We start from the raw sequence: 115,627 nt of genomic DNA on the forward strand, positions 1-115,627 counted from the left end.
AAGACAAGGCTTCATGGGGTGTGTAATTGATAGAAAATAAGTAAAGTTTTAGGTGAACTACTCCTTTAAAATTAGCATTAGTTTATTTCTATACTTTATGCATTTGTTTGTGCCTTTGTGTTAACAAACTTGACTTGTCTTGGATATTAACTTCTAAACAGGATTGAGAACTAAGCCCAGGCAAGACTTTCAAACTTAATTTGCTGGTGATATGTCGTTTACTGACAGTAGTGCATTTGCTTACGAAGAAAAGGTTTTGGTGTGTCTTGAAAAACTTCACAAAAACATGCCTGGAAGGAGGTAGAGAAATAATATAAATTTCAGATTCTCATTTTTTCTGACTTTCAAATCTATACACAATTGTACTCCTTTACACATGGATACTGGTTTCAGGAATTAATCAAGATATGGTCAACTTATGTTCATACTTCATACATAATTTATTTGACTAACAATAACAATATTTTATCATTTGAACATTTGAATTTAAATACTAATTTGGGCTCCAGTGGAAAAGAAATCTTTAAACATTTACAAATCAGTAATCACCTTCAATAGAACAAATCTTTTTTCAGATTGCCCATCAGAGAAGGTGATATCTATCATGTATCAATGGCAAGACACAATTCACTTCTGTACATCCTTGAGACCTTGACCTGCGTTTGATGGACACAGACATCTTGTACTGTCGATTATTCTCACGGATGTGGCATCAAGTCCCTATTATAGTCAGGGTCGGGAATATTAATAAAACCTGGGAATAAATTTGTTACCAAACAATTTCTTCACCAATGTGTTCGTAAAGGTGTCTAGTAACATATCTAACAAAGATTGAAATTCAACATTCCTAGGAGAATCTTTGACATCTTCTAACCCTAACCCACTATACTATAAGAGAAAAGATTACTCCCAAGAAATATGCTTTAAGTGGGATGTGAGGGGTCTATAGGTGTTTTTAATTAGCTCTATACAATCAGGTGTCTTTCCAGACTCACTGAAAACGGCTGTAGTTAAACCCTTACTCAAGAAACCCAACCTTGACCCGTCCGTGCTGGGTAATTATAGACCCATCTCTAATTTACCTTTTCTGGGCAAGGTCCTAGAAAAAATTATCTTTCATCAATTGGATGTGTTTCTGCAGAACAATAAGGTGCACAACAAATTCCAATCCGGCTTCAGGAAAGGACACAGCACAGAAACTGCACTTTTAAAAGTTATTAATGATCTTAGGGTGGCTGCTGACAACAAAGATGTGTCCGTTCTCCTACTGCTGGACCTAACGGCGGCTTTTGACACAATTGACCATACAATTCTAATACAACGTCTCGAACACTGGGTAGGACTGTCAGGGACAGCTCTGTCCTGGTTTTACTCTTACCTAACAGGCAGAAGCTACTTTGTTAATCTAGCTGACTTTGAGTCAAACAAACACAACATCTGCTCTGGTATTCCACAGGGCTCGATTCTTGGTCCTCTACTATTCTCCCTCTATATACTGCCGCTGGGAGAACTTATTTCCGCTCACGGTGTGAATTTCCATTTCTATGCTGATGACACCCAGTTGTACCTTTCGGTGGCTCCGGATGACCCCTGTGCCCTAGACCCATTGCTGACGTGCGTGTCTAGCATAAAATGTTGGATGAGTGAGAACTTTCTCAAGCTAAATGAGGACAAGACAGAAGTTCTCATAATCGGTTAACTGCCCAAAGAGAATCAATAATAAGTAGACTTGGTAACCTGGCTAAAGAAACTAACACCTCTGTAAAGAACCTGGGGGTGATCATTGATGCTGAATTAAATTTAATACACACATTAATCATGTCACGAAGATTGCCTTCTTTCACCTTAGAAATATTGCACGAATTAGATCTTATCTGTCGCTGAACGATGCAAAAACGCTGATCCACGCTTTCGTTTTCTCTCGGCTGGATTACTGCAACGCACTTCTCTCTGGTCTGCCAGAAAACAACTGACAGACTACAACTTGTTCAAAATGCGGCAGCCAGAGTTTTAACTAAAACTAAGATAAGAGAACATATTACTCCAGTCTTAGCGTCGCTACACTGGCTCCCGGTTGTTTTTAGGATTGATTTTAAAATACTATTACTTGTTTATAAAGCTCTAAATGGTCTGGCACCTTCGTACCTCTATGACTGCCTGCATAGATATGTTCCAACCCGCCCACTCAGGTCCTCTAGTGCGGACCTACTTGAGGCGCCAACAATGACATATAAAAAATATGGTGAAGCAGCTTTCTGCTTCTACGGACCGACAGCTTGGAATAAACTCCCACTACACCTAAGACAGGCAGCCTCTGTGGATAGCTTTAAAGCACAGCTCAAGACCTATTTCTTTACTCTTGCTTTTAGCTAAATGTTTAAATCCCTGTGCTGCTAATTGACGTTCGCACTGTTCTGAAATTGTTATTTCTCTGCTTAATTGTAATCATTTTAATTATTGTGGGCTCGCCTAAAGGCGAGCACACGTATGTTATCTTCATTATTTATTTCTATACTAGTCAGTATCCTCAAAACTTTGGCGCGCTTCATCTCCTAAACGCTTACACCTTTCAACACCATTCAAATTTTTATGTGTTCAGCTTACTGAGGACAAGTGTGCGTGTATTTTTCTTTTTGAAATGTTTTGTAGTTTAATTATAAAAAAATAAAAATGTTTAACTTTAAGCACCCAATGCATTTCCAATGGGTCCCCAGAGTGGAGAGAAGGATAATAGACCCATGTTTATTTTAAGGCGCTGTGGCTGCAGTGTTCACACTTCAGATATGCTATCTATATCATTGCGTTCACACAGGTCTGCTCTCTGATTTGATCCAAATGTCTAAGCTGTGTGATGTATAAAACTATAGTTATAGTTAAAACTATAAATAAATGTCCCTCTCCACTCTACTGATTACACAGCTGTGATCAAGAATCAAGTCCGGGCGATGGGATGTAAATCCCATAGCCATATATCCTAGAGCCCGCAGGGACAGTCAGCCATATTAGTGGTTGTTGTTGGTTGTCAGGGAGATATCAAAACCAATGCATTTCCAAGTCAGATCCACAAACACAATAAAAGCCATGCTCCACTCCTCAGTCTGGAGTGGCCACATAGAAGAACGCCTTGGTTATAGACATAGTGGAGGACATATGTGATCTGGGATTGTTAGCCTACAGTATATGCACTCAATATACTCCACTACAGTTGGAGTCCATTTGACAGTTGCTGGTTCCCAAACACAGAATCAAAAATGTAGATCTAGAACACATATAATATGTACAGTACAGTAAGGTTCAGTAGAGTACAGTAAAAGTACAGTAAGGTTCAGTAGAGTACAGTAAAGTACAGTAAGGTACAGAAAGGTACAGTACAGAAAGGTACAGTAGAGTACAGTACAGTAAGGTACAGTAAAGTACAATACAGTACAGTAAGGTACAGTAGAGTACAGTAAAGTACAATAAAGTACAGTAAAGTAGAATAAAGTACAGTAAGGTACAGTGGAGTACAGTAAAGTACAGTAGAGTACAGTAAAGTACAGTATAGTAAGGTACAGTAGAGTACAGTACAGTAAGGTACAGTACGGTACAGTAGAGTACAGTATAGTATAGTACAGTAAGGTACAGTACAGTACAGTAAGGTACAGTAGAGTACAGTACAGTAAGGTACAGTAGAGTACAGTAAAGTACAGTAAGTTACAGTAGAATACAGTAAAGTACAGTACAGTAGAGTACAGTAAAGTACAGTAAGTTACAGTACAGTACAGTACAGTACAGTACAGTAAGGTGCAGTACAGTATAGTAAGGTACAGTACAATACTGTAAGGTACTGTACCTTACAGTACCTTAAAGTATCCTATTTGTTGGGTTGGAACCGAGCCCACACTGTTTCGAAGGAACAGTATTTCTAGTTTGTTTTTATTATTTGTTTTTATTCTGTATTTTTTATTTGTATTTTATTTTTTCTCTGTTAAGCACTTGTGCTTCATTTTCTGCTCTGTAAAGCGCTTTGAGCTGCATTTCATGTCATGAAAGGTGCTATACAAATAAAGTTTTATTATTATTATTATTAATTATTCTGAATCCATTGCAAGCATTTGTTTTGCACAAAAAACATTCCTTGGGCCAAGGACCCCATACAACTGTGAAAAGTGATGACTCATCACTAAACCATCGTTCTTTGGGGGTGTTTTTGGCCCAATGGATGTTTTTTGTGTAAAACAAATGCTTGCAATGGATTCAGAATAATTAAAAACACCTAGTTAGACACCTCACATCCCACTTAAAGCATATTTTCTGGGAGTAATTTTTTCCCTTATATATAGTCATTTTGAGGGTTAACTATACTCCTGCCCAGCCAACCATAGCTCCAACATAATGAGTCCTGGGTGCAAAGACTATGGGACTTAGAGCTGGAGAGCTGTGTGGATGTGGCAACTTTAGACAAATTAGACTATAGTCATATACAGTCTGCCATAATAATAGTTCCACTTCGAACCAGGAGCCATGAGTGGCCCCAAAGGCACCCTGCATGTCAGGTGCCCTGGGGGCCACAGGCCGTTGCTCCGATCCACATCAAACTTGGCAAAACACTGTTCTGGGGTCTGCCATCAGAGTAGTGACAGTCTGGGAGTCACATCAGGGGCTTTAATTCTTTTTTAATTCTCCATCAATATTAGCATGAATAACTAACATTGGGTTGAGATGACGTGACAGCATACACGTGTATATGCCCAATATGCCTGGGTATAGATAGATCATTAATAACATGGTCAGCATCAATCCCTTTCAGTTTATGCCTGTAGCCAAGTTCATTTAGTCTTTTATTTTATTCTATTTAATTGAATGAATGATGAATGAATGAATGAAAATCTTCTCCTTCTACACCAGGGGACTTCAACAGGGGGTCCGGGACCCCTAGGGGGTGCTCAGAGTTACTACAGGGGGTCCTCCAAATATTTGTGTGACAGAAACTTTTTATTTCCTGAGAACTTTAGCCAAAAATATCAGAGCAGATTATGTACAGAGTGAAAGGTCAAGTGTATTAAGGGACAGAACGAAATTTATGGAGGGGGGTCACTGGAGGAAATGTATATGCCCTGATATAAAATGCTATGACCCTCCCTCTGTATGTGGGAAAAAATCAGTGGCCCTCCCCAACCAAAAAAAGAAAAGAAGATGGCCCTCCCCTAAAACATAACATTTTATACATGAGTAAAATGATCCCTAAAAACATAAACTTATTCATAAACGCAACTGCAGTAATAATAGCACTATATACGAGAACATGAATAAAGCAAATTCACCTCCCCCTATGAGACTCGAACCGGCGGCCCCACGGGACGAATGGATCGTTAGCACAGTGACTAATGCACTGAGCTATCTTCACAGATAACATTTTAGTGAATAAAAGTGAACTCTAGAACTTAAGCTACCACTTCTATATCATATGATGTTACAGGACTTAGGAGAAGGCTATGAATGTTTAATCTGTAAACTCACCGCTTCATCTATCTGTCTGGGAAATTTTATACGCAAATGTGAAAGTGAAGAAAAATGCTTTCCATTGGAACACTGCCATCCTTTAAGATGATCCACTGCCGGCCGAACTTAACCCTATATATTAAAACAGGGATGCCATATGTTTCATCAATGAGACTATCCCTAAAAGATTCCCGTTGTGGTGGAGAAAGAAAAAAAGACGAAAAAACCTCGAAGCCAAAATCAAAATCCAAACAGCCACACACACGCAATTCCAGTAGGACTTGCCTAACCCCTCTGATCTTCTTGTTGTCCGTGCTCTTCTCTAATTTAGTTTCGAGTCTGACAAGACTCTCCTCAGCAGAGAGGGTCTGCAGCGAAGCTCTTAAATTGTGATCCAAGTAACTTTTAGTACGCACATTTGTTCTCTTGATGTTGTAAGACGCCATGTTTGTTGTGTTCTGAACTTTTCCCTCTGACTAAAAGTATTGTCGCTGCCAGGAAGAGCGTCAGTGATTGGCCAGAAACTGCACACGCCTACTGGCTGGATAGGCCAAGCTAAATGATTGACACATAGAAGGAACAATGGGAAAGGCTCAATAGCCCAGCTGTTGGGAAAAACCAAGATAAGCAACGGAGGGGTGTCAATGACTATTGTTGTACTATTATTCAGGAAAGCTGTAAAGAAAATATGCATATAAAATCCGGGCTCATTTTAAAAAGAAAAATTGGATGACCCTCCCTTGGACTCAAAGTAAAATTTGATGACCCTCCCTCAAACTAAAACTAAAAAGACATGACCCTCCCCTATTTTCCTCCAGTGACCCCCCTCCATAAATTTCCCTAGGTCCCTAAGTATTGATGGTTCAAGTGGTTAAATATCTGAAAACACAAATTGACATGATTCCAAAATGCACTGATGTGATGATTGTGCTGTCAAACGATGAAACTAATTATGGAATCTAAGAAAAGGTTGTGGGGGTCCCTGCTTCATCTCTCTCTCAAGGGGTCCTTGGAAAACGTTGAAGACCCCTGTTCTACATGCTTGTTCAACTCACACGCACGCAGTCAGAGAAGAACCCACGTGGTGGCTGCGCTGCAGATGACCCGGAGGAGGTAACGGTACAAGTCCTTCCTGCACCACCAGACCCGGCAAGATGGCAGCGGACACGCAGGTTTGTGCTTCTGCCGTTTTAAATTAGGGCGCTATCCTCGCACGGAATTGTCAACCAGGCGCCGTAAACAAGTAGTCCGTGTCATCCCGAGCGATGTCCGCTGAATAACGTCGCTGTGCTTTCGCGTTCAACAGAGCTTTATAGCCGCATTCCCATAACAGCTAGGTTGCTAGCAGGCTCGCTGGAAACCATAGGGCTAACAAAGTGCTACGTAGCCACAGCAGCCTCCCCACATATCATCATCATCAGCGTTATGATGATCATTCTCATCATTGATGATGAAGCACACTGATCACTGATTGACTAACTTGCTGCAACTTGGCTGCCAAACCAAAGCTCGCTGTCTGCATTCTATGTTGCTGATCAGTGATGATTGATGACACTATAATATGATTTGCAGACCATGTTGTGAACTTGCTCTAACACATTGTTTCTCAAACTTTCAAATTTCAAGGTCTCTCCTTAACTCTGACAGTGTACAAATGCGGGTTCATTTGGTTCCATTTGTACACTGTCAGTGTTACAGACTTCTATGGGTCTATGGGTCAATTTAGACCCCCCTAAAGGAACCCACAGAGTCCCTGGAATCCACTTTGAGAACCACTGCTCTAACATATGAAGTTACCTGGTGACGAGCCAACCGTACACAAATATAGCAAGTCACACTGTTGAAAGGCCTTTAGAGGCTGTAGAGTAACCCTTATTATACTGTTTGGATATATCACTGTAGAATTGACTTGCATACAAGTACCTACTTTGGTCAGCTATTACTTTGCTATATAAATAGCCCTCGCTTTGAATAGCCTACTTGTTGGAATACCAGTCACTTCGCCAAAAATCCAACTCGCCAAATCAACTCGCTAGGACACCTCGCCAATGAGCAGGGTTGTCAACATTGGACTGTCAGTCCAGGAGAATCCAGGAGATTTAGGGGGTGCGCGGAACTCCCAACAGGGGTCTGGTGGTCGTCCCCCAAAACCTCTTATCAGATAAATATTTTCCTGTGTTCTGTTGAATTTTGTGTATGTTTGATACTTTTATCAGGCTTGCTTTACTAGCATGGGTACAATTTCAGCCTTATGTAGGTGTACAAATTTGATGACTGAAGCAAAGTAAGACATCCTTAATAATGACTTCTCATCTGGGGGTCCTCCCCTGGAAAATATTTAACATAGTAGATGTAATTGCCAATCATCCTGGCAAATCCAGGAGCATTGACAAACCTGCTCAATGAGCGTGGATAATTTGGCGAGTTGGATTTTTGGCGAAGTGACCGGTTACCACTTGTTCACTGTATTGTGATTTTAGGCTAAATGTCCAGCAGGATCATGCAGTTCACTAGAATAATTACATCTAAAATAACTGATCGTTATTCCAGGTTTCAGACACACTGAAGAAGTTTGCTGTGAAAGTGACTTCGTCCAGTGTAAATGAACGCAAAGAGATTTTTGGAGAACTGAAGCAGTGCTTGAGTGGCAAAGGTGAGAAATGTAATATAAACTATTTCAGGGGTCTTCAACAGGGGGTCCGGGACCCCTAGGGGGTCCTCAGAGTAACTACAGGGAGGTCCTCTAAATCTTTGTGTGATAGGAACTTGTTTTTTTTCCATCTTTCTTACATTAACCACTTGAACCCTAGCGTCCATATTCTGAGAACTTTAGCCAAAAATAGCCGATGCGAGGCGTTGTGAGCTGGTACATCGGCTATTTTCGTCAAAGAGCTTTGGAGAGGAAAAAGAGCAGACTAAGTACAGTGAAAGGACAAGTTTATTAAGTATTGACCGTTCAAGTGGTTAAATACCTGAAAACACACATTAACATGAATCCAAAATACACACTGATGATCATGCTGTCAAACAATGAAACTATATCTATGAACAGATTGTGGGGGGTCCCTGCTTCATCTCTCTCTCTCTCTCTCTCAACTAAGGGGTCCTTGGGCTGAAAATATTGAAGACCCCTGAACTACTTAATTTCTACCTTTCACTACCAATGTTGTTACCGCTGCTGATTGTTAATAAACATATCGTCCTTTAGAACTCCCTGAGCCTGCCATCAAAGGACTGTGCAAGCTCTTCTGTCTCACTCCACACAGATATAGGTAGGTGGTATGGATTTCCGGTCATACATAAAAAAATAAAAATAAAACATTTGTACTTTTCCAGCACAATAGAGAGTTTGAGGATTTTTTTGGAGGTGCAAGGAGGAAATTGACATCTTCCTGGTTCCCTCAACAAAAGCTTCATTATTGCAGAAAATAAGCTCTTTGGCAAATAAAAATTCATGATACTTACACGTTTTGTTCAGGAAAATGATCCCCATTTCGGCATTTGGGCTGTCACGATATGCCTAATCCACGATTCGATTCAACCTTTGATTCTAAGGTCACGATTCGATCCGATGCGATTTTTTAATACAATATAGGATATACTATTTTTAAACCTCCTTTTTCAGCACTGAGAGCTATATGACTATACATTTAGGCTATTGTCTTGAAAAACACTTTTTCAATAAGTCACTTTTATTTGAATAATAACAAATGAGATTGAGAATAACAAAAGGTTTAACATAAACAATATGAACTTTGGGTTTTATGCCCTAACAACTGACATTTCCATGCACTGAAGTGAATCGCGATTCGGGTTGTGATTTCGATCCACTGAATCGAACGTCAATTTCGGTTCGATTCGAAATCGTGACAGCCCTAATCCTCACACATGCTAAAAAACACTCCCTTCTGAAGTTTAGTACTACAGACTTTGGCATTGAGTGGTAGATTTATTTTCTCAGGGATGCTGCATCTCGAAGAGAGCTCCTGTCTGTGATTGCTCTGCTGGCTGAGAGTCAACCTGACATCGTGGCAACCAGCCTCCTCCACTGCCTTGTAAACAGTGGGATCATCAGCAAAAATGGAGAGCCCAGGTATGATATTTAAGCTTTTTTCAGTAACAAACAGGGGCATAGTTCCGCCGATTTAAAATGATTCCAATAGGGAACTAAAACTTCCTATGGTTGGCCGCTAGTTGCGCTGTTTTCCCACCCGGCCGGTCGCAAAAAGAATTGTTCTCCATTGGACCCCATTCATTTTCCTCTTTCGTTTTCTAACCTTAATTAACATTTTCATAAATACTTTATGGTTCCTATCGCTAGTTAAAAATTGCCTTTCAATCACCATGATATGCGTTTTGTGAAAACACGGTCCCATTTATGTTAAAATTGATGATAAAGTTGCGGGGGGCGTGGCCAACTAAGCTGATACCAGCCGGCTGTGTTGTTCTTCGTGTGCTGTATTTCGGGAGGCTCCGACCACATTCTCCCATGTATCGCTGCGGTTGCACATGACCGTTGGCAGCCAATAGCCTCCTCTGATCGCATTCTAACCCTAACCCAATCTATGATGGCGACACCCATGCCAAGGACCCAAAATACTTAATTTGCGCTGCATAGAAACCAATGGCTTCTCACTGTCCATATATTTTACGGTCTATGGTTCCAAAGTTACAGGCTGTCCACATGGGCAGTGGTCTTGTGTGCTTAAATCTGTCAATCAATCAATCAGTCTGATCAGTGATCATCATTCAACAGTAAATATCAGTGTCTCCAATTCCAAATAGGTTGTAGAATGGCTGGTGTATTGACGTTCGATCACATGGTGTTTTGTTTTCAGTAAGTGCACCGCCTCGGCAGCGTTTACTGGCTTGGCGTGGACCTGCCTGCTGGGCCGCACCGCCTTTTCTTCTCCAGAGAAAAGAGAAGGACCGGTGTGGAAGAAAATGGTAATTTCAGTCAGACAACTCTTGGATTTGATTCATAATCTATATTTATTGAGCATAACTGAGCATAGATATATGAAGCATAGTTTGCTAGGATTTTCAATTACCTGACTCATTGGCTGATTGATTCCAAAATTCAACTTCAACTGCAATGCCCAAATTACATTAATAGAATTGGCAAATAACAGTCAGTGTAGGTACATTGACAGTTGACTAGGATTTATCTAATGTGTTGTGTTGACTTTACTAAGTAGATGTCACTGCTTTTCTGTATTTTTCAGATGGAAAATGTGCTTGTAGCTAACTGTGGTGCAATTAACCAGTAGCTATGCCCCTCCCCTAAAAGCTTTTGTCCAATGCTAGCTTAGCAACCGGCAGCTTGCCAAGGCTGTTGCCAAGGCAAACCTTGGCAAGCAGGAAGTTATTCTAAGCTAGCTTTGGACAAAAGCTTTTTGGGAGGGGCATAGCTACTGGCTAATTGTTTCATTACCACGTTCAACTTGGTTTCCTTATTTTGGGCATATCATTATAGCCAAATATATGTCAACATTTTTCAGACATTTTCTACGCAACACGCTCCATTTTCGCTGAGTATATTATGTTAATCATACATGGTCTCTGCTGAATAAACAATAACAAGTATCCGTTTCAAATATTTTTATTAAACAATAACAAGTATCTTGTGGTCTCCTCACAGGTGGAGGTCCAGAGTCTTCTTCTGGCAGAGGTGGTGGGAGGAGCGCAGGGCACTGCCCTAAAGTCATCCATCAAGAACCTCTATAACCTCTGGAAAGAAGTGAGTTGCAGTTTCACATTGACTCTGAAATCTTTGCTTCTCAAAAGGTTTTTAAGGGCGAAAATAGTTCTTACCTTGGTCATGAATATGTCGAAGAACATTAATTAAATCTTAAATCCTATATGGTTGACACCGGACTGCCTCTGGGCTCCCTCAGGAAATCGTGCTTGCTTGAAAGAATTCCCTTAGAATATGGATCCTGGGGTTTAAGTGGTTAAGTGATTGATCATTTAAGTTAAATTAGACTTTTGTCGCCAGAGGGCATATTCACCCCCTGCATTTGACCCTTCCTAACTGTTACAGTGTGTTCACACTACAGGCGGAATGCGAATGGTGAAGCAAACTTAGTTCAAGTTGGGATATTTCAGCTTAAACAAATTGGCGTCTTGTTCACGCTGCCCAATGTTACGTGCCAATTTGCATCAAAAAGTATTTTTGCCTCTAGTGTGAATTCATGTTCAGAATCAACACGTGGGGACCAACTCTAGCATCAGTGCCATGCTCAAGGGCACTGGCAGGAGTATGTCCCTATACTCCCTAACATGCATGAGTGTGGATGTGGGAGGAGAGCGGGAAAACCATTTAAACTCATGACCTTTTTGGGCCCAGCCCAGCAATTCATAACCAACCGTGATAAATGGAGAAAAGGAGAACTATCTCTATTTTGACCTTTTTGTTCTGTTTTCACCAGAGCCCTGGACTGGTTGACGAGTACTTCAGCACCTTGTTGAGCCTGGAGCAGAGCCCCACCACCCTGGCTATGCTAGGGGTGTGTCTGGACTTCTGCACGGCACAGAGAGACATGGACACCATTGAGAAGCATAAGGTAAGTCTTTGTTACCTCTAAACGTTTCTCTTGGTCTCATCTTTAAACACCGCAGGCAAATGTGTCTTGGGAGTCAACAACAGTCACACAATGTTCCGAGTAGGGATGGGATCAGAATCCATTATCCTGGGGCAGAACATTTGCCAAAAAAAAAAAGTTCACAATCGGCTATTTTTTGGCAAAGAAAAAGACTGTTTCAAGTATGAAGTTTTAAGTACCTTTTACCAATGATAGAGGGTTTAAGTGGGGCAAATAAAAGGTGAATTGATCCCAGTGCATGACGGAGGACGATATCGCGATAAATTAAATCTCCACGATACGATTATCGTGAGTGTTTTTTATCGCGATTAACGATAATATCGCTTATCGTCCCATCCCTAGTTCCAAGGGCACTTGCCTGTAAACTGTAACATTTTATAAAGGGGTCATTCCCACCGGGCAAGATAAAGATAAGAAATATCTCAATTGAAGTTGATGGGAGTGGATGGTAGCGTCCAGTGTGGACACACTAGCATCCACTTCAATTGAGTGTGATTGAGTGTTTGAGTGTAATTACATCATAAGTTGCACATTATTCATATTGCATGACTACTTTGGCAGCATAATTATGCCTAAAAAAGCATATGCTAAAATGGCTGTGGTGTAGATCCATGTCTGTATTTGTTGATATGGTCTAACCTTTTGCTGTTTTCAGAACGCCCTGTTGGATCTGTATGTGAAGACTGTCGTCATGAGCAAGACCAAGCCACAGCAGCACATCCTGGACAAAAGTGGCTCCTTGATGCGCCACGCGTCCCACGCTGAGTTTAAGGAGCTCCTGCTGCCCGCTCTGCAAAAGACCGTGCTCCGCAGCCCTGAGAACGCCATGCAGAGTGAGAAGCTTTCACCTCCCTAAAATACTGTTAACCACGCAAACCCTGGCATCGCTGATTTGGGCATGTCGTTATAAGTGAAAAGTCTTGAATATTCCCTAGGCCTACAGTATATGCTTAATAATCCCTATTCACTGCCCGCCCACTCAGCACATTTCTCAGCAACTTCCTGGTGCTGACGTCAGTTTAGAAGGGTAAAATAACACGGAAATTGCTGGACTTAAAGCCAACAAATCATTATTTCGAACGGTAAAGTAAATTATAATGCTTTGTGCCTTTTACTATCTTTTGTCCTTGATCATGCTAGCCATATTTTTTACTGTACTATTTGGAAATTGGATTAGATTTGCGATTTCTGTGTTAACTCTATGGGCTTTTAGCAGGGTTTTGCCCTTCAAAATGTGATTTCAGCACCAGGAAGTTGCTGAGTGGACGGGCCGTGAATAAAATTTACACAAGCCAGTGTTGTGTGGCCAAAATAGGTCTGCAAGCTCACAAATGTTGAATTGCAATTCGTTGTGAATTTGTAGATCGTAGATTAGACAATAGCCGATCCTGTCCAGTCCATAGTGAATGCTGATACATTACTCTAGCTTTAATTCAGAGATGAGCAGCTTTGCAGACAACTAACCATACTGTTGGTATGAATCTTGTCTCTTCCTCAGCCATCTCCTGCTTGGTCGCCTCAGTGACTCTTGACCTCAGTCAATATGCCATGGATGTTGGAAAGGCCATCGCAAGTAAGACCAATATAGAAGTCAAATCTCTCTCTCTCTGTGTGTGTGTGTGTGTGTGTGTGTGTGTGTGTGTGTGTGTGTGTGTGTGTGTGTGTGTGTGTGTGTGTGTGTGTGTGTGTGTGTGTGTGTGTGTGTGTGTGTGTGTGTGTGTGTGTGTGTGTGTGTGTGTGTGTGTGTGTGTGTGTGTGTGTGTCTGGATTAAAGCACAATGGAAGGTATTTGTAAATGCCTAAATTGTTTGTTTGCATAGCAGGTGTATATTGAGTGTGTTTAATATTTTAGGCCAGCTGAAGGCTAATAACCCCCAGGTGATGGAGGTGGCAGTCCAGGCCATGCAGAACCTCAGCCAGCAGTGCAGCGACCCCTCCGCTGTCCAGGACATCGTCACACACCTCTTCAAGATCCTCGGAGGTGAGTGGCAAATCATTCATATTGTCATCATTAATTCATTCAGTCTGGGTGTGCTTTACAGCCCAGAATGTGATCACTTCACTATATTCCTACATTGCTTCACTTTGGTGTCATGTGTCAAAACATAGATTTCCGAGTTCGCAACATGTGATATAAATTAAGCATTAAAGTCAATGGAAGTCATCATGTCACGCTATGTTTATGGTTGCAGGGTCCGAGGGGAAGCTCACCATTGTCGCCCAGAAAATTAGCGTTTTGTCAGGTAATAGGATTTTAAAGTGCTTTCTTCTTCTTCGTTGTCCATCATCTTTCACAATCATATTACAAACATTGATGCAACTATATTTTAAGTTGTGCTGCTGGTATGATTTGCAGGGATTGCCAGCTGCAGCCACCATGCCGTGTCGGGAACCTCCAGCCAAACTCTTAGCTCTGATGTTGCTGTGATGTTCATTCCTTATCTGCAACAAGAAGGTACAGGATCGTTGCTTGTCACACATGCTTAGCCCCTCCCCACCCTTTATGGTGCATCGTCTGCTTAACTAGTTCAGTGCCAAACGACTTTCAGATCAACTATCTCACTATGGACTTCCCTGCCAAACGACTTAAATCGACTTTTACTTAGGAAAAAAAAAAAAAAATATATTATTATTATTTTTTTTTATTTTTTTTGGACCCCATTTAATCTAGTAAACATGATTTCAATCGCGATTTTGTATGTTCCACCCCCATACAACCCCATCTTTCATACAGGGCAGCCATCTTTGCTTACATAACATGTAAAACATAATGGCTATTCTCTCAAGAATGCCTGAACGGATTTCCAATCTGATTTTTTTGTTTGAAAGCTGTGAACAGCCTGCACAAACATGGTGCATGATCTGTGCATGGGCGTGCATGATCTGTGCACTATAAATTACATGGAAGTCTATGGAGATTTATGGCAATATGTGCCAAAAAGCCCATATTTAATTGGCAGCGAGCGAGTTTTAAAGGGAGGCGGGCCTGAGTCAAGGAGGGATGGCTCATTAACTCACTTACTGTCTCTCCCTTTGTTCCTCTCTGCCCCGCCCGATAGTCCAGAGACTTTAATATGCTTTAATCGCTATAAAACATTTAAAAGTAGAATCGCTGTTTTATCGGAAATCGGTGTCTAATCGCCCGACCGGAAGTGCTTCCGGTCGCATTTCCGGTCTGCGCCGGCTATGATTTCCGTATCCGGCTCGGGGGCGGGACCATGGCGCAGCTACCGTTATTAATTGGTAAAAATGTGTGGGAACCCTGTATACTGTGCTGAGCTGACTCACTGGATTCCCAAGGCCCCATACTTAGTTGACCAGCTTCCTAAGGGCTCTATGCTAAATAACAAAAATAGCCAATCTACAAGCTGTCAGCTTGTACACAGACTATTTTCAGCGAATGTTCCACCCAGAATAGGGATGCTATGGTTCAACTGGCTAACAGTTTCCCACGAACGCTCATCTGAGCCATCTGCAGCGTGAATTATTTCCTCCTCGGGATAATACAACACACCTTTTATTAACAACCCATTTAGGCCTAGAATTATCGAATGCTTTAACCAGTGAAAAATAGCAGATATACAAGCTCACAGCGTGGCACCGAGTGCTGCGCTGCGAGCTTGTAGATTTGCTATTTTAAAAAAAGTCGTGAAACTGTGTGCAAATCTTTGAATATATGTATTTTCAAAGCGAACGTTTGTTACTCAAATTTTGCTTCTGGGTGGTCCCTGGAACTAAATATTTTGAGATGGGGGTCCGTGGCCAAATACATATCATTTTTGGGGTCCTTCACATGAAAAGGTTTGAGAACCACTGACATAGTAGTCTCTCAAGAACAGACTGAGCTCCAGTTGAGTGAAAAGGACCTTTTCTTTGACGATGGCTAGCCAGATTGCTGACATTTTCCAAAAATCTTAGAAGGATTCAAGAGACACTTATAGAATCGGGTCAAAATTCAAATTTTCACGATTTTTCAAAAATAGCAGATCTACAAGCTTGCAGCGCGGCACTCTGTGCCTCTCTGCGAGCTTGTATATCTGCTATTTTTCAATAGTTAAAGCATAAAATAATGATACACAAATAATGTGTACCCGTTCTGAATGTCCTTTCTTTTCAGTCCATGAGGGGACCCTGGTGCATGCCGTGTCGGTGCTCTCCCAGTGGACTAATCGTCTGACGGTGGAAGTCCCCACCGCCCTGTTGGACTGGATGAAGAAGGCCTTCACCCTCAAGACCTCCACCTCGCCTGTCCGGCACGCCTACCTGCAGGCCATGCTGGGGGCCTTTAAAGGTCTGCCTGTCATTCATGCTGTTTGTACTGTCTGAAACGCCTTTAACACATCGGGTGCCCACGTGGTGTCTACGCGTCAATCTCTTTGATCTTTACGAGTGCCCAACGACGCGTTTGACGCGTTGTACAGTAAACTATACTGTACTGTAGCTACTGCACTTGGCTACCGCGGTGATGAAACAACTCCATTTCCCAACATGCAGCGCGCAATTACGTCACCCGGACGTGCTGAGTGGCTCGTTGACTTCCTGTTTACCGGCTGCACAAAAGTGCTGTTTTCTCCGGATTCCCTTCCTTTTTTCATTTTTTTCTCAAAACGGCAGCCTCTTCTACATGCCGTAACACAAACACTGTGGCTTAGAAATGATAAAAAACGGTCCTGACTGAAAGAAAAGATTTTCGCGAAATAAACAGGACATACTCGGATTACTTTTCTCGCCAGTACTCTCGCCGGTAGGTAAAATGACGCGTTGCCATGGGCACCAGCAAATTAGACGTCAGAGATCACGTGGGCATCCGATGTGTTAACCACTTTCAGTCTGGCATCCCTGTTTTGGTAGCCTGGTTCCAGACCTTGAATTGCTAGCCACGCCCCTTTAAGAATATGTTTTTGCGATTCATTGGGTGTGTTTTTTCGCTTCAACTCGATGACGTCGGGGCTTGTGAGCAGCGTGGGGGGGGGGGGTTTTCCCATAACTCATTTGAGATTCCGAGTAACCCAGCGCCGCCGCCGGACCGTACCACACATTCACAAACATAAACATTGCGTCGCCCGCCGCGGTAACATTTGATCGTATCGATCTCGCTATGAAACATCAGTAGCAGACATGTTTTGTAGTGTTTGATTACTACTTACTATTCGTAGTGCCCCTATTCTGCCTGTTTCTTTGGTTAGCAAGTAGCAAGCAACAGGCTAGCCAGCCACATAACACCAATAACAACTACGTCATACTACTGTTGTGATTGTAGATGGAAGAACTTTCAGACTGAATAATGGAGTGAAACGAAATGTCATTTCAGGCTGAGTGTCAGGTTACTGTTTTGGTCATGTGACAAAACTGACAAATAGACAAGATATAAGCTCACAACACGTTGAGCTTGTAGATCTGCAGTTTTCTCTTTTGAATAGCGGAAATGGCATAAGACTGATTTTGCTGGGCCGTTCCTAGGTTTTGTTTTGTGCACGTCTGCGTGAGTGTGAAGTAGAGTGCTGCTGAAAAAGAGCACTAAAAAAGATTGAGTGTAGATGATGGCCTCAATACTGTGCTTTCCCCCTGGTCTCTAGGTGACACGCTTGGACAGGCTTCTGAGCTGGTTCCCCTGCTCCTTCACACAGTGGACAAAGCTGCTGCCCAGAACTCTCAGCAAGCTCTGCTCTCAGAGGCCGCGGCTGCTTCTGTTCTCCTGAGTCGACTGGCTCTGCTGGAGACGCTGACAGGTTTGATTGATTGATGTTTTTTGTTGACAAAAATGCATATACATGTCATGAACATACTATATGTGCATATATGCCAAAAGGAAGTCTATTTGTTTGGGGCTTTTATGCCTTTATTGATAGGACAGTCAGGGGTTGACACTCACGCCTGCCCGACTGCCCGGGACAGGTCAATATTATGGTCGGGCAGGTGAAGTTTGCTACCAGGTTGCCCGACAGGGCAAGTGCCCATTTTGAGTAACATAATATAAGATATGTTTCGTTAGCCTACTTGAACGCTGAACGGGGCTATATAGACTAGTGTTCCGCCTCTCTCTCTCTCGCTCGCTCCCCGAGTCCCTCCCTCCCCACACACACTGAACGAACGTTGTGCAGTGGGAATGTGGGATAGTTTGCTGTGACATGAGCTCCCTTGAAAACCACTATACTACAAGCTCACATTATGCTAAAAAAGACGTGCATCGGACACGATGAGCGCTCAGCTGCAACTAATTAGAAATCGCGCGATGCAACACGTAAAGCGACATGCCTCATTGTGTGAACATGAAGTGACTGCTATGGTGAAACTAGTCTTGAGTTCTCTCAATCCCCATAACAGGCGCAGGAGTAGCGCTAGGTAGAGTAGCGCGTGTGTGTCTTCCATGACCCGAGGGCAAGTAGAACATGACCTGTACTTGCCCGACGGGCAAGTGCCTCTGAGACCTAAGTGTCAACCCCCTGGACAGTAGACTGACAGGAAATGGGGGGAGAGATGGGGAGTGACACGTGGCAAAGGTCGCCCGGATCGGGAATTGAACCGGCGCCGCCACCTTTCATCCATGCCTATGTGGCAATGCCTAACTTATGGAGAGGAAAGTCAGAGGGCGTGCATTGACAGGGGATGATTTTGAGCTCTTAATTCTTTTGCTTGTGTTGCAGAGAGTAAATTAGCTGGCTTTTGGAACTTGGTCTTGGATGAGAAGAAGCCGCTGCTCACCACCGAGAAATTCCTCTCCCAGGCCAACGAGGACAGTAAGGCAAAATGTTATATTATGGCATCATCAGCACAAATATACATACATATATCCATTAAAAGCTTTTTAGCAAAAAAAAAAAAAGCATTTTTGAAAGAGTCGTGAAAATGTGTGCACATCTTTGAATATGTATTTTCAAAGGGTACGTTTGTAACTCAAATTTTGCTTCTGGGGGGTCCCTGGAACTAAATATTTTGAGATGGGGGTCCGTGGCCAAATAAATATCATTTTGGGGGTCCTTCAAATGAAAAGGTTTGAGAACCACTGTGACGGTATTCTCTCAAGAACAGACTAACTGAACTCCATTTAAGTGAAAAGGACCTTTTCTTTGACGATGGCTAGCCAGATTTCTGACACAGGAAAAAGACACTTATAGAATCGGGTCAAAATTCTAATTTTCACGATTTTTCAAAAATAGCAGATCTACAAGCTCGCAGTGCGGCTGTGAGCTTGTATATCTGCTATTTTTCAATAGTTAAAGCATAAAATAATGATACACAATATAGTGTACCCGTTCTGAATGGGTTAACTGTTGATAGAATGTACATTTATATGTATTGATAGGCTGTAAACTCATTCAGAGACCTGTGCAGATATCTAGTGCTATAATAACATAAGATAAGACATCTTAATATGATATCTATAACTGTGAGAATTATACTTGGAGACTCTCAGATTTGAACCCACTCTTAGATTTTCACTTGGGCACTTACATTTAAAGTCAGACTCTCGGGCGGTTTGAGGGTGTTAAACCAACAGACTCTGCCAAAAAGTACTCGGCACATGCTTGTTTGTGCTGACGAGACCTGTCAGTTCCAAGCATTGTGAGCCGAAACGTGGATGTGGATGGGTGTGTCACCGACATTCCTCTAACTACGTGCAAGTTTGATTAATGGCAGCCATTTGTAACCGGCAAAATAATATTATGTCGCTGTTCCCCATTATTTTGAGAAGCATTTCTTTAACCTTTTATAAATGGTCGGGTGGAAACCTTGTATGTCCAAAACTTTGCAGGAAACAGAGAAAAAAAGGAGTTCTAATGGGTCCAGTGTAGTAGTATTTAGTCAGGTCTCTTGTTAGTACTGCTCACTGGTTGAATATGTTTAAAACCCACAGACGGACTGACTTAACCACTTTCAACCTGATGTCCTTATGGGCATGCTGTTATAGGTGAAAACTAAGATGAAAAAAACAACAACTTTGCATTGCAACACGTAAGCTTACTTGCAGTACTTGTTACTGTTACAGTTAGGACATGGACATAGGAAGTCCACATCAGTGTGCAGGAGTTTTGTTCATGAAATACGTTTTCATTATTCCCTCAGGTTTACTGAGCACATAAACAATTTGTCCTTGAAGATCCATCAATTAAACATTTTTTCTTAATTTAGTGAACTGGAAGGTGCCATGCTATAGAGAGTAATGTGTTGTTTGTGTCTCCTGCCTCCAGCTCTGATCAGTGTGCTGTTGCTGTGCGAGAGACTTTTCCTGGACCATGCTCATAGGCTCAACACTAGCAAATCACAGTGAGTCCATATACCCGCTTTAAGTGCTTTGGGATTTGATTCATGATTCATTCATTTTTATCCCTGTAAACCTTACTTCAAGGTCTTTCATGATAACACTGCACCCAATGGCTACAATTCAACTCTTTTTGTTTTAGTATCGTCCTAAATCATAAATGATTTAGCTTTACAAGCGCCATTAAAATATTGATGTCCAGTCAACATTTTGGATGGATATTTACTGGTATTATTTAAAATCTGCTTACAAGACGGTATCATCGTTTGGATGGGTTTTGTTGTGGTCTTTCTTGGTTGTTTTAACTTGCTTGTTCTGTGTTGAATCATTTAAGGATATCATGTTAGAAGAATTTGATTAAAGTTTCTGCTAACCTTAGTTTAACAGCAGTTATCACAGATCCTGTTTAAGGAATGGATGTGTTTCTCCTTGGCTCATCTTGATGATTATATTATCCTTCTGTTTCATTGTCACCCCTCTGCTTGTAGATGGGGTATAATATGGGGTTTTGGTGGGGTACAATAAAAAAGATTTGTTTTGAAAATAGTTGATCTGTAAGCTCACAGCCGAGGTGTACGAGCTCACATGGCATTACATTGAGCTTGTAGATCTTCTATTCTCTAAACTATTTCAAAATGTTGGATATTTTTGGTGGTTAATAAATAAGCTCATGTGCCCATGTTGTTTTACCAGGATGTATCATCGTGCCACCGTGGGCGTGCTGCTGTCTCGTACATGGCGCGTGAGGAAGCGGGCACAGCAGACGGTTAAGAAGCTGCTCTCCTCGCTGGGAGGATCCGGCCTAGCCTATGGCCTCCTGGGAGAACTCCGCGCGGTCATCAACAAACACAAAGTATGGACTCTTGCTCTCCAAAAACCTCTGATAAAATGGCTTGACATGGCGTCTGCCTTACAAGCTGCTTTGGTGTCTTGTAGGGCTGCAACGATTAATCGCAATCGAATCGATTACTCAATTAGTTGCCTACTAATTTAACCCATTTAGGCCTGAACACACTATGACGCAATATGTTATGCTTTAAATATTGAAAAATAGCAGATATACAAGCTCACAGCGCGGCACCGAGTGCCGCGCTGCGAGCTTGTAGATCTGCTATTTTTGAAAAAGTCATGAAAATGTGTGCAAATCTTTGAATATGTATTTTTCAAAGCGAACGTTTGTAACTCAAATTTTGCTTCTGGGTGGTCCCTGGAACTACATATTTTGAGATGGGGGTCCGTGGCCAAATAAATATCATTTTGTGGGTCCTTCACATGAAAAGGTTTGAGCACCACTGACATAGTAGTCTCTCAAGGACAGACTAACTGAGCTCCAGTTAAGTGAAAAGGACCTTTTCTTTGACGATGGCTGGCCAGATTGTTGACATACAAACATAGGTTTTTCAAAAAATCTTAGAAGGATTCAAAAGACACTTATGTAATCGGGTAAAAAATCTTATTTTCACGATTTTTCAAAAATAGCAGATCTACAAGCTCGCAGCGCGGCACTCGGTGCCGCGCTGTGAGCTTGTATATCTGCTATTTTTCAATAGTTAAAGCATAAAATATTGCGTCATAATGTGTTCAGGCCTAAATGGGTTAATCGAATCCGCAACTAATCGCTGGAATTCATATTGATACCGTGCAGGACTATAGGGTCAAGAACAAAACATATGACTTGAATATTTATTTTTAAATGACCTATTTGAAAAGAGTACTGTTACCCTTCATCCTGACAAATGTGTAGCTATTCTTGAATCAGTATGCAGTCAGAAAAAGGTATTTCTTTTTTGTCTTTTGTTAGAAACCTAATCGGCAGCCGAGCAAAATGTAATAAATGATGTATTTTTGAATGAATCAACATCTTATCCTGTGTTTCTTAAACAAAACATGTCTACTAGAAACTCAGATCATAACTAGCCCTTACCCGTTTGAAGATATGAGCTCCGAAATGATGTGCAATGTGTGGGTTATGGGGTGTGCACTGTGCACACAGTATATGAGGGTTGGAAAGTAACTTTAACTGGTGCTTGCATGATAATATGTAGGAGCATCAATGTAAGAAATACCTGTTTCGTTTAATGGCTATAGAGTGTACCAATCGGCATGATTTCTGGACAAAATCTGTAGGAGTACTGTCCAAAAAATGTTTTTTACTCAAACCTGCCTCCTGGTGGCGCTGTAACAGGGCCAGCCACTCAGACAGACACCAAAGGTGTGTAACATTGTAGTCTACATTGGATCCATGGGAATACAGGTTATTTTTTCATTTTCTGAAAAGTAGTAGTTTTTAGTCATTTTCAGCCAGACAGCAATAAAACAGTAATAAAACCTTCCTCAGGTGTTGACCCCGGACGCCCTGGTGTCGGAGGCGGGAGAACTGACGGAGGCGGGTCGTAGCTACACTCCCCCCCGGGTGCTCCTGGAGGCCCTTTGTGTTGTCTGCTCGGCCCCCAGCCAGTGGGGCGACCCGGCAGAGGCTGAGAAAATGGCCATGGAGATCATCATTGTCACTCATCACCCCTCCATAGGTACCGAGGAGTCTTTCCTCTAATCCAGGGGTTCCCAAACCTTTTTGTCTCAGGGCACCCCATAAATATTGTTTTAATCCGAGGCACCCCTACATTATAATTTTCACTCCCAGCACCTTATATTTATAGCATATCGTCGTTGTCGGGTGGAAACCTTGTATGTCCAAAACCGTTCGTTTTGTATTTATCATCTATAAAATGTACTAAACTAGTGAAAACAGCAGATCTACAAGCACACAACGCCTCGCATTGCGAGGTGTTGTGTGCTTGTAGATCGGCTGTTTTCACTAGTTTTGTGCGACAGTCTTGTATGATGAAGCAGGGCTTTGCTTTACCAAAAAGACGTACACATTTGAAACTTGGAGATACGAGGTTTCTGCCCGACAGTGACGATATTTTAGTGATTATGTTGCGAGGAAAACGTTGAGATAACAGCCATTTTGGTTAGAAATGACTGAAAATAACTTTGTACTTTTTTGCCCAAAGTGTCCAAATAAATTCCAAATATTATCAAATGATCTCCCGGCACCCCTGGACTGCCGTCACGGCACCCCAGGGTGCCCCGTCACCCACTTTGAAAAGCCCTGCTCTAATCCACTGGTTCCCAAACAGTGGGGTCGGGACCCATTTATGGGTCGCAGACAGATTTTAATGGGTGCCTTTCGTTTTTGTTTCGTACATTTAAAAAAATATGTTGTCGTTGTCGGGTGTAAACCTTGTATGTCCAAAACTGTTCCTTTTTGGATTATTATTTTAAAAACGAGTTAAAGTAGTGAAAATAGCCGATCTACAAGCGCAGTTGTGCACTTGTAGATTTGCTATTTTCACTACTTTTGTGCAACACTATGATGTATGATGAAGCAGGGCTTTAATTTACAAAAGAACATACTATTTTGAAACCTGGAGATACAAGGATTCTGCCCGTCAGTGACGATGTATTAGCCTATTATTATTAAATAAATATAATTAATGAATCAAAAACAAAATTCAATGATTTCTTTTCAGTAATTACATGAAGAAAAACAGAAAATCTAAGAAATTCCATAAGTTAGAACACAATGTTTAAGAAGTAAAATATCCGAAAATAGCCGATCTACAAGCTCATGACGTGGCGCGAAGCGACGCGTTGTGAGCTTCAATTGGGTATTGCAGTGGTATGCAGCTGCCATACCCTGGGTCCAGGGGGGAAAATAAAAGTGACATATAAACCCATGAATGTCTCTTTGTCTATCTGCGCTGGTTATTATGTTGTTAAATTACAGTAAAATAACTACAAATGCAAAATTTAACATAATGGTCACTTTAACACATTGGCCGCCATTTTAACATTGACTGTATGGCTCTCCTGCCATTTTGTTTAATAAAAAAATTGATATATTTTTTTTATATTGACATTTTTCCTAAATTCTGTATTTTTTCGACAATGTCATACAGAACCTCAAATGAAACAGGACAAACTCTAGTCTCACCGAAAAATAAAATAAATAAATAAAAAGCTTTTTTTTCTATAGTTGCAGCCATCTCAAAATAGCCATTTTTGACCAAAATCCAGCTATAATTGAAAGAACTGGAGATATTGACCTTTTTGTGATTGATGGCTTTTCGAGCGAATAACTCAGTTGATATTTGTATTTATGGCGTCAGGCACTTATCAGATAAGTGTACTAATGTAATTATGTAATAGGAATTATTTTTAGAATTTTCTGTTTAGAAAAATGCAGAGAAAAATATTTTTATATGCTATGTCTGACCAAAAACAGCAAGTTCACATTGATATACTATTACTGCTACAGTATTCTACAAGTCTGCTACAAGTCACTTGGGGGCGCTGTCTCTCTGTTTCTGTGTGTAAATGCTAGTTGCGCTCTGTAGGCCTACAGGTGCACACACACATTGACATCAAAGGGGGCATGAGTCTTTACAACCAGTAAGACTCCCTAATCGGGAGATAAGCGACCGTTGGTCGCTTATCTCCACAAATATCACAACCTCCACCTCTCACGTCATACGGGTAGCCATAGTTACACCTGGAATGTTGAATCTCCATATATGGAGATAACCTACGCATCACACAAAGTCTGACCTCACCAGCCCATACTTGGGCATGGACGACTTATATCTCCATATACGGAGATGGCCATATATGGAGATACGATGACATCACAGAGTCCACAGCTGATGATGTGGCGTGATGTCATACAATACACAAACAAGCCCTATATAAAGGGGCAATTCTCACCAGGGAAGAGAGCATTGCCTGGAATGTTGAATCTCCATATATTGAGATAACCTACGCATCACACAAAGTCTGACCTCACCAGCCCATACTTGGGCATGGACGACTTATATCTCCATATACGGAGATGGCCATATATGGAGATACGATGACATCACAGAGTCCACAGCTGATGATGTGGCGTGATGTCATACAATAAACAAACAAGCCCTATATACTGATGCGATACGATGACATCACAGAGTCCACAGCTGATGATGTGGCGTGATGTCATACAATAAACAAACAAGCCCTATATACTGATGCGGAGATATGAGCAGGGCAAAGGTGTGACGTGTGACCGACCGACGGACGGCCGGTGGAGGTTTTCATAGTAAACTGCTCCCTGACGGTCGCAATAACACTTCTAGAATACACCTCTAGAATGGATTGCTATGACATTTGTTCAACAAGGTGATCAGCAATCTCTCAACACGTCGCTCTGCGACACTTTGAGAGCTTGTAGAGCTTGTAGATCTGCTATTTTCACATTCTAGCACATGTTAGAAAATGTCTCCCCCTGCCCCTAAAAAATCCTCTGCACTGCCCTGGCAAGAGCAGGGCAGACGCAGTTTGCTAACGAGGCGAGGCTGTAGTTGATCGATCGCTTGTTGGCTGTAGTTGATGCTTGTTTTGGTGGAGCGTGGGCCAGGGACCCCCACGCCCACCTGGTTCCCTAAGTGTTGGCTGGAGACCAGGGGACCCCCTTTGTGAGACCCCATCGACAGGGACCACTTGTCCCTGCAACTGGATCATGTGAACTTTATGTAACAAATGATCGGCTTATTGATTGATTTTACAATGTTATGTAACTCTGCTCTGGGAGGTCGGCGAAGCGTTGGACCCGCGGACCCCTTATTGGTTCCGTTAGAAAGGCGACCAGGGACCCCCACCTTTGCAAAGGCGATCATGGCTTGTTTGTGGACTAAAGTTTGTGGACTAAATACCATTACAAAACTAATATTATAGCCTGGATATATGGATTATAACCCAGGGTGTGGATTCAAATCAACCATCATCATTATCAGGTACGTTTTAGAAGCATTTATATGGCGAATTGGCGATAATTGTGTGTTTTGTGTCTTGAGAGAGAGAGAGAGAGAGAGAGAGGCAGATCTCACTGATAGCACTGTTTTTTTATGGGACTGAACACCATCAGGGGGTCCAACAGGGACCACTGAAACAGAGATATAGTGGTCCTGGAGGGAAACACACACACACACACACACACACACACACACACACACACACACACACACACACACAGCTGTTCTCACACTTTTTTTTCTTCTCTTTTTTTTTCCGGCAGCCAGCCTTTTGAGCTCAAATGCGTCTTTTGCCAGTTCACTGTGGGTTATGGGGAGATTTATACATTTGTATTGCAATTTATACATTATTACAGTATTTTTTTCAAACACACTTACTTTGACGTGTGATATTTTAGGTTCCCTTTAAGATAAAAGGCTCAGACTTTGTGACGGGCTGTGGAAGAATGTAATTAAACATTACATTATATAAAAGCAAATTCTCGGGACTATCGGGCCTGGCGGGGAACGACATTGGGATTTTCTCGGGACTATCGGGGGAGGCGGGGAATGAGTTAACAAGGTATTATAATTATATTCTCCACACTTGTATTCTTCCCAGCTTGACAAAATGGTATAGCCTATTACCAGGTTCCGCAGGTCAGCTACACAGGTGCAATGCATTATTGTTAATTGTGGCACGTTTACTAAACATGCCAAGTTTAGCTGCACTTGAAAAAACCATTCCAGGCTGCCATATCCAGCCCAAGAAACCGTAGAAACCTGTGTACAAAAGTAGTTTTTTTTGTTTTGTTTTTCAGACATTGTGAAAATAGCCGATCTACATGCTCACAACGCCTCGCAGTGCGAGGCGTTGTGAGCATGTAGATCTGCTATTTTCACAATAGAACCGTGTTATCCAAAATGTAATGCCTATTTTCCATGAGGACTCCCATCTTTGCCATACCCTAGCTTTTGCTGAACTGACGCCATTCGGACCCTGGAACTTAGCCTACTGTTTCTGATGCAAGATGTTGCATCTTGCACCGAATGTCTCACTTACTTGCTTGTTTTCTGTCTGTGTGTCTGCAGTTGCAGCTCGACCAGGCCTCTGGCCCCTGCTTTTGTCCTCCATGAACATCAAGGCCGAGGAATTCATAGAGACAAACCTGGAGACTATTGTACCTCGTCTTCTGGAGGCCAATGCTGACAATCAGGTCCCAGAATAAGATCTTACAGTATACCTTCATACACACCACTTGAGGTTTAACCACTTAAGCCCTATTACTTTTTAATTTTATTTTCAAAACATAAAATATATTAAAGCAATAAGCCACAAGAGGCGAGTGGTTACCGGGGTAGTATACACCGGCTGAGAGGCGTTGGGAAACACGAGGGGTAAAATCATTTACATTTTGGGCACTATGGGATTTTTTGTTTCATCTTGGGCACTCAATGTGTTAAGTTCACCTTATCTGTTTGTATTGACTGTGTGTGTGTCTGTCTGTCTGTCTGTCTGTCTGTCTGTCTGTCTCCAGGCGGTGAAGAACGCAGTGGGTGCTCTGTCTTGTTTGTCGCCCAACAAGCTGTTGCCGCGGGTGATGGAGCATGTGGTGACATGGCTGTCCACTCCAGCTCTGTGTCAGGTCACCAGGGAGGAGTTTGCCATCATGCTGAGCCCTGAGGGAGTCCTCCATGACAAGAGCATCATCCAGAGGTAGCATGCTGCGTGCACATTCAGGCGTTGGCACTAAGGTCTCAGAGGCACTTGCCCGTGGGGCAAGTATCAGGTCATGTTCTACTTGCCCAAAGGTCATGCCCACTTGCCCGAAAAGTAAATTGTCCATTATAAAATGATACTATGATAGTTACGATTTGAATTACCACTCAATTTAACACTTACTACTTTACTTTCTGGGGCTGTGCGATAAAAAATCCAAATACCTACATAGTCTATGGTTTCCCACTTGTTATTTTACATTTTCTTTTTTCTTTTTTTTTTTAAAGATTTGTTTTTTGGGCTTTTTATGCCTTTATTGATAGGACAGTAGACTGACAGGAAATGGGGAGAGAGATGGGGAATGACATGCGGCAAAGGTCGTCCGGATCGGGAATCGAACCGGCGACGCCAGCAGGCATCATAGCCTAGTATGTGGTATGCGCCTTGACCACCAGGCCAGCGGGTGCCCCATTTTACATTTTCAAGTGTAGCAACATTATAGGTAAGCAGTGCTCTTATTTTACATTCCACAGACCAGAAGACAGAGCGTTCTGGCCACGTTCATTGTGTCTAGACAGATATCTGGTGTTGTGTTTATAGACGGTTGCGTCCCCTATTGACCGGTCGGGCAACCTGAAAGCAAACTTCACCTGCCAGAAAGTTTCATTTACCTGCCGGGGGCAGGTGGGCAAGCCTTAGTGTCAATGCCTGACGTTCTCTACGCTCAAATGCTTTCACGGGATCTGTTCTTATTTATTTTATTTTATTCCAGTGCTATGGAGGTAGAAACCTCGCTTCAGTTTACTTGAAGGACGACTTGACCACTTTTCAGCCTAACTTCATATAATAGGTGCCAGAAACCCGCCTGCCAGTGACATCGATGGGGAATCCAAGCTAATAGAAACGGCAGGCTTTCTATTCCTGAAAAGTTACAATGTTATAATGGAAGCCATTGTTCCCGTGATAAGAACATTCTAAATTCTAAAAGGAAATCTGCCTAACGAGTAGAAAAAAATTGTACCATTATATCTTGAACATTAGTGAGGAGTCTGAGGACCAATTGTATGAAGATCGAAAAGTCAAAAAGTGGTGAAGTTGTCCTTTAAGGGTCTCTGATGGCACATAAATAACAGGAAAATCGAAGAAATTCCATAAATTAGAAAAAAAATGTATACGTGTTGTGAGCTCATGGATCTGCTATTTTCACAAGTTTGGGTCCTGGGCAAAATGTCTAATTCCTCTTTTGAGTCACAGGCTAAAAAGTTGGGTTATAAGTACCCTCACTTGAGGAACACAGCGCTAAACCACTCCATACTCATTTAAAATGATGTGTTTTGTAAACCAGGCACTCTGTAACATTTCTTATGTTGTCCTTTGTATGTGCTGTAGCGCCCAGCAGGAAAGCACCAAGAAAGGCAACATGAAGAGAGAAAACAAGGCCTACTCCTACAAGGATCAAATCATCGAACTGGAGCTGCAAGAGGTGAACTCATCCTAGACCTATCAATGTTCTCTTTCGTCCTAACCCAGATAGGGGTGGGCGATATGGTGATAAATATCGTTGAGACGATACGATGTCTCCACGAAATGCCTTTTCAGAGATATCGTATATATCGTGATACAATGAGGGAGCCTTATAAAAGAATCCTATGGAATTGTTAATACAGAGATTCATTGCAGAATCCATTTAAACCTACACTTTGGTCTAAATCAGTGGTTCTCAAACTTTAAAATGTCAAGGTTTCCCCTTAACTCTTGACAGTATACAAATGAAACCAAATGGACCCGTTATATAGTCCTGGAAATTGGGTTAAATATTCTGGAAAAGTTTTGGAAATTAACCCATTTAGGCCTAGACTTATTGAATGCTTGTTAACCAGTGAAAAATAGCAGATATACAAGCTCACAGCGCGGCACCGAGTGCCGCGCTGCGAGCTTGTAGATCTGCTATTTTTGAAAAAGTCGTGAAAATGTGTGCAAATCTTTGAATAGATGTGTTTTCAAAGCGAACGTTTGTAACTCAAATTTTGCTTCTGGGTGGTCCCTGGAACTAGATATTTTGAGATGGGGGTCCGTGGCTAAATACATATCATTTTTGGGGGTCCTTCACATGAAAAGGTTTGAGAACCACTGACATAGTAGTCTCTCAAGAACAGACTAACTGAGCTCCAGTAGAGTGAAAAGGACCTTTTCTTTGACGATGGCCGGCCAGATTGCTGACATAGAAACATATTTTTTCCAAAAACCTTAGAAGGATTCAAAAGACACTTATAGAATCGGGTCAAAATTCTAATTTTCACGATTTTTCAAAAATAGCAGATCTACAAGCTCGCAGCGTGGCACTCGGTGCCGCGCTGTGAGCTTGTATATCTGCTATTTTTGTTATATTTAAAGCATAAAATATTGCGTCATAATGTGTTCAGGCCTAAATGGGTTAATTGGTAAAAATGTGTGGGAACCCTGTTCTATGCTGTTGTGTGTGTCAGTGAGTGGGGGCAAAATATATTGACTTTGTTGCGTCGCTGTGTCTTGTCAGGAGCTCAAGAAGAAGAAGGGTATCAAGGATGAGGTGCAGCTGACTAGCAAACAGAAGGAGATGATGCAAGCCCAACTTGATAAAGAATCCTCCATCCGCAAACGACTTCAAGGGGTACGTCCGACAAAACGCCTCCCGTGAACAGCTTTTTTCAGAACCGAGCCCTATTGTTGGGCATTACAGGCGTTTTCAAAAATGTTTTAAAAAGTATCAATAATGTTGGACACTTTCTAGCAGAGCCACAAGCTTGCATGTCGCATCATCACACTTTGTTGTACGATGAATTGTATAGAGCTTAAGTGGTTAAAGGAGTAGTTTACCCCCAAAATGACCTTTTTTATTGAATACTCACACCATGGAGACTTGAGTTCAATAATATGTTTAGTTTTTTGTTGCATTCCTAAGACAATAATTTGATTACAATAAATGTACACCCATTGATTCCAGATGGGGACCCACATGCCCCCATCCGGAATCGGTACATTTATTCAAATACAGTTTTTGTCTTAGGAATGCGACAAATGACAAAATGACATTTTGGGGGTGAACTGCTCCATTAAAGCCTGAAGCAGGAAATGGCAAACTCTTTTTGCAAATTGTAGCGTTTTAAGGATGTTCTTAAAAATGTCCATAGAGATCGCAAGAGCATTTTAGGAGTTTAGGAGCTCCGGCCTGAAAGGCTTTGTCACGTTTTTGTTTTTAGTAGGGGGAACTTCTAACAGACCCCGTTCAGCAGACCTTAGGGCCCTGGTGGGCACATACTGTAGGAGCAGGTCCGTTAAGTATTCTGGAGCCTGACCACGCAGAGCTCTATAAAGTTGGGGCGAATCCGATACTTCGTGACCACGAGAGCAAAGATCCGTTTCTCGGTGGTTTTGTCAACTATGAAGGTTAAATAACAAATTGAGCTCCCATGTCTCTCGCAATAATACGGGCAAAATGTTTGACAGCTAGGGTAATTTTCAGTCTCATTCACTTACTATACACTATACTATAAAGGAAAAAATGACTCCCAAAAAATCTGCTTTAAGTTGGATGTGAGGGGTCAAACTAGGGGTTTTTAATTATTCTGAATCCATTGCAAGCATTTGTTTTGCATGAGAAACATTCTTTGGGCTAAAAACGCACCCCGAAAGACTGTGAAAAGTGATGACTCATCACTAAACTATAGTTTTGTTGGCCGTTTTTAGCCCAAGGAATGTTTTTTTTTGTGCAAAACAAATGCTTGCAATGGATTCAGAATAATTAAAAACCCCTAGTTTGACCCCTCACATCCAACTTAAAGCAGATTTTTTGGGAGTCATTTTTTCCTTTATAGTATGGTGTATAGTAAGTGAATGAGACTGAAAATTACCCTAGCTGTCAAACATTTTGCCCGCATTTTTGCGAGAGACATGGGAGCTCAATTTGTTATTTAACCTTCATAGTTGACAAAACCACCGAGAAACGGATCTTTGCTCTCGTGGTCACAGAAGTATCGGATTCGCCCCAACTACCTGGACCCTGAAATTAACACGAAGCCAGTGCCAATTAGGTCTCTAGTGTTTATTTCCCTCTGACATAATAACTGCTAACGGTGCGTCATCCGCCTACTTACTGACCTTCTTGTTGATCCGGTGCTGCCTCCAGCTGGACATGGAGCTTCAGTGTGCGGTGGGCCTGTTGGAGGCAGCCCTGCAGGAGATGCCACCCCAGATCTCCTGGCATCTCCCCGGGGTTCTCCATGTCCTCATACCCCTCCTCCAGTCCCCTCTGGCTGCTCCGCGCATCCAACAAGTGTTTCTGGACATTGGAGTGTGCCTCATGCCCAAACACCTGCACAGTCTAGGTACGTTTGTGGGCAGAAGGGAATGACGTCTCTCCTCGCTGTTGTTTTAGCCGACGTTGTTTTACAATTTACATTCGTTTTTTTTTTTTTTTTTTTTTTTCCCCCCGTTTTTTTTTTTGACATTTTGTTTTAAATTTTAGTTTTGTTTTTAAAGTGGGCTTTTAGTATTGTTCTTCACAAAACAAGATAACAGTCTTAAACAAGTCATACCCAGTGCAGTCATTTGATGTAATCAAATGTACGTTTTTTTTGTATTATTGTCCTCTGCCACAAGCCCTTGCTTGTGGCTCTTTCTTCATGACCGCTGCTGTTTCTGTGTTTAATCAATCTTTTACAGTTAATAACTTTGTTTATTGAACTATAAACAGTCCCTTGTCCATAATTCTTATATATTCACTCTCAAGCTTCTATCTAGTATCACGAGTGCAGTGCATACATGGTTGGTACTTGAAGCATTCGTTCATACTATTCTTCCTAACACTGACTGATAATGGAACTGCTGGTGCTCAAACTTTATTATGTCAAGGACCCCCAAAATGATATTTATTTGGCCAAAGACCCCCATCTCAAAATATTTAGTTCCAGGGACCCCCAGATGCAAAATTTGAGTTACAAATGTTCGCTTTACAAATAAAATACATATAGTCAAAGATTTGCACACATTTTCACGACTTTTAAAAAATAGCAGATCTACAAGCTCGCAGCGCGGCACTCGGTGCCGCGCTGTGAGCTTGTATATCTGCTATTTTTCTATAGCTAAAGTATGAAATACTTCCAGGTCGAAAATTGGTTAAAGGGGCACTCCACCACTTTTCAACCTATCTTCATATAATAGGTCCTCACTAATGTTCAATTTTTTTCTACTCAGTTTGGGTCTCATAGGAGAGCTGTGGGTGGGTCAAATCCTTCCTACCGGTGACATCATCAATGGGAAATGCAAGCTAATAGAAACTGCAGGCTTTCTATTCCTGAAAAAGTTGCAATGTTAAAGTGGAAGCCATTGTTCTCGTGATAATAAAAATCTATTTTTTTTCTTCAAAAATATATTTTTATTTATTTTTTTGTCAAACGATGATGTCACCGGTAGGAAGGATTTGACAGCTCTCCTATGAGACCCAGACTGAATAGAAAGAAAGTGTGCTATTTTATTATGAACATTAGTGAGGACCTATTACATGAAGACAGGTTGAAAAGTGGTGAACTACTCCTTTAAGTTAGAATCTCTAATCTGTCCCCTGTAGCTGTGCTTGTAGGTCACGTAACCCTGCGGCTGCTAAAACCAGAGTGTGATCTGGACGAGCACTGGGGACAGGAGGACCTGGACACAGCCACCCAGCGCACGGTGGCACTGCTGCACAGCTACACCGTCCCTACCAGAGAGGGCAAGACTGGTTAGCACACACACACGCACACATACACAAGCACACACCAAATCCAATGTGTTTTAATCATGCAGCAAACGGAAAAAACGCAACTGTCCTGTGTGCAAAGCCCTTAAGCGATAATATCCCGTATGGTCCCATCTCTGCTCATGTCCTCACACATCCAGATGTGGCTCCGCTGTCGGCCCCGGCGTTCTCCTTCTGCTTCCCCCTGCTCAACGCCACGCTCAGGGAGACGTCGGGCAGCAACGAGGAGGACGAGGCCCGGATGATCCGAGCCCTGCAGATCGTCAACGTGCACGCCCAACTCAGGGCCGAGGTGGAGAGCACGGACACGCACATAGACGAGGTACTTCTGTGTGTTCAGTGATTCTCAACTTTTTGTATATCTCTGCTGCAGAGAGAGACTCCAAAATGTACATTTTCGGGAAAATGAGCTCAAGTGGTTAACTCATTCATTGCCTTTTCAAAATGTCCGCCAAGTTCCTCACTGCCAATAATTGTAATTTTTTGTGCACGGATCAATTTTTAGTGCACGGATCGTGCACGCCCATGCCTAGATCATGCACCATATGTGTGCACGCTGTTCACAGCTTTCAAACAAAAATCCTTTCAGGCATTCATGAGATAGAAGCCATTGTTTTCTTCAAATGTAAACAAACATGGCTGCCATTTTGAAAGATGTGGTTGGTATGGGGGTTAAACATGCAATTTCGCGATTTTTTTTTTTCTTTCAAAAACGGGAAAACTCAGGAAACTCGGGCCATGGCCTTCTGGGGGTACTGTAATAACTCGGGAAACTCGGGAGGGGGCAGCACAAATGAGTTAGGGGGTTTTGACCAAAGGGATTTTTACTACTTTCCATTGGTTCAATATTATTTAATCAACACACAGATCTAAAGGGTGTTCAATAGCCCTGATTTATGCCAAAAAAAAAAAAAATCAAAAATAGAGTTAAGAGGTTTTGGCCAGACAGTGACAATATATATCAAGAATCCCCAGATTGATGTATATTAAGCCACATATCCCAATCTAGACTATAAAATCCATGCTGTGTACACTCCACAAAAACAAACTACTGAAAGTCATCCAACTGTGAAATAGAAACACTATTACTCCGCTCCCTCTGTCGCACTGGATTGAAGATGTCATGTCTCATAGTTGTCACTGTGTGTATTGCGGACTCACAGGGTTTTCTGCAGCGCTTTATTGGCCACCCGGCCTAAAATCTGTACTAGCACCCGGCCAAGAGTCTAGTGAAAATTATGCAAAGTTCCTCCTAAACGTGCAAAAGAAACTATACTTTTGCATTTGTGTTTATTTAACAAACTTCTCCTATGTTAAGGGAAAAGATAAGAATGAATGAAAATTAAGGGAATACATTTAATCAAATTAATGAATTAACGTGCTTAGAGTCCCCCCCTAGCCCAGTGGTTCTCAACCTTTTCAGGCCGTGACCCCCAAAATAATTATAGTTTAACTGGGGACCCCCTCCCTGATGAGCACTAAGAGTTGAGGCATTATATTTTGTACATCACAGTTCTATTGTGAAAATAGCAGATCTACATGCGTTACTTGTGAGCATGTAGATCTGCTATTTTCACAATTTCTGCCTCTAATATTTGATAATTTGGCCAATGTTTAATTTGTCATTTCAGAGGTATTATAACGTCCTTAAATTGTCACTTTAGAAATGTGAAGATACCCTCTATATACACATACACTTTATGTTAGTTTGTTTACTGTTGAGTGAGAAAACAGAGTTGCACATTAAGCTAATCACCTGGGGACCTCCAAAAATAATTTTGGGACCCCCCTTGGGGGTCCCGACCCACAGGTTGAGAACCACTGCTCTAGCCTACCACCTGGCCAAGCCTTTTTTCCTGCAGGAAACCCTGGAGGTGCATGTGACGTTGTTTCATGGCGTTGCATGTATGGTAACCACCGTTCTCCTCTGTCTCAGACCGGACCAGAGCTGCTGCCTCGTGTCAGCATGCTATTGCTGCTGACTAGGATCATCTCCACGTCAACCCCCAGAATCCAGGTAGACACACACACACACACACACACACACACACACACACACACACACACACACACACACACACACTTCTTCTGGGATGGTATGTTGTTATTTGCAACTTATTCAGAGATACAACCGTTTTTATGCATCAGCATAGAACTGTAGTCAATGGAGCATAGACGGTCCATTTAGCTTCTGGCCGTGTTGCGTCATGACGTACTGTATGCAGTTTTTTCTTTCACCAGTGGCTGCAACCGTCTGTTTACCTGGTTACCATAGTAACCCTTAACTTGTCTGTGGATGAGATAAGAGTAGCTTGGCAAAAGAAGTGTTAATGGTTTTAGATTTATTCTGTCTCCCCCCAGCTTTTTATTGTGTTGTGAAATGACAATCAATCACATCCCTTGATATTTTGGCGGTGGCAAATATTTCAGTACAGGTCAGTTAAAGCTGTGTGTGTGTGTGTGTGTGTGTGTGTGTCTGTGTGTGTGTAGGTGTTTGCGTCCCAGTGCCTGACTGCGTTGTGCTCCAGTGCGGGAGGGGAGAAAGGCTGTGCTGTGGCCGAGCAGCCAGAGATAGACGTTCTTCTGGACGCTCTGCTGTCGCCCTGCTTCTCTGTGCGAGACGCTGCTCTCAGGGTGAGCATCCACATTCCACAGTTATTTGTGTGAGTCATGACATGCAACAGTGGACCTCCAAGGATGCAACAATACTGAACGGAACAGGTATACCAAACCGAATGGCCCTGTCCCGAACAGCCCATCCCGAATGACCCCAATTTCTTTCTTTTTTTTTGGGTGTGGCCACATAAAAACATAATTTTAACTCTTTCTGTAAATCTTTTGGGAGAAAACCTTCTTCCTAGTATAAGCATAATACCTGATTATCATGTTTTGTGGGGAAACAAATGATGGCATCAGCCCACGAATCTCGGTTTCGGTGAAACCGTGAGCCAAAAACCGAGATTCAAACCGAACCGATATATTATTTGTTAAATAAATTGTAATTGTTGCTTATCCAAAGCGCTTTACAGTGCCTTACATTCACACATTCACACGCCGATGGTGGAGGAAACCATGGAAAGCACCAACCTGCTCAGCGGGAGCAGTAGCCTTGCTCAAAGACACTACGGGATTGAACCGGGAACCTTTTATTTCCCAAGCAGCTCCTGAGCCACTGCCGCCCTAAAAGATGCCATGCCATGAGTGTCGGTGTGAGTTCCAAACCTGTTCTGTGTTCATAATCATGGGGTTCATGTGTCATGTGTTCAGGGCCTGTTGGACATGGAGTTTGCCTTGCCCACTGATAGTACTGAGGCCAGTGGGCTGAGTTTGCTTCGAAGACTGTGGGTTGGCAGGTTTGACGTTGAGGAGGAGGCCAGAGCCCTGGCTTTGAAGTACGTACTTTTGGACACGGTTTTCTCTTTCCATTCACTTTATATTAGTTTAATATGCAATCCATAACTTGTTTTATATTTTATCTTTGAACGTTATTTAACTCATCTGTTGTGGTATGCAATATAAGTAACAGAACTGTGGTGGTTGGAGGTAGATCTCCCCTACGCAAACAGGCTTTCCGTCTTGGCTCAGCAGTCAGACGTTTTTGCATACATTTATATACATTGGTCCTACTTAGAGTTCTCAAATTCTGCCTGAACCCGACCATACCCGAACCCGACCCGACATTTAGGGTAGGGTAGGGCCTAAAATGTATGCTAATTAGTCGGGCCTTGTAGGGCCTCTGGCTCAATGAAAAAATAAAATATATATCTTTTTATTATTTTATTACTCTGTGATAGAGTTTTCAAATTCTTTCCAAACCCGACCATACCTGACCTGACGTTTTCGGGCCGGGTAGGGCGTAAAAGGTATGCTAACTAGTCAAGCCGGCTAGGGCCTCGGGCCGGCCCAGTTAGGGCCGGGCCTTAATTTTCAGGCCTGTTGAGAACTCTAGTAATACTGTACATCTTATTGATTTGCTCTAACTTTAAGCCTGATTTACTGTGCACTTTTGGGTGCTGTTCCGCAGGCTGTGGGAGTCTCTGTGTCTGGAACTGGTCCCTGAGATCTGCCCACTGCTCATTGGCGACGTCACCCACCACGAGGAGGCGGTCCGCTCCGCCGCCGCCGAGGCCCTGTCCACCGCCGTGTGCGACTACAGAGACCAGGCAGCCGCCGTCCTGGGCCAGCTCACTGAGCTCTACCACGAGAAGCTCTACGTGAGTGACACCTCCGCTTGGGCACAGCTCTCATTAGTTTCCGGAGGTGTCTAGGGATGGGATGATATGAAAATTTCATATCACGATTATTGTGTGACCAAAGAAATCGCGATTTACGATATTATCACGATAATCAAATTATCCCCAACATCCATTATCCTGGGGCGGAACATTTGCCAAAAAAATTTCACAATTTCTGCCTCTATATATTTGACAATTTGGACAATGTTTAACACATCTGGTGCCAACCCTGAGTTTCCCGAGTTTGAAAAGGTACTACCGCTGTGCCAACCCCGAGTTTCCCGAGTTTGGGCCGTTTTTGAAAAAAATAAAATAAAAAGAAATTCAAAAAAAATGTTTTCAAAAATTATTTTTGGACCTCCAGAAATGTATTAGGCATGATCGCGATCGCGAAATTGCATGTTTAACCCCCATACCAACCCATTCTTTCAAACATGGCAGCCATGTTTGTTTACATCTGAAGAAAACATAATGGCTGATAAATCATGAATGCCTGAACGGATTTCCAAGCGGATTTTTTTGTTTGAAAGCTGTGCACACACGTGGTGCATCATCTAGGCATGGGCGTGCACTTTTTACACAATTGCGCAATTACATGGAAGTCTATGGTAACCATGGCAACGTGGGACATTGAAGAGAAAAAATCATAGCAACATAAGTGTTAATTTGTCAAAAAGTAAAAAAAAAAAAAAATGGTAGAGAGTGAAAAAAAGACTGTATCAAGTACTTATATTATAAGTACCTTTTACCAATAATAATTATAGAGGGTTTAAGTGGTACTGGATTTGCAGCTCGGCAAATAAAAGGTGAATTGATCCCAGTGCATGACAGAGGACATATTCACGATGAATTAAATCTCCACGATACGATTATCGTGAGTGTTTTTTATCACGATAAACGATAATATTGCTTATCTTCCCATCCCTAGATGTGTCTGAAACCTGTCTCATGGTTCAAATAAACACAGCAAACAGGCTTTGTCAAATCGTTGCAATCGTGTTTTTTCCAGAGACCGCCTCCGATCCTGGACGCTCTGGGCAGAGTCATCTCTGAATCTCCACCTGACCAGTGGGAGGCCAGGTAGGAGAATATGACCGTACTCTCAACACTATAGTTTCACAACAGAACTATAAGCAATACATGAATTGACAATAAAAATATTGATAATCATCTTTGGCTTGCCTTTCCGATGTAAGTACAACAGAAATTAAGATTTCTTTTTCTTTTACAAAAAACTATGAGATATTTAAGGCTAAAATGTATCTCACACATCTCCAAGGATGACTTCTGTCTAAATTGTTTAGAATGATATAACTAAACTGGTGCAGCACTCGTTATCGTAGTACTTGGAGGCCATTCGAGGGACACACACACAGACCGAAAAAGAGATTTCTGCATTTATAGTTGGATGTACGTTGGAAATGCTGCTGATTGAGTGTTTTGACTTGTGTATGTGGCGCTCTTCTTCAGGTGTGGTATTGCCCTGGCTCTGAACAAGCTGTCCCAGTACCTGGATGAGGCTCAGGTCACTCCACTCTTCCTCTTCTTTGTTCCTGATGCTCTGAACGATCGCCACCCTGAGGTGCGGCGCTGTATGTTAGACGCTGCCCTGTCGGCTCTCAACACACATGGAAAGGTACGCCCTGCTGCTCTCTTAAATGGAAACTTCTCTGTTTTTTTTACTGTGACTGATAGTAGAATAGCACAGGCTTCCCACGGTCATTACATTCCTGGAAATATTTTGAAATTAGAAAAATATTTGTCCAGTACTGGAAAAGTTTTGGAATTGATCAAGGGTCCTGGAAAGTCCTGGAAAGAATAGCTATGCATTGTCTTTGGTTATTGATTGTGTTAATACCTCTGAAATGACAAATTAAACATTGGCCAAATTGTCAAATATTAGAGGCAGAAATTGTGAAAATAGCAGATCTACATGCTCACAACGCCTCGCAATGTAGATCGGCTATTTTCACAATAAAACTGTGTTATACAAAATTCCTCAACTCTTAGTGCTCGTCAGGGTGCCGGGGTCCCCAGTTCAAATATGATTATTTCGGGGGTCACGGTCTGAAAAAGGTTGAGAACCACTGGCATACACTGCCTGTCTTTGGGCATTGCGCATAGGAGTAAGCGACTCGTTATTGAGCTGAATTATTGTTATATAGTCCTGGAAATTGGGTTCAATATTCTGGAAAAGTTTTGGAAAAGTTTTGGAAATTAATTGGTAATAATGTGTGGGAACCCTGATAGCAGAAAATACCATGTTATGTATTTCGATATGAAATGTTGGACACTGAAAATGTTGACGGCAAATCCGTTGTTACGTTTGTGGTAATCATACCCCCGCTTCCTCGCTTACTTCATTGCGTTTTACCTTCAGGGACTTGTCCATCTATCCTTGCATCATTTGTTCATCAGTATGTACACTGAAACTGTTCAAGTTGTCAGCAAGTCTCTGCAGGAATGTCAAGACGACAAATCAGCATACTTGTAGCATTATTTTACACTAATTCAGTGATTCAAGTGGTTTGTATTCTGATCGACTGTAGAGATTTTATTTTTTTAAGAAATTTTTTTTGGGGGGCTTTTATTGATAGGACAGTAGACTGACAGGAAATGGAGGGAGAGATGGGGAGTGACACGCGGCAAAGGTCATCCGGATCGGGAATCGAACCGGCGACGCCGCCAGGCATTCATGCCTATGTGGCAATGCCTAAGTGGTATGCGCCTGGACCAGTAGGCCAGCAGGCGCCCCCCAGAGAAAAATGTTTTCATTGTTGTCTGTCTCGGTTTACATTTCCAGAACAATGTCAGCTGCCTGCTGCCTGTGTTTGAGGAGTTTCTGAAGAACGCTCCCCAGGACGCGAGCTACGACTCTGTTCGCCAGAGCGTGGTCATCCTCATGGGCTCCCTGGCCAAACATCTGGACAAGAGTGATCCCAAGGTGAAGCCCATTGTGGCCAAGCTGATCACAGCCCTCTGCACTCCGTCACAACAGGTACTGGACTCAACCTGTGGTGTTGTAAATGATTCTTTGATGCGGTCTACAGCAGTGGTTTTTAACATGGGGTCCAGGGACCCACAGGGGTCCTTGAGGGGGTTCCAGATTGCTGCTAAATGATTGATGGTAAGAACCATATGGTCCCTTGCGGGTCTGGGTCTGGGTTAGGGTGTACAAAAATGACTTGTATGTGTCTACAGGACGGCATGAGGCAGATCGCCCCCCTACCCCCGCCTCCCCGTTTCTCGCTCCCAGACCACGCCCCCGACCGTCGCTCAAAAAAGACGGCGCTTCCCACAGTTGGTCCTTTGAATGAAAACAATAATAAAATAAACTCGAAATAGCCTGGATCTATTTGGACCAGCTGATCAAAGTTGGACTAGTACAGACTTATGAATGAACTGCTATTGGTAGCCTACTTTTACTTTTTAGAAATACATTTAGGAGACTTTTCCCACGCTGGCTACTTGGAGTCTCCAGACGTTTTTTTCCCCCTCGCTCTCTTCCCAAAATTGGTCCTGCAGTCACACTGTGTTGTCTGAAAATAAACCCCAAACATGAAGCTATAAAATGCATACTGCAACATCGATATCATGCTTGTCTGTGGGCAGTAATGCCACGCTATTCATGTGGTACAGTAATCGAATGCCTCATGCCGTCCTGTAGACGCATACAAGCGTACAAATGTGGTTCCATTTGTACACAGTACACCAAGAGTATAATGAATACTGAGACTTTCACAGTGTAGATTTGGGTCCCAGAGAGAAATATTATTATTTCTTGCGTGGGTCTGTGGCTTAACTATCTTACTGCCACGGTAGGATGTCTTAAACTGCCATCAAAGTAGCTTAAAAGTAGCTTACTTTTGCGATGTTATAGAAAAATATCCATGGAAACATAAGCTGCCAAACAGCCATAAAAGGCATGCACATCCTGAGCCATGTAGGCTGGGTGCTGGACTAAAGTTAATCAACAATAAAAGAAAGAAAAAGTCCGCACACCAAATTTGCTGTTCCCAATACTTGGTTTTTACTCCGGTAAACCTGAGTAAAAACCAAGTGGAGCGGAAACCACAATACGTAATGTTGTAGTACTCAAAGGACTACAATTTGCCGGAAAGATCAAACTGGATTCAGTTTTAACCCAAAATATTCCCCTGTGCTCAAGGACATACTTTTAGGGCCTACCTATAAACTCCTTGATGCGGAGTAGTTTTGCTTTTGAAAAGTTTGTTTGGTATATGCATCTTTTAGTCCAACTGTTAGCGACTGGCAAGACTACACTAGGCTACTGGAGCATTTTAAAAGGGATTGGGGAAACAAACGGGGGGAACCAAATCAAAGCGACGCCACTTCTTCTAGTGTTTTCCGCGCTTTAGGCGGAAACCAAACGGCCTGTTGTGAACGAACAAGGTTACAGCATCCCAACAAGAAATAAATCGAGATCATAGACAAAATTCAAAAATATCTGAGCCAGGCATGAAGGCACACACCTCCTCAACGCTGTCTCTGGGTTTGTCGGTCCGTCAGGTTCAGGAGTCTGTGGCCGGTTGCCTGCCACCTCTGGTCCCTGCCATCAAGGAGGACGCGGCAGGGATCGTGCGAAACCTGCTGCAGCTGCTGTTGGAGAGCGATAAGTACGCCGAGAGGAAGGGCGCCGCCTACGGGCTGGCCGGCCTGGTCAAAGGCCTGGGCATCCTGGCTCTCAAACAGCAGGAGATCATGGCCACGCTGACCGACGCCATCCAGGACAAGAAGAACTTCAGACGCAGGGAGGGTGAGTGTGGGTCAGGCCAGACGTGGAAGCGTTGTGAACTGCTGTCGGTAAAGCCTAATGTTTTGCTGGGAGAGAAGTGGGGATGATACGATATGAAAATTTCATATCACGATTATTGTGACAAAAGAAATCGCGATTTACGATATTACCGCGATAATCAAAATCCATTATCCCGGGGTGGAACATTTGCCAAAAGATGGCAGATCTACAGTACAAGCTCACAACGCGTCGCAACGCAACGAGTTGTGAGCTTGTAGATCGGCTATTCTTTGGCTTTGGATAGAGTGTGAAAAAAAGACTGTATCAAGTACGTATATTATAAGTACTTTTTACCAATTAAAGAGGGTTTAACTGGATATGCAGCTCGGCAAATAAAAGGTGAATTGATCCCAGTGCATGACGGAGGACGATATCACGATGAATTAAATCTCCACGATACGATTATCGTGAGTATTTATTTATCACGATAAAATCGGTTATCGTCCCATCCCTAGAGAGAAGCACATAAGACACAGCATAATGGTATTTGACTGGGTTTTCTAAGTGCGCTACCTTCCAGCTGTAACATACAAACATTTGTTAGATGTTCTTGCTAGCCAGCACTCTGGAATTGTGAACCCGTTAACAAATAAACATAATAATCACTTAAATGTTTGCCTGTCTGCAGGTTCCCTGTTTGCCTTTGAGATGCTGTGCAACATGTTGGGGAAGCTGTTTGAGCCCTACGTGGTCCATGTGCTTCCCCACCTCCTGCTCTGCTTTGGGGACGGGAACCAGTATGTTAGAGAGGTAGATGGACCTTCTCATCGTCATCACACACACCTAACTTACAGTACTAACTGTTCTTTCAATTTTCTTTTTCGTTACATGTTACTTGGCTCCAAAAAATACTTTACAAGAGAAAGCAACAGCACTGTTGCTTATAGGCATTAAAACAGTGATGTTGCTAGGTTTTCAATGTAATAGGTCCCGGGACCCACAGGTGGCCATTCAGATGGGTCCCAGAATTATTGTATGGGTCCCACGATGACACACGCTTTATGTATGAACGGCGAAAACATCAAAAAGGACTTTAATTTAAACGAATAGTGGCAAATAGCTACTTGTATGTAGTTAACTCATTTAGTGCCTTTCCCGAGATATCTCGCGAAATTCCCTTTGATGTTCGCAGTGCCAATCGCGAGATGTCTCGCGAAAAGTAACGGCGGTTATCCTACCGGGTACATGGGCGGAAGGTCCCGAGACGATCTCCCTCGCTGATTTATCATCACGGATCCACGAGCACAAAATAGTAATCCCATAACATTGAGGCAGACGGGGAATCTCATCTTTAATGTCCATTATCTCCAAACAACACTTTCAAAGCGAGGATGGCAATAGATGCTCGCTAATAAAACACATGTTGAAAAGCTCCGTTCCGCCATTACACAACACCACGTGTACGATGACCGCTTCCTGTGAATGACGCAATGACGTCAAACCGGAAGTGTTTAAGCTATGGACTTCTGGCCTTCAAAATAAGAGACTGACCGTTTATGGAGCCAGCGAGAGGCACTCTGGACATTTTAATCCGTTAATTTCTGGGGCACAAAATGGGTTAATAAAGGACATGAACGGCGAAAACATCAAAAAGGACTTTAATTTAAACAAATAGTGGCAAATAGCTACTTGTGTAGTTAATAAAGGACAGAAGCATGGATTTACAAGACAATTTCAATCATCGCATCAATAATGCCAGAACGCACAGCTGTGGAGACTCCACCACATGCAGCTCAGCTGGTGCAGTGAAATGATTGATAGCAGGAAGGATAGTGTTGTATACATCCTGGGGATGCAGGGATGCTTAGTTTAATGAGTCCTTTATTAAAAATATGGGTCAGGGACTCAGGATGCAGGGCTAGTAGCATCACTGCGGCATAACAACAAAGAAATCGAGGGAAATCATCCTCTACACCAGGGTTCCCCAATAGGCGGCCTGCGGGCCATTTGCGGCCCGCGGGGGGCTACTGTCAGGCCCCCACCAACCCCAGTAATAATGGTGGTATAAGAGCAGCAACAACACTATCGTCGTTGTCGGGTGGAAACCTTGTATCTCCAAATGTGTACGTTCTTTCGCAAAGTAAAGCTCTGCTTCATCATTCAAGGCTGTCTCACAAAAGTAGTGAAAACAGCAGATCTACAAGCACAACGCCTCGCGGTGCGAGGCGTTGTGGCGTTGTGTGCTTGTAGATCGGCTGTTCTATTTCATCCCTCCTGACCGCCAGAGGCGGTGCTTAAAGCACTGAATATCTCCCTTCGCGCATGCGCATTCGAGTATGAATACCAACAAAGTCACTTGTGACCCCTGGATGACCCCACAGAGGGTATATCATCCGGGGTTATCCAATGGATCATTTCCTTTTTTCTTCTCGCGCGCCGAGTTTCGTTTGCAAGCTCTGCATTGAGCTACAATATGCATCAGTATACGATGCATTATTATGCAACCTACCTTATTATTGAAGTCGCTAGTAGTTCCGTGGCCGTTTTGGTCGGGGTAGCGAGAGTTCGCCCTCCAGGAACTGCGACTTTATCTCCTCTACAAGCGGAGTTTATTTCACGTGGACGCGAAAGCGTCCGATCTTGACGAGGGTCTTAACTCTCCGGACAAGAGGTAGGTTACTGTTGTTAGCGGTAAGTTCCGCTCTACGATGAGGTTAAAGTTACATTGTGTTGTTGTATAAGAGAATAAACTGTTGCGAAAGGCTGCGGGCGCTGCCTCCCTCCAATACGAGATTCTCGTTTGCTGTGAACGGACCGTTAGCGCTCCGTTTCTACCATTATCCAGGGTTGTCAACATTGGACGGTCAGAATCCAGGAGATTAATTTTTTGGGGGGTGCGCGGAACTCCCCTACCGGGGTCTGGGGGTCCTCTCCCCAAAACCTCTTAACAGATATATATATTTTCCTGTGTTCTGTTGAATGTTGTGCATGTTTGATACTTTTATCAGGCTTGCTTCACTAGCACTGGTACAATTTCAGCCTTAAATTGCCAATTGTAGGTGAATAATAATGACTTCTCATCTTTAAGTCATTACACGTATATAATCTTTCTTGCATGCATTGCCCCCAACCCTAAAGCGGGGGGTCTGGGGGTCCTCCCCCCGAAAAAAATTAACATAGTAGATGTAATTTCCTGTGTTCTAGTGAATTTTGTGCATGTTTTATACGCATGTATTGATGACTGAACCAAAGGACATCTTTAACGATGACTTCTAATTTTTATGTCATTACTTAAGTGAATATGTGTCTGATCTTTCTTGCATTCATTGCCCCACCCCTAAAGCGGGGGGTCTGGGGGTCCTCCCCCAGAAAAAAAAAATACATAGTAGATGTAATTTCCTGTGTTCTGGTGAATTTTGGGAGTTTGATACCAAATCCAGGAGAAATCCAGGAGATTTGCCAATCCAGGAGACTCCCAGGAGAGGGGTTCAAAATCCAGGAGACTCCTGGGAAATCCAGGAGAGTTGACAGGCCTGATTATCAAGGATGCAGACTATTATTACTTTCCTTGTTGCTAAAACACGCTGCTTTTAGCGAGTTTCTTTATCGTTTGTTTCGATAGCCGTCCCTGCTCACAGCATGGCGGCCTACTTACTATGATTTTTTGGTAGACATTGTCTAATAGCTTTTGGCAGCGTTCAGGCTTGCTTCAAGCTTTCGTAAACGGCTATTTTGTATAGTTTGTCTTGTTATTAGCCAGCTGGTACAGGGCGGGCAGCGTATAGCGCGACCTGCCTCAGCAAAATGGTCTCTATTCATGATTGATTGACCGTAGCTACCGATAGTTTGTACTATGTAGCGCAATCGCTTTGATAAATGGTGTCTATCTGTCTTTTTTATTGGCCTATGTTGGACAGGCAGTGTACGCACTGTTTCCCTCCATCAAGTGTCCTTTACTAAGTGGAGCTACAAGTAGCTCAAACTCTTAACTATATTGTATACAGCTTGTTTTGTTTATTAGCCACTGCTGAGTGCTGATACGGGCGCCCTTCGTCCAGCATGTTCCCATTACTGGTGGTGTTACCAGTAGTTCGTTCATAGCTTAATTTCCAAAACTTTATGTTAAAACTTTTGGCTGGTGTAGATTGCATAACGCTCTCTCATCCCAGCATGGATCTGTAACTCAGACTACTACGACTAGCGTGTTTGGAAGTAGTGTTGTTAGTTTGCTACTTGATTAGCTTTTACTGGTAATGCAAGCATAACAAGAATTGACAATCGTCAATATTAAGCTGTGTTCACTTGCCGTTTTCTTATAATAATAAACCAACTTACGTTGGGTAGCTTTCAATGGAAGCATTTCATGCTGCTGCATAAATGGCAGCATCCAAACCTTTATTGAGAGTGATAAGCTGGTTGTTTGTAAGTTGCATAGTAAACAACTTTACATTTGGATAGATTTCAAAGTGCTACAATAAACATTGGCATAAGAAGCATCTCACACTGCTACATAGATGGCAGCATCCAAACCTTTATTGAGGGTGATGATAAGCTGGTTGTAAGTTGCATAGTAAACAACTTTACATTTGGATAGATTTCAAAGTGCTACAATAGACATTGGCATAAGAAGCATCTCACACTGCTACATAGATGGCAGCATCCAAACCTTTATTGAAGGTTGTAAGCTGGTTGTTTATTAGTTAGCCTTTGTTGGTGGTACAGGTAGCGTACACGCTCCTCCTCTCACACCGAACAGGCTCCAACTAACAGCACGGCGGTGTTCCAGTTAACAGTCCTGATTATCTGAAGAGCCGACTAAATGCTGTAATTAAAAACTTTGCTGGTGCAGGTGGCGTGAGCGCCCCCTCCCCCCAGCTTACGGCATCTGCTGCAGCTAGCCTACTTGGTATGTAGCTACTGGTACTCCATAGCCTAACTTTATATTTTTATTTTTTTTATATAACTTTTTTGGTTGACATACAATTTTCGGCAACGACGGCCTCTGCTGGTGCAGGCAGCTTGAGCGCTCCCTTCCCCCAGTAGGTTGTCTTCAGACCAAACCAACGGCCTCTGCTGGTGCAGGCAGCGTGAGCGCTCCCTCCCCCCAGCTTATAGCCTCTACTGCAGCTAATCTACTGTGTAGCTAGCTACCAGTAGTCTATTGTTACATTTAAGTAATATATATTTATAATCTTTGTTGAGACATTTTCTTGGCAACAATAGCCTCTGCTGGTGCAGGCAGCGTAAGCGCTCCTTCCCCCCAGCAAGTGGTCCACAGACCAACTAACAGCCTCTGCTGATGCAGGCAGCCTACGCGCTCCCTCTCCACTCAGCATACAGGTTTCACAGTCCAGTTAAGAGCAGCTTTCACGCTCTGGTTTTTTAATGCACTTAACTTGTAAATCTCAAGCAGTGCAACAATAAGCATTTAAAGCATTGAAAGAAAGATGTATGGTAGCAGATTGACGGCTATTGCAAGCCGGTTATTTTATGAGTGGGCAACTGCTGGTGGTACAAGTAGCGTACGCGCTCCTCCCCCACCATACAGGTTCTACAGTCTAGCTAATGTCGACGTTCCAGCTAACAGTGACGTTCACGCTCTGGTAAGCTGAAGAGTTGTCTATCCTGCTCAAATTATGGCCTTTGCTGGTATAGGCAGCGTTACACGCTCCCTCCCTCCAGCATATGGTCAATATTGTCTAGCAACCAGTGGCGTCCGCGCTCTGGGCTAGTTGGGACTGGTGTGTGTTGGCCGGTGCAGAGAAACCGGTGCCACCACAATGGAGAGCTCCCACTTTTGCACCTCGTGTGAGGTTCCTCCCCAGCCGGATGCTGGCCATGACCTCTGCCCTGTGTACCAGGAAGAAAAGGTCTGACTTCGACCATGTTGGATTGGCTATTTGCTGAGTTGGCTTACATGAGGGCCATTGCCCGCCAACCTGTTTACCTTTGGAGGATGTTTAAGTGCCTACTCCTCCAATGCCACAGCTGACTCCAGAGGATGATGTGATCTTCCTTGCAGCTTGAGCTACACACTTCCATGAATATAAGGAAGATGCATAGGCCTTAGAGCCAAGCTCCCACTCCTCAGCTCAGAGCCATTGGCTGGGACATAGTACAGCTCCATGCGCATTATCATTCGCATAGCCCTGGAATGCCAGCACCTAACCAGGCCAAGCACCCTCGCCAGGCACAGGCCGCCCTCCACTGCCTTTTATGTTCCTCATGCCTGTACCCCTGTCAGCCATGAATGATTCAATTGCTCGCCTGGGTTGCAGGCCAGCTATCAAGCCTGTCATCACATTCCACGTTGTGTTCCCCGAGGGGGCTGTGTGGCAGGGGGTTTGAATGCTAGGTGTTTGGGCAACTCCCTATAATACCTTATGCTTGCCCTCTCAACGTCTTTGCAAAGGGCAATGGGAATGCTGACCCCATCACCCTCAGTGACGTGTCACCAGAGGCATTGGGTTTATTTCCATGAACTCGGATTGATGATACCCATCCTAGTTCAAACTCATCCCAGAGTGTGGCTTTCACAGTTAAACCTGACGGAGGCACCTAGGAGAACTCTGTAGTCTCCCAGTGGAGCTGGAAGTAGAGTTTGGTTCAGCAGTGATGGAAGCACTGAAGCGAACCATGCAGGCTAGGTAGACCAGGCTGCAGCTGAGGCTACTGGGCCAGCTGTCGGATATTTTTTCCCATCTGCAGCTCAGATACTGGGCTGCTTACACTTTAGACGTGTTGGTGGTTGCCACCTCAAACGCCGGATATAAGCATCAGTTCCGACACCGGCCCCCCACATCTGGCTGGGGCAAAGAAGGCAGTCAGTGACCCAGCAAAAATCCTAACATTGGAGCTATCCGTCCTCCTGACGAAGGGTGCCATCGAGGCTGTAGACCCTCTGTCAGACAAGGAGGTTCTAATCTAGCCTGGTTTGGCCAGACTATATACTAATGCAGCTAACTAACTGCAGTATAGTATAGCGTACCCACCTTGTTTTAACATGGGTGGATTGTTTAGCTGTGCTAGGCTAGTTCTAATCGACATACTTTCTTGAGTCTGGGGGGTCCCAAGAGGTATATTAAGGTCATGTCATCTTATATGTTGACCTCAGCAGATGATCTGCAAACTGATACCCACAGTTTCCGCTGCCTGTCAACACTGGCAGTTTCTGTGCTATGCCTATCAAGGCCATCACTGGAAGCTCAGGATGCTTCCTTTCGGGTTCTCCCTCTCCCAGAGGGTGTTCACAAGGTGTCTGGCAGCGGCGCTTGTGCCGCTGCAGTCTCAGGGTATGAGGGTCCCGTCGTACCTGGGCAACTGGCTGATCTGCGTACCATCCCAGAATCAGGTGTCCAAGTTGCAGCACGTCACCCGTCCTGCATGGCCCATCTAGGGCTCAGTAAATAAGGGAAGGAGTTGCCTAGAGCATCTCTGACCATAACATTGATTTGTAACATCAATAACACCTGTGGCCTTAAATGCCACTACTATAACAGCCAGCACCAGGTGGTGTATTTGGCTCTACAGTGCCTTCTGCCGTGCCTGAGAGGCAAGCACATTCTCATGCGGTCACGTAACACCTTGACCGCGTATCCGGTAAATCGGGGCGGAACCAGGTCTGCACGGCTGCTGTAGGCGTCCATGGACCTCATGACTTGGGCAGCCCCCTGCCCGATTAGCCTAAGGGCAATTTATCTACCGGGTGAGTAGAATCACCTCAAAAGCCCCAAGTAGGTTGCCGCCCGAAGGGCGCCTTCCTTTGAAATGTGCACATGCCCAGAGGCACTGCACATGCATTCTACTGCTTCCACTGATACGACCAGTGCTTAAGAGTTCTTCAGGAGGGTCACACCATTCGACTGGTGGCTTCCTTCTGGCCAGGGAGGACTGTTTCCTCGGTTGCACAGACTCAGTCGCAGTGCGCCATAGCCCCTCCACGACAGGAGAGGTCTCCTCTCGACTAGGAGGTCGGATCTGGCATCCCAATCCTCAACGCCTCCAGCTGAACCGCTGCGGGGCAGCTGTGCTGATCCAGAATGCTAGAGGGCCAAGGCCATCCACTAGGTTACAGTAAGATAACAGTTGGAAGTTGTTTCCAACTGGTATATGGGTCAGAGTGAAGACCCAGTGCGTTGCTCTGTGTCTGCTTTTCTGGAATCTCACCAGTCCCTCCTAGACTGGGGCCACTCTCCGTCTACTCTAAAATTTTACGTAGCTGCAAGACCATGTCGACATGGTAGAATCAACAATGGCACAGCCATAGTGGGGAACAACAGTCAAGTGTTCCTTTTCCCGGAGGGGGCTCTGAGGTTGCATCCTTCAAGAGCCTTGAGAACTTCCATCATGGGATCTTCCCATGGTACGGGACACCCTTTGCAGGCCTCCCTTTCAAGCCCTTGACACAGGCAGTCTAGGTTGGGGTCAGGTGAGAAGGCATTCATCCTGCCCATTACCTCAACAGACGTGTCAGTGAGCTACACACCCTGCCTGTCAGTGACTCTTAGACGGCTGAGGTGTCGCTATGTGGCCGAACACAGCGTTCCTCCTTAATGGTGCTGTCTCAGCCGCACCTCAACCAGCCTGTAAGGCTTGCCCAGCTTAACCTCCACCACGAGAGTGGGTGGACAAGCTGGAACTGTTGTGCCCAGTGTGGGCCCATAGAGCTTATGTTAGCCCTGCCACATGCTTTCGGCGGCCAGAACAGCTCTTCCGTGGCTATGATGGCCCAGATATTGCGCTCCCCATACAGCGCCTGCCCCATTTTTTAATTGTGGGTGCCATCAGCCACACCTACAAGGCGAGTAATCGTCCCCTGCCATCTGGTATAGGGTGCCACTCTAATGATAGTGCCCCCACATCATGGGCTACCTGAGAGTAGTACCCCTGGAAGATATTGGTGCCACTGCCTCATGGCAGTCATTGGCACGTTCTCCAGGTTCTATTGGGTGATTGTTGCCACTCCATATCCATTGGAGGTGGTTCTCTTCCCAGAATCCTTCGATTCTGCTCTTTGAGGTTTGTAATCAGGATTCCTCGTGACTTTGTTGGTATAGTCATTCAGTGCTTTAAGCACCGCCTCTGGCGGTCAGGAGGGATGAAATAGAACGAAAGTTACGTATGTAACTACGGTTCTATGAATCCCGAATGACCGCCAGAGCACTGGGTCACTCAGAATCCTCGTGGTCTCGCGAGAAGATTCTGTAGGAAATGATCCATTGGATAACCCCGGATGATATACCCTCTGTGGGGTCATCCAGGGGTCACAAGTGACTTTGTTGGTATTCATACTCGAATGCGCATGCGCGAAGGGAGATATTCAGTGCTTTAAGCACCGCCTCTGGCGGTCATTCGGGATTCATAGAACCGTAGTTACATACGTAACTTTCGTTTTCACTAGTTTAAATCATTTTTAAAATGATAAATGCAAAACGAACGGTTTTGGACATACAAGATTTCCCGACAACGACGATATCTGAACTGTCGCTGGAGTAGCGGGAACGCCACCATCGCCCCCTGCAATGTTGTGGCCCTCGGCTTGGTACCCTAGACATGATTCGGCCCTTGGGGAAAACTAATTGGGGAACCCTGCTGTACACTCTGCTCAAATAAGTCGTCCTCTGCTACAGTATGTGTTTGCCCTTCACATCCTGTCTTCTCTCCAGGCTGCTGATGACTGTGCCAAGGCTGTGATGAGGAACCTGAGTGCCCATGGTGTGAAGCTGGTGCTGCCCTCTCTGCTGGTGGCCCTGGAGGAGGAGTCCTGGAGAACCAAAGCAGGTGAGGCACATCTGCATGCAGTGTAATTAGTTAGTTAACCAGAGATATGTTTTTGCAAGGTAGATTTCCAGTTCCTAGACTTGACCCATACATCTATTAACTCTTTTACTGCCAAAGTTAGGCTAATCATATTGTTTGTTCCCTGCCATCAAAATCCCTTACCTTTAAGATTTTATGGAATAATATCCATCCATTATTTCCATCCATGGTGTTGTTTAAGACAGGGGTTCCCAAACTTTTTTGTATCCGGGCACCCCATAAATATATTTTTAATCCGAGGCACCCCCATTATAATTTTCACTCCTAGCACCTTATATTTTTAGCATGTCGTCGTTGTCGGGTGGAAACCTTGTATGTCCAAAACCGTTTGTTTTGTATTTATCATCTATAAAATCCAAATATTATCAAATTATCTCGCGGCACCCCTGGACTGCCTTCACGGCACCCCAGGGTGCCCCGTCACCCACTTTGAAAACCCCTGGTTTAAGAGACGTCCGCAAGTCCTATAGTGTCGCGGAAAATAATCACGACCACGAATCTCCAGTACAAAGATAGAGCTAGTGGAATGTGCCTCGCTTTCATCCAAAATCAACACTGTAGATCCAGGGCCGCGTGGCACATGACTTCAGGCACAGTCAACGTGGTTGCTGTGGCAACTGCAGACACCAGCCCCTCCCCATTGACTGTGCTCAGTCTTGCACCAAATCAGGATTTGACGAGCGCTCACCGTGGCAGTGAGCGACATAAGATGAGCGCTCGTCATAGGCAGTAAAAGAGAAACCAGATATCATGATTACGTTCCTGGTATAGCTGTGATGTTTTCTCCTGTGTCTTCAGGTTCTGTGGAGCTCCTAGGTGCCATGGCGTTCTGTGCTCCCAAGCAGCTGTCCTCCTGCCTTCCCAGCATCGTGCCTAAGCTGACCGAGGTGCTGACCGACTCCCACGTGAAGGTGCAGAAGGCCGGCCAGCAGGCCCTCCGACAGATCGGCTCTGTCATCCGTAACCCTGAGATCCTGGGTAAGAACCTACTGCAATGTTGTGGCCCTCGGGTACCCTAGACATAATTCGGACCTTGGGGAAAACTAATTGGGGAACCCTGACCTACTGTATCTATGGTTCAGAGAGGCTGGTATTGCCCTGTATCAACCTCAACATGTTTACAGGTGTAAACTATTTTCTGTACAAGCTCTAACAATTTGCAGTTACACATTCTCATAGTCTTAAGAATAGAGAATATATAGCAGTACAATATTATCAAATATACATAATGTGCGTGCACCTTTAAAAAAAAGGAAAATAGCACAATCTCGTGAAAGTTGGAGACAGCATTAGGCAGCAGATATCAGACGATAAGTAATTGTGAATGAATTATTTTGTGTCATGCCACCTCGTGGCACATCCCTAATGGGATTGATTATACAACACCTTTTCAGACAATTACAATATTCATATATACTTCAATATACACTGTCCTGTCCTATGAGGATCCCAAGATAGATAGATAGATACCCTTATTATCCCAAGGGGGAAAATCAGTTGCCCAGAGGCAGCACAGCAGTATAAGGTTATTTACAAAGTTACAGAGACGTAAGAAAAAAAATCCTCACCATTTACATTTTTAAACATTAAAGGAACGTGGATGGTCCGCAATTTGTTTTGAGACAGAATGAAGTGACGCTAGATGGCTATCTACACATGAGAGAAGATGCTGGATTCAGTATCAGACCATATGCGGTACATGTGGTTCCAGAGGAACAGCACACCTTGGGCTGTCACAATTATTACATAATCGTCTAATCGTGATTTTTTTTTGACATAATCGTGATTATTTTTCATAATCGTCATAATCGTTTCCATGTTGAAAGGTTTTCATATATTTTTTTAAAAGTAAAAAATAGAGGAAATAGCAGATCTGCAAGCTCACAACGCGTCGCATCGCGACGCGTTGTGAGCTTGTAGATCTGCTATTTCCATGATCAGTGTTCTTTTTTTAAGTATAAAGTTGTCAAATATGTCAGTAATTTCTTTGTATATTTAGGTCATGTGTCATATCTAGCATGTGCAACTTCAAAGCCTAAAAGCCAACGGAAATGTAATTGTCAACGACAAAAACACAATTAAATCCTTATAATCGCAATTATTTGAGTGACAAATAATCGTCATGTAAAATGGCATAATCGTGACAGCCCTAAGCACACCATTTCAGGACACAAAGTAGTTAGTGCGAGTGCAGATGGCTGCAAAGTTGCAACGGCTATTGATTTTGACATAAACGTTTTTTATGGTTCATCTCTCTCAGCCATAACTCCCATTCTGCTGGACGCCCTTACTGAACCGTCGCGTAAGACCCACAACTGCCTGCAGACCCTGCTGGACACCAAGTTTGTCCACTTCATCGACGCTCCCTCCCTGGCCCTCATCATGCCCATCGTCCAGAGGGCCTTTCAGGACCGCTCCACCGACACGCGCAAGATGGCGGCCCAGATCATCGGCAACATGTACTCTCTCACCGACCAGAAGGTAAGACACAGTACTGTGGGAATGATGTTTTAGTGTTTATTGTGAGATAGAGGATGTGTAATAACAAAGGTGTTTCTTAGCTTGCTGGTAGACAATCCATTAGGGGTGCAACGGTTCAGAAAAGCCCACGGTTCGGTTCAAGCCTTGGTTTTTGGGTCACGGATAAAAACATGACAGTATTTTCTGCCTTTCATTCTATTAAAGGAAAAAAAATTACTTTCAATATTATGCTAAAGGCAAAACAAATGCACCTTATGTCACCATGCCTTTTGATGCCAAAAAAAGTCGAACCTCGGTTCAAAGTGAAGCGGTGAATCTTTATTCTACGTGTGTTCTAGATCTATACTTTCTATGTGCTTTAGTTCTAGTTCTGAACAAATGAATGATTTCATTCTGGAGAGCCAAATTGTCATGTGAAGCTTGACCAATCCTCAATTCTTCATTCTGGACTGGACATGCACAGGACATGTACGGGACAAAGCTATACCTTGGAAGCAGTTTTCACCGCTTCAAAAGGTTACATACAGTTTTATACAAGGGCTGCTAAAACGATCAACCCAAGAAAGCAAAGCACTATAACTTGCTGTGTATTCAGTTCATCAAGACATTTAGGGTGTGTTCTGTCTGCGCTTACGTCATCCAATGGGAAAACCCTTGAAAAAGAGTGGCGTGATCATCTCTGTCAACAGCCAATGAGGGACCAGCATTCTTGGTGACGTCACCATCAATAAGTGCAAGCTGAAACCGGGAAAACCTTTGAAAAACACAGGGTGATGTCATCCAATGGGAAACAGTTGAAATAACAAAGAGTGACGTCATCAACAGAGTGATGACGTCACCTCTAATAGACTATAAAAGGATGAGAAACTCGGCTATAATCCCATAATCCGAATCCTCTGGGGAGAAGGGGTCCAGGACATGTCTCAGGAAGGGAAATGCCAACAGGGACTGGTGTCCAATAGACAGCAGTAGCTGACTGTGTCATACTTGAAGAGGGCAAGCAGAAGCTTATAGCTCTTGATGCTAACTAACGGTGGTACTGGTATGTCGGCAGACAACATAGACTCATACAAACAAAAGGAGGCAGGAATTGAACCCAGGACCTTCTAGCTGTGAGGCGACAGCTACCAACTGTGCCACCGTGCCAACAACATAATACTTTACATTACTATAAAACAGGAGAAGTAGGAGAAGGGGGCACAAACCTCTAGTACTGTATCTCTCATAATTCTGAGATTCTGTCTTAAAATCTCCAGCAATTTGCTGACCTCATCGGCTGTATCTATTGACCAGCCTTGCAACCTAGCTATGTATATATACCATAATGGCCTTGTGGAATCCACTGGGAACTGAATTCCATCTAGGTATGATAGTATATCTAATATATATAACTATTTATCGACCAAAATGTCAGACCATCCTCTAGGTTTGGTGAGGTTTCAAATGACATTTTGTCCATCCAGACTATAAATATACATATATATATATAAAAGATGATTCTGTGAAAAGAAAATGGAGATTCCTATTTTTTTTTTATGACGTTATTTCTTATGTTGAGCGGTGCTCCTGTAGGAGCCAACAGCTCCATACATCTGACTTTGTCCGTTTGCCCCGAGAAAAGGGTCGCCCAGGGTCACATTGACCAAGCTTTGTGGGACAAGAGGCCAATACTACAGTCAAGAATAAACTGAAAAGGCTCCCACACTGACAAAAGCAATCACCCAAAAATGTAAAAATCAAATTTTTATTCTATGTGTTCTAGAGCTATGAAATCTGTGTTATAGATCTATACATTCTGTGTTCTAGATCTATACTTTCTATGTGCTTTAGTTCTATATTTTTATGAATTCTGAATGAATGAATGATTTTGTCTGGAGGGCCAAATTGTCATGTGAAGCTTGACCAATCCTCAATTCTGCATGCACTGGACATGTACGGGACAGACAAAGCCACTCCTTGAGAATCTATGGGAATCCTAAAAAAAACATGTACGCCACTCCTTGGAAGCGGCTTTCACCGCTTCAAAAACAAACCCAAAAGTGATGATACAGTAATCCCAGCCAATAGATGTGGTGGGGTGTCACAGCCTCAGTCTTTCCTGGGTTTCGGTTTGGGTGCATTTGGATTCTCCTGTTCATAGAAGGTTTTCAGCATGGCCACTGCCTCCTCTGCCCTGTAGCCTGATTCACACTTGAACGGGGTGCCAGTGTGAGGTAGCGGTGCTGAGGAGATATCCAGCACAGAGCCGCATCCTCCAAACCTGCTGTTCGCACAGCCATACACCACCAGCGGGACGTTGAGCAGCCGCAGGGCCCCCGTGCACATGATGCACGGCTCGACGGTGACATACAGCACCGCGCTCTCGCACACACGCCTGGGCTCCATGTTGCCATGGCGACACCACTCTAGCACCTGGTCCAGGGCCACCATCTCGGCGTGGCGGGTGGCATTCCGAGTCCTGTTGACCTCGTTCCTTCCCCTGCCCACCACTTTGTCGTCGTAGACAACGAGGCATCCCACGGGAACCTCTCCGTTCTCCAGGGCGTCTTTAGCCATGTCGAAAGCACTGCACATCCACTTCTGAATGTCCTCAGCGGTTGGATAAAAGCTGTCCTTAGAAGCCGTGTTCTTGCACTCCGTCCCCATTGCGAAACAATGACTTAATATAACTCCTATAAATATGTAACATAGAGTCAAATTAAATTCTGAGGAAATGAAGAGGCTCCACCTCAGCAATCCATCTCCAAGGGGTCTAGCGCGTTGTAACAGGGACAGACTCCCGTGTGTTAGTGGCTGATAGCGACACTAAGGCACTCCCGGCCTACTTGTACGGTGTGGCTCTGAAAAGGATATCCGTCTATAAGAGCGTCTGTCCAGAACTTATCGTGTTGTGCACACTGTCACTAGGCTACAATCTCACTAAAATCTTTAGCTTGAGCGTGGATGACGTCATTGGCTAGACTCTTCTCAGTGTCAAGCCATCTCATGTGAATGGTGTTCGCATTGCTGAAACCTTGCCCAAATATATAGATATTGTCTGCCCAAATATGGAGTCATATGATGTCATAGATATTGTCTGTCCAATACTGTTACTTTTCAGGTGCGAAGTGAGGGATTTTATGAGCAGAATCCTTTTGTCTTATATTTAAGTGTCTTGACGGCGCTTATCTCCCGATTAGAGAGTCTTACTGAGTGTCTGATTGCATTCGCTTACAGGACTTGTCTCCATACCTGCCCAGCGTCATTCCTGGACTCAAGACCTCTTTGCTGGACCCGGTACCAGAGGTACGTAAGGTAGCACACCGAATTTCAAAATGCCCTGTAAACATGGAACCAAATGCTAAGTTGTGTTGACCTCCTCTCCAGGTGCGTACTGTCTCGGCCAAGGCGCTCGGGGCCATGGTGAAGGGCATGGGAGAGACGGCCTTTGATGACCTGCTGCCTTGGCTCATGGAAACCCTGGCCTCGGAGCAGAGCTCTGTGGACCGCTCTGGAGCTGCCCAAGGTGAGCGTTCACTTTACAGGGTTCCCACGGTCATAAAATTCCTGGAAATATTTTGAAATTAGAAAAATATTTTTCCAGTACTGGAAAAGTTTTGGAATTGATCAAGGGTCCTGGAAAGTCCTGGAAAAAAATAGCTATGCATTGTCTTTGCAAATTAAACATTGGCCAAATTGTCAAATATTTGAGGCAGAAATTGTGAAAATAGCCGATCTACACGCTCACAACGCCTCGCAACGTCAGACACTTAAACGTGTTATACAAAATTCCTCAACTCTTAGTGCTCGTCAGGGTGCCGGGGTCCCCAGTTAAAATATGATTATTTCGGGGGTCACAGCCTGAAAAGGTTGAGAACCACTGGCATACACTACCTGTCTTTGGGCATTGCGCATAGGAGTAAGCGACTTGTTATTGAGCTGAATTATTGTTATATAGTCCTGGAAATCGGGTTAAATATTCTGGAAAAGTTATGGAAAAGTTTTGGAAATGTATTGGTAAAAATGTGTGGGAACCCTGACTTTAGCACACCAGTTGCATACATTTGTGAAACGAATGTAAGCAGTGGTGTCGCACCAAATTCTGGGCCCTGGGTACAAGGATTCACTGCGGAGTGCGGTGCCCCCCATGAATGTTCTTCATAGGGGGAGGGGGTTTAACCCATTTAGACTGGGAACGCATTATTACGCGTTATTTTGTGCTTAACTATTGAAAGATTGCAGATATACAAGCTCATAGCACGGCAACAAGTGTCGCGCTGCGAGCCTGTAGATCTGCTATTTTCGAAAAATCTATGTTTCTATGTCAGTGGTTCTCAAACGTTTTCATGTGAAGGACCCCCAAAATGATATGTATTTGGCCACGGACCCCCATCTCAAAATATTTAGTTCCAGGGACCCTCCAGAAGCAAAATTTTGGTTAAAAATGTTGGCTTAAAAAATACATATATTCAAAGATTTGCACACATTTTCACGACTTTTCAAAAATAGCAGGTCTACAAGCTCGCAGCGCGGCACTCTGTGTCCCGCTGTGAGCTTGTATATCTGCTATTTTTCAATAGGTAAAGTATAAAATAATGAAGGCCCCTCCACCTTGGGCCCTGGTAACTCAGTCCCACTTCCCCCCCCCCCCCTTGTGACACCCCCTGAATGTAAGGCTAAGCAGTGACCTTCCTCCATAACCCGTCTGGCCTTCCTCCACAGGTCTGGCTGAGGTGATGGCTGGCCTGGGCGTGGAGAAGTTGGATAAGCTGATGCCAGATGTGGTGCAGACAGCCAGCAAGGTGGACATCGCTTCTCACGTCAGAGACGGTTACATCATGATGTTCATCTACCTGCCCCTAACCTTTGGAGACAGGTTCACGCCCTATGTTGGACCCATCATCCCCTGCATTCTCAAGGTAAGGGCACGGCAGCGCAGTTTATTCCAGGCATTCAGGTCATATTCCATCCAAGGAGTGACTTAAGTTTGTGCAAAGTAGAATAATTAAAAAATGTTGTAAACATTAGTCAAGCGATAACTAGTTTCAACATTCAATAACAATATAGCTGTCTCAGTTTACAGTTTAGGCATTTAGCAGACGCTTTTAATCCAAAGCGACTTACAATAAGCAGGTAATACACATCACTATAATAAGCACAAGATAATATGTCAGTACATTAACAACAATATAACAAATGCATAGGAATATCAATCTAGAAAAACAATAACATAGGTAGGCCACACACCTAATTAATAAAAAACTTCTAAAACCTAAAATAAGTCTAGCTTCATGTATGGTCAATGATGGTCATTGGGGGAAGGGGGAGTGTTACAGTAGTGCTATGGGTTTAGGTGGAGTCTGAAGAGGTGAGTCTTCAGTCCACGGCGGAAGCTAGGGATTGAGTCTGTAGTTCTAAGTGTGACGGAGTTTATTCCACAGTTTGGGGGCCAGGAGGGCAAACTGTCTAGGACGAGTGGATTTTTGTCCTGGGGTCTTTAGCGAGGGTTCTGTCAGCATCCCTGTGTTGGCTGATCTAAGTGAACGGGTGGGGTGTAGGGGTTGATCAGGTTTTGGAGGTATGGAGGAGCTATACCTTTGGCTGCTTTAAAGGTCAGCATTAGTCTTTTGTACTCGTTGCGGGCCGCAACCGGGAGCCAGTGGAGGGAGCGGAGAAGGGGGGAGACGTGAGAATTTTGGCTGGTTGAAGACCAGTCGTGCCGCTGCATTTTGGATCAGTTGGAGAGGTTTAAGTGCACATGCCGGGAGACCAGTGAGGAGAGAGTTACAATAGTCAAGTGTCTTTTTTCACCCCTCACTTTGAGCATAGAGAGATGGGTCTCTGTCTCATAGTTTATGCAGAGAGCAAGTCTTTTCCATGCCATGCACTATGCATTAAGCCATACAGGATCCCACTAACTGCATGTCCTCTGTTCCTGTGCACCCAGGCTCTGGCTGACGAGAACGAGTACGTGAGGGACACAGCCCTGCGCGCTGGCCAACGCATCATCAGCATGTATGCTGAGACAGCCATCGCCCTGCTGCTGCCCGAGCTGGAGCAGGGCCTGTTTGATGATCTGTGGAGAATCAGGTCAGACAGAACTATGCTAGCACATACAGAATTAATGACGGTTATGTAACTGGAATATTTATAGAATCAATCCTTGTATTCATGTAGCAGTTCACTGCGCAATAGTGTAGGCCAGGGTTTCCCAATAGGCGGCCCGCAGGCCATATGCGGCCTGCGGGGGGCTACTGTCAGGCCCCCACCAACCCCAGTAATAATGGTGGTATAAGAGCAGCAACAACACTAGTATATCGTCGTTGTCAGGTGGAAACCTAGTATCTCCAAATTTGTATGTTCTTTCGCAAAGTAAAGCCCTGCTTCATCATTCAAGGCCGTCTCACAAAAGTAGTGAAAACAGCAGATCTACAAGCACACAACGCCTCGCAGCGCAAGGCGTTGTGTGCTTGTAGATCGGCTGTTTTCACTAGTTTAAATCATTTTTAAAATGATAAATGCAAAACGAACGGTTTTGGACATAGAAGATTTACACCCGACAACGACGATATCTGAACTGTCGCTGGAGTAGCGGGGACGACCGTCGTCCCCTGCAATGTTGTGGCCCTCGGCTTGGTACCCTAGATATAATTCGGCCCTTGGGGAACCCTGGTGTAGGCATTTCTTACCAATTAACATTGGTTTCTGTTAAGGTTAACTTAAAGCATAATTATTGTTATCTCCTTCAGAACGTTCGAGTTAAAACAAAGCAATGCGCATGCTCAGGGAATTTGAGATTTTAAAAAAATCAATCGTTGTCACTTCATAAAATCGTTCCAGGAAAAAGGACAATGACTGTTTTCATTGAAATTATAAATAATGCAACAGTCTGTCTCTGGCCTTGACTTATCCTTTTACTTGGGATGGTTGATAACTGACAGATGTTGCTTTTGGGACACAGGTTCAGCTCTGTACAGCTGCTGGGTGATCTGTTGTTCCATATCTCTGGAGTGACAGGAAAGATGACAACAGAGACCGCCTCCGAGGACGACAACTTTGGCACGGCTCAATCCAACAAGGTGTGCATTCTGCTGTAATGCTTTTAATTAGTGTGGTTGCCCAGCATCCCAACACATAAATAAAGAAATAATATATCTGTAAAGAGATGATTTAATTAATCAGCTCCGGCCCGCCTCCTACAGGCCATCATCGGCGCCCTTGGTCCGGAGCGGCGTAACCGCGTCCTCTCAGGTCTCTACATGGGACGCTCAGACACACAGCTGGTGGTGAGACAGGCGTCCCTCCACGTGTGGAAGATCGTGGTGACCAACACCCCGCGGACGCTCCGGGAGATCCTCCCCACGCTCTTCACCCTGCTGCTGGGATTCCTGGCCTCCACCTGCCCTGACAAGAGAACGGTACGGTAGCACTATTGGGTTACACCCCGCCACTCCGACATGTCTCCTTTCCGACATGTCTCCATTCCGACACTAACCCTATCTCTAACCCTTACCCTAAACTTAACCCCTATGGAAGTGTCGCCACTCTGACAATAAGAAGTCAATTTCGGAGTGGCGACATGTCAGAATGGAGAGCGACACCCCACTATCGCCACTGACATATTTTACTTTTAGCAGAAGTAGGCCGTTTTTTTTATGGTTTTATTTATTTGCATTATCCAGGGTTTCTTTTTTTTCAGCAATGCCGTTATTCACACTCACCAAGATGGAACACATTCACAACAGGGAGCTACCCAGTACAGCTACAGTTCTACTTTTTTTTTTTATCACTTAAATCAGGGGTCTTCAACGTTTTCAGGCCACGGACCCCTTGGCTGAGAGAGAGAGATGAAGCAGGGACCCCCATAACTTTTTCATAGATTCCAAATAGTTTCATTGTTTGACAGCACAATCATGTATTTTGGATTCATGTCAATTCGTGTTTTCAGATTGGTATTTAACCACTTGAACCGTCAATACTTAACTTGACATTTCACTCTGTTTTGCTCTTTCTCCCCTCTACGCCAAACGTCTTTGCTGAAAATAGCTGATCTACAAGCTCACAACGCCTCACGCTGCGAGGCGTTGTGAGCTAGTAGATCGGCTATTTTTGGCTTAAGCTCTCAGAATATGGACGCTAGGGTTCAAGTTGTTAATATAAAAAAAGCTTCTATCACACAAAGATTTGGAGGACCCCCTGTAGTAACTCTGAGGACCCCCTAGGGATCCCGGACCCCCTGTTGAAGACCCCTGACTTAGATCTTCGATATTTTAACAGAACATACACTGACCTTGACATACAACATCCACAAGACATACAGCACAAAATCAAAATAAAATACCATCAAATATAAAATACGCAAAATACAAAATAAAAGTTGACATCTGTTCACATGACAATTCTATATTGACATACATTCCATGATACTCAACCCAGGCTCTTCCCTTGCTTCAAGTGCCTTTCCCCTCCCCACCGTCTGTCAGATTTCTTATGTTATTGTTGTCCATTTCAACCATTTGTCCTCCATTTGTTCTTCCTTTAACCACAAGCGGTGTGTCAGTTTCTCCATGATATATATATATATATATATATATATATATATATTTCCTCTATCAAATAAATCAAATAAATCTATCCTCCATTGCAAGCATTTTTTTGCACAAAAAACTTTCTTTGGGGAAAAAAACGGACCCACAAAACGATGGTTTAGTGATAATAGTGATGAGTCATCACTTTTCACAGTTTTGTTGGGGCCATTTTTAGCCCAAGGAATGTTTTTTGTGCAAAACAAATGCTTTCAATAGATTTAGGATCATGACAAACCCATAGTTAGACCCCTCACATACTACTTAAAGAAGATTTTTTTCCCCCTCCTTTAGTATAGTGTATAGAAAGTCGATGGGAGCCCAACTTGATTTGGCCGATGTGGCGACCCCGAAGGTCGCCGTCTCGGGCGCCCTAGCTAAATTATTAGAGCATGCCCTGGGCTACATCTTAGACTGATTAGCACGAAAAAACCCTAAGGCCCCCACTACAGATCAGTAGAGTTCATCCTCTTCTTCTGGGGAGAATAGGGCAGGTTTTATGCCAATCAAGCCTGTAGTTTTCGAGATACTTTTGTTTTGGACGAAAGTGGTGAACGGGCAGGCCAACACAGCTATGCACAGAGCCCCGCCGCTAGTGGGGATAAAAGTGTAATAAAATGAATCAGCATTATTGATATTTATGCCTTTTTATGGCGTGGCGCTGCAAGAAGCCAGCCGTCTATGACAGTGGTTCTCAACCTTTTCAGGCCACAACCCCCAAAATAATCATATTTTAACTGGGGACCCCCCTCCCTGAGGAGCACCAAGAGTTGAGGCATTACATTTTGTATAACAGTTCTATTGTGAAAATAGCAGATGTACATGCTCACAACGCCTCGCTTTTGATGTTTAATTTGTCATTTTAGAGGTATTAAAAAGTCCTTAAATTGTCACTTTAGAAATGTGAAGATACCCTCTATACACTTAAAATGTATGTTGTTTTGTTTACTGCTGAGTGAGAAAACAATTTTGCACATTAAGTTAATCATCTGGGGACCCCCCAAAATAATTTGGGGACTGACCCACAGGTTGAGAACCACTCATTTAGGGCTAGCTCTTTTTCTAACCATTTGGTATGTCCATGGCAAAAACAGAATCTTGACAAAAATATCCACCACAAGCCAGCATGGCGAAGTCCCCAGCACACGATTATACGTATTTATTTATTGTCATTTCAGATCGCTGCACGGACACTGGGCGACCTGGTGAGGAAACTGGGAGAGAAGATTCTCCCAGAGATCATTCCCATCCTGGAGGAGGGGCTCCGCTCCGACAAGAGCGATGAGAGACAGGGGGTCTGCATCGGCCTCAGTGAGATCATGAAGTCCACCAGCAGGGATGCGGTCAGTCTCTGGTCTTTCATTTGCTTCTTTTATGTCCTTATTCATATTTACATGAAATCAGTGTTGTAAAGTAACTAAGTAGATTTTACTTATACTGTACTTAAGTACATTTTTGAGGTATCTCTACTTTACTTGAGTATTGCCAGTTAACAGTACTTTTACCTCTACTCCACTACATCTGGGATACAAATATTGTACTTCTACTCCACTACATTTATTTGAAAACTTTAGTTACAAGTTACTTTTCAGATATACATTTTAGTATTATAAAACATACATAAACCACTTTAGCCCTATTTTATACCTTGGTCATTTGAGTCTATGATCATTGATCTACAAGCTCACAACGCGTCGCATCGCGAGCTTGTAGATCTGCTACTAAAAAAGAAAAAACATTTGTCCGATGCATACTGTATGTATGTGACTATCCTATGGTCCAAATTACATTATGTTCGGAGATATAGTCGGCCCCTGGGTGTTTTTAATATTTTCTAATGTGGCCCCCTTTGAAAAAGGTTTGGACACCCCTGGCCTAACGTGTGCTTTTTGATTCCAGGTGCTGGTGTTCTCCGAGTCCCTGCTGCCCACGGTGAGGAAGGCCCTGTGCGACCCCCTGGAGGAGGTACGAGAGGCTGCAGCCAAAACCTTCGAGCAGCTCCACGCTACCATCGGCCACCAGGCTCTGGACGACATCCTGCCCGCCCTGCTCAAGCAGCTGGTGAGTCGGAACACATGGCAAGCTGCACTCAGGGCTGTCACGATTATGACATTTTACATGACGATTAGTTGTCACTCAAATAATTGCGATTAACGATTTAATTGTGTTTTTGTCGTTGACAATTACATTTACGTTTGGCCTGTAGGCTTTGAAGTTGCACATGGTAGATATGACACATAACCTAAATAAATATACAAAGAAATGACTGACATATTTGACAACTTTACACTTTAAAAAGAACATTGATAGTGGAAATAGCCGATCTACAAGCTCACAACGCCTCGCATCGCGACGCATTGTGAGCTTGTAGATCTGCTATTTCCACAATTTTTTAAATGTTTGAACATATATAAAAAAAAATCAACATGTAAACGATTATCACAAAATAATTGCGATTAGACGATTATGTAATATTTGTGACAGCCCTAACTGCACTTTGAACCCATTAACCCAGTGTTTCTCAAACCTTCGGACCGCGGATCCCCGTCTCAAAATATTTAAATTTGAGTTACAAATGTTTGCTTTAAATGTATATTCAAAGATTTGCACATTGAATTCACTGAATTGAATTGAGTGTGTCACATTAGTCAATACTTGGTCACAGTAGAGTTCAGAGACCCTTGGATTTCTTATTAACATTATACATATACTAGAAATACGTTTGTGAAAAGATGTACATTATACATATTACAATGATTTAAAGCTATACTGTGTAAGTTGCTCAACTGGTGGTCTGTAGCAGTATAGCAAACCGCAGTCGCGTTTGCTTTTTTCGTCCGTTTTTCGCTCGCGGACCAGGCCGTCAGACCACCGCGTCCGCCTCGCCTCGCCTCGCTTTCAATGAGGTCTCCCGTGTCCTTCTACGAGCAGCGGTTGGGGAGTTACATGCTAGACTCCTCCAGTGTAAACACTGCAGTGTACTTCCTGAAGGCGTGTTTCCTAAACCCACCAGAGAGCCCGGCAGTGTATGTTCTGCGCTGTGATTGGCCGGCAGTGTATAACCCTCGCTGTGATTGGCCGGTAGTGTGATGGCGCAATTTTTCTGCGAAAACCGGTCCCGGGCAGGGATCATAGAAAACATATAAAGAGAAGGCTTTAGAAGCTGAAAATAACGGAGTGGGGGTTCTAAAACTTTAGCGATTTAACAGCTAGGACCATTTTAAGATTTGTTTTATAAAAAAAGTTACATGGTATAACTTTAATAAATGATATGTTAACACCTTTAAAAATTGTATTGAAAGGATGACGAGAAGACAGCTGAGTTTGCCTTGGATGGATTGAAACAAGTGATGGCAGTGAAGAGTCGCTCTGTGCTGCCTTACCTGGTACCAAAGGTAAGCCATGTTAGGGACGGGACATTGTATGCTCGGTCAACCTACCCTGTATAATATGTAAAAACATAATTGTTTAAAAAACTATTTTTCTCTAGAAATTTAAGCAGCTATTTGTTTGGTAAAATTGTAAAAGATCTGGACCTTTTGGATTTCAAAGAATTCACATCAACACATGAATTGCCTAAACAATTTTTAGGATTTGTACTACTACAGGAGAGCTACGCAACATCTAATCAAAGTGGCTGGGTGTTCTAGTTAATCTAGTAGGTTTACGACGAGCCTACAGCCCAATTTATAGCAGTTTACGGCAGTGGTTCCCAAACTAGGGGTTGGGATCCCCAGATGATTAGCTTAATGAGCAACATTGTTTTCTCACTCAACAGTACACAAACCAAGTATAAGTGTATACAGTCTACAAGCTCACAATGCAATATGTGTCTGTAGAACAGAGTCAAAGTAAATGCAATGCCTCAACTCCTACAATACCAAGTGCTTGTCAAGGTGCAGTGTCCTCAGAACCATTGGTTTACAGGGTACGGTACTCATGGACATAGAAAAAGGAGGGGGAAAAAGGTTTTAATAGTATCTATTACGTGCATATCGGCAGTAAATGTCTGTGACCCTTTGTGACTGAACTAAAACAAGGTAATGTGACCGTTCTCTCTCTCTCTCTGCCACCAGCTGACGGCTCCTCCGGTCAACACGCGTGTGCTGGCCTTCCTGTCCGCCGTGGCGGGAGACGCCCTGACACGCCACCTCGGGGTCATTCTGCCCGCTCTACTCTCCTCCCTCAAAGACAAGCTGGACACTGAGGAAGGAGCACAGGTAACTGCCGTTCTATGTTAAGTGCTGCAATAGTCCTGCATCATAACAATAACTGCATTTTGTTTTGTATTGCCCATTCTACAACTCGTATCAGGCAGAGACCTTTTAACCCTTTTAGTGCCTATCCCGAACTAGTTCGGGATATTCGGGATCAAAAACAATTTTTTATTTGCTATTTTACTTACCCCGAGCTGCTTGGAGCAACGTGGGTGGTCCCGGCTCGCCCAGCGCTCACCAACGAGAGACGCTAGATGCTCCGACGATTTATTCCATTGAAAATGGTTTAAAATAAAGTTTAGACCCCCCCCAATGTTCACCAAATGTTCATTGTAGGCGGCGCGACGTATTCCAGTGTGCCTATCCCGAACTAGTCCGGGATATTTAATAAAATTAATTATTTTATCGGAGGCCTCAACGAAGCCCCGGTCTAGACGTCCATCCTTGGCCGGGACTTAGACTCGGCCATCCACGGGCCGTATTCGCGCCGCCCACTCCAATAATAAATCACATCTTTAGACAGGATTTTCTCCGGATTGTGTCCCCAGACCCAAAGAGAAAGTTTTTTGCGGCTGAAATAGCTTTAGATCGGGCTTCTAAATGGGTTAGCATTTTGGCTACGTGTCAGCTAGCTTCCTCCTCTGGACACCCATAGGATTGCCCGGAGTGAAAACAAAAGCCAGTTGGGAGAGGGTCGACGAAAGCTATAAAGAAGGTCAATGGAGAAATTTCTGGCACTCTAGCACCCCTTGTGGCCGGATGGCACTGTATGAGTTAATAAGGTACCGGTTGATCCCAATTATGAATTTGTGTAGTTTAATGACTTGAGAAACTGAAACGTCTCTTTCAACATGACATGTTTTTTTTTTTTCAGTGAGAAGGCGGGCTATATGGGATGGCCAAAATGGTGGCAGGACACGAAAAATAATTCAATTCCTACACAATTTAACTCTTGTGTGTACAACTGGACCCAAATTACACACTGTGTACAGCTACTGTTGGATACTGTTTCTTCGATCCAATTCCAACGATTTCTTTAAAATTTACATTACCTTTATTCACTGATTTCAGGACCTATAGGCTTTTAAAACCACTTTATTGTGATTTTAAAGATGATAATGCATAATGGAACATGATGCTCTGATGTTGTCACAGCAAGCACAGACACAGACCTTTAAAAGGGAGCCGTTGTTTGAATAGAGGAGACGTTGTCATTAAATCGATTGTTTTAATGTTTCACCTTTGCCATCTGAGTAAAGCCCATAATATTCCCAAACACAAGACGTTACGTTTGTCTTTGACATTAAAGCCAGTCGTCCATGCTGGCATTGATTTCACTGCGAGCTCTGTGCTGTGACGTAACTCCCCTGTAAAACAAAACGCAGGCTTATTTACTCCAATAATGCTCTTTTATTAAAGTAGCTTTCAATAACGTGTCAACTCCAAGTCTCAAATAAATCTGTCTTTGCAAAAGGCTTTACACTCGTAGCCACGATGCAGGATTTATTTAAATAGAAACCAACGTTTCGATCTGGAAAGGTAAACATCAGTCGTGTGTGGTAAATCATTACCGTACAACAGGGGTCTTCAACGGTTTCAGGCCAAGGACCCCTTTGTTCGGAGAAAGATGAAGCAGGGACCCCCACAACCTTATCATAGATTCCATAGAGTTTAATCGTTTGACAGCACAATCATCAGTGTATTTTGGATTCATGTAAATTTTTGTTTTCAGATATTTAACCACTTGAACCGTGCATGCATATAAGAAAGGTTTCTATCACACAAAGATTTGGAGGACCCCCTGTCGTAAATCTGAGGACCCCCTAGGGGTTAGGGTTAGGGTGTATCACAGCTCAAGCCTTCTGTTTTCCACTGTCTTTTCAGGAGCTGTGCAATTGCCAAACCGTGATCCTGTCCGTGGAGGACGAGGTGGGCCAACGCATCATCATAGACGACCTGCTGGAGTCCACGCGAGGCTCGGACCCTGGCCTGAGGCGGGCCGCCGTCACCATGCTCAACGCCTACTTCGCCCGTACCCGTCTGGACTACAGCGTCCACACACGCACGCTGCTCTCAGGCCTCATCCGCCTGCTCAATGACCCCAACACGGAGGTCCTGGTACAGAGCTGGGACACCATCAACTCCATCACCAAGGTGAGCTGATGCTAGGGGTGGGCGATATGGTGATGATTATCGTTGAGACGATACAATGTGTCCACGATATGCCTTTTCAGAGGTATCGTATATATCGTGATACAATTGAGGGAGCCTTGTAAAATACAGAGATTCATTGTAGAATTCAATTTAAACCTGCATTTTGGTCAAAATCATCAGTTCTCAAACTTTAAAATGTCAAGGTCTCCACTTAACTCTGACAGTATACAAATGAAACCAAATGGACCCGTAAGGGTCCATTTGGTTTCATTTGTATACTGTCAGAGTTAGATACTTGTAAAGTTCGATTTAGACCTCCCAAAAGGAACCCAGAGAGTCTATTTCTTTTTGTCAAGTAACTTGAAAAATAACCATAAAAACCAAGGTGAAAAAGAATTGTGATAAAATCGTGTATCGTGATACAGCTTGGGAAAATATCGTGATCTTGTATTTTTCCATATCGCTAGCTATCCTAGCTAATGCTAATACGAGCATTGCTTCCACTACCAACTGTACTAAGATCTTTATCGGAAGCAACCAAGTCTACGTTATAATTGTATGCTCATAATCAGAAGCACTTGCCTTGAAAAACCAAGGCGGCAGCCACTCGTAACTGGTAAAAACAAACCTAGCCCGGCCTTGCCTTCCCCTGACCCTTCTATTGTAAATATCTACTGTATATATTTTTCTGCACCGTTTTCTTTAGTTGTTGTTTTTTCAGACCATCTACTGCATAGTACTGTGTTCTATCCGTCTGTAATTCAATGTTATGAGATGCTTAAGTGGTTTCCTGTGTAAATAGCCAAGTGCTTTCTAGGATCTAGGATGCAAACTTCTAATAAAGTCTTTGATCAATCAATCAAACTTGATATAGTACCCAGGTACATACAGATGTAGAAGGATGTCAGATCCACACTATCATTTTGTGTTTTGACTACAGTTTTGTCTGTATCAGATTGTAGAGCTATATTCAGTCAGTATCTTTTGTACCATGTAGAAACTGGATGCCAGCAGCCAACTGACACTGATCGATGACCTGCATAAAGACATCAAATCAGTCACTGCAGATGTTAAAGGCCAACACCTGCCTGGCTTCTGTCTGCCCAAGAAGGTAAGCCAAGTGTTACATTTTGTGTGTTAACACATTTTATTGCATTGTCTCATTTTCTCAACACTAGGGCATTAAAGACTTGTGATTTTTGCAAGATGACTCGACTCAGTAAAAATTTGAGTTGAAGTCGACTTTGCCGTTTGATGACGTCATCACATCACACACGACCCTCCAATTATTATGGGGGGTCCCCAGATTATTAACTTAATGTGAAACATTGTTTTCTCACTCAACAGTAAACAAACCAGTTTAAGTGTATAGAGGGTATCTTCACATTTCTAAAGTGACAATTTAAGGACTTTTTAAGTGGTTGGTTAGGTTCTCAGCCAATGTCTTGCCGTTCTTCCTTGTTACTGCACAGGGTGTGACCTGCATTCTGCCCGTCCTGAGGGAAGGTGTGCTGACGGGCAGCCCCGAGCAGAAGGAGGAGGCTGCCAAAGCCCTGGGAGCCATCATCAAGCTGACTTCCCCCGAGGCCCTGCGTCCATCGGTGGTCCACATCACTGGACCACTCATTCGTATCCTAGGGGACCGCTTTGCTTCCACAGTGAAGACGGCACTGTTGGAAACGCTCACCCTGCTGCTGGCAAAGGTCTGAATCTTATCACTACTCAAATGCTCATCAATGCTCAAAGGTATTCACTTTGGGTCACTCTAGTACAGATCATCGATGACACCCCCCTCTGTCATCGCTTGTCTTGTGTAGCAAACATTTGTCTTGTTTGTAACAAAGTGAAAACAAATAGAAATAGAACACCAGGCCCATTGCAAGTTGCTGTACTCTGTCATCTACTCTGAGTCACCCCACTCTTAACTGGTGAGTAGCGGTGAGGTGAGTCTGATAGGGGAGGTTAAGCAGGACCCTAATTAGTTTATTTTGGGCTGTTTGGAGTTTAGTTTTTAGGGCTTGTGGGGCGTCACAATACCATACATGGACCCCGTAGTCAAAGAGGGGCTGGATTATTGCACCAGCTATGGTCTTCAGTGTGTTGAAATTGACCATCGGGGCGATCCTCTGTAGGAAAAGAGTTTGTTCGTTGATCAAATAGGTTTAGGTGGGAGCTCTGTTAATACTCTGCTCTTTCCTCTAGGTGGGCATTGCCCTGAAGCCTTTCCTCCCCCAGCTCCAGACCACCTTCCTGAAGGCCCTGCAGGACACCAGTCGTGCTGTGAGGCTCAGGGCAGCGGAGGCCCTGGGCCAGCTGGTGTCCATCCACACCAAGGTGGACCCACTTTTCACAGAGCAGCTCTCTGCTATCCGTAACGCAGAGGATTCAGGAGTCAGGTATAGAACTTTGGTATATACCAGCGCTGTTCAACCTGCGGCCCCAGCAGCATGTCTATGCGGCCCGCCATGGTCATACCAAAGAAAATATATTTTGTATACTTTCAGTGTGGACAAATAATTTCTGATGATTTTTCAGTTACTCTCCAAAACCACTAAGAAACATTTTTTGTCTTGTTTTATACAATACTTTTTTGCTATTGTATTTGTTCCAAAATAAGAAACTTCATCATTTCAATGATTTCATCGTTAATCATTTCTTCTTTTTGTTCTTTGAGGTTTGTCCTTACAGATGGAAATGTGTCTGTTTTCTAGTGGGTTTACTTATTTTTTAGACTCCTCATGCAGTGTGTTACAAAATCATTGTCTAGACTAAATGTCCAAAATACGACCGTCATTTTTGTTCTTGCGGACCTCTGACTTTTTGTATTTTGCTTAGTGGCCCCTGAGCCATCTTAAGTTGAGTAGCCCTGGCATATACTGTATGCAGAAGACTGGTGCGTCTTTAGGGAAGTCATTTGAAGTGTTTAATTCCAGTGAGGTGAATGGGAGGTCAGGAGGGGAGAAGGTGGCTACATTTATAATGATGTGGTTCTCCTCTGGTACTGTATTGTTATTATTTGTGCTTGTTTGTATAGTTTTTTGTTTCTCTTAACGTCCCTATCAGGGACGTGCTGACCATTGGGAAAAGCGGGGCAACTCCCGAACGGCCGGTTCATTCCAGGCCGGCCATTAGGAAAAAATTTAAAATAAAATGTCGGCCTTCGTTCCATTTTGGGGGCTGGGCGGCCAACAAAGTTAATCGTCACTGTCAGGCAGAAACCTCGTATCTCCAAGTTTCAAATTGATCATTTTTTTCGCAAAGCAAAGCCCTGCTTCATCATACAAGGCCTTTGCACAAAAGTAGTGAAAACAGCAGATCTACAAGCACACAACGCCTCGCACCTCGAGGCGTTGTGTGCTTGTAGATCGGCTGTTTTCACTAGTTTAAATCATTTTTGGAGTGGTGAAAGCACTCCCAATAGACAGGTATGTCCGTGGGTGGGTGGGTGGCTGGCTGGCCGTGTCCGTAGCCTGGCAATACCTTGAGTGGCCACACACAACACACTAGTTAAAGGAGGGGCGCTGTTTTGTGCAGGCCAGGCACACTCAACACACACACACACATGCATGCACGCACGCACGTACGCACGCACGCTGCTCAGATTCACCACTCCACTTCGAACAGAGGTTTGATTTTTAAAATGATAAATACAAAACAAACAGTTTTGGACAGACAAGGTTTCCACCCGACAACGACGAAATATAACTCATGTACAGTAATTGGCCCACTGGCTTGTCACATCTTTGAGTAGCAGCAGCGCTATAGAGAGAGATCTCTCTCTATAGCGCGCAATGAGGGCCTCTCCAACTCTTTTTCCAGGGCTGAATCAGGGGCCCAGCATGTCCCTGGTCCCTATATAGCTATAGAAAAAGACATGCTCTGCTCTGTCTGTGCCCTATCCTAGGGAGACCATGCTCCAAGCCTTAAGATTCGTCATCCAAGGAGCTGGGTCAAAGGTGGACCCAACCATCCGCAAGAACATCACCACCACTCTACTGGGCATGTTGGGACATGATGAGGTATGACAGGACGAGCGGATGCCTTGCAGCATCACATAGAGCTCTGGTAGCTTGTTACCCTAAGGAGCTCCGCACTTTCATTACTGACTTATTATAGTTACATATCGTCACTGTCGGGCAGAAACCTTGTATCTCCAAGTTTCAAATGTGTACGTTTTTTCGCGAAGTAAAGCCCTGCTTCATCAGACAAGGCCGTCGCACAAAAGTAGTGAAAACAGCAGATCTACAAGCACACAACGCCTCGCGGTGCGAGGCGTTGTGTGCTTGTAGATCGGCTGTTTTCACTAGTTTAGTTCATTTCTTTAAATGATAAAAACGAACGGTTTTGGACATACAAGGTTTCCACCCGACAACGACGATATAGTTACTTTTTAACAATGTCTATGTATTCAAACAAATGAACTACATGAAAAAGTGAGCTAAAGCTATTAATGGTGTCTCTCACAGAGACACACTATGATATTTTTACAGGCTGTTGAATTGCGGTATAGACTTTTAAGATGACAATTGAAACCCGGATGTCTAAGTAGATAGGATGTGGTTTTGGGCTTCCCCTTCACTCACTTTTAAATTAATTTGTAACTGTGTGTGTGTGTGTGTGTGTGTAGGATGCAACTCGTATGTCCTCAGCTGGCTGTGTTGGTGAGCTGTGTGCCTTCCTGTCAGAAGAGGAGCTTAAAAGCGTGTTACTTCAGCACATACTGGGTTAGTATTCAAAGTTGGATGCTCTTTCAAAGTTGGAACAAAGTCTCTTCGAAAGAAGAATACATTTCCCACAATGCTTTGCGGGAAGTGGGCGGTTCCACTAGAGGAGGAAGCAGATATGGTATTAGGCCATGTAGTTCTTTTGGAGTTGTCATCGGGTGAAGGCAGAGTACCTGCTGCTTTTTGGTGACACGTAAAATGGATCTACAAGCTCACAGCGTGCCGCCATGCGACACGTTGTGAGCTTGTAGATCTGCTATTTAAAAAAAGTTACTTTAGGCACTTGAAGTACATTCTGATGCCAACGCTAATACTTTTACTCAATACATTTTGAATTCCAGGCTTTTACTTGTTACAAAGTATTTGTATGTTTTTCAGTATTGATACTTTTATTTAAGCAATGAATTTGAGTATTTTTTTCCACCACTGTACATGACAAAAAGCTTACATTTTATTATGAATAGCACATTTAATCAATTGCATCTGTGTAGGCATCACTGTCACTATGTATGACATGTAAAGAAATATTTGTAATATTCATTATTATTGTCGAATGTTTACTGTGACACACACTTAACTTTAGTGTGTGTCTTTAGTGTGTATTTATAATATTATAGTTCTGAAATGGAGGTTTCATGTCACTGCAGTGCAGACAGGCTCTCACAGACTACAAGTGAACACAGCTGTGTGGGATTGCATCATGGCCTTTCTGTCCTATTGGTTGGCAGTTGAACCCTGCCCTTCTGTCTCATCAAGTGCAGCTTGTCTGCCCCCTACTGCTCGCCTACAACTGTCTCTGTGCTTGTTCTAAGCAAGTTGGATGGTGTTCGATGCATGCTCTGTGCAACCACAGAACACCAAAGGACTCGCATCAGACTTCAAACCATGTGACTTCCATCGGGATTGAATTGTGCTGTCTCTGCCCCCCGCCTCCCCCCAGAACTCTGAAAGAACTTTGTGCCTTAATGTCTGTAGCCAGCCTAAGATGTCTCACCATAGTCTCTCTCTCTCCCTCCAACTTCAACCTCAGGTTTATTCTCACATCACATCAGTGTTCATTTTGTGGACTAAGACTAAAAGATTAAAAGACTACAAGATTTCGATATTTTGTCGATAAGACTAGTCTAGACTAAAACAATTTCAGAAGACTAAGACTATTATTTGTGTTATTCAAAAGACTAAGACTAAATCTAAGTCTAAGACTAATGGCTGTACAAATTAACACTGGTATGTAACTGCAAATGAAATTAAAGTCAAATACATATTTTATGTATGGTTTATTTTTGACCAAGTAACAGGCAGTAGAAGACAATGACTTCTTCAGAGTTATGTGGTTATATTTAGCCTAAAAAACTTATCCTAAAAGACAAAGACTAATTAAGTCTAAGACTAATCCCAAAATCCCCCAAAAGACTAAAATGTTTTGATATTTAGTCGACTAAGACTAGACTAGACAAAAACTATTTCAGAAGACTAAGACAGGACTAAGACTAAATGGTGTGTTATTCAAAGACTAAGACTAAATCAAAATTTGCTGAAAAAATGAACACTGCATCAGATTCACATCACGTTTGCAGATGTAAAAGAGTGGGTGAAATTCATCATGTTATTTGCAGTTTCAAAATGTATATTGTAAGATGCAAGAATAGAGAAAGAAACAAAGGAGAAGGTCAGTTACAAGTATAACAGTGATGTTAAAATCCAATTTAAAGCATTCACATACAGAAGTAATGTTGTGTATGTGAAACTATGACAGTTTTCATCAACTCCACTGATTCAATTACCCTTTTTTTACTAGCTGACATTTCGGGTGTGGACTGGATGGTGCGACATGGTCGAAGCATGGCCCTGGCCATCGCTGTCAAGTCGGCTCCTGAGCAGCTGTGTGCGGACGAGTACAGTGATACTGTGAACGATGCCATCCTGGCCAGCGCTACTGCTGACAGAGTAAGGAAATGAAAGGGTTGCATTTTAAAACATACCAAATGATCCAATCTGTATAATTCGAATCACCAAGGACTTTAAATACTTATGATCACTTAATTATACTTTCAACATTGTGCAGCCAATCGATTAGACTAGTTAACATTTTGTAACATGGGATGCGGGACGATGTCTCACACAGAACCCACCAGACACACAAGGGTGCTGCTTCACTTGCATTGTTTCCGACATGCACAGTTTGATCAGAATATGATAAGCTCCATACCTGGAAAGACGAGTCCAGGATGAACATATCTAAATAATATTGAATCATTGAACATTGTTGCCGTTCCAAAACACTACAGAAATTATAGCCCTACCAACCAGGTTTAGAATGGAACATAATCTGTCAAATGTGACTTTCCCTTGTCTGACATATTGTTGATACAGGCTTTGAGGTGTGAATGCTGATAATGACATACTTTCACATCAGCTACTTTATGCAAGCAAGAAATGTGCTCTGAAATAGCTGCTGGTGAGAATAGTCGCGTGCAATAAAGCACGTGTGCAGACACACATCGGGTGACTTCTGGACATAAAACCACATCTAGTCTGCCACTGCACAGGGACATGCTGGGCCCCTGATTCAGCCCCGGGAAAAAGAGTTGGAGAGGCCCTCATTGCGCACTATAGAGAGAGATCTCTCTATAGCGCTGCTGCTACTCAAAGATTTGCCATTTCAGATCATAAGTGACAAGCCAGTGGGCCAATTACATGAGTTATATTTCGTCGTTGTCGGGTGGAAACCTAGTATGTCCAAAACCATTTGTTTTGTATTTATCATTTTAAAAATGATGTGCTTGTAGATCTGCTGTTTTCACTACTTTTGTGTGACGGCCTTGTATGATGAAGTAGGGCTTTGCTTTGCGAAAAAAATGTACAAATTTGAAACTTGGAACGAAGGTCGACATTTTATTTTTAATTTTTTCCTAATGGCCGGCCGGGAATGAACCGGCCGTTCGGGAGTTGTCCCGCTTTTCCCAATGGACAGCACGTCCCTGCTCTGGTGACTTCTGGATGTAAAACCACATCTAGTTTGCCACTGCCCTCTAGGTCTTCCTGTCCATGAGATCATTCTTGCCCAGATAAATTCTCCTCAAGGCTAATAAAGCGGCCTCCTCTTTTGCTGTATTGTACTACTGCTGCTATCCTATATAGTCTGTTATCTCACATGTTGTAGTGAAGTAAAGTAATGTCAATCTTTTTATCCGCTTGTCAGTATGTGCATTTATTGCGCTTGGTAACTGCAGTCGATTTTGCCTCGGTCACTAATGTGTCTTTGTCCCCTGTCCATCCAGATCCCCATTGCCACCAGTGGGATCAGGGCCATGGGCTATCTGATGAGGCATCAGCTCAGGACAGCAGGAAGCAGTGGTGTGTCACAGCGGGTCATTTCACAGTTTGTAAAGGTGAGGCAGGACGAATGTGAACGTAGCTGATGCACCATCGCATTCTTTGAAAATGTGCTTTTTTCTTTCAAATTTGCTGTATTTGTACACATCCATTCTTGTATTAATTGTTGGTAGTCTGTAAGTATATGCATTCATCGTGTGTGTGTGTGTGTGTGTGTGTGTGTGTGTGTGTGTGTGTGTGTGTGTGTGTACACTGTTAATTTATGGTACTTATTCATATAATCACTGTTTATAATTGCTAGATGTAATTTTTTCTTAGATGGTGGACATCTCATGTGGGACAATGTCTAAAATATGTTGGCACTGCCCTCTATAGTAAGGGGATTTTATAAGATATATATTTGACCAATCTGCGAAGTAAATCGTTACCAAGAAATTTCTTCACCAATGTGTTTCTAAAGTTGTGTAATAATGTACTAAAAGGTTGAAATTCAACTCCCGGGGGAAACCTCATGAAAAAAATGATTTGTGTTTGTGTTTATGAGGTTTCCCCTGGGAGTTGAATTTCAACCTTTTAGTAATAATAATTATAATAATGGATTGCATTTTTATAGCGCTTTTCTAAGCAAGCTGCGAACTCAAAGCGCTTACAATGTTCCATTCATTCATACATTGGGACATAGTACATATTATTACACACCTTTAGAAACACATTGGTGAAGAAATTTCTTGGTAACAGATTTTCTTATGTTCCCCTTACTACTAGTTTTTCCTGTCATTGAGATCATTCTTGCCCAGATGACCTCCCCCTCTAATGTGGAGGCATTCTCCCCTGCTGTATTCTGCACCATTCTATAGTGATTATGTACTGTATAGTATCTAGACCACTGGTTCTCAAACTGTTTTGGCTGCAGTAACCCCTTATACTTATTTCTGGAGCCAAGTAACCCCTTCCCCTGACTACAGCATTTTGCTTATAAAATGCACATCAAAAGTCCAGTTCCCATGACAATATGTTCAAAATAAAACAGCATAATGGCAAATTAAACGTTGCTTTCTATTCAATAACGGTTGTACTGGTTTAACAATTTGCAGATTAGCAGGTTCACACAGACTGTCAATGTTTTGTCACAGTAAAATACCAAATACATGTTCCTATTTTCTCCTGTACCCCCATTTGAGAAACACTGATCTAGACTATACTGCATATATCCACCTGTATACTCACTGATGATAAATTGTAAATCCTAGATATTCATTCTTTCATTCACTTGTGATAGATGTACAGTATATTCATATAGTCGTATATTCACTGTGCATTCATATTTATTGATTGACTGTACATTTGTTCGTTCGTTCAAGCGCCCAGTGCAGTTGTTTAGAGCAGGGGTTTTCAAAGTGGGTGACGGGGCACCCTGGGGTGCCGTGACGGCAGTCCAGGGGTGCCTTGAGATAATTTGATAATATTTGGAATTTATTAGGACACTTGAAAAAATATTTAGTATCATTTTAAACTTACAAAGTTATTTTCAGTCAGTTCTAACCAAAATGGCTATTATCTCAACGTTTTCCTCGCAACATAATCACTAAAATATCATCACTCTCGGGTAGAAACGTCATTAACTCCTTGTTTCAAATGTGTACGTCTTTTGTTAAAGCAAAGCCCTGCTTCATCATACAAGACTGTCGCACAAAACTAGTGAAAACAGCCAATCTACAAGCACACAACGCCTCGCATCGCGTGCTTGTAGATCTGCTGTTTTCACTAGTTTAGTACATTTTATAGATGATAAATACAAAACGAACGGTTTTGGACATACAAGGTTTTCACCTGACAACGACGATATGCTATATAAGGTGCTGGGAGTGAAAATTATAATGTAGGGGTGCCTCGGATTAAAAAAAAATATTTATGGGGTGCCCTGAGACAAAAAAAGTTTGGGAACCCCTGGTTTAGAGACAGCAGCTCAGTATTTTATTTGATATTTATTTGGGGTCCAACAGGAAAGCTGTTGGAACCTCATTGTTGTTGTGCAGGTTTTTCACCTGTTGTGGTTTAGCAAATATCTGTCAGATGGTTGTGCGCATTACTTTCACAACAAATATGATCCCAGTCGTCCTGATGGGGGAGCTATAATTTTATGTAAATTGAACTGAACTTGAATTTGGGAAGTCTTAACTTCATACGGTGTCAGGTCTATTAACTCAGAAGTTGCTACAAACATCCACCTATCCTCACTATACAAAATTGCCTCAAAAGCTATATTTCCACTCATTTTAACTTATTGGAAACACGTTTTGTAATTTTCTCCTAAGCCGTAACTTAAGTCAGATTGCTACCTACCTTTCTGTGGATCACTATTGGACCAACATTAACATGCAATTTGTTTTGGAGATTGACTTTTCTTTTTTTCTTCTTTTTTTTTTGCATTTCTTCATTTACCTTCATCTTCTCATAGTTATATTCTTCTGTGCTTGGACCCTGTTAATTGCTGCTATCTTGGTTTGCCTCTACTGTGTTTTACGCTCACTGATGTTGCTGAATTGCCCTCCAGGGATCAATAAACGTTCGTCTCATCTTATTTTACAAGAATCCATGAGCTAAAAATAGTGTCTTTTAATCAATACTGAAGTTGTGGTAATTTGATCCAAAATACAGCTTCACATGAATTTGAGAAGCTGAATTTCCCTCCAGGGATCAATATCTTGTGCGAGCATTTTATTTTCTACATGAAACGACATGAATTGCAGCCCCAAAATAGAATTACCCATGTAGTTTCCAGACGAAGGCTACTTAAGGTGACCCCACCCCACACCAAAGAAATTACAAGAAACTGATGTTAGATTTACTGTCATATGTGTACTTTAAAGTTTCATTTTGACTGACTGGTCATTGTGGTCAAACACTGTAACAATTCATCGATAATTTACAGACTTCCTCTTTGACGTCCACATGAACTTATATGCATTACAGTTTGATACAGTTATTACTTTGTATCTTAAACAAAAATAGCAAAAGATAAAAAAATGTTTTTCCATAAACTGCTAACAAAAAGCTAAAAAAAAAAAAAAAAAGCTTGAAAACCATATATTTTTAATTTCCAGAGTGAGAGAGCATCTCTGACCACTCTGTATCATCACCCCACAGTGTCTTCAGAACCAGTCCAGTGACATTAGGCTGGCGGCGGAGCGGGTGCTCTGGTGGGTATTCAGAGACCCGGCCACACCCTCCCTGGATGCCAACCTGGTCAAGCCCCTGTTGAAGAGTCTGCTGGACAACACCAAGGACAAGAACACCACGGTCCGAGCCCAGAGTGAACACACCATCATCAGCGTGCTTCGACTGCGCCAGGGAGAGGAGACCATGCAGGTGAGAGACGCGCAGAACATTTCACCGTTTCCCTAAACCAGTGGTTCTCAACCTGTGGGTCGGGACCCCCAGAGGGGTCCCCAAATAATTGTGGGGGGGGGGGGTCCCCAGATGATTAACTTAATGTGCAATATTGTTTTAACAGTAAACAAACCAACATAAAGTTTAAGTGCATAGAGGGTATATCCACATTTCTAAAAGTGACAATTCAAGGACTTTTCAATACATCTAAAATGACAAATTATACATTGGCCAAATCTACATGCCGATCTACATGCTCACAACGCCTCGCGTTGCGAGGCATTGTGAGCATGTAGATCTGCTATTTTCACAATAGAACCGTGTTATACAAAATGTAATGCCTCAACTCTTAGTGCTTGTCAGGGTGGGGGGTCCCCTGTTAAAATATGATTATTTTGGGGGTCGCGGCCTGAAAAGGTTGAGAACCACTGTCCCAAACAGTGGGTCGGGGCCAGTGGTGCTTTGGTGTTTTCTTTTCAGGGCGGACGGTCATTTATTGACGTCACGTGCACGTGATCGGCATCTCACCCCTGGCTGTGCGATTATTTGACTGACATGGCAGAATGTTGAAAGATACAAAACTTGAGCAACAGAAGGCCACCACTCAGGGGTGTTAATTGGGTATGGCAGGGGTATGCAGCTGCCATACCCTGGGTCCAGGGGGGAGTATAAAAGTTACTATTAAATATAAATCCATGAATGTCTCTTTGTCTATCTGTGCTGATTATTATGTTGTTAAATTACATTAAAATAACTACAAATGCAAAATTTAACACACTTTAACAAGGTATTATAATTATATTCACCACACTTTTATTCTCCCCATATTGACAAAGTGGTATATTCACAGGTTCCACAGGTCAGCTGCACAGGTGCAATTCATTATTGTTAATTGTGGCACTTTTACTAACATGCCAAGTTTAGCTGCACTTGAACAACTTTTCTAGGCTGCCATATCCAGCCCAAGAAACTGTAGAAACAGGGGAAAAAAATTGAATGTACTTCTTAAAATAAATGTATCATGCCTGTTGCTAAGGTATGGCAACATGACTTGTGTCTTGCGCGCGAAGGCGCGCGTGCAAGACACCAGTCATGTTGCCATACCTTAGCTTTTTCTGAACTGACGCCACTGCCACCACTCATGATGGCACTCGATGTGTTGAGAAATATGCATTTCTTTGACGTTCATTTCATATTAAATAATGTCATACTTTGTTTTTCAGGGTGTCACGGCCATCCTGGACGCTGCCAGTAACGACCTCCTGTCAGAATGTCACCGCAGATCCCTAAAGAGGATAGCCAGCCTCCCAGATTCCAATGAAGAAATAGATGACACCATCTTAACGTGAAGGGACAGGACTGATCATTGCTCAAATCATTGAAAAAGAACTCCACAGCAAACAACCGAAGCTTGACTGATATGTCATACTGATGTAATACACCATTGTATGAGGACACCCCAGACACACACACACACACACACACACTAAAATAACACATACCCTCATTTTGTCATTTCCTGGACCAAGGAAGAGTTGGATGGTGTCTTTCCTTCATGTTCCTTCCCCAAATTTATCTTTTTCATTTTGTTTTAGTGGCCTGTGAAGTGTGAACCCACGTTCTCACATTTGTTTATTTTATTCTACAGTATATGCAGGTTGTTCTTGCCTAACTTGCAATACAGTCAAAAAACTAATCGGGCCAATTCCGCTTTGACATTTAACTGTATTTCAAGTGTCTCTTATAAATGAATTTGGACATTCACTGACCACATGGTAATGGATGAAAATGTTCAAGTTAAAACTATCCAACTTTAAGTTTTATTTGGCCATTGTGTGTGAGGGTCATTTTGGTGGAAAACAACCTTATGAAAGAAGTTGATATTCTTATTGATTATACGGTTGTGTAAAGGCAATACAAATAAAATAAAAGAAACATGATTTGATCAAGTGTCGTTTGGAATTTTCGGGAACCCTTTGCTCTGGAATGTGGGTGACGTTTCCCCTACAGCAAGTATCTGATATTGCAGAAATAAATCAGTGTAACCGAGACATGGTTTGTTTACACACATAATTGAAAGTCTGGTGCCTTTAACAATGCTGTAAAAAATATACAAATAAAAACAGCTGATTGTCAGGGGGTCAGATGTGTCCCATCAGTTCCAGTGAAGCAGATTAGTTAAGTTGTGTATAAATATTAGCAGGATTAAATCAATTGAATGGAACGGATCCTCGGTCCTGTGGTGTCATGCGTCTGCGCACTGAGCCTGGGCAGAGGCGTCAATTGGGTATGGCAAAGCTATGGCAAGCTGCCATACCTTGGCTACAGGGGGGAAATGATAAAACGGACCATTATCGTGCATGTTGCTAAGGTATGGCGACATGACTGGTGTCTTGCACGCGCGCCCACCAGTCATGTTGCCATACCTTAGCAACAGGCATGATACATTTATCCCCCCCCCCCCCCCCTTTCTAAGGTTTCTTGGGCTGGATATGGCAGCCTGGAATGGTTGTTCAAGTGCAGCTAAACTTGGCATGTCAGTGAACTTGCCACAATTAACAATAATGCATTGGAACCTGGTATATACCATTTTTGTCAAGCTGGGGAGAATACAAGTGTGGAGAATATAATTAAAATACCTTGTTAAAGTGACCATTTTGTTAAAATTTGCATTTGTAGTTATTTTACTGTAATTTAACAACATAACCAGCACAGATAGACAAAGAGACATTCATGGATTTATATTTAAAAGTAACTTTTATTTTCCCCCCCTGGACCCAGGGTATGGCAGCTGCATACCCCTGCCATACCCAATTGACGCCCCTGAATGTTCGCTTTAAAAAATACGTTATCAAAGATTTGCACACACAAAAAAAATGTTGCCATACCTTAGCTCTTTCTGAACTGACGCCGCTGCTGCCTGGGTCGCAGCAGAGTTTGGGTGCAGTCGCAGAGAGAGAAGGAAGCGGAGTTTCCGGCTATTCGCAGCGGACGGAGGAGACGGAGAGGGATTGCTGACGCCGCGAAACAACCCCGAGGAAAGAAAAAAAAAGCCGCCGGCTCGGGGGGCTCTCCTTTCTGCACGCGAGCAACGGGTAGCGGGGTCACTTTTCATTCATATTTAGAGTGAGTTTGTCTATTAACGAGCCGAGGGTTCGGGGGAGAAGAGAAGTCGAGAGGGCGAGCTGAAGCAGAGCGAGCGGCTTTGAAAGGCGGGGAGGTGCGCCACCAGAACCACCGGCATGGCCAGGGACTACGACTACCTCTTCAAGCTGCTCATCATCGGCGACAGCGGTAAGCGAGGGCCGGGGATGCGTGACGGGAAACTGGGCCTCGTTTCGTGTTTTTTAGCGTAGAGAGAGACGGAAACGTTGCTCGCGCTCGCTACAGGACCGAGTGAGCACGATAAACGTTTCCGACATGTTAACTATTATATGGGTTTGATATTTCTCTGTTAGAGGTGAAAAACGGCTGTTATAATTTATGTCCCGTGTGTGCATCGATGTGTGGTGACGGGGCGGAGGTTTGAGCCAGGGCCGGGCATGTCAGCGGATCGGATTCGGGCCGGATGTCGCCTCCTGCACACATCAACACACTTTATGTTATACTTATTTATGGAGCCTGTCGACAAGTGTTCCTCGTCAAAAATGTAATTTAGATTTTCTTTTTCCCCATTTAACAATACCACACTTTTTGTGGAGTGCGACTTTCTACTAGAATAAATCTGTTGTGGACATGATCGCCCATCATCATTGGTATCTTTGTTACTGGCTAATGTGACTACTGTACATACTGAGACTAAAGCTATTCACAAATTACGTGAGTTTTTATGGGTGATGTTATTGGCAGTATGATAGCACAAACACTGAGTTGAAGTTAACCAAAGATTCATCATAAACTTGGCGTCTTGGTGGTAGGTAGCTTCCATTAGCTAGCCAGCATACTTGGAAGTTGGGCTACATAACATTTGGATGCATAGCTATGTAGCTAACGTTGGCCTATACGAAGCTGCACTCACTGAAGTTGTGGGGTGTGTACATAGAATACCGTTCTGTTTCATTCCGTTGCCTTTCCATAAATGAGCTGCAGGCTACATGCAGTGTTGCCAACTCCCCAGTAACGGAAGTAGCTAGTGGCTCTCCCAGAAGTAGCTAGAAGTCGCTAGGGGTGGGGTGCACGCGCGCTGCGCGCACGTGCACACAAAAGCGTGTGCACGTGAACAGATGCGCGTGCACGTTTCTAGGGTAATAATTCGAGTTTTTGTATTTTTTTGCACGCCGGCAGTACCAGTAGAGAGAGAAAGAGATGCGGCGTGCACGTTTGTGTGTCACTGAGGAGAAGGCAAGCAGCAAATGGAGGCTGAGAGAGGGAAAAGGAAGGAAAAATAGGGTTTTATCTATGGCTCCTGTAAACAATATCTGTCTCCAAATCAGCAGAAAAAGTAGCCAGATTTGTCTCTAGAAGCTTTTCACAAATTAAGTCTCTAGTGGGGTCTGGAAAGTAGCTAAATCTAGCGACAAATCCTCTAGGTTGGCAACACTGGCTACATGGTTTAGTAAATTAAGCTAATGATATTGTTATTACCATTAAGTTAAGCTTACCGAAAGCTGCATCTATTGACTGAGGAATGCAGCACTGTAGTTCTTCGTTTGCAGGTTTAGATGGCAAAGAGGGCTATAGTTTAGTAGTCATTGATCAAGTTGATTAAACAGTGCATCACATGATTTTGCATACATGACTGTTCAAGTCATAAGTAACAGTGGGACATGTTTAGCCTGACACTCTCAGACTGAAGTTTAATTTGGTTTCACTCCATTATTAGTGATTCAGGGGCTGGAGCCAGACTAGGACAAGTTTGTTAACTTTTTTGTAGTAGTGTTCTTCAGCTCATCCTGACGAGTAAAGAGGTGTTATTTGTTATTTGTTATTAGTTGTAATGCTATATTAAAAAACAAAACAAAAAAACATAATGCTATTGATCTGTGTTAAGTACAGCACATTATTAGATGCTTTACCTCAATCATAATACATTTGATTCTCCCACATATTTCAAATACTGCCATTACTTTTCACAACACTGAAAATATATTACGGGACTGAAGAGAAGAAACCAAGTGATTAAATGATTTAGGGGTAATTTTCTCCCATTCTTCCTGCGAACAAGTCTTGACAGTACAGTACTACAGGGTCTTCGTTCGTTGTCGCATTTTGTTTGAACATGCACCACACATTCTCTATTGGGGACAGGACGGGACTGCAGGCAGGCCACTACCTGCACCCCCTCCTTCTGCAGCCCTGACTTTGTGATGGTGTGCACAGATTGTGGTTTTGCATTGTCCTGTTGACATTGTTTTTCAAATTGATTATGCTTGGGCACCCTCAGAATGATGTCACCTGAAGGCAGCATATGATGCTGTAAAATGTATGTTTACCTTTTTGCATCACATAAGTGTAAGTTGCCTTTGGCACACAGAGTCTGACACAACCCCATACCATGACAGACCTTGGCTTTTGGACTTGTTGCTGGTAACAGTCTCAATGCTTTCCCTTTTGATTTGTCTGACTGACTGCATGTTTCCAAGGTGTGATGGTCCATCTTAAATGGCTACAAGGCAAGCACAGAAAAGCTTCTTTACATAGTTAACATTATTTGGCACCGTCAAGTCAGTAAAGTTCTTAACTGGCATGTGTGGATGACGTATTACTGTCTGTATTAGTGTTAGACAAAGGTTTGACAAAATAGAGGCCAAATGTGGTTCTCGATCAGTGGTTCTCAACCTTTTCAGGCCGCGACCCCCAAAATAATCATGTTTTAACTGGTTACCCCCCACCCTGACGAGCACTAAGAGTTGAGGCATTACATTTTGTATAACACAGTTCTATTACACGTTCTATTGTGAAAATAGCCGATCTACAGTGAGCCTGTAGATCGGCTATTTTCACACTACCAAATCATGATTACAATTTACAATCCCCTGTTGAGATCAGCTGTTTGGACGTATTTACACGAAATTAGGTTGACAAAACATGCAATATATTTTGCTAGAAATCACTGCTTTCTTTCTTTGAGTATATTTTCCATATACTCTTGCAACCTTGTCTGAGTTGGGTCTGTAGTAATACCCAAACTGCCAATCTGCAGCCAGTACAATGGTATATACCGGTAGTGCAGGTGGGTGTGATGCATAAAATGGAAATGTGATGAGGGCTAAAAGGATTGGTCTTTCTTCTTTACAGGTGAATCTATGACTTTTTAAAAGGGACTCCGCCCGCAATAGATACTCGTTCTGATGGACCGCTTTGTCAGGAAAGATCCTTGTATTCAATTGACCCTCCCGGTCCTGGCAGTACCCCATCAGCTGTCCAGTCACAATAGTGGGCAAGGCAGCACAGCAAGCCATTTACTACCACTCCACACAGGGGCCAGTGTCCCTTCAGCTGCAGCATGCAAGCACTAGTATTTGCTGTGGTACATTGAAATTATTCAGCCAAGATGTTCAAAGCACTGTCTTCTCAGTTCTCATCCCTGAGCTGCAAAATGGGAAACTCATAAGATGGGCAAGGTTAGAATGAAATGACCTTTACCAGTCCTTGGCTTGGTGGGGAACTGAATTTGTCTCCTCAGTCCTTACATAGTTTAAAATTGTCAAGGACATGTCTTGTTGTGCACTGTGCAGTAGTGTGATGGCAGGTTCATTTATGTTAGGGGTGGGCGATATGGTGATAGTTATCGTTGAGGCGATACAATGTCTCCACGATATGCCTTTTCAGAGGTATCGTATATAAATTTGTGATGCATATATGAATGAGTGTGGCAACAACAGAGTATTTCGTTTGGAACAGACCCATCTTGTCTCTTTCTGTCATAGTGGCATTGTCCTGCATCAGATCATGTGTCCCTATCCAAATCAGGTTCTCCAATAGCCTCTTCTGTTTGTTTGTTTTTTGGATGGAGCCTTGTAAAAAAAATCCTGTTTAATCGTTAATTCAGAGATTCATTGCAGAATTTAATTTAAACCTGCATTTTGGTCTAAATCAGTAGTTCTCAAACTTTAAAATGTCAAGGTCTCCACTTAACTCTGACAGTATACAAATCCATTTGGTTTCATTTGTATACTGTCAGAGTTACATACATGTAAAGTTCAATTTAGATCTCCCAAAAGGAACCCAGAGAGTCTTGTTTTTGTCAAGTAACTTGAGAAATAACCATAAAAACCAACGTGAAAAAGAATCGTGATAAAATCGTGTATTGTGATACAGCTTGGAAAAATATCGTGATATTGTATTTTTTCATATCGCCCACCCCTAATTTAGGTTAAGATAAACAATGCAGTTTTGTATTTAATGCAATTAGTCTAATCTCTAATGTCAGAATTTTGCAAGAATGATATGATGACCTGAATGTGGGTGGGCCATACAGGTCACAAGCGGCTCTTGAATAGACAAGATATTGATCAGCAGTCTGATAATCAGAACACAAGAAGAAGGGTTGTTATAGCTAAAATCCTGTCCTCTGTTAGGAATTCTAATGTGTGTGACCGCTTAAATCACACAGCTTCAGAAAATAAAAATGGCAGCCAGGGATTGTTATGTCACCAAATAACAAATAGGCTAACTGAAAACCACAATGGTGGGTAATTATGTTCACTCTTCTGCTTTGAAGTTTCTGAGTTATTGTCTCTAAAAAAACGCAATAGTGTGTGGACCGCTGAAATGGGAGAGCTTCCATGTTAGGCCCAAAGAGTTTGGTTACAAAACAGGAAGGCTTACTATACTCTGCAGAATCATTGTTAATCTAAATTGGAAAAAATTAAATATATCCATGGTTAAATACTTAATCGTTGTATTAACATTACATTGCCTGACCTTTATCTTCCCAAACCCCTGGGAAATAAAAGTTGCACTCTTGAGAATTAAATGTTCAGAACACAGAACTATTGACATTTCTGTGCCAAATATTACTCTGAATAAGAAGCATTTCTGTGGATATATGTATATGCCGGGTGTCTGTAATTTGTAAGGAAATTCCATTACTTCAACCCGATCATCTGAATACTTTTTTGACACACTTTCTGAAGCCTCGGACCTAGATAAACAAAGTTCAGCTGTCACATAAAGTTAAGTTCATTCTTGGTCTTGGGCTAGCCTTGACTGGTACTTTCAGCCTTTTTAAATCTTTTTCAAACTTGCTGGTATACTCTGTGATTTAATTTTGGACCCCAGCAAGTAGGCTACTGTATAATACACAGTACATAAACATATTATGTTTATACAGTGAGTTAAATTAACACGCAGGACTTGACTGTAGCAACATTTTTGTTGTGTAGCTACCAACACAATTCTTATTGTCCACAACCACTACTTTAGCTTTGTGCTCACGTGGTTATGCTGTCAGTTAAGCATGTAAACAAAAACTCACTGGAAAACTGCCAGCGTTTCTGGTGCGTAATTTGTTTAAACAAGACAAACCAAAGCAATACGACATTAGTTTTCCTAACATCTTTGTCATGAGATAGGGATGAGGCCGAATATTCGGCACCGAAAATTTTCGGCCGAAAATGGCTAAAAATGCATTTTCGGTTTTCGGCTGGATAGCTTTTAAAACCGAATAGTTGAGCACCGAATAGTGTGAAGGACAGGGGTCTAGTTGGGGTCCTCAATAGGCGGACCGCAGTCCATGTCCGGACCGCGGCGCACCTCCGTCCGGACCGCGGCACATTTCTGAGAAATCTCCGCATAGTTGTATCTGACGATCGGACTGACTGTGTGTGATGTGATGTGATGTTTGTGTGTGCGTGGGTGTGTATGTGCTCATTCGCTCAAACACATACACAGGCTCACAAGACACACCCCTACGCCAATTTGCAAGCCCACAAAGCGTCGCGGGTGCAACGTGCTGTGGGCTTGTAGATCAAAGGTTTTCCTTCCCTCCGAGTCCGACGCAGTCTGCTCTCCATGCTGCTCCCTCCTCCCCTCCCCTCTTCACACACTCATGCCGCTCGCTGCCTTAAAAAAGTTGCTAAAACCTCTTGGAAACCATTGCTCCCACTGGATTAATAACTTAGAGATCTTCTACCTTTGGCTGTTCAATTGGAGAGGACAACAGCAACACATTAATATCCACGATGTAAGGCTCCAACTGCTTGCATTAGACGAGAAATGGTCGCGAAACTCGCGATGCGTGATGATGCGTCTTTAACAATGTGATGTGTCGTCGCATATTATTGCCAGCTATCCTAGGCTGTGTTAGGTTAATAACTATGACTCGTTGACCCTGATTTGACTGGTCATTTGACATAGTCAATCAGCACAGTCTGGCTTGTGCAGTACGTGTGTCAACTAACTGAATGTCAAGTAATCCTCTCCCCCTCACGCTAAGTTCCACTTTATTTTCCATTCTGAACGACAAGCCTAATATTGCATTTATGCTCTTTAGTTTCCAATAATTAAACTATAAGCCAGTGTTTTATTGCTACACAATAAATGTAAATAATGTAGCCTACTCTACATGCATAAATAATTATCCATTCATCCATCCATCCATCTTCAACCGCTTATCCAGCATCGGGTAGCAGGGGTAACAGTTCCAACTGAGATTTCCAAAGTTCCAAATAATAATAATAATAATTAAAATAAACAATTCTAATGATTATAATAAACATACATACATACAGTACATACTGTATAAATGTATCCGCCTTATTTCGCCTTCGCCTTTTTTTCGGACCCGGACCTGTTTCAAAAAAATATTTCTGGACCTTCAAGATTTGTATTTGAGGACCCCTGGGCCCTAGATCATTTTGCAACATACAGTATGTGCATTTGTTGTTGAAGGCCTGGCTGTTACAGCCCTTGTGTTTACAATAGTATTTTGTTGTAGGCCTAGATCATTCTGCAGTTTTAAGCACCTTGTTCTGATGCACTTTTATCTCTGTAGGATACTACAGAAATAGTTGCACTATTTTGACTTTGTTTTATGCTAACATTGCAAAGAGAAAATATTTTATTTTGTTATGTGTGCATTCAAAAGTGAGAAATAAATGTTTTATGGAACCATATGGTGATTATTATTTAAGTTAGGTGTTGCCATAATCAGGTAGCTTTACAACAAAGGTACAGCAATGGTACAAACATTTATTATACAAAATAAATTATATACATGTATTATTCGGCTATTCGGTATTCGGTATTCGGCGGAATGTTTCCAGTATTCGGTATTCGGTTTCGGCCAAGAATTTTGTATTCGGCACATCCCTGAGACAAACAGAGGATTCTGTATGAAAGCTGCATTTTTAAACTGAACCCTTACTTGTCTTTGATTCCCAGGAGTGGGGAAGAGCAGTCTCCTACTGCGGTTCGCAGACAACACATTTTCAGGTAAGTGATTCTACTTTAGAGTAACTTTTTGACACTTATGTGGCAAATATTTCACATGTTCAGATTCAGATCTTTTGGGTTTTTTCTCTCTCTATATGTTAAAACTTGATTGTGCGTGTCTCTACGTTTGCAGGTAGTTATATCACCACAATCGGAGTGGATTTCAAGATCCGGACAGTGGAGATCAACGGGGAGAAGGTGAAGCTACAGATCTGGGATACAGCAGGACAGGAGCGCTTCCGAACCATCACCTCCACGTGAGTATTATAGGCAGAACACACACACACACACACACACACACACACACACACACACACACACACACACACACACACACACACACACAGGCACATACTCCACACAGACACACTGGTAGGGCTGTCACAATTATTACATAATCGCGATTATTTTTCATAAGTCATAATCGTTTCCATGTTGAAAAATGTTCATATATTTTGCATCGGGACGTGTTGTGAGCTAGTAGATCGGCTATTTCCACTATCAATGTTCTTTTTTAAGTATAAAGTTGTCAAATATGTCAGTAATTTCTTTGTATATTTAGGTTATGTGTCGTATCTACCATGTACAACTTCAAAGCCTAAAAGCCAAACAGAAATGTAATTGTCAACGACAAAAACAATTAAATCGTTAATCGCAATTATTTGAGAGAACATTAATCGTCATGTAAAATGTCATAATCGTGACAGCTCTACACAGCCCCTCCCACACACTCACATAAAAATGACCTCACTCTGACACGCATGCACACGCCATGCCTTCAATAGCACTATAACACAATAGCACCGACTTTTTGCATCAGCACCTCCATGTTAATTGATTGATTAAATAAAATATGAAAACAGCAAAGGTGCTTGGTGGTCGTGAGACTGGATATTGGTGTAGAAAGCTTTTCATAGACAACCAGAATAACTCGACGCTCTTTTCCAACTGGGTGGAATTCCCCACAGATCCTAATTACAGATCAGTCAGTGGGAGGCTCTTGGTCACATACTGTTACATGATGGCAAGGGGTGTGCCTGTAAGCCTTCTATTAGTCTTATGTGTATTCAATATCGTATTTAACTCTCAAATACCTGGAACGCGCCCGAGTCGCGTTAGATTTTTAACCACTTTAACCATTATTTTATGCTTTAACTATTGAAAAATAGCAGATATACAAGCTCACAGCGCGGCACCGAGTGCCGCGCTGCGAGCTTGTAGATCTGCTATTTTTGAAAAATCATGAAAATGTGTGCAAGTCTTTGAATATCTTTGACCCGATCTTTGACCCGACTTCTAAATCCTTCCTCTAAATCAGCCGTTCTCAAACTTTTTCATGTCAAGGACCCCCGAAATTACATGTATTCGGCCGCGGACCCCCATCTCAAAATATGTTGTTCCAGGGACCCCCCAGAAGAAGAGATTTGAGTTACAAAAGTCTGCTTTGAAAAATATATATTGAAAAATTTGCACACATTTTCACGACTTTTCAAAAATAGCAGATCTACAAGCTCGCAGCGCGGCACTCGGTGCCGCGCTGTGAGCTTGTATATCTGCTATTTTTCAATAGTTAAAGCAGTCAATAATCCTAGGCCTAAATGGGTTAATGTCAGTAGATTGATATATGGCATGAACCAACCACCTGATACAAATATTTCTAGCATTGTTTACTTACTGTTGTTCACTAACATTACTGGTCAAAACGTCTACAAATCCACACATTTTGTCCACCATGCATCCTCAATTCTGGAATTGAGGATGCAGGAATTTTGCACAGCACCAAAATATCATGTATATATTGCTTTCTTCAGCGTTAACACCTGTCCTTTGAATATGCCAGTGATCACCATTGCAATCGTTGTGTTTTTGGAATGATGGTGCAATCGTAGTCCTGTTTATAGAATGATAATTGCAGCCTTGTTGTCACATAATGGTACACAATGGCATGCATGTCTAGGGCTGTCACAATTATTACATAATCGTCTAATGGTGATTATTTGACATAATTGCGATTATTTTTCATAATTGTCATAATCGTTTCCATGTTGAAAAATGTTCATATATTTTTTTTCAGTAAAAAATTGTGGAAATAGCCGATCTACGAGCTTGTAGATCAGCTATTTCCACTATCGATGTTCCTTTTTTAAGTGTAGAGTTGTCAAATATGTCAGTCATTTCTTTGTATATTTAGGTTATGTGCCATATCTGCCATGTGCAACTTCAAAGCCTAAAAGCCAAACAGAAATGTAATTGTCAACGACAAAAACACAATTAAACCGTTAATCACAATTATTTGAGTGACAATTAATCGTCACGTAAAATGTCATAATCGTGACAGTCCTATGCATGTCCTTTCTATACAGTAGAGCAGCGCTGTTCAACCTGTGGCCCGTGGGCCACATGCATCCTTTTTCAGTTACTCTCCAAAACCACTAAGAAACTATTTGTTTCTTGTTTTATAAAAGACGTTTTTGCTATTTTATTTGAAGAAACGTCATCTCATCATTATTCATTTCTTCTTTTTGTTCTTTGAGGTTTGTCCTTACAGATGGAATTGTGTCTGTTTTCTAGTGCGTTTCCTTATTTTTTAGACTACTCATGCAGTGTGTTACAAAATCAGTGTCTAGACTAAATGTCCAAATACAACCGTCATTTTTGTCTTGCGGCCCTCTGACTTTTTGTATTTTTCTGAGTGGCCCCTGAGCCATCTTAAGTTGAGTAGCCCCTACTGATAGAAGACCCATTGAGTTATATTCAAAATATCCTAATACTTTTTTAACCCATGATGACCCACACTAAGTACATTTAGGCAAAAAACAGGGACCTAGAGTTAATAACGTACCAATGCCCCTGACAAAACCTGAAGACAGGCTCCACCTCCCATTAGGGATGGGACGATATGAACATTTCATATCACGATTATTGTGACAAAAGAAATCGCGATTTACGATATTATCACGATAATAAAAATCCATTATCCTGGGGCGGAACATTTGCCAAAAAATAGCTGATCTACAAGCTCGCAACGTGTCACAAAGACATATGATAGAGAGTGAAAAAAAGACTATCAAGTATGTATATTAGAAGTACCTTTTACCAATTAGAGAGGGTTTAAATGGTACCGGATATGCAGCTTGGCAAATAAAGGGTGAATTTAGTGCATGACGGAGGATGATATCACGATAAATTAAAGGAGCTATAGTCAACTTTTTCTTGAAAAACTAACTGCTAAAATAAAAATTATGTTTCAAAAATATTTTATTAGAAAGAAAAGCTTCATATGTGTTTCTTTTAAAAAATGATCACAAAAAGCCGTTGTCAGGCTGACTTTGTTTACATCCCTCTTCTATTCTTTTATATATAACATTTTGTCCCAGCGATCCTCTGTGCTTCAACTGAATCACAGAAAAGAACAATAAAGCACGCACACCCACTCACTAAAAAACAGGTGCTGGGCTGAGGTCAGAATCCATAACGAAAAATAAGGTCCGGACTCTAGGGATGGCCAACGGTTAACCGTTACCGTTTAACCGCTAAGAAATTGGTTACCGGTAAGCACTAATGGTTAATGGTGACCGATGAAAAGTCAATGTGCGTCGCGTGTCACACCAAAAGCCCCGGACATCAATGTCTTTGTAACATCACCCATGCAATTATTCGCCCTGCAGTCACACATTTCTGTGCGGTCACCATTGTCTGTGTAACCATGCATGCATCTGTTCTGTCCGCGACACACACGCTGCTGACAGAGACAACTTCACAAGCTCGTTAAACAAGAAACAGTGATTGGATTTTCCGAAACAGACCCCCGTGAATCCCGTTTTAACTAGTCTTACACGTGTTGTTGACAGGTTTATAGCCGATCTGCAAGCTCAAAACGTGTGGGGGACGGGTGTATTTTCCTTTTTTAATGGGTAAAAATTGCACATTTTTTAACACATTTCCTTAACGGTTACTTCACCGACAAGGCTTAACGGTTATCGCTTAGGAAAATGTCTCCATTTGGCCATCCCTAGTCCACACACTGGATCATGCTCCAAAGCTTAAGGTTTTATTATGGTTCATTTTACACCATTGGACATGACGTTTCAAGCCTATCTGCTCTTCATCCAACTGAATCTCAACACAAATGTAATGCACCAACCCAACACTTGCAATTTGCAAATACTGACTCCTCGTTCTCTAAGCCAGTGGTTCTCAACCTTTTCAGGCCGCGACCCCCAAAGTAATCTGATTTTAACTGGGGACCCCCACCACCCTGACGAGCATTAAGAGTTGAGACATTACATTCCGTAGGCTATAACACGGTTCTATTGCGAAAATAGCAGATCTACATGCTCACGACGCCTCGCAACGCGAGGCGTTGTGAGCATGTAGATCGGCTATTTTCACAATTTCTGCCTCTAATATTTGACAATTTCGCCAATGTTTAATTTGTTATGTTAGAGGCATTAAAAAGTCCTTAAATTGTCACTTTAGAAATGTGCAGATAGCATCTATACACTTAAACTTTATGTTGGTTTGTTTACTGTTGAGTGAGAAAACAATGTTGCACATTAAGTTAATCATCTGGGGCCCCCCCAAAATAATTTAGGGACCCCTCTGGGGGTCCCGACCCACAGGTTGAGAACCACTGCTCTAAGCCAGGTCAAGCTGCTTTCAATCTCACTTAACCTAGCCAGACACTGTAGTCTGCTTGTGAATGTCACAATGCCAATGAGTAAAATTGGACCGTTTACTTGAGGTTTCATGTGCCATTAGTGGAGAGATTGGTAGATAGTCAAAGGGTCTGCTTTGTATGTTGTCCACTTAAATCTTTCTGACCAGCACAAACAGCTAAATTAAAAGGTGTAGCCTTCATCAATGTCAGTATTGTCCTGTTTTCAACTCGGTGTTACCTAATTATTAGCTGGCCAATGGCATTGGTTAGAATGAATGAAGAAAATGAAGGGCTAAATGTTAGGCGTGTAACGATATAGTAACTGAATCGAAAATTTGATTTGTAATGATCTACTATATCGTTTGCAAATGTTGCATGTTTCGTATTTTCTGAAATGTTTAACATTTTAAAACTAAAAAATATGTAGATGATGGAATAGTGATACTATGATAGGACTGACTAAGGGAGTCCGTAGTGTAGACTGTCCACTACCTGAGTACATGTAAGCTATAGTGACTGACTGTCCTCGGTTCTCAACCTGTGGGTCGGGACTCGGGACCCCCCAAATTATTTGGGGGGGCTCCCCAGATGATTAACTTAACGTGCAACATTGTTTCTCACTCAACAGTAAAAAAAAAAAAAAAAACAGCACAAAGTTTAAGTGTATAGAGGGTATATACACATTTCTAAAGTGGACTTTTTAATACTTTTAAAATGACAAATTAAACATTGGCCAAATTGCCAAAATAGCCGATCTACATGCTCACGATGAGCTTGTAGAGCTGCTATTTTGACAATAGAACCATGTTATACAAAATGTAATGCCTCAACTCTTAGTGCTTGTCAGGGTGGGTGGGGGGGTCCCCAGTTAAAATATGATTATTTTAGGGGTCGCGGGCCTCGCCGCCTGAAAAGGTTGAGAACCACTGCTCTACCTGAGCGTATGTAAGTTGTAGACTGTCCTCTACCTGAGTGTACCGCATGTCACCTGTAGACTGCCCTTCTCCTTTGTGTGTGTGTGTGTGTGTGTGTGTGTGTGTGTGTGTGTGTGTGTGTGTGTGTGTGTGTGTGTGTGTGTGTGTGTGTGTGTGTGTGTGTGTGTGTGTGTGTGTGTGTGTGTGTGTGTGTGTGTGTGTGTGTGTGTGTGTGCACCGCTGACTACTGTCACATTCTTTATTTGTACTACCTTGCAAAGTGTCAGCTGGTACATACTAGACTTTGCTGTTTCAATTAGAGTGCAGTTTACACTTACAGGCCAACTACCCATACTTTAATTTCTTGATTTATGTAAATGATTTTAGCTGGTTATTTTCTGTCTTACTGCCACAACACGGTCCTCCTCCTCCTCCTCTTTGCAGTGAAGAATGCTGTCACACAGGCTAGGGCTCAGGGCCCATAGGTTAGCGGCTGCTGTTCTCCTCTCTGTGTGTGTGTGTGTGTGTGTGTGTGAGGAGAACTGCAAGGGAAAGCAAAGCAGCTTCCTGGTGTGACTCGTAGGGCTGTCACGATATGACATTTTACATGATGATTAATTGTCACTCAAATAATTGCGATTAACGATTTAATTGTGTATTTGTCGTTGACAATTACATTTCTGTTTGGCTTTTAGGCTTTGAAGTTGCACATGGCAGATATGACACATAACTTAAATATACAAAGAAATTACTGACATATTTATCAACTTTCAACTTAAAAAATAACATTGATAGTGAAAATAGCCGATCTACAAGCTCACAACGCATCACGATGCGACGCGTTGTGTGCTCACAACGCATCGCGATGCGACGCGTTGTGAGCTTGTAGATCTGCTATTTCCACTATTTCTGAAAATGTTTGTCAATGTATGAACATTTTTCAACATTCACTATTATGACGATAATGACAAAATATTTGCGATTATGTCAAATAATTACGATTAGACGATTATGTAATAATTGTGACAGCCCTAGTGACTCGTCCACTGTTTTACCTTTAAAACCTCTCTTTGATATTTGACGGAGGATGGGCTGAGGCAGCACTTAACACCATTAGGCTGTCACTAGCCAGCCTTTTGAGTTTGGTGCAGACTGATGTTTGAAAGATGAGGTTATTACGGCCATACGCAATCACAGCTATATTATGATGATGGTTGTCAGAGTAGTGAGGACCTGTTCTCCTCAAAGCTGAAATCCTTTCTGAAGCCAGGCTGTCCATGATTTTCTGTCACAATTGTTAGTGTTTTGTAATGTTTTGGGCAACAAATTAAACCACTTTGTGTCTGCTTTTCTTTTACATTGGACACTGTAATGCTTTGATTTAGTGGATTTTCCGTGACTGTTAATATTGTTAATAATACATAATTATATGCCATAATTAAGCAATATTACATGAGAGGGTGTGCTATATCGACATATATCATCATGCCTGCGTTGCCTCAGGAACGAGCCCGAAGGGCGAGCTCCGTTGGCAGCGCAGAAGTGATGTAGTGTAATATTGCGATTATACAACTGTTCGCCCCAATTTTGAACCCAGCTCGTTGCCATACGAACGCTCATTCTTTTACCTTGTCTGATGACTGTAAGCTGATGAGGGGTCGCGCGGGTGTGTACAGTAAAAACATCTCCCGTAATGCTGCTTTCAAATCTCCACCACACGTAAACATTAATGATGTCCAATTCACTTCCTGGCTGTTCTCTGTGGACTTGATCTAGATTATGCATTTCTATGCACTGAACGACGGCAAGCGGAGCAGCTCAATTCACACCTATTCTTTGCATAAGGCTGCACTCTGCCGCCAGCCTGGCTAAAGTACACATATAATTAAAAAAAATTAAAATAAAAATCGTTTGCAAATAATGAATAGGTCTTTTACTATAACATCGCAACGGTAAGCTGCTTTTTGCTGGCACCAGCCCCAATAAATAAATAATAAATCTGGCCGTAGAACTGTTAAGATATTCAATAGAAATGTGATTTATTTTAATGCCACGTTTAGCTACTATGTCCCTGAACTCCACAGTTCAGCCTAGCCGCTAGCATAGTGCTGGCACAGGCAGCCCCGGCAGCTATTTCTTTTGCGATCAGCACAACTGATTTCTTTCATTGATGAGAGCGGTACATAATGCTGAATATAATCACGGTCACATTATTGTTTCAACCAATCAGATGAGATTGCTTCGTCGGAACTACCAGTTGTATAAATGCACATCCTCTGACTACTAGACAACCATTCACTTTTTTTGTTGTCGTTTTAAAATGGTATATATTTTTTTGCAAAAATAAAATTTCTGTTGTAGATTATTCAATTAATCATTTCAACCTGGCTCCTGGTTGTTGTGTAACGGTCCCTCCAGAGTAAAGCCGGACTGCGCAGGCTGATTGTTAATTGTGCTGAAGTAGTGTGGCATGGTGCTTCATTAGGTCTAAGTGAATTTCAGCATAGATATGGCTCACAGAGTGAGAAAGAGCCCTGCATACCTCACTTGGAAACCCCTCCGCCTTCGGTCAGACCAGCTGGGGTTCGTTATAGCTTTATGTCTGTCCCTCTGCTCTGTCCATGTGTCCAATAGTTGCCATATGTTTTTTAGGGTGGACACTAGCCTGCAGTGATGGCGGGGAGGGTGTTCATGCATGTTTTCCTCTACTACTATTGCGTCAATACATTGCCATTAATATCGGTGCGTCTGTTAACATTTCATTGCTGTACATGTAATATGCATAACGTCATGGTACTTATTTCCTTTGTAATTAAAGGAATGGTTATCCAAAGTCTTAAGAGGCCTTATATCACATGTAGTAAGTGACTCTGGGCTTTTTACTCAAAAGCATAATTCATGCACGTTTTATTACCCTGTTTTCATAAGAGTTTTATTACAGATAGGGGAGGGTGTGTGTGTGTGTGTGTGTGTCTGGAAACTGGAGTCTGTTCCCCCATTAGTGAAGCCTGGCCCCTGTTACCCGCTGTGTGTTTGTGGTTCTCCATTCATCTCTGTGTGCAGATGTCCCATCCAGCCCTGTTGCCGGCCGGGTGGCCTATTCCTACTGGACACAGGGTGACGGACTCGGGACAACACTGTATCCCCACGTTGTCATGCCATGCAGAAACACTGAGTGACACACACACCCACACAATAGGCCTGACAAAGCCGTCTTTGTGTGTGTTTGGCTCAGTGCAGCTAGGTTGGGGATGCTCCCTTTTAGGGGCCAGCCTGGTCATTTTTTTTATTTTTTTTTCCTTTTTCAAACTTGGGCTCCAGGTTTGCAGGAGTGTCAGTCTGCTGGCACTTCTTCCCTGTGTGACCGTTCCTCCTTCGTTCTGGGCTTTCTTCCTTGGTCCTGCACACACCGACCGCTGTGATTGGTTGCTCTCTTGCAGGAAACCCATCCCTTCTCTGTGACCACGCCCACTCCAGTTAAACGTTCTTCAAAGCTTTATCACTGTGTGAAATGGTGTCATTCAAATAACCACATTGACATGTATGGTACCTGAATTTTAGGCTGATCTTATATGCCGTTACAATGTATACTTAAAGGCCAAAGAGTGATAATTGCTCGATTTCTTTTGGTTGTTACTGACTAAGGTTTGATGAAGCATCATAGAGTTACCACTTAAAGCAGAAATAAGCAGTTTTCTGCTGACATAAGCAGGAATCATGCAATTGCTTATTTAAAAAAACTAGCCCTTACCCGTTCAAAGATATGAGCTCCGAAATGATGTGCAGTGTGTGGGTTATGGGATGTGCACTGTGCACACAGTATATGAGGGATGGAAAGTAACTTTAACTGGTGCTTGCATGCTAATATGTAGGAGCATCAATGTAAGAAATACCCGTTCCATTTAACGGCTACAGAGATACTGTGTACCGATCTGTATGATTTTTTGACAACATCTGTAACAGGGCCAGAACCCCCCCCCCCCCGCCCGCCCGCCCGCCTGCACACACACACACACACTCCCCCCCCCCCCCCCCCCCCCCCCGTGTGTGTGTGTGTGTGGGTTTGTGTGTGATTGTGCATGGCCTGAACAACAGCGCCCCTCCCTTAACATGTGTGGTCACAAAATGTACTGTAGGCTAAATAGATATAGATACAGCATAAAAATGCTAATATACAGCATACGATTTGTGAAAGTGACAAACGGGCTTCACAGTTATGTCAGGTGTGTTCATATGCTAATGGTGATGCGATTTCAGATCAATTGCTCCAGCCACTGAGGAGAAACGCTGTGACAGACACTCACTCACTCACTCACTCACTCACTCACTCACTCACTCAGACAGACATTCGCAAAATTATAGTATAGATATATATTTTATTCAGGCAGCTAACAATTCTTCCTAAAGAAATGTTGTGTGTGTGTGACACTTCCTGGGGCTACAATCTGCCTCCAAAACTATTATTTTTTATCTGTGAGAAGTTCTGTCATTGGTCGATTAAACTGGGTGCTCATCCAAAATAACAGACCAATCAGGACCGCCTCTTGTTCCTGTTCAGATTGGTTGACATGTCTGTCAATCCTTTTAGCCCCGGTTCGGCTGGTTCATGCACCAATGAGCTGCTAGTGACAGAGCTTCTTACAGATAAAATAATAGTTTTGGAGGTAGACTGCGGCTCCTAGAAGCGCCACAGAGAGTGAGACTAGACCTTTTTAGGGAGCATTGTTAGCCGCCTGAATATAATAAAATAAAAATAAGCAATTGCATGATTCCTGCTTATGTCAGCAGAAAACTGCTTACTTTAATAATCTAATCTAAAGTAAACCTCTTCGAAGTTTGTCTCCCCCTCCTGGGCACCAGTTATACAATGCAGAGGAACAAGGCTGACCCATCTTTTCTGTCTCCATCACACAGATACTACAGGGGAACGCATGGGGTCATAGTGGTTTACGATGTCACGAGTGCTGAATCATTCGTCAATGTAAAACGATGGCTACATGAAATCAACCAGAACTGTGATGACGTGTGCCGAATACTAGGTGAGTGCACCTCCTCCCCTACTGCTGATGCCTGAAAGACTGTGCTATTTAGTGTCACATAACATTTTTACACGCAAGTTATTTAGCTGACTCCCTTATTCAGAGTGAATTATACGAGTGAATGCAGCAGTATGAGCTTAAATTCCTAAATCACCAACAAGTAAGGAGTGCAAGGGCCTGAGCTGCAGAGAATATCTTTGTGACCGAATAAGGATCATGTGAGAGAGCAGTGCTAGGAAAATACATTGGCAGTGAGGGATTCTTTTCTTTTAAACATTCTTAACTCTTAAACCCATTTAGAACGGGTACACATTATTGTGTATTATTATGTTGTGCTTTAATTATTGAAAAATAGCAGATATACAAGCTCACAGCGCGGCACCGAGTGCCGCGCTGCGAGCTTGTAGATCTGCTATTTTTGAAAAATCGTGAAAATTAGAATTTTGACCAGATTCTATAAGTGTCTTTTGAATCCTCCTAAGGTTTTTTGAAAAACCTTTGTTTCTATGTCAGCAATCTGGCCAGCCATCGTCAAAGAAAAGGTCCTTTTCACTTAACTGGAGCTCAGTTAGTCTGTTCGTGAGAGACTACTATGTCAGTGGTTCTCAAACCTTTTCATGTGAAAGACCCCCAAACTGATATTTATTTGGCCACGGACCCCCATCTCAAAATATCTAGTTGTAGGGACCACGCAGAAGCAACATTTAAAAATATTCAAAGATTTGCACACATTTTCACGACTTTTTCAAAAATAGCAGATCTACAAGCTCGCAGCGCGGCACTCGGTGCCGCGCTGTGAGCTTGTATATCTGCTATTTTTCTATAGCTAAAGCATTCAATAATTCTAGACTAAAATGGGTTAACGAGCACATTTGTATGGAGATACTCTGGTGACCTTTCTCAGCTTTCAGTCAGCGCAGCCGCAGTTGCATCAAGCTTTGTCTGACAAATAGCAGTCATGTCAGTGTTATTAATTTGTGCTTAATTTTCTAGTGGGTAACAAGAACGATGACCCCAACTCCAAGGTGGTGGAGACGACTGACGCACAGAAGTTTGCCGAACAGATGGGCATCAACCTGTTTGAGACGAGTGCAAAAGAGAACATCAATGTTGAAGAGGTACGTTCTCCCATTGCTTTGATTCTCCATCTCCTTTGACCTTAATTAGTGAACATTAGGCACTGTAGTCTCTCTCGACAGGGAGACATAATTGCAGAACTGTAACAAAGATGGCGGCCCATCTAGTGTCCAATCCACTGCCTCACATGTATTGATTGGCATTGTCAACCAGTAGGTGTCCTACCTAACACCATGGTTTAAAACCTTCTCTGTGGAAGATTTGGGAGACCACCTCCAACCACTGAACATTTGCTAGTTGTATTTGATTAATATACTCTTTGTTTGTTGATCTTATTGCACACTCAACTATAGTGGTGTCGTTCAGTGAACAGTGTGCAATTTATTGGAAGTCTGTGTTGTACCGCATTTTGTCTGTACTTTGTGTATGCACTATTTTATTCATTGAAATAAGTCCCAGATTGTAGCTTTAAAATTATTTGGATTGTAGTATATTTTATATAATTACGGCATGACTATTTGTTATGCTCAGATTGAGTACATATTGGTAAAATCCTGAATAGATTTTAAATGATTGATGTCTCCATGCCGTGCGTCGAGCCAGTGATGATACTTATGAACGAGAGAAAAGACTGCTGTGTTGTAGTCTAATTTTCAGAAATGACAGTACTTTTACTGTGGGTATGACGGCCTCTCATTGGCGCTCCAGTTGACTTAACGCAGCGTTTCTCAAACTTTCACATTTGAGGCGCCGGCTACACAGAGCTGGATATTTCTGAAGCTAGAAAATGTTTTATGCGTTTGGGGCTTGCAGCCACACGAAGCTGGATATTTCGGCTGCGAAGCTGGATATTTTTTAAACCGGATAAATAAGTGGAGAGATTGAAAAATATCCGATTCACTGGATCTGTGTAGACAGGGAACCCGGATATCTCTGAAGACTTTACTGTGTGTGTGCTTGTTAGACCTAGATATCTTTGTCGTGTGGACCTAGATATATATATGAAATATCCAGCTCCGTGTAGCCTATGCCTTAAGGTCTCCCCTTAACTCTGGCAGTGTACAAATGGAACCAAATTTGGTTCCATTTGTACACCGTCAGAGTTACAGACCTGTACAGGTCAATTTAGACCCCCATAAAGGAACCCACAGAGTCCCTGGAATCCACTTTGAGAACCACTGACTTGACGTGCTTGCTCACCATGCCTTTGTTGGTTTCCCACTTCTCCTCCAGATGTTCAACTGCATCACAGAGCTAGTGCTAAGAGCCAAGAAGGAGGTGCTCGCCAAGCAACAGCAGCAGCAACAGAACGACGTGGTCAAACTCACCAAGAACAGTAAACGAAAGAAAAAGTGCTGCTAGCGAACTCACAAATGCACCACCGCACCACACACCGTTTAAAAAACAAACGAAAAAAAGGCCAGCAGCGTCTTTTTTCTTTTCTTTTCTTTTTTCTTCAAGAGAACAACACACACACATGCGATGGGACTCCATGCATCTAAATTAAGAGCAGACAAGAGATTTAATAAATCCACAATGGAAAAAAATAAAATAAATAAATAAATGAATGGGAAAAAATGGTCCCCTTTGGACAGACAAATCAAGAAGACTTTAAGAGAAAAAAAAATGTACAGATTTTATTAGAAGTCAGATCAAGTTTTATTTGGAAATTCAGCAGACGGGCACTATCGATGAAAGCAAGATCCTCCCTTTGCCAAAGGACGACTGACTGACATTAACGCTCAGATTTCTATATACGTATATGAAATATTCTTACATCCAGTATGTTTCTCCTTCTCATTCCACTTCACAATGGGGACATTACGAGTCACGTGAAAACTCTGCACCTGAAGAGAGGAGGAGTTATATTGCCATTTCAGAGATGGTTGGAACGTGCATCCGATTGAGAAGGGAGGGTTCACAGCCTTTGTACATTTTTCATTTTTGACTTCAGACCAACCTGAAGTTATACCGTGGCCTCATGCCATCAGATCACGAACTTAACATTTTACCTTTTGTTTTGTTTTTTTGTTTTAATTGATGGGGATGGGGGAGGATGTGTATCGCACAGATGATGATGAGGATGTTGATTATCGGTAGGCAAACTTTAGCAACTAATCCAATGGACAGAACTGGTGACTTCTCTTTTTTTTTTGGTCTGTTTTCTATATGTTGCCAAGCTTTCTCCCCCTTCTAACCTCCAGTAACATTGAGCCAACAACCAGTTGTTGTTATTGTCTTTTAAGTGCTGAGCAGAGAGCAGTGAACCACTCGTGAAGATGCTGGGACACCAGATTCTGCGACATCACGCAACCGTTCACTGCAGTCTTACCATGTTTCCAGTTAGCTTTTCAGGTTTTATTCCCCCCCCCCAACTTTTTTTTTTCTTTCTTAAATAATACTGCCAATATTTTTGAAAAAAATACAATAAAAATAAATAAAAACAAGCAATTAGGAGCACCCCTACCCTGCCCTCACCCCCGCCCGACCCCATTGTGGGACTGTTGCCAATAGAAGCCCTCTTGAGTGGAGCATGGAGCTTGTGAAAGTGTGAAGCAAGGGTTCAGAGATGCCCTGCTAAAGTCAGGGTTCCCACGGTCATGACATTTCTGGAAATATTTTGAAATTAGAAAAATATCTTTCCAGTGCTGGAAAAGTTTTGGAATTGATCAAGGGTCCTGGAAGGTCCTGGAAAAAAATAGCTATGCATTGTCTTTGGTGGTTGATTTTGTTAATACCTCTGAAATGACAAATTAAACATTGGCCAAATTGTCAAATATTAGAGGCAGAAATTGTGAAAATAGCCGATCTACATGCCCACAACGCCTCGCAACAATAGAAACGTGTTATACAAAATTCCTCAACTCTTAGTGCTCGTCAGGGTGCCGGGTCCCCAGTTAAAATATGATTATTTCGGGGGTCACAGCCTGAAAAGGTTGAGAACCACTGGCATACACTACCTGTCTTTGGGCATTTCGCATAGGAGTAAGCGACTTGTTATTGAGCTGAATTATTGTTATATAGTCCTGGAAATTGGACAGTTTTGCAAAGGTTTTGGAAATGAATTGGTAAAAATGTGTGGGAACCCTGTAAAGTCCTCAGGGAGGGTCCAGGCCAGGCTTCTCTCTCTCTCCATCTCTCTCCCTCTCCGCATCTCCAACCTCATTCCCCTCTCTCTTCCACCCATCCGGCAAACTCATCTCGACTTGAGTCCTTCACGCCACTCAAGGAGCATTCTTTTCCAAAAAATAAATAAATTGGACTTCATTATCAATGCAGACAGCAGTACAATTGTGGCTGGAAGACATAAGCTTGGACCTTGTAGCTCCTCAAAGGTGACCTATAGACCCATAGCCAATTGTGTTATAAGCCTCTTTTGTGTGTCGAGCATGTAACACTTTGCTTGAAGGGGTACCTACTGTATAAGGTAAATAGCCTGACTTGTGTTTTTGTACTCTTAGAACTGTCAAGAAGCTTGCAGAATAATCTTACCTGTTAACAAATGTTAATGTATGGTGTCAAGTTTATTTTTCTTTCACTTTATCACGATCTTTCTTTTTACCCGTTCAACTGAAGTGTTACCGTACAGTGTTTTTGTCTTGACTTTGCGGGGTTTAACGGAGAGAGTGGCTTTAACCCATTCAGAACGGGTACACATTATTGTGTATCATTATTTTATGCTTTAACTATTGAAAAATAGCAGATATACAAGCTCACAGCGCGGCACCGAGTGCCACGCTGCGAGCTTGTAGATCTGCTATTTTTAAAAAATCGTGAAAACTTGAATTTTGACCTGATTCTATCTTTTGAAAAACTTATGTTTTTATGTCAGCAATCTGGCAAGCCATCGTCAAAGAAAAGGTCCTTTTCACTTAACTGGAGCTCTGTTCTTGAGAGACTACTATGTCAGTGGTTCTCAAACTTTTTCATGTGAAGGACCCCCAAAATTATATTTATTGGCCACGGACCCGCATCTCAAAATATCTAGTTCTAGGGACCACCCAGAAGCAAAATAATTTGAGTTACAATCGTTCGCTTTGAAAATACATATATGCAAAGATTTGCACACATTTTCACGACTTTTTCAAAAATAGCAGATCTACAAGCTTGCAGCGCAGCACTCGGTGCCGTGCTGTGAGCTTGTATATCTGCTAATTTTCACTGGTTAAAGCATTCAAGAATTCTGGGCCTAAATTAAGAAAGGGGGTACTGAGGAGGGGGTTGTCGGGGGCGTAAAGCAGAACTTGGGAGCCTAGATTTGTGGTGTGACTCCCACTCTGCTATGAGGGTCCCACTAGATGCACAGCCAAATGTGTGTGTCTGCAAGGAGGTGAAATAATGCAGAATGTCCGAAAAACAAAACAAAAAAAGGTGCCATTTATATACTGACATTTGTTTGGGAGAACATGTAATAGCAAGAGTTTCTAGATGTCGGCAACGTTTCTCGTTCAAGACACTCTGGAACTTTGACCCTCCGAGCGAGCACATGCCCTGGGTGCTTGTCGAGAATGCAATATGAGGTTGAGAAGGTGCCGCGCGTATGGAGTGACCTCGGAGAGGAGGAGGGGAGGAGGGGGGGGGGGGGGGGGGGGATACAGGGCGGACAACGTGCAAAGCCGTGCCACATCCTGAGGGCCGAAGCAGCGGAGAGACGGCATCAAATCTCGGACTGTATGATTTCTATTCATTATGTGTATGTATATATAAATATATTTGTGTGTTTATATTTCAATATAGAACATACACACATAATTAGCACACATCAAATGTGTTGACATGCCCTGTGTGCTATGATTGAAAACACACCTATTCAGCTGTGGATTGCTGTACACTGGAGAAAAGAGATGTACTATTCATTTTTTCCCTACATGAATTTAATCAATAAACGTTTTAAAAGAAGAAATATTTGACACACAAGGACTGATGTAATTTGTCAATGATTCATAGCTTGGTTGTACTTCATGTTGAACCATGTCGGTATGCATGTGTTCTCATACCAATGAACCAACAGTCTACCCTTGTTGGTTTTAAATAGGCTATCAGTATTTATTTGTTTTATGACAGAGAAGTGACTAAGTTGTTTTCTGTTGTATTAACTAACTAACCCTAACTATTGAAAAATAGCAGATATACAAGCTCACAGCGTGGCACCGAGTGCCGTGCTGCAAGCTTGTAGATCTGCTATTTTTGAAAAATCTTGAAAATTAGAATTTTGACCCGATTCTATAAGTATCTTTTGAATCCTACGATTTTTTGAAAAACCCTATCTTTCTATGACAGCAATCTGGCCAGGTCCTTTTCACTTGAACTGGAGCTCAGTTAGTCTGTTCTTGAGAGACTACTATGTCAGTGGTTCTCAAACCTTTTCATTTGAAGGACCCCCAAAATGATATTTATTTGGCCACAGACCCCCATCTCAAAATATTTAGTTCCAGGGACCACCCAGAGGCAAAATTTGAGTTACAAACGTTCGCTTTGAAAATACATATATTCAAAGATTTGCACACATTTTTACGACTTTTTTTCAAAAATAGCAGATCTACAAGCTCGCAGCGCGGCACTCGGTGCCACGCTGTGAGCTTGTATATCTGCTATTTTTCACTGGTTAAAGCATTCAATAATCCTAGGCCTAAGTGTTCACATACCCAGGTCAACAAGTCCCTTATTCGTCGCCTAGATAGAACATGGGCAGTAATCTGTAATGTCTTTCAGAACTGGAGGTGAGAAGCACAACCAGCTAGTGTTTAATTTGAAGAAAGAGGTATAGCAAGTTAAGAATGATGATAGTCATGGTCTTGTTTTTTTTATCACTTTATTCTTTAACTATTCCAGCCTACTTGACTGTAGGCAAAGAAAACCCAAGTCTTCGGAACTTTTAAGCTCGCCACACCTTAATTAACATAAGCTCTTGTCTAAGCTAAACTAGACAGAAAAGATGGATTTCATATGACACTTGGTGGATGGAGTATAACATTCAATAATCACAGCCATTCCCTTTACATTTATAAAAGTGTTTACTTATATTGCTTTATATTTTTCACTTTGTGAAAAATAGTTTTGCTAAGAATATAAAATCCTTTCCTACAATAATTATTACATGAATATATTCTGTTTTCTGTGAAAGTATCTACATTGCCATGTCATATATATTAGTGCATATAAACGATATGCATATATATATATTTTTTTCTTTTTCTTTTTAATATACATAAGTAGAACCAATGCTGTCCATATTCACTTCAGTCTCTGCCTCTTATTAGGTATGCTGATAGTCGAAGTAACATGATTGAGTCTTGAATCGTTTTTAATTCATTGAGAATGATTACTACCACCTACAGTACGGTACCTATTACCAAAGGTACCTATTATTTGACAGATTTCTGCTAAAATAAAATAGTTGGCAAATAGATGTTGCACCCATATTTATGCTCAGATGGCTGAGGCTGGTGTAAAAAAGGAGTAAGCACCCCCAACATGTCTATTGATTAGTTACTCCCACCATGGAGACTTGAGTTCAATAATGTTTTTGTATTTGTCACATTACTAAGAACAAAAATGTGAATATAGTACATTTACCCCCATTGATTCCGGATGGGGACCCAAATGCATTTGGGTCCCTATCCGGAATCAATGAGGGTACATTTATTGTAATCAAATTATTGTCTTAGGAATGTGACGAAACGCCAAAAATATTATTGAACTCAAGACTCAAGACATGGCATGAGTAATCAAATATATATATATATATATATATATATATATATATATTGGGGGTGAACTACTCCTTTAAGATGAGGTAGCTTGCCCTATAATTGGTCATTGTCTCTTTACTGACGGCCATTCTATTATGGCAGATGGCATAAGATTGATCAGTTTAATATAACTCCATAAGCCTAAAATATATATTTTCAACTTTTATTGGTTACCCTCTTGTATTAATTTGCCACATATTTGAACACGTTTTAAATGATATCCAACTTTACTGATTCTGAATATCATACAAGGGTTTAAAAATGTTAAGGCCCCTGACAAGGAGATGGTAGTGAAGATTGTAATTTACTGTTCAAAGACGGGATGCCAAAGATTCCTACTAAATAGACTAAATTCCCCAAATGGCTGAGAAAACTGTTTGACAAATATTTTGAATTGCTTTAGGCCTGTCCCAACCCAAACAGTTTTTAGTTCAGTGAATGGGTGCACTCATAGGGGGAACAATGACCTCATCAGAAGCAACAACATTGGCACATGAACTGATAGGGGCATGCAGCGGACTCACTCCATGGGAATGCCTGCATTCACCACAACACACTAGTAACAAACAGGGGTGTCACAGGCAGGGGGGAGTGGGACTGGGCCCAAGGTGGAGGGGCCTTAAAGCAGAAATAAGCAGTTTTCTGCTGACATAAGCAGGAATCATGCAATTGCTTATTTTTAAAAATTATTTAAATTTTATTGTATTCAGGCAGCTAACATTGCTTCCTAAAGAAATGTTGTGTGTGTGACACTTCCTGTGGCTACAATCTCCAAAACTATTATTTTTATCTGTGAGAAGTTCTGTCATTGGTCGATTAAACTGGGTGCCCATCCAAAATAACAGACCAATCAGGACCGCCTCTTGTTCTTGTTCAGATTGGTTGACCTGTCTGTCAATCCTTTTAGCCCCGGTCGGCTGGTTCATGCACCAGTGAGCTGCTAATGACAGAGCTTCTTACAGATAAAATAATAGTTTTGAAGGTAGACTGTGGCTCCTAGAAGTGCCACAGAGTCTGAGACTAGATTTTTTAGGGAGCATTGTTAGCCACCTGAATATAATATAATAAAAAATAAAAATAAGCAATTGCATGATTCCTGCTTATGTCAGCAGAAAACTGCTTATTTCTGCTTTAATTATTTTATACTTTAGCTATTGAAAAATAGCAGATCTACAAGCATGGCACCGAGTGCCGTGCTGCAAGCTTGTAGATCTGCTATTTTTGAAAAGTCGTGAGAATGTGTGCAAATACATATCATGTTGGGGGTCCTTCACGTGAAAGAGTTTGAGCACCACTGACATAGAAACATAGGTTTTTCAAAAAACCTTAGAAGGATTTGAAATATTCAAAGACTTGCACACATTTCCAAGATTAAAAAAGAATAGATCTACAAGCTCGCAGCGCGGCACTCGGTGGCGCACTTTGAGCTATTTTTCAATAGTTAAAGCACAAAATAATGCGTTCCCAGTCTAAATGGATTAAACCCCCTCCCCCTATGAAGAACATTCATGGGGGGGGCCCACAGTGAATCCTTGTACCCAGGGCCCAGAGTTTGGTGCGACACCCCTGGTAACAAACAACGTAAAGCCAGGACTTTCACCACCACCACCACAAGAAAGACACGGGAGACAGTCTTGCAAAAACAGGTTTTCATATGGAAAATGATACAGTACAGTCTACAGCATTGTTTGGGCCATGAGTCTGAGAGACGTACAGTATGCATTAACAACACATATGGTTTGTTATTAAACACAGGAAGAGTAGAACACATTTGGACAGAACGTGTGACATGGACACAGAAAACAGTCAACCCGGTAATGGCAAGAGTAGCTGGATCCATATTGTATTCCAAGCATTTTGGAGCAAACCCATATCTTTAACCCAGTTCAGACTGTTTTTTTATTAATTGTCAACTTGAATATTAGCACTAAACAGTCATGTGATGACTAAATCCCTTCAAAAAGACCTAGGGAATGGCCGTTCAGTTTGTTCACGGATTTTCTGTACATAAAACTGAATTTCTATATTTTACATTTTAACCATTTCCTTGATGCTTGTCAAGAATCATGTATAATGCGAAGAATTCCAAGATCTAATGAGTGCCAAGGTCAGCACCATAGTGTCCTCACCTTATTACTGTTACTGAATTTAATTGGACTCAAATGTTCTACCATTGCCCTGCTATTGTTGTGTTCACACCCGTAAAACCATTACTTGCTTCAGGTGTTATTGGAGGCTATAAAAGGGCTGTCAAAACACTGATCTGGGTGAGGAATTCCAGCCAACACACTTGGATTAAATCTGTCTCAAGACTGAGATTCATGAGCCATCTGTGAGACTTTCTCATAAATCATACATTACTTTATTAGTGAATAATTTAAGTGAAAGATAGAAGAGCTCATGATTCGTGAGACAGTACTACTACTGCCTGCCACACCAAATCAAATGAACACCTCGATAATGATAATGTCCTTCCCCTTTTCACACGAGACAATGACACCCACATAACACACAGAAGAAAACAATACACATTATGCAATACGTCAACATTTTTTCTACAAATAAGTACATTTTCATTCAAAAAAGATATTTTCTTTTTTCTTTTTCTTTTTTTTTTTTTGTATAAATATATCGATTTCATCCAAACCTAGTCAACTCTTGTATAGAAAAATCATTCTTTGGGTTCAAGTCCTTGTGAGCAACCCACTGAGATGACGAGAAGACATCACAAGGTTCACTCACTGGTGCACATCATACGCACGCACACCCACCCACCCACGCACGCAAGCATTCAGGTGCATCACATCTGTCGACATGAGTTAAGTATTGTTAATGGAGTCACAGGTATATGTGAGCCTAAATGGAAGCCCCTACAGCAGTGAAATCAAAGTGCCCACTTAAGGTCCAAAGCAATGAGATTGGGAGGTAGACCTTTTGCATCAGTCTTTCATCATCACATCACTCTTCTACCACTGCTAAAAGCAGCTGCATTGACAATATCTTAAAAGAATGTTGTAGTGTATAAGTATATATCAGCAATGCGATAACAAATCAATTCTTGGGACAAAGAGGAGGCTGTGACTCGCCCATTTACCCAAGACCTGGTGCTATATAAGTTTGTCTCCTCTTTTCTCAAGCTGATGTAAACAATTTAGAAGATTTGGTCGTTTAGGAAGATGATTGATTTCATGACGACAATGATTGTAACATGTTTTAAGAAAAGAAAGTAAAGAAAACTGTCAAACGTATGACAAATTGACGGAAATAAAATCCCACCTGATCGGAAGCTACCACTAACCTCAGCTACCCAAAGGTTTATTCAGATATCAGAGATAAACATAAAGCCATGTCACCACAGACCTGAGATAGACGCAACTAAAAAGACAAATAGGCTGGCTTTGATACATTCACTCAATGTAATGGTCCCTTAGTCCTTGTACATTGTATTTAGGGTAAGAACGTGTATGGTGAACATATACCTTGGCCTAGCAATGGTGTCCTGTCATGGAGGGCCAATGTATTCATGTTTTCATTCCACCCAAGGACCACACCAAATCATTTCACGTTCCCCACAGTGTGGATGAAGCCTGTGTAATAATTAGCTAAATTAGCCAGTAGCTATGCCCCTCCCAAAAAGCTTTTGTCCAATGCTGGCTTAGAATAACTTCCTGCTTGCCAAAGCTTGCCATGGCAACAGCCTTGGCAAGCTGCCGGTTGCCAAGCTGGCATTGGACAAAAGCTTTTCGGGGAGGGGCATAGCTACTGGCTAATTAGCTGATGTGGTGAAATGAAAACCTGCATACTCATGGCTCTTAAAGGACAACTTTAGTTTTTTACAAAAAGGGTTCATATAGATTTTTTTTTTAAGATTGTCATTAAAGAATATAAAAGATGAGTGTTAAAATTATTTAATTTACTTCTGTCTATTGTTTTAGAGATTCTTATTTCAGTGGTTGAGGGCATGCGTACAAGTGGCTAAATATGTCAAATTTTACACAGAATAAGCCCATTCCCAAGAAACAACGCAACCTTTCATGGTTGGATGTGACTTATGGGGGCTAGAAGTGTTACTGTAAATAGCAATAAAGAAACTGCAGGCTTATTGTGTTTAAAAAGACATATTTAGCCACTTGTACGCATGCCCCCATGCGTACGCAACTACGCATGCCCCACATTTTAGCGCGGTAAACGCGATAAAACAATAGAACGAAGCAAATGAAAACATTTTAACGCTCACTTTTTCTTTTCTCTATTTACAATCTAAAATATGAACCCTTGTTGTAAAAAAAAACAAAGTTGTCCTTTAAATGGTGCATGACTGGATTCCACCACAGATCTAATGCTGTAAACGTGAACGAGGGTTTAAACAATCTCACAAGTCCTGGGAGTTGACCAGATAAGAGCCGTGAACAACTTGTGTGACTGCCTCGATTTGTATGGCTAGTTTCTCTAACGATGAAACGTTTTGTCAGTCAAGAGTAATAATGATATGGTTCTAATGAACCCAGTCCAAATGACGGGGACAGTGGCATCACGGTATATCCCTGAACGTATGAATAAACCTGAGGGATCCCATCAGAGTTCGCGCTAGCAACACTGGTCCCTATACCCAGAGATTGGTCAGTGTTCCTCAATTCTCCACAGCATATATTCTATAGTTCCTTACAGCGTTCCCCAAAAATATATCTATATTCCATAGACTAATGCCAAGTCACATAGTATATTCTTTCTTTCTTTCATAAGACCATATTCTATAGTTCCTTACAGCATTCCACAAAAATATATCTATATTCCATAGACTAATGCCAAGTCACATAGTACATTCTTTCTTTCTTTTCCTTACAGCATTCCCCAAAAATATATCTATATTCCATAGACTAATGCCAAGTCACATAGTACATTCTTTCTTTCTTTCATAAGACCATACTATTGCTGTGTTCCGTAGTGTCCTATGTTGCATAGAACTGCATTCCATAGCATGGAATGTCCCATAGAACTATGTCTCATACTAGGTCCATAGTAAATCTACTTCCATACCACAGGTCCATACCGCTTGTACACATCCAAGATCTATCTTCCATAGTGATCTTGCTACACCGGAAAATCCTCAGTGTTACTTTAACTCTGACAATTTAAAAATGTAGCCAACGACCATTCTTTTATGAATGTCTCTGTGCATGTTCAATAGAGCAGTGTTCCACAGTTCCGTCCTATTTTCCATAGAACTCCTACCAGGAACCCTGATCCACCATTCTCCTCTCCTCCGATCCGATGGTCCTGCTGTGTTCTGCACATTGTTGCTGTCGGACAGAGACCTTGTATCTCCATATTTATTACTATATCGTCGTTGTCGGGTGAAAACCTTGTATGTCCAAAACCGTTCGTTTTGCATTTTTCATTTTTAAAATGATTTTAAACTAGTGAAAACAGCCGATCTACAAGCACACAACGCCTCGCACCGCGAG

General features: G+C 42.5%; 3 protein-coding genes across 3 annotated transcripts; 2 read left to right on the plus strand and 1 right to left on the minus strand.

Annotated features, from left to right (window-relative positions):
- Window positions 1-6,607: 6,607 nt before the first annotated feature.
- gcn1 (GCN1 activator of EIF2AK4) lies at window positions 6,608-83,273 on the plus strand. The gene is made up of 57 exons (XM_080739320.1): window positions 6,608-6,653; window positions 8,032-8,134; window positions 8,690-8,753; window positions 9,443-9,574; window positions 10,320-10,428; window positions 11,123-11,221; window positions 11,913-12,047; window positions 12,742-12,919; window positions 13,585-13,659; window positions 13,939-14,067; window positions 14,279-14,329; window positions 14,443-14,541; window positions 16,204-16,377; window positions 17,663-17,815; window positions 18,731-18,823; window positions 20,276-20,351; window positions 21,040-21,199; window positions 22,685-22,874; window positions 27,267-27,391; window positions 27,713-27,891; window positions 29,284-29,377; window positions 30,431-30,544; window positions 32,060-32,258; window positions 33,500-33,649; window positions 33,808-33,989; window positions 35,604-35,684; window positions 36,158-36,301; window positions 36,935-37,059; window positions 37,692-37,881; window positions 38,912-38,982; window positions 39,373-39,538; window positions 40,706-40,900; window positions 42,433-42,679; window positions 43,347-43,468; window positions 52,324-52,438; window positions 53,276-53,455; window positions 54,738-54,958; window positions 58,175-58,243; window positions 58,325-58,463; window positions 59,660-59,856; window positions 60,885-61,027; window positions 61,899-62,016; window positions 62,140-62,355; window positions 64,701-64,865; window positions 65,422-65,583; window positions 66,825-66,917; window positions 67,599-67,742; window positions 69,624-69,893; window positions 70,891-71,004; window positions 71,366-71,596; window positions 72,096-72,289; window positions 73,798-73,912; window positions 74,521-74,617; window positions 76,416-76,564; window positions 77,899-78,009; window positions 81,101-81,322; window positions 82,567-83,273. Exons 1-57 carry the CDS (start codon window positions 6,636-6,638, stop codon window positions 82,690-82,692), a joined length of 8,013 nt encoding a protein of 2,670 aa, XP_080595446.1. The 5' UTR covers window positions 6,608-6,635; the 3' UTR covers window positions 82,693-83,273.
- Window positions 57,047-57,604, minus strand: LOC308295354 (tRNA-specific adenosine deaminase 2-like; the record flags this gene model as incomplete). The annotated part of the gene is made up of 1 exon (XM_080738406.1): window positions 57,047-57,604. The coding sequence occupies one exon, from the start codon at window positions 57,602-57,604 to the stop codon at window positions 57,047-57,049; it is 558 nt and encodes a 185-aa protein (XP_080594532.1).
- Window positions 83,274-84,342: 1,069 nt separating the features above from the next.
- rab35b (RAB35, member RAS oncogene family b) lies at window positions 84,343-106,507 on the plus strand. The gene is made up of 6 exons (XM_080739329.1): window positions 84,343-84,637; window positions 91,670-91,720; window positions 91,854-91,977; window positions 102,209-102,333; window positions 103,327-103,451; window positions 104,644-106,507. The coding sequence occupies exons 1-6, from the start codon at window positions 84,586-84,588 to the stop codon at window positions 104,770-104,772; spliced, it is 606 nt and encodes a 201-aa protein (XP_080595455.1). The 5' UTR covers window positions 84,343-84,585; the 3' UTR covers window positions 104,773-106,507.
- The last annotated feature ends 9,120 nt before the right edge of the window (window positions 106,508-115,627 follow it).

The sequence above is a fragment of the Nannobrachium achirus genome (genome assembly GCF_963921795.1).
Source record: "Nannobrachium achirus genome assembly, chromosome: 12".
In the NCBI taxonomy this organism is placed as follows: domain Eukaryota; kingdom Metazoa; phylum Chordata; class Actinopteri; order Myctophiformes; family Myctophidae; genus Nannobrachium; species Nannobrachium achirus.

Bases quoted from the DNA above. Each gene is read 5' to 3' on its own strand.
- gcn1 (XM_080739320.1), top strand. The intron at 9,575-10,319 runs GTATGATATTTA...TTTTGTTTTCAG, and splicing joins AGCAAAAATGGAGAGCCCAG to TAAGTGCACCGCCTCGGCAG. The intron at 37,060-37,691 runs GTACGTACTTTT...GCTGTTCCGCAG, and splicing joins GCCAGAGCCCTGGCTTTGAA to GCTGTGGGAGTCTCTGTGTC.
- rab35b (XM_080739329.1), top strand. From the start codon at position 84,586: ATGGCCAGGGACTACGACTACCTCTTCAAGCTGCTCATCATCGGCGAC. The intron at 84,638-91,669 runs GTAAGCGAGGGC...TTTGATTCCCAG, and splicing joins GCTCATCATCGGCGACAGCG to GAGTGGGGAAGAGCAGTCTC. The intron at 91,978-102,208 runs GTGAGTATTATA...TCCATCACACAG, and splicing joins TTCCGAACCATCACCTCCAC to ATACTACAGGGGAACGCATG.